Source organism: Chanodichthys erythropterus, chromosome 5, assembly GCF_024489055.1.
Source record: "Chanodichthys erythropterus isolate Z2021 chromosome 5, ASM2448905v1, whole genome shotgun sequence".
Classification (NCBI taxonomy): domain Eukaryota; kingdom Metazoa; phylum Chordata; class Actinopteri; order Cypriniformes; family Xenocyprididae; genus Chanodichthys; species Chanodichthys erythropterus.
The window spans coordinates 36,716,142-36,860,320 of NC_090225.1; the positions used below are offsets into that span (position 1 = coordinate 36,716,142).

Sequence of the window (144,179 nt, forward strand, 5' to 3'; positions counted from 1 at the left end):
GGACAAATTCTGAGTATAGGTTACCATACTTGGCCTTCACATGTCACTTTCACTTTTAAGAACGCTTAGATAGATAGATAGATAGATAGATAGATAGATAGATAGATAGATAGATAGATAGATAGATAGATAGATAGATAGATAGATAGATAGATAGATAGATAGATAGATAGATAGATAGATAGATAGATAGATAGATAGATAGATAAAATCATTCCAAGCTTTGACTGTAAATAACAGTAATGTTCTGTAAAGCACAGACAAGGAGGTAAATATTTAATCCAGATCATTAGTTCACAGGGAATTTGGCAGACGAAGCTGAAAGAGATGCAGTAAAGAAGATTGAGTTACTTGAGAAGATCTTCTGGTTCTCTGCAGGACAAGTGTACTTACATTCAGCCATCATCACCTCATGACCTCAGAGCAAAAGCTTCTCTGAGTTTTTTTGTTGAGGTGAGTGAATAGCATGTGAACCCAACTCACTTTCTTTTCTTCTTGAATAAATCCTTTTTCAAATGCAAAAAAAGAACAGGCAGATCCTGGCAGTCCGGGTCTGGTTGACTGTAGACTCCCTCAGGAACACTAAGTCACCCACCTTGGCAAAAATGATGTTCATACTTGCCATGTCTCTGACTCCAAGGCCTGACTGACTTTTATCCCGTCTGTCAGAGCTCTTCAGTCTGGTCTTGCAAAACCAATTCAATTATTCACGCTTGACAAACAAATAGACAGATTAAATGTTTGATTAAAAAAAAAGAATAACAATGTTTTGGGTTAGGAGTGGACCTTTATGCTTATTTTTCACTCACACAAAACAATGTTTTTGTTCAAATCAAATCATACAAATGTATACAAATTAATCACCAATACGTCAAAGCATAAAATACTTACGTTTTCTCGCTATGTTTTTCATGGTGTTTTGATATAAATTTGGCGTTCCAAAGGACAAAAACTGTCGTATTCGTATCAGTGGTGTGACTATTGTTGTAAAATATGCAATGCCAATATGGTTTACATCATACTCTGAAAATTAAAGGTGCCCTCGAATGAAAAATTGAATTTATCTTGGCATAGTTGAATAACAAGAGTTCAGTACATGGAAATGACATACAGTGAGTCTAAAACTGGTTTCCTCCTTCTTATATAAATATAATTTGTTTAAAAGACCTCCAAAGGACAGGCGAATCTCAACATAATACCGACTGTTACGTAACAGTCGGGGTGTACGCCCCCAATATTTGCATATGCCAGCCCATGTTCCCAACATTATGAAAGGCATTACACAAGGGCAGCCAGTATTAACGTCTGGATCTGCACAGGTGAATCAACAGACTAGGTAAGCAAGCAAGGACAACAGCGAAAAATGGCAGATGGAGCGATAATAACTGACATGATCCATGATAACATGATATTTTTAGTGATATTTGTAAATTGTCTTTCTAAATGTTTCATTAGCATGTTGCTAATGTACTGTTAAATGTGGTTAAAGTTACCATCGTTTATTACTGTATTCACAGAGACAAGAGCCGTCGCTATTTTCATTTTTAAACATTTGCAGTCTGTATAATTCATAAACACTACTTCAGTCTTTATAAATCTATCCAACAGTGTAGCATTAGCCGTTAGCCACCGAGCAACGGCCTCAAATCCATTCAAATGTAAACAATATAACAGTATACAATACTCACATAATCCGACGCATGCATGCCGCATGCATGACGAACACTTTGTAAAGATCCATTTCATGACTTCACAGACACATTCAGGGGACACCTTAGACTTATATTACATCTTTTTAAAAAAATTTCTAGGGCACCTTTAACAATTTTAAATAAACCTGCCCATTAATTGGCATGCTTCCTGTATAAATGGGCGGGACTTACTTAATCAGAATAAGCTGGACTATACTTTTATTTTAATAATCAAAAATTCTGGCTAAGGTGATAGCATAACATAACATGTTCAAAACATTGTTACATAAAGTAATCTAAATCTACATTTTTACATAGTAAAAGTAATCTAAATATGCTCCCAGAGCCCAAATCTTATTGAATATTTATTGTGTAAAAGAAACACTAATTTGCTTGTTTTTCTTTTGAGATCTTTTCCTCTTGCGTCTATTTCTTTTGTTTACTCTCCCCCTGGTGTTGAAAATTGTCAATTACAATTTTCATCTCAGAATTCCAAGTCATATTACTATTATCCAAAATTTCATGCACCACTATGTCTCAGATTTAGGAACATTTTTACTCACACATGCTTGTCATTATTATGTCGACAGCACTACATTAATTACAGTTTTATTTTAACATTCACACTGAGAGTACCATGTTACTGTGGGCTTCACCATCATGTGAGCGGCTAGTTGAGAGGTGTGACTGCTTTGTGATGTCACATTAGATTTCTGTGAAAAGCATAGTTTGGTTAGGACGGAGGTCAAACCTCAATCCTGCCTGCAACCCAGAGAGAGTTTGAAATGGACACAGACAAACCTCAGCAACAGTTCTCTGAAAATTACTCTGAGGTCACGGTTAGCTCAAGCGCAGGTAAGAATATTACATTTACTAGGCCTACAGAAATATTCTAGTGTTATACATGAGCATATTACAATTCGAGATATGAAAAATAATTACAATTTAGACATTTAGCAGACGCTTTTATCTAAAGCAACTTTCAAATAGGGAACTTCACAAGCAATTTATCATACTGCAATGGCAACTTTCAAGAGTAAACTATACAGAGCTAGAGCACATATAAAAGTGCAGAAAAGTCAAAGAGAAGCTAGAATAGCAAGGGTTCAAGAAGATTTTTTAAAATTTGATTGTGATTGTATAATATACAATATATAAAGAAAGGATATAAAAATTAAAATAATAACTTATGCCAATAATTATGCCAGCATTGCTGTATTGTGTTTTTATATTAGGTATTTTATTTTATTTTATTTTATTTTATTTTATTTTATTTTATTTTATTTTATTTTATTTTATTTTATTTTATTTTATTTTATTTTATTTTATTTTATTTTATTTATTTATCGCTCCCATGGTGGCTGTTTGTTTAATAAAACCTAACATGAACTTCTTAATCTATTTGTCATGTTGTCATAAAAGAAAAAGTGGAAATCATTTGAACAGTTGAAATTCATATGCATTTTTCAATAAAATAATAATGCTGAAAATATATTAAAAAAATATATATACAATTTTTTTTTAAATATTATAAAAAGAATTAAAAAAAAAAATAATAATAATATATTAAATTAGGAAAAGGCAAAATGTATTTTCATTTGTGTTTCAGTCACTTTTTTGGAGCTGTATTTTCATAATTCATTAGTTACAGTATGACAATCAAAAATTCTACCACTTCCTACCCTCCACACTAATTCTGTGAATAGCCCCTGGAAACTAAGAGTCCCACAATTTGACAAATTAGTCACTTTTTCGGCCATTGTTTGCTTAAGCTGAACGTAATCCTCAGGGTTCTGGCATGCCTCTCTCTCACGATATTGAGTTTAGGTTGCAAAGCCTGCTGTCTTTTGAGTTCCTGGACATTTGTTTGGACGCATTAAGACTCTTAAATCCTCTGTCTTCAGTGAACATCATTTGAGAGAAGTGTACCTGCAAATCCAGCATCTCAGAGATGTCAGTGGTTGATAAAACCCTCACTGTCAATAGGAAATTGCTTGTAACTAGAGAGAGACCCGAGTCAAGACACTTTCTGTTTGGACATCTTTAGGAGTAAAAAAGAAGTAATGAATTCACCTCTTTGATTTTAACCTTATTGGATGCAGATGTTCAAAATCACCCAAGAAAAGATTCTGGGACATCTGAGAGCACCAGGGGTGGCGGAGGTCGATCAAGACTGTACCCTTCACCATCCCGCAGGAGACACCGAACTACTTTCAGTAATGAGCAGCTGGAACAGTTGGAGATAGCTTTCAGACAGAACCACTATCCTGATATCTATTATAGAGAGGAGCTCGCGAGAGCCACCAAACTCAACGAGGCTCGCATACAGGTAACTGACCTGTTTGCTATGATAATTGAACTGATATGTAACTGAAATAAATGTTCCTAGTTTTATGTTACACTAACCAGGGTTGTTCGTAAATCACTTACGAAGAAAGTGTAATGCCTCTCACAGTTAAAAATGCTTACACTACATCCTACACCTTCTACGCGACATCAGTTACACTTTTTTTGGAAGTTGAATACAGATGGAGGTTCGGCAGAAGCTAGTTATTTTACTTTATAATGTTAAATATGGATACTTTTCTTACATAAATGCATCTCTTTGCTTCAGAAGGCCTTTATTAACCACCCTGGAGCCGTGTGGAGTACATTTTTGATGGATGAATGCACTTTTTTGAGCTTCAGGTGGTTTCTTTGCACTGCCATTATAAAGCTTGGGAGCATCAGGGTGATTATTAAAGTGTAAGTTCACCCAAAAATAAAAATTCTGTCATTTATTAATCACCCTCATGCCGTTCCACACCCATAAGACCTTTGTTTATCTTCTGAACACAAATTAAGATATTTTTGTTGCAAAAAAAAGGCCTGCATAGCCAGCAATAATGTTTCCTCTCTCAAGATCCATTAATGTACTAAAAACATATTTAAATCAGTTCATGTGAGTACAATGGTTCAATATTAATATTTGGCCATCACTATATAAGTCGTTATTTTGGGGGGTTTTTGGTATACAAAAAATATTCTTGTTGCTTAATAATATTAATATTGAACCACTGTACTCACATGAACTGATTTAAATATGTTTTTAGTATATTAATGGATCTTGAGAGAGGAAGTGTCATTGCTGGCTATGCAGGCCTCACGGAGCCATCGAATTTCAACAAAAATATCTTAATTTGTGTTCCAAAGATGAACGAAGGTCTTACAGGTGTGGAACGACATGAGGGTGAGTAATAAATGACATTATTTTCATTTTTGGGTGAATTAACCCTTTAATATAACTCTGAAAGAAGAAAGTCATATTCACCTTGGATGGCTTGAGGGTGAGTAAATCATGGGGTAATTTTAATTTTAAAGTGAACTAATCCATTAAGAATTCATAAGAATTGAATCGTAAGAAAGATCCAACTTTTTCCAAAGAAAAGTTCATAAGAAAGTTCCAACTCTTGACAATTCTTAAGAAGTTCGCAAAAATATTTTCTTAAGAACATCTTATTTCTTTTCTTAAGAAGAAAATGAATAATAATGGATCATTGCTTACATTATCAATTGTACAATTTAAACAACCCAAAAAATTAATTAAACTTGAGACAAGTTGGAGGTTTTCCAAACTTTAAGATGTTATTTACGATGATTTTGAAAGAACATTCTTTTCAGGAAGTCAAATTATTCTAAAGTTTTGTCTTTAGAACAATCTCAAAGGGTTAGTTCACTCAAAAATGAAAATTCTGTCATTAATTACTCACCCTCATGTCTTTCCAAACCCGTAAGACAATCGTTCATCTTTGGAACACAAATGAAGATCTTTTTTATGAAATCGGTATGAAATCAGCTCCATAGACAGCTAGGCAACTGACACTTTAATGCTTCAAAAAGTTCATAAAGAGATCGTAAAACTAATCCATATGAATTGAGTGGTTTAGCCCTAATATTTTAAAGAGACATGATCGCTTTATATGATGAACAGATTGAATTTAGGCTTTTATTTACATTTTATTCCTTGTTAATTGTGCCATGTTACACACACTTTAAGTGTGGGCAGACAAATCTCTTATCGCTGGAAACTTTTTGCATCACACCTGGTTAGGAAATATGTCTGTATTATTGTAGAACTGTATTGATGTATTTAGTTCTTGGCCACTGGTAAAACATCTATTATAATATAATCACGTGTTAGTGATTTAAATGTTGCTGGAAAGAAAATTACATTTTGAATGGCCACCAACATGGTGTAGTTACAGGATCTACAGCTAACTTTCCATGTTACCCAGCCAAACCTCGATTCTGATTACTCAAGCTGTCTCTGAGCTGAGCCTGCTTCTTTTCACTCCCTGCTACAGGTATGGTTCCAGAACCGCCGTGCCAAGCAGCGGAAGCAGGATCGTATCACCCAGAAAGTGCTGCCTGTGGGCAGAGTGCCAGGGCGAGGGCCTCTCTTTAGCAGTATGTGTGTGTCTTCCTCCGCCATGGGGCGGCAGTACCAGTGCCCTCATTCCCTGCCACACATCCCTCGATTCTCTTCAGTGCTGCCCCCTGGAGGCTTCCCATCCCATACGTCCTCCAGCAATCATTTCTCTTGCCCCTCTGGCCCTGCTCCATCACAAGCCACCAGACAGCCTGATGACTGGTACAATCAGCTGCGTACCATCGGATCATCCACTACTTCAGTGCTCTCACTGGCCTCTGTGTCGGCGCTGGAAACCACTAGTCACTGGAACTAGAGCAAGTGCTGATGGGTTATTGAGTAGCCGTAAACTATTTTATCTTCCCTTTTGTACAAGAACAAATAATAAAGTTTTTTTCAATGACAAAGCAAGATTGATGTTTTCTGTCTTTATTATATTTTCAGTCAGACAGAACATATTTTTCTCTCAATTATTGCTATATCTCCATAGACAAAAATAATTACATTTATATTGATTTCCTTTATCAATACTAAACTGTGACAATTAAACTGGATTCAGTTTACACTGAATACACTGCAGGCTTTAAATAAGGACCATTATGAACATGTTATTCTCATCTCAGATGAAATGTACAATAGACCATATGAGATTTTAAGTTACATTTCTACTCAAAGTCATCAATAACAATTTTCAGCTTTGGTAGCAATAAATTACACATGATTAAATCAAATGCTGTTCATTTTGCCATTTTATTTATGTAAAATAAACAGACATGGGTCAATGACAATCTTTGAAATATTTTGTTGAAAACAATACAAGCCAAGTTCTTAGAAATGTGCTTTTTGCTGGTTACATACAGTTTTGGAAAACTTTTATACCATTTACAAGAAAGGTTATTTTTTTCTGCATTTTGGTTGAACCAAACAAGTTTGATTTGGCAGAATAATGTTTTAATAAGCAGTTTTATTAGGGAATAACAATAAAAAAATTATCCCAAACTATTAAAGTTTTCTTCTTTATTTTTAATAATAAGGCTTTCTTCTTCATTATCATATTGGGTAGTTGCATCACCCAAACATTTTTTAATTTATCCTTCAAAGAAATATCAAAATGATTGTTCATCATGGAATAATTGTCACTATATTGATGAATTAACTTTATTTCTGAATAAATTAATAGATCCTAACAAAAACAGCACCTTGTCATTGACCCATATGACATTGTGTACATTCAGACTCTAATGGCAAGCTGAAAATCAGATCACCCTGATGTTTTAGAGGATACAGTTCCTATTCCTGTTTTAGAAATGGACAGCTTCATCAAATAGATGGTAGCTGTTAAATCCATCCAAAGTAGCATTAAGCCTACAGAGGGATTCATCAAGATTTACATGTCCGAATAGGCATTTTGGACATTTATATGTACATAATTAGATGTTGTGTGCTCACCAAGTTCTGCCCTTTCAGATCATTTTGAAAGGGTATTTCTTATAATGACAGTAACAGTGATAATCCTTTTAAGGCAGAAAAAGTGTGTGTTTGCCATCATTCATCAGCAGAGCAGCGATTATGTCCAACATTAGCTTCATTTAACCATCAGCTTTGCAATAGAGTGTCACTGCAAAGCATTTATTTAACAATAACAATTTATACTTGTTTACATTGGATAAATTTGGCAGTTTATACATCAAGGGTCCATTCTGACAAGAGATGCAGATGCGAGTGCAACAATGAATAGTTACACTGATGGCATAAATACAAAACATCTCATGCCCCTCACGATTTCACTGTATGACATTTTATACTGGTTATACTAAAGCATGAATATACTGCGCCTGTGAAATCGGACACACATGAAGGAATGTGCTAGAGATTTGTACATCAGAGGTAATCTGCATTCACAGTAAGGCCACGGCTGTTCCCGTCGTCTTTTACTCCAGAGACCTCGCAAACTCTGCATAGTCAATGTAGCCATCATTGTTTTTGTCATCGTCTCTGAGGACGTCATCAATGAGGTTGATGAGATCCTCTTCCTTCATTGGCTGGCTATCATCTCCTCTTTCCTGGAAACCAAAGACAGATGATAATACTTATTATAATTGAACGGAACAGGACACATGTGTGTTGGAACTAATGGAACACGACATGACAAAATGGAAGGAGGGGCTGAAACAACTGTACTGTACTTAAGGTACGATTATGAAATCCAATTAAAATTAAATCCCATCAAATATTATATTTGTCATTATAAATTAATAATATTAATAATACAGTAGTTCATTTAAAAAAAAAAAAAAAAAAAAAAAAAAAAAAGTGTAGGTTTAGAGCTGTACGATTCTGGATAAAGTGAGAATCACAATTTTTTTTGTGTTTCAAATAGAGATTTTTCCACGTTCCTAAACAGACAACTAAATAAAAATAACACAATTTACTGGATGTTCTGACAAAATAGTAATTGCTGCAGTCTATTTAAAAATGTTTTTAATTAATTAGAATGATTTTATAAAAAATTTGGTTTGAATGAATGATTAAATACTTCACTTGTTTCATTACTGGATGAATCAGTATGTTCAATTTATTTTGGAAAAATCTCTTGAATCAACGATTCAATGACAAATACATTTTTTAACAGTCACTTGTCACCACTCACTGGCGTAACCGATACAATCGTTATTTGATGTGCCAAGGTACTTTCAAAAGGGGATCTGCTCTATTTAGATTGCTCCAGTAGACATCAGTGTTTATATCTGAACTGTAAATTTTTATCCCAGTGCTTCTGTGATCATTTTGGATTATTTTAAGACAATATATCAAAACAAACTCTGTTATGGTTTGATTCATATTTTAAAATAAATCATGAACAAAGTGTTGTCAAAGTCAATCTCTCATAAGATTGAAACAAGAATCCCACAGAGAACCACCTTGGGTCCTATTCTTTTTAGTATTTATATTAATGTCCTTCCTGAAATATGTCTTGATGTGAGTCTTCAAATGATGACAGTTATTTTTGCATCTGGTAAAAATTGTGTGGAGGTTGAAAAAAAAAAAAAAAAAAAAAAACATAACAAGAAACCTAGAAAATGTGTAAGCTTGGCTTGATGCCATCATTGTCAGATCATAAATAAATATAGGATTTTAAGCTTTGCTCACTTTGTCTTTCTTCACTACGTAAAGTCTGTGTTTAAATGTTGAAATGGTCTTGCCCCTCAGCCCTTATGTAATTTCTCTGAGAGATTGCAAGGGGTGCAGCAGATCCACCAGAGCGGCTTCTAGTGGAAATTGTAAAATTGTATTCTGTAAAACATCTTTTGCTCTGACTGCCCTCTCAGTGAAATGTGTAAAATATTGGAATTCATTACCTGATTGTTTAAAATCTGCTGCAAGTTTTTTTTTTAAAAAGTTATTAAGTCTTTGTTAATTCAGCAACAAACTTGTACTCATGTTTAATTTTTTTCTCTTTTTATTATTATTATTATTTAAATTATTAGATTGTTATTGTTGCTGTAATTGCAATTTCTAAAAGCCCTTATAGAGAAAATTGCAAATTAGCTTTAGCTACAAGCACTAGCATTGGATGGCTGTTGTCCCAGTTTTATCTATGTTTATTTTATCTGTCCCTATACAAACAAAAAACATTAAATAAATAAATACATAAATAAGCTGTGAAGCCGTTTTATACAGTACCTTTACATGACAACTGCAGCGCCAACACAGATTTGAATGTTCTGGTATGATTTTGTCAAAGGTTTAATAGACAAAGACGAATCGTAGTTATTTAGGAATAAGATCGTGTGGGTGTTTGAATCGATTAATCGTGCAGCTCTAAGTAAGTCAAGCTTAAAATTAGAGCACACACCTCTCTATGCACATGAGTAATGGCAGTGGCAAGCTCAAGTCCATCCAGCAGATTGTTGCCATCATAGTCGTGCATCTTGAAATAGTGAAGCTGCAGCTCTTGAGGTGTCATGTCCGACTCTGGCTTTTCAATCACCCCTTCTAAATGCTCCATGATGTGGCTACAACAACAGAACAGAAGGTTAGATTACAGACTCATCATTTTAGACAGGAGTAGTAAGATGATAAGCATCAGTCGATAACGGTGACATATATACGCATAAAAAAAAAAAATCAGTATCTCAAATTATTAGAATATTTAATTTCAAGTTCTATTAAATTACCATTCTCATGGCATAAATACTGGGTTTAGGTCAGTAATCCCAACAGCAGTCATGGGGAAGTCTGCTGACAGTTGTCCAGAAGACGATCATCAAGACCCTCTACAATGAGGGTAAGCCACAGAGGGTCACTGCTGAAAGAGCTGGCTGTTCGCAGAGTGCTGTGCCAAAAGCATATTCATGGAAAGTTGACTGGAAGGAAAAAGTGTGGTAAGTAAAGGTGTACAAGTGAGCGGAATGACCGCAGGCTTGAGAAGATTGTCAGGCGAAGCCGATTTCCCAGAGTCTGGAGGAACAGTGGAGAGGCACAGAAACCGTGTTGCTTGAAGTCCAGTGTGAAGTTTCCACAGTCAGTGATGATTTGGGCTGCCATGTCATCTGCTGGTGTTGGTCCACTGTGTTTTCTGAAGTCAACAGTCAATGCAGCCATCTACCAGGAATTTGTAGAGCACTTCAGGCTTCCTTCTGCTGACAAGCTTTATGGAGAAGCTGATTTCATTTTCCAGCAGGATTTGGCACCTTCCCACACTGCCAAAAGCACCAAAAGCTGGTTCAATGACCATGGTGTTACTGTGCTTGATTGGCCAGCAAACTCGCCTGACCTGAACCCCATAGAGAATCTTTTGTGTATTATCAAGAGGAAGATGACAGACACAAGACCCAACAATGCAGATGATCTGAAGGCCTGAAAGCAACCTGGGCTTCCATTACACCTGAGCAGTGCAACAGGCTGATTGCTGCCTCGCCGGATTGGTGCAGTAATTCATGCAAAAGGAGGCCCAACCAAGTATTAAGTGCATAGAAATGAACATACTTTTCAGAAGCCTGGCATTTCTTATGAAGTATTCAAATTTTTTGAGATGGTGAATTGGTGGGTTGTTAAATCAAAATGAAAAGAACCAAAGACTTAAAGTACTTCAGTCTCTGTGCATTGAATTTATTTAATACACAAATTCCACAATTTGAGTTGAATTACTGAAATAAATTTGTGCTTTTCCTCGACATTCTAATTTATTGAGATGCACATATAAAATGCATACCAGTAGCTACCAAACATGCAACTAGGATTTACAAAACAATGTATTAGTTACTATTAAATCAGTAAAGAGAAACAATTTTAAAAGGAGTTCTGTTGATGGATTAAGTATGACCTTTGTTTTCCTGACATATTAGAGATCAGGACAGACTGCTCCAGTGCAGAGGTCGTTTGGCAGAGAGTGCATTTTTGAAAAGAATCCAATCAAAATCAACAAACGCTACAAAAATATATTTCATCAGTTTTACTGAATTTGAATACATGTATAGGCTCTAAAAGCAGTTTTAAAGTAAGGAAGGGGGACCTACTCACTCTTTATCCTGAACCATGTTCCTGTCCAGCCGTGTGATTGGAGGGGGCATTTGATTTGAAGCAGCTGGTTCTCCATGCTGTCCTCCATGGGCCCATATAGACAGCATACAGCTGGAGCAGAGCAAGAACCAGCTCCATAATCTGAGCTGCCCAGACCTTTCTTTCAATCTCATTACACTGAAATCACGAGGTAATAAGAGTTAATGCGAGAATAAGAATGAAAGCTCCATTTATTACTACAGCTGGAGCAGCCTACTGACCATTATTTGACCAATGAGAGCAACACACATTTTAAGAATCGTAATTATTAGATTACACAGACGATTTATAATGAAAAAAATCAGTATCTATAAATCTGAGAAATGGGCTCGTGTGGATGACATATGGATGAACTTGAAAAATTAGGAATCTAAACAAATGGTAGAGGAAAGTAATGACATATAATTACTAGCAGAAAACGGAATATAATCTATGCTGAGAGGTGGAAAATTAAAAAAAGACAGATTTGAATATTGAAACATTACAGGAAGAGCCGTCCAGACACACAAACAGCAGTTGTAGACGTTGCACAGTCATCTGAACGCTTTTCTGCCTCTCTCTTAATACACCTTACAGCAATACAACAACATACACATGCACATTTACTCACCTGCTATGAATCACAGTTGACGGGTAAATATTCGTCCTATTTATTCAGGCACAGTGGAGTAACTGAACTAACGTTACTGATGTTTACTCAGCACCGCTCTTTTTGACTACTTTTGTTTGCCGTAGTTGCCTTTCACCTCATGGACACGACAGCTAAACTCTGATTGGACACGATAGTTTTTAAAATGTATTATTATTTGTGGATAGGGTCAAAAATACAATACGTTATATAGTAGGATGGAATAAAAACGCAATGTATAAAAATATACTCCAAATTTTACATTAGTACTACAAACGTTAAAATGCGACGTGTTCTTATATTTATGTATAACATATTTAGCCAAAGCTAAATCAGATTAGTCATAAAAATCTTTTTTTAAACCTTTAAATCTTTTTTAATTTTTTTTTTTTACAACCTACAAAGCAGAATTTCAAAGATATATAAAGAAAAGATCACGCTGATTGAGAATTTTATTTAATTTTATAATTTGACAAGTCTTTATTACATAATATTTAACCCAATGATTGCATTCTCACATTTAAATATATATCAGGAATAATAAATTTGAAATTATGCAGAATTTTTTTTTTTCTTTTTACACAGGACACGACAGCTGCACGCTGATTGGATTTGAGTATAGCGTCACGCATTAAGGGCGCGTCTAGGGCACTGGACAGTAAATAATCCACACTGTCTGCAGCAAAGCTGAGGAATGAATGAGAGCACCTATACCTGTCAGTGATAATGATGATGATTTTGTGCCTAGTTAATCAACCACCACGGTCAACTGCATGGCAAACCTCTACAAAGAAAATGAGAGGGCCAAATCTATTTTCCGACAGCTGGAGGTTCGGTATATTGCATTCTTGGTGGCGTAGAATAGCCAGTAGTCATGCGTGATATTTCCTAGCAACCATAGTACTTTGAATGTTGTATGTTGATTTTGATGGATATATTATTGGCAGTCTATTAATAATTATTTTATTATTAGTTTTTATTGTTATTTTGATAGCTGTAAATTAGTCTATTTTATAAACTAACCTAGCCTACTTAAAATTGCTGACTTTAAATGTTTTTTTTTTTTTTTTAATACCACACATTAGTGGTATCTATACCACCCACAAGATACCACTTAATCAATTCACAATACATATCAAACATATCACAGCTGTTTCATCAGGCTCTATAAAAACAAAACAAACGAGAAAAAAGTCAAAGAGTAGGCTACTCTAAAAAATGCTGGGTTAAATATGGACAAACCCAGGGATTGGGTTGTTTTCACCCAGCCATTTTTTTGGATTTATTATTTTAGCCAGCAATATAGCAATATAGTAAAAGGCATGTTTTTGCTCACCCCCAAATAGGGGCAAATTTGTGGGGTATTTTAAATTGAAACTTGAACAGACCAGAGATTTATATTACATCTTGTGAAAGAGGGCATAATAGATGCCCTTTAACCCAACCTGCTGGGTTTGTCCATATTTAACCCAACTTGGGTTGTTTTTAACCCAGCATTTTTTAGCCATTCAGAAACGCTCTTCGTCTGTCAATCATTTTGCATGCTAGAATGTGCTGACGTCGGTCATTTCTGATATGTTTTCCCCAAAGATAAATTCTTTAAACTTAAAAGTTGTAGATATATCAGGCATATTTAACCTCCAAACTAGCATATTGTGGATGTACATGTATCGATCAATCATAGCTGTCAAGCAGTTTAAGTTGCCCGCTAGATGGCGCCACCATGTCTCGTAGGGTCAGGAGGACAGGTGTCTCATTTTATTGACATTTGCATTCTGTGGCAGGTGCTTTGCATCAAATTAGTGAGTATTTTCATCTAAACAGACACATGACTTGGGCTACATCCGAAATCGCATGCTTTCCTACTAGGCTATATAGTGGACGAAAAACAGTATATGACAAAATAAGTATGTCTGAATTCACTATAAAAGACCAGGCAAAAAGTACCTGGATGACCTACTATTTCCGGTGAGATTCTGAAGTGTGCATATGATGGACACTTTACTATCCTATGAGGCCATTGGAGAGGATTTGTCAATGGCAGTGAAGTGGTGCAACTGACACCGGGAGGTCACGTGATTATGACAGCATGGCAAATCTATTACGTCTGGATTACAGTCATACTACACACGCTCATACTATATTGAACATACTTTTTTAGTGGTCGTGAAGTAATTACATATTTGACATAAGTACCTACTCGAGCTTATATGTGTTTTCGTAAGCAGCCGTTGATTCATTCCAGACTATATGATGGAAGCAGCTTCCTCTCTTGATCTGATAGGCCTAATTCAATTACAACAAGCCCTGCAAATAGTTAACAAGATTTAATCGGTTAAATAGATTTAGTCATGTAGCAGTGAAGGGATTTCAGGGAAATGGGACATAGTTGTCAAGGACAAGGCTTTGCTTCAGAAAGAAGACCGGTTAAACTACATTTATGGTCTGAACAGAGTCTTAACACATTGGCCCACATGATGTTTCGGCCCAGTAAATGGTGCTTGCTGTCTTTATATGCACAAAGGCTATTATTACACTGTCAGAAAATGTTACTTTAATGTGTCTTCTTTCTTTTTAAGTCTGTATGACATTTTATCATCATAACTGTGATTTAGAATATTGTGGTACAAGATGGTTCTTATCATTTAATCAGCTGCCAGTTGGTCATACCAGCTTGAAGGGTTAGTTTACCCCAAAATGAAAATTCTTTCATCATACTTTTATCATCTCACCCTCATATTGTTGTTGTGACTGTAAGATATTTTAAGAATGTCTCAGTTATTTTTATTATTTATTTATTTTTGTTCATACAGTGGACCCTTTTCACCAACAGTGATAACACATTTCCATAGTTATCAACATTATCAACATAGATGCAAATCTAGTAAAGTTTTCATATTTTCATTAAAATATAATGGCCTATATATGTACAGTGCTATACTTTGTGTTATATTACCTTGATATTTAATTACAGAAAAAAATAGTTAACGCTGCTGCTTGATTGCAGGAGTGATGGCAAATTTTAAATCTGCTTTAATCAATCTCTTGATATTTTTGCCCTAGACTAGCCTAAAGCAGCTAAGACCAGTAAACAAGCGTAGGCTGGTTTAAGATGTTTTTAAAGGCATTGTATTTTCTTTGTAAGAGCTATGAGCTATCCATTGGCTTGCGGTCGCCATCCACATTTTGATTCAGCAAATCAGTTCGGGTGAATACAGACAATGATTAAAGGGATACTCCACCCAAAAAGTCCCTCATGCCGTCCCAAATGTAGGTCTATAGGCATAAAAGTTTAAAACATTAGTATTTCTCTCTCTCTCTCTCTCTCTCTCTCTCTCTCTCTCTCTCTCTCTCTCTCACACACACACACACAGGTTTGTATTGCTATCAAAGTAAGGACATCCCATAGGCGTCATGGTTTTTATACAAAATGTACATTCTATCCCCCTACACTATCCCTACCACCGACCTAAACCATCGCAGAAAACATTCTGCATTTTTACATTTTTAATAAAACACTGTTTAGTACGTTTTTGAAGCTATTTTAAGTATGAGGACTCATGAAATGTCCTCATATTTCACGTTTACGTCGTTATACCAGTGTAATATCCATGTCATTATACAAATTTGTGTCCTCATAAATCACAAAATCATGTGCACACACAACCTATCATTTCACTTTAGAAGACATTGATTCATGGGGTTGTGGATTAGGCCTACTATTGTGTTCGCTTTGTGTGGTTTGGATGTCCCGCACACTTGTCCAGTGGTTCTCAACTGGTTTAACCATAGGACCCACCTTTTCATTTCATGGAAATGTAATAAATGTAACCATGGTCATTACATTTTTAGGAACTGAAAACAAGCTTATTTATTTCTCAAATACACAAGTACCATCCTACTTTAATCGTAAGAATATCACTAATGAACCAGTTACATAATTTATTGGTAGTTTTTGGTAATTTCATGACTTACTAATTGGCAACATAACTATGACATGAAGAGTGTGCACTACGTGCACAAGGGGTTTTCCATAAACAAGGCGTTTTTCCATTCCACTTTGCTAATTTTCTATTCTTTTTTCCATGCGCTAGACGGCCGTGTTTGACCATTGCGCTCGCATTTTGCATCTTTTGCAGCGTCTCGTGCATGACAGGACGGGGGAGTTGTTTTTCTGAAGTGAGAGAGACTTTTAATTTCATAACAAGTTACGAAAATAATGTTAGAATAGCTTGCCAACATCTTATGGCCTGACAGCAGATACTGAATCAGGACAACACATTTTTCTCAGGCACTTTTTACTTCAACAGCATTCACGCGTCTTTCAAAATAAAAGTCTTGCATCAGAAAAAACATTTAGAATTAGTTTTTATTGTTGTTGTTTCTACACACTCCACAAATTACTCAAAACAGTCTTGCTACACACTTTTGCGTCGCGACCCACCAGGTGAGAAACACTGCATTATATGGACTCACAGAGAAGGGTTATTTTTCTAAAATTCTCTGTACTGTATACATTCATATGAAGAAAAAAAAATTCATACACATTTAAATTTTTGTGAGGAGTGTACCCAGTGGTGTAAAGTATTCGAGTAAATGTAGTTATTGTACTTAAGTAGTTTTTGGCTACTTTGCAGAGTATCAAATATATTAGCAACTTTTACTCTCTACTTGATTACTTACATTACATTGATTTTTGAACAAGTAAATGTACTTTTTACTCCAGTACATTTGTGATGAGTAATGCAATTACAAATTACATTTTACATGGTACCTAACTTTTTCTGCAGCAGTTTATTTCTGCTATAAAGAAGCGATATCACCATCTATCTACTATATCTTGTGTGTTTTGCCTTTACTTACCCAAACTTGTCAACGAGACTACTTAACGTGAATGCGAGTGCAGTAGCAGGTAGTTTCTGAATTGCAGATGTTTTTTTAAAAGTTAGTTCACCTAAAAACCCTTCGTTCATCTTCAGAACACAAATTTAGATATTTTTGATAAAATCCGATGGCTCAGTGAGGCCTGCATTGTCAGCAAGATCATTTCCTTTTTCAATGCCCAGAAAGCTACTAAAAACATATTTAAAACAGTTGTGCCTACAGTGGTTCAACCTTAATATTAAAAGAGCAACGAGAATACTTTTTGTATGCCAAAAAAACAAAATAGTGACTTTATTCAACAACATCTAGTGATGGGCGATTTCAAAACACTGCTTCATGAAGCTTCGTAGCTTTACAAATCTTTTGGTTCAAATCAGTGGTTCGGAGCGTGTATCAAACTGCCAAAGTCACGTGAACTATTGAATTTTCGAAATGCACATAACGAATCCTCGTTTACTGAAATAACTTGACTTCGCTGCTCCGAACCACTGATTTGAAACAAAAGATTCGTAAAGCTTCGAAGCTTCATGAAGCAATGTTTTAAAAATCGCCCATCACTAGGTATTGAGTTATTATTTTATTTTTTTGGCACACAAAAAGTGCTCTCGTCGCTTTGTAATATTAAGGTTGAACCACTGTAGTCACATGAACTGTTTCAAATATGTTTTTAGTACCTTTCTGGGCATTGAAAAAGGAAATGATCTTGCTGGCAACGCAGGCCTCACTGAGCCATTGCATTTTATCAAAATATATCTTAATTTGTGTTCTGAAGATGAACGAAGGTCTTAAGGGTGTGGAACGACATGAGGGTGAGTAATTAATGACTGAATTTTCATTTTTGGGTGAACTAACCCTTTAAGAATGTGTGCATGCTGTAAATTAATTGAATAAACTTAGTTACCTATATAGCTTTCTCGGTAGCCTTCATTTCTCGGTATCAATTCACTTGTCTAAGAAAACGATTCATAAAACATAAATAGGATATCACCTGTCTGACAGTTCTGAACGACCCCATGTTTACTGTTTTTTCACTGACACTGACGAAAATGAAAAGACTGTCGTCATTCAAAGCTAATATTTGAAATGGAAGAGATACAGGGCAAGATAAGCTGAGAGAAAGAGAGAAGGTGATGGAGATGAGAGTGGAAGAGCAGGTATTGCCCACTCTGGTCTGGGGTTAGCATCATTACAATGTGTTCTAAATTACCACAGTAGAAATTTAACAACGACACAAACATCTAGCTATCGCCATAGTGTTATTGTAAATATATTTGTACATAGCCTACAACAGTTTGAACAAGAGGCGTTCTGCTGATATTTCACCAGTATCAATAACAATAAACATAAAGCCTCCTCTCCTCTGTAGCCTATCTAATTTGCACTGTAGATCATGCAACATTTAACCTGATAATCAGGTTTAAGAATATTATCTGTTTGACAAACAATGTTCCTGTCCACTGACATGGTTTTAAAACTATTGTTATAACATTTTTATCCAATTAAAATGTACATTATGTAGATCAGGGAAATCAAAATTTTCAAAATGTTCCATGCATTTTAGCTCTGTCGTTACAATTCTATCATAAAATGCTTGAATGATGCCTGAATGATGTTACATATAACGACATCACGATGTTCTTAGATTTCTTTCAAATAGGCTACTGTCTAATGTAAAGAGAGGCTGGTGAGATTTTTTGTTTGTTTTTTTACAACGGTCGGTGCAAGTGCAACTTGGCAGGAAAACTCGAAAACATGCAACAATAAAGAGGAATAGTAATGTTTTAACTTTTATTGAATTATTAACGGGAATAATCAATATTCTTCAGTCACTGAAATGGGCAAAGCCTTCTAATGTTTGTTTGCACATGCTCAGTGAGTTTCTCGTTGACAGTCGGCAGTCACTCCTCTGGTGTCGGTGGAGCGCGGTCACAGAGACGCAGGCGGGATGTCATCGCGGCTCTCCTTCTCTCAGTACCGCTTAGAGGCGGAGGTCGAGCGCTGCCGTGCGGAGTGTCAGTGGGATAAAATACCGTCTTTAGTGGAGCAGCTCACTGCTGCGCGCCTGCATGACGATGGTAAGTGCGCGTGCCACAATAGAATAGAAGAGAGCCAACAGTGATGAGTGTGTGTCTTGTTCCGCATGAACTTTGCACCTTTCTGTTAAACTCTGCCCGTGTTTACTAGTGTGCTCTGATATCAGTCACAGAAACTCACATGCACTTTTTGAGACGTCTGTTTTAGGTTTAGATTTAATTTGTCAGTGCACTTTTTAATTTCAGAAAGCGAGAGAGAGAGAGAGAGAGAGAGAGAGAGAGAGTGTGTATAACGCCAGTTACTCATGTGAATCAGAGATGTAAATGCATGCGTTGCACACACCCTTTAGTTAATACAGGTAGAGGCTGCTTGACTTAAAGTGATAGTGTCATAAATTACTCACCATCATTCATCCAAACCTGTATTATTATTACTATATTATATTTGTATTATTATATTTTTATATTGTACATTTATTTGCAGTGATTGTTGGTCATTTCTGGTGACATAAATGACATAGGCTGTCAATGAAAGTTCAAATGGTGAAACTCACTTGATACAATTACTTAGGGTATGTACTGAATTTGATTTATTTTTCCACCATTATGTTGATGTGCTGTAGTTTGATATCAGGTAAAATGGGCCATTTAAGGTTTGGAGGTCCCAGCCGCTCTGGAATTTAGAGCCAATGACTGCAAAGGATTTCAAACTGTTGCCATAACTGTGCTTGACAAGTAACAGGTGATTTGATTGGTTTATGGTTGCTATGGTGGTCAGGGCAATAATTCAAATCAACCCTGTGTCTCAATCAGCTCCCTAGTTCAGTAGTCAGGGCACTGATCAGGGAATCAGCCACATTCACTTTCATGATATACCGATTCACAACCTAGGGAACTAGGGAGCTGATTGAGACGCAGGTCAAGACTGCACCACAAAGCTGCATGGTAAGTAGCCTGGCATACCAAATCTAACTAAACTATTATAAGGATGATAAATCTATAAAAAAACAAACATGCACATAAAAAAACTATGCATAATATCTGTCTTGATGGCATCCATCAGAAATAATGCTGTTAGTTTGGTATATGAACATATTTTTTGGAAAAGTGATGTTTTTCCTTGCGGCCCAATTTAGCTTAAAGGGATAGTTCACCCAAAAATGAAAATTTGATGTTTATCTGCTTACCCCCAGTGCATCCAAGATGTAGGTGACTTTTTTTCTTCAGTCGAACGCAAATTATGATTTTTAACTGCAACCGCTGCCCTCTGTCAGTCAAATAATAGCAGTGGATGGGAACTTCAACTATAACAGTACATAAAACTTGCTTAGACAAATCAAAATTAAAACCTGCGGCTCGTGACGACACATTAATGTCCTAAGAGACGAAACGATCGGTTTGTGCAAGAAACCAAACATTATTTATATATTTTTTACCTCTAATACACCACTATGTCCAACTTCGTTCAGCTTCCTGTTAGTGAGGTCAAAAAACGCGTTCTGTTGACGGAAGTGATGTCTCGCCCATATACTTCAATGAGCGCGAGACATCACTTCCGTTGTCTGAACGAAGTTGGACATAGTGGTGTATTAGAGGTAAAAAATTATATAAATACTGTTCGGTTTCTCGCACAAACCGATCGTTTCGTGTCTTAGGACATCAATGTGTCGTCACGAGCCGCAGGTTTTAATTTTGATTTGTCTATGGAAGTTTTTCCGACTCTTATTGTTCAAGTTCCCAATCACACACATGTGTGTGTGTGTGAGGTTGTGTCTGTGTGTGTTTACATACACACGCACACACACAAACACACACACACACACACACACACACACACACACACACGAGAATGGTATCTGTGATGACGATGGTTTCATTTGCAAAGACTGTGTTTGAAAAACGTTTTCAACACACACACGCACTAGTGATATCAGTTTTCAATTTTGAATGTGAATATCTGTTATCAATTTTGAATGTGAATTTTTGTATTTGCACACACACACCACTGACATCAGTTCACTGATCTATGCTGTTCCAAAATTGACTTTTTTAATTGCACATTTGAATATGTGGGTTTGCACCCAAAATGTGTTTTTTTTTATTTTTTATTTTGTTTATGACACATATGAATATGTTTGTTTAATGCAGTTTAAATGTTATGTGGCAGTGTAAGCAATTGTGTTTTAAAATTAAAGGTGCCCTAGAACGTCTTTTTAAAAATGTAATATAATATAAGTCTAAGGTTTCCCCTGAATGTGTCTGTGAAGTTTCAGCTCAAAATACCCCATAGATTTTTTTTAATTAATTTTTTTAACTGCCTATTTTGGGGCATCATTAACTATGCACCAATATATAGGTTGCGGCCCCTTTAATTCTCATGCTCTCGCACTTGCCTTAAACAGCATAAACACAGTTCACACAGCTAATATAACCCTCAAAATGGATCTTTACAAAGTGTTCGTCATGCAGCATGTCTAATCGCGCAAGTATTGTATTTATTTGGATGTTTACATTTGATTCTGAATTAGTTTGATTCATAATCAGTCATTATTAATCATAAAAACACATGGAAAAGGCATATATTTTATTGTATTATTGTCCCAAGCGATTTACCAAAAACTGGCCCAATTTAGCTGATATCATCCTAGTTGTATAGTAGCAGGCTATAAATACCTTCCCAGAGAAACTACTGTTGGCATTTTCCTTTGACACAGATGTTCTTTGACCTAAGATGTACTAACAACAACCTTGAAAATACATTCTAAAAAAAGCGTTACATAGCACTAAAAGTGGTTCTTGGCACATAGGGGATCCACTTTTGGTGCTATGTAGCACCATATCTTTGTCAAATGGTGCTATCTAGAACCCAAAAGAGGTGCCATATCACATTCACATATCAACACAAATGGTGCTAAACAGCACCAACAGTATTTCTTTGGCTTGTAAAGAACCTTTAAAGAGGCTTAACAGGTTCACCTTAACCACCCCAAAGAACCGCTGAAGAACCATACAGGGGCTTAACAGATTCTGTATACGGTAGTGGTGCCAAAGAACCAGTGAAGAACCGCTGAAGAACCACTGAAGCACCAAGATTTGGATCTATACAGCACTTAAAGTGGTTCCCCTCTGATTACGAGCCAAAGAACCACTTTTAGTACTATATAGCACCATTTTTTTAGAGTGATAATTCATTCTGGTGTTGTTAAAGGGATAGTTCAGCCAAAAATGAAAATTCTGTCATTTACTCACCCTCTAGTTGTTCAAAACCTATATGAATTTCTTTCTTCTGCTGAACACAAAAGACCATATTTTAAAGAATATGGGTCACCAAAGAGTCAGCGTTGAGGGGTCCAATAGTCAGTGTGGTTACCCATATTCTACAAAATAAACCTTATTTTGTGTGCAGCAGAAGAAAAAAATTCATACAGGTTTGGAAGTTGAGGATGAGTAAATGATGATTCATTTTCAATTCATTGGGTGAAATATCCCTTTAAACAAGTAGCCTACAATTTAATTATAAGTGCACCTGTACCACTTGCACTTGAAAATAACATGCCTGACTCACACTTCCTTGCTATTTATTGAATTTTGAAGATTATGGGATAGCAGAGTGTCCACCAGTTGCACGCTTCAAAAGCCCAGTTGATGCAGTTCATCATCAGGCTGTGTCATGATAAACTAATTAGACGCATGTCTTTTTTCATACTGTCAATATAAGATTTTTGTTTTTGAGAGGAATTAATACATTTATTCATCAAAGACACATTAAATTGATCAAAAGTGACAGACCTTTAAGATATTAATATGTTACAAAAGATTTCTTTTTGTAAAAAAATACTGTTCTTTTGAACTTTCTGAAAAAATGTATCCCAGTTTCCACAAAAACTGTTTTCAACATTGATAATAATATGAAATTTTTTTTTTTTTTTTTTTTAACAACCAAATCAGCATGTTAAAATGACTTCTGAAGGATCACGTGACACTGAACACTGGAGATTAGGCCATCACAAGAATAAATTACATTTTGAAACATATTTTAAATTAGAAACGGTTATTTTAAATTCTAATAATATTTCACAACATTACTATTACTAAATTTGTGTTTTGCAGAAGATAAATTTTAAATGCAAAGAATTTTTCTCTTTATGATTTTAGCTTTATGATCTCAGTCTCCATTTCACAAAGGATAGCATGATAAAAGGTAAACATGCTGCTTAAACTGCCATGTTCATTGTTAAATCAACAGCAGTAATCTTGAAGTTAACACATGACACTCCCAGGAGGTGTGTCCACCACTGTCCAAATCTGATCTCTGACCGAGCAAGTCTTGTTTCGCCACTGCAACACTCAGACACTAATTTCCCTGTGGGGGAACACACTCAGTCAGTAAAAGGTACCCACAGAACATAGTACTCTGTTCACTTTACAAAGTAATATACTGTAGTTACTTTATATTTTGTTGAGGAAAATGTCATACATAAACTTGACATATAACACAAGTGTGGATTCAGTGGGGAGTGACAGATTGAACCAAACAGGAAACACCTCATCCACAGTGTTTATACAAAATATGCATGAAGGCAAAGAGAATATTTTGGAAGCACCTTCTTGAAGGACTGTGTATTTCAGCTAAAACAAACATGCGTAACTCTCTAAACCTGATCAGAATGCAGCTGTAGATTACCAGCATGAAATCTAGACATGTTTATCAGCGAATGCCATTCTATTGCGATAAGGTCCAATGTTGAATGAAAAATGACATGAAGTAATTTCTCAACAAAACACTGTTCTAGACGTGATGCTGGTGAGGATTTTGCCCTTAAAAGAACTCAAAGAAGATACATTACCATAATCAGCCAACATCAAGAATGTTTTAGTAGGGTGTAATGATACACTTTGCTCCCGGGACGAGATGATAGACCATACTGGGTTCACGAGAATGAGACGAGACAATATTTTTAAGAAACACTATGTTTAAAGGAGACATAACACACATAGTTTCTGCCAATCCTTATGTTAATCTTGAGTACCTATAGAGTAGTATTGCATCCTTCATATCTCTGAAGAGACTTTACTTTTATCAGATTTATAAAAGATAGATACAGCTTTATTGATTCGTTCCGAAAACAGTCGAGCTCCTGGAGGCATGCCGTAGGCAGAGCTAAAGAGTCACAACACACACAATACATCATCATATTATCCCTGAATAACTTTTGATTCACTATATTGTGTTGTTTACATTATATGCACTTGCGTGCCGATTACCAACAAGATATTTGATGCAGTTTTACCTACCGCATGTAGTTCCGACTCATGACCGTGATCTTTTATCGCTGAGACCGCTCCATTTTTACGCTCCATTTGGCCTTATTTCTAAAACATTTGTCACTGAAATGCCTGAAACAAACAAAAACACTTGCACAACTCCATTGTTATCCTGGAAAAACAAACCACATCCACTATTCCCTTAAAGGTGCAGTGTGTAAATTTTAGCGGCATCTAGAGATGAGGTTGCAAACTGCAACCAATGGCAGCTCACCCCTCCCAGTCCGCGGTTTTTCGGCTACTTTTACACTGTTGCCGCGGGTTGTTTTTCATGTCCGCGGGTTAAAGCGACCCCAAATAACATGATATTTGACGTGATGACGTGATATTACCCCCAGAATGCAACCTTTACCTGGGGAGACCCGCCAAAAATGCGGGTTTTACCCCCCGGAACATGATTTTTACTGTGGGATCCCCCATGAAACGTGATTGGGCTAGTTTTAAGTAGCAATCGGGCGGGTTTTGTTGTGAAAACCTGGCAACCCTGACCCCTCCCTTTCGAAGCAAAAAAGAGAAGCTATGATGGCCGTCTGGCCCACACAAGTCAAAGATGTCATCGTATGAGACAGCAGAGAATATGTTAGTCAGTCAAGCAATGAGGTTTCTTCTTACTTCTAACAAAGAACGGTCTCTGTTTCTAATAAACCAGATGACTACTACTACTGCTTCTTATTCGTGCTTATTCAACATAGTGACGATGCAAGCTGCCTCTAAAAACACGAACGATTTAGAGGAGGAACAACATAGTGAGGAAACACGCTCTGTAGAGCAGTTTGTCCGTTTAGGGCTGCTGTAGAAACATGCTGGCGCATAATGACAACTTGACATGGAGGGGGAACCCACAGTGTATGTAGATATAAATGGCTCATTCTAAGGTAATAAAAATCTTTTAAAACGGTTAATTATTTAAGGTCTTTATACACCACTGAAAACATAGTTATGTATATTATATTGCATTTCTGTCAACAGAGCCTTCCAAATTTTACACATTGCACCTTTAACGCTGGGTTCTTTGGGAAGCTTATCTTGCCCTCACAACCAAAAACACTTTTTTAGTGATATTGCTGATGTTGAGGTGTAAAAACAAAATGACAAGCAAGTCCTGGACAGCGCTGCTGATGACCTTTGTAACCCAAACAAAGCACTTGATTTTGCTTTGGTTGATGTGCGTGGGCCCATATAGTGCCCATATACAGAATTCTGCCCTTTATGATGTCATACAGGGCCATACAAAAAAAAAAACAAAAAAAAAAAAAACGGAAACTTGAAAAACTTTCTGAACCCTGAAGGAGTGTATTTGGCACAGACATACTTTGTCATACATTCAACTCATCATACGTCCAACTAATAAACTATTAATTGGTTTACATAAAGTATCAAAAGCAAGTAATTTTATAGTTTTATTGAACAACACTGTTAAAAAACATTATGTAATATACATAATATTATAAGCAATCAACTTATGTACATTATGTATTATAACATATGGCTGAGGATGGCAATGGCCTGGTGATTGTTGTTGTTACACTTTACAGCAGATCGAATCCTTGTCTAATAATATTCCCCAAACAACACTTAATTTAAGTCCACTTAATCTTTAATATTTGGCCACTTGTTTATGATAGAAATGCTACAGCCTATGAACATGTGGACATCAAAACATACAAACTCAGAGTGAGGATTTAAACTTTTATTTTGAAATCTCAACAACAGTTTGCATATTTAGAAACATAACTGATGTATTCTCATGTGTTAGTGTAGGTTTATAAATGATAACACTATGCTATGCTATATTATGTTTTTAAATTGGTTTAATATATCGTGCAGCCTTAGAAAACGATCTAATAATACATTTCATGGATTCTCGTACATAGAGCGCACCACTTCCGGTATTTAATTTAATCTGAATTTAATCGAGGAATCCTGACAGCCCTTCACTAATCATCTTGTAATAAATGTAATTTCATTTCTAAAATATAAATTATTTCTTTCTTTCTAAATATAAATTATCATATGCAGTTAAAGACAGAACACTGTAAAAGTTTTTACACAAACTCAACTCCGTCATGCTGATATTGCAAGCTTTTCACTTTGATGAGAAATATTGTCGTTTTAATGCCGCAAGATCTCGTGGCACAAGATCTCTTCACACCCCTATGTTCTAGTCTTTCTTCTTCGACCTTTGCCCAGATTTTCTCTCTGTCTGTAGATGATTACAGGACACTGCTGCTGGCTGAAGCTCTGCTGGAAGAATGTCTGCTGGAGAACATGACCCTGCTGAAGAATTCTATGCCTCTGACTGAACAATCACTGCCAAAACTAGCCCGAGCCAAAGCTCACCTTGACGGCATCCTTTGCAGAGGACTCCTGGAGGTCTGGCACAGTCTCTGTTTCTCAAGTCTATCATCAGTTAAGCATCTCTATGCTTTGTGAACCACTAAAAGTACATCAGTTTTTAATTGAGTTCCATTTGATAACAAAATATCAAGCCGTTCTGCAAACAAGGCCACTACTATTTTGTTGTTAAAACTTAAATTTTCCTTTTTTCAATTATTATTATTATAAGCTGGTGTTTTGCTGATTTTGAGAGGATGTCAAGTCAAGTCTAGTAACCTTTAGTTATATACTGCCTTATACAGTACTGATTGTCTCAAAGCAGCTTCACAGTGATAAACAGGGAAATAACGATTAGTGATCCAAAATTCATCAAATATGAGATAAATTCAAATTCTGCTGCAAAGCAGCTCTACAGAAGACAATGGTGGCACTATTTAGTTCAAGTCAGTTCAGTTCAATAACTGTGTAAAGTTCATCAATTATATAGTGAGTTCAGTTCAGCTATAAGCAGCTCCACAGAAGACAATAGTGCCCTTATTCATCTCAATTCAGCTGATATTGATTAAGTTCAGTGCAATGTTGCAAAATTTGTCAATTATGAAACAAAGTTCAGTAAGCTATATAGCAGCTCTGTCATCATCGTTCATCAGTGTTGCCAAGTCTGTGGTTTTCCCACTTATTTGGGCTACTTTAACACTGTTGCTGTGGGTTGTTTTTCATGTCCGCAGGGTGAAGCAACCCCAAACAACATGATATTTAGCTCCTGGAATGCGAATTTTACAAGGAAAACCCCGGCAAAAACACAGATTTTACCCCCTGGGGAATCCCCAACCCCCCGCCCCTGAAACGTGATTGGTCTTGTTTTGCGTAACAATTGGGCGAGTTTTGTTGTGAAAACCAGGCAACGATCATCGATGTATGATGTCAGTTCTCAAGTTCACACAGGTGTCTTAGCAGAGTAATTAATGCTGCATCGTTTGACATTTTATCATGTAATGCGATGATATTCATAGTTTGGTGAGATTAAATTTCGTTTTTTTTGGGCTAGTTGTTAGAAGAAAATTCTGACAAAAACTGCTATACATTTATTCTCTGTTTAGATTGTCAGTAGGGCCTAAATTATGATATGGTTGAGTGCGTGTTACGGTTGCTGGTATACAACGCATACGAGGAGATAGAATGAATATAAGTCTTTACTTGAGGAGAAACAGGAATCCAATGGAACATACACCAACATAATACAAACGATACCGGACAACACAAGACTAGAAACACAGGGTATATATACACAAGGGACTAACAAAGGAACTAAACTAGGTGACAGGATAATAAACAAGGCACAGGTGAATCAAATGAACTAATTAACAGAACAGGGAAACTAGGTCACAAGGGCAGACAGAGACATGACATGTAACATTTCGCCCCCTCCCGGATAGGCGCGTCCTCGCGGCGTAAGAGTCCAGAGGAGGGAGGGAGGGGGTTCTGGAGGAGGCCGGAGAAAACACAAACAACCAAAAGAAAAGAGTCCATGAAAAACAGCAATGACAGTCCAAGGGGGAGTGGAGGGTGGGAGGAGCCAGGGGGAAGCCAGGAGCAGGAGGAGCCAGATGTTACCCCAGAAGCCAGCCAGGACGAGGCCCCAGGGTAGAGACGCAGGTGGGAGGAGCCATGGTGGAGTCGGCTTGGGGGCAGACGACACCCTGGGGACAACCAACGGAGATGCAGCTGGAGACCCAGGTGTAACTGAAGAGCCGACGAGCCCACGCGCAGCCGATGGTCCTGGAGACCGAGGAGGAGCCATGGCGACGAGCGTCCGAGGAGGAGGCGGACATCCAGAGGGCAGAGGCTGAGCCGGTGGGACCGAGGATGTAGGCGGAGCTGGAGGGAAGGAGGAGCCAGACGGAGCCGTAGGTGCAGGCAGGTGGACGACTGACCAAGGCGGAGCCGGAAAGACGAGGGAGCCCGGAGAAGCCGTATGGCCGATGGTGTCCGGTGGAGCCGAGGGAGGGAGGAGCCAGGGTGACGCCGAAGTGTCGACGGGCCGAGGTGGAGCAGGGGGCGTGGAGGCTGGAAGTGGAGGCAGGGGATCCTCTTGAGTGGATGTAGTGGAGGACCTGAAGATGCTCGACATCCCCACCTGGCATGTGGGAGATGTCGAGCAGCTGAAGGGCAGAGGTGATGGTGGGGCTGAGGAACTGGCTGTGAGACTGGGTGACGGAGGAGGCGGGAGAGGGAGGCTGGGTGGGCAGACAGGGAACTCAGGAGACGGAGATCTGGAGAACACTGGAGATTGGTCCTCTGGAGGCTCAGGAGAATCATTAAAAACAGGAGAATCAGGGGAATGGGAAGTCACCTCTCCGAAAAAATCAATTAAATCAACTGTAAAAATATCTTTCAGTTCCTCAGCATATTTGCCAGTGTCAGTCATAGTTTCCATTGTGGTGGTGTTGTGGGCGGAGCTTTCCTCCCAGCCCTCGAGCTCCACAAGCACTCCCACGACGTCAGATGATGTTACCGGCTCACGCACCTGGTCAGAACCTTGCTGTGAGGTTGGCTCCGGGGCGATGGTACGGTCCGATCCTTTCCTCGGTCCTGGCTCATCCATCGCGGTGGGCTGGCCTCCTCGGTCTGCGGTGGGCTCGTGAAACATCTCCGTTGTGACGTTCGTCGATGTTGACTGACTGGCTTCTGGCAGTGGAGTGGGGCTGGTGGCGAAGTCATCCTCCGCGGGGCAGATGGTAAACGGAGAGTTGTTGTTTACCAGCACCCACTCCACGAGTGCGGCGAAGTCCTTCTGAGGACCGCTCCCTGGGAGGCGTGCCCGGGACCGCTCACTAAGGCTGGAGATGTAGAACACGCAGAGCGAGCGGTCTGGATAGTGAGTGAGGCACGCCAACTCCAAAAAATCCAAGGTGTGGGATTCCAGGGAGCGGTCCCTCTGCTCCAGGCACAAAAGGGCAACAGCAGGGTCCATGGTGATGGGAAAAACAAGGGGAAAAAACAAACAAAAAGAAAATCGCCGCAAAAACTGTTTTGGTCCGGTATTCTGTTACGGTTGCTGGTATACAACGCATACAACGAGGAGATAGAATGAATATAAGTCTTTACTTGAGGAGAAACAGGAATCCAATGGAACATACACCAACATAATACAAACGATACCGGACAACACAAGACTAGAAACACAGGGTATATATACAAGGGACTAACAAAGGAACTAAACTAGGTGACAGGATAATAAACAAGGCACAGGTGAATCAAATGAACTAATTAACAGAACAGGGAAACTAGGTCACAAGGGCAGACAGAGACATGACATGTAACAGTGCGATTATCAAATCACAAAGGCTGCGATTTAATTAAACACATACACTGCGTGTTTCAGAGTGAAATGCGGCCCTCTGTTCATTTACACATTAGTAGCTCATGATGGTGTTTTCACCATCACAGAACGGTTTGGTTAACAGGAAATGCTGCGCCACATGAACACATCTCTGCATCTGCTCTGAATTTGGGTTGCTTCATCATGCATTTGGGAGTGCGCCAACTATCTTCACATGCTTGTAATGATGCACTTGTCAACAAAAAAGACTTTAAGGGCTCCCTGTGGTTTTCCATTGAAATAAAAGTTTGGTTTAATGTTTGAAATAAAGTAATAAAGACAGCCTTAAGTATTAGTATTGTAATTTTACAGTTATTTACAATTATTATTATTTTATTTTTAAAAAATATTTTACAATAAAATATTACAATAATATTTGTTATTTTGTTTTTATTTACAGTAGTAGTAGTAGTAGTACAATAATAATAATTATTATTATTTTGTAGCCATATTGATATATAATCACAATATTTTGGACAAATTGTGCAGCCATACAAACAAGCACCGCAAACCTGTATATATATTTTTTTAAAAATCAAATTTTAAATTGCAGTTATTGTTTTCCCCAAATCGTGCAGCCCTAATCGTAATTAATCATGTGATTTTTGGACTCTTCCCCTGTAGCCGCACTACCTGAATGAAGCTCTGCTACTGCTGGCTAAAGTGCACTATGTTCAGGGACGCTACAGGGACGCCCAGGGCATGTGTGCCAGAGCAGGTGTCGATGATTTCACCCGCCACGAGCATCCTGTCTACCAACTTCGCATGCTGGCAGAGGCCTTTGTCATTAAAGGTATGAGTAGTTGAGAAATCACTAATAACTCATTAAACCTTATTGTATAATTAAGTTTTGACAAGGCAATTAACATAGTCTAAATGTTCATATGTTATATGTAGCTTCCTGTAACACTGACACAACCTCTTTAAAAATTTTTTGCAATAACAATCTCGTGAAGCTCTCTGATGAGATTTCATGAGGTGTATTGGAACTTAATTGGGAGAAATAAATTACACTAAATTCATGAGTGACTTTCTGTCCAATATACACTAAATTTAAAAGCAGATGTTCCTTATATGGTCTTTTAACTGCTAGAGCAATTTAAATGCAAGATGTGTGTATTTATAGAGTTAGTAAGTAATTTCCATTGCTCCATTCCATTGAGTATTTGCCTCAGGCATGCTTTTATTGGATTCATACCCAAGCTAAAGTGAAAGAAAGGTCTACATTGCATTCACAGAGTGTTCAGTTTGTGTGTGGGCAGGCATGCATCTTTTCTTACAGTACATATCATATCCGTAGACAGAATGTAACCAAGGAGGGGGAAAAAAAACATAAGCAGTTTTCCATCATTGTCTACGGGGAAGCTTACATATTTATATTTAGTTATCATTTAAATAAGGGGTTTTCCAACGTGTCACTCACCCTGTGTTTGTGAAATGTCCATTATTTTCTCATTTTCCATGATTTTCTCATACAGTACATTTTCTCACACTAATTACAAATACCAATATATATATATATATACCCATATGTATATATAACACCTGACAACATCGGTACCATGGTACTGTCACAGTATGGAACACATATCAAGTTTTTACGAATGTTTTAGAACATATTAAGTATATTTGTCCAATGTCCATGTCATAAATGTGACATGATACAGTATTATTTAGTTTTAAAAAATCATCAAACAAACAGGTTTTTGCTTAACCTTGTTCAATGATGTAATAATTATGTATGTTGGTATTAAAGTTTACTAAATATTTGTTTAGGAGTTTTAAGTATAACAACCAGTTATTTCCAGTCTTTCTGTCTGCTTTTTATATGGTTCCTGGACACATATTTTCAGACAGTAGGCTGGGAAAGTGTAATATTAGCTTCTCTAGCATAGGAAGCAGAACCCACCCAGAATCGGTCCCTTGAGAGACTCACCAGGCAGAGCTTGTGACAGCCGTTCCGCTCTGACAGACCAGTCGTAAATATTGAGCCCAGATTACTTGGATTTACTGCTGTCGGTTTACTAATAGATTAACTACTGAAGGACATTCACCGCCATCTCCATAGACCTTTAACACTATCTATCTATCTATCTATCTATCTATCTATCTATCTATCTATCTATCTATCTATCTATCTATCTATCTATCTATCTATCTATCTATCTATCTATCTATCTATCTATCTATCTATCTATCTATCTATCTATCTATCTATCTATCTATCTATCTATCTATCTATCTATCTATCTATCTATCTATCTATCTATCTATCTATCTATCTATCTATCTATCTTTCTTGCACTTTCTTACCCAGTTTTGTTTTATCTACTTAGCCAGTTTCACTTGTACTAGGCTCTTTATGAGTCATAATTTAGTCCCTGTCTACAATTCTTCTCTTCAGATTTGTACAGATGGGGAACTGTTCTTAAAAGTAGCGGTGTGGTAAAGTTGTCCTAATTGCGTAGTTCCTCATTTTCAGTTCTCCTCTGTGTACTTCCTTATATATGGATGGAACTGGTGACTTCTGGAAAAATTCAGTGTAGGCAGAAGTCTCTTTAAGTCTGAGATGGCAAAGCATGTCCGCCATAGTCATTGGTTGTTTGCTATACTTAGAAAATGGTCTGTTTAATAGGACATCCTCCATGTTGTCAAGGAGTTTCATAGATTTGTTTGTTTATGACTATTTTCTGCATCTCGCCCTACCGAAGCACTGGATGAGACCAAGACTCTGTGTTCTAGACTGACTGAATAAATTATAAATGATAAAGTCCCACTAATGTAATTTAAAAAGTCCAGTTTGTTTGAAAAACAGTTTTTGCTCTTGTGGTTTTTCTCAATTATAAGGATTAACTGGCACTTACTGATTAAGAATTGACACTGTACCATACAGAGTTTCTTTCTTGTTCTGCATGTCTAATTAAGCCTAATTATCTGTATTGAAATTGAAGATGCAAAGCATTGCTGAATTTGTTTTGCATGTCTTGGCTCCTTGGTCAAACTATATTTCATTCTCTACAGTTATTGTCCATAATTACTATAAAGTGAATCTTAACCTAATTGTTCTCCATAAATGTCCAGGTTTGTCTTTGGACCATCAGTCTATGTCAGGTGCTTCCCGTGTTAGACTGTCTGAGAGAGAGGAAGAAAGCCTGACCTGTTACCTCATGGCCTGTGATGCTGGCCTTTTATATCTGCAAGAGCTTGACAAGGTTTGTGTGTGTGTTATCTTTCACACAGAATGCGTTTTTCTATATATACATGCTTCTAACAAGTGCTGACTTTTTATTTACTGCGATTTATATATATATATATATATATATATATATATATATATATATATATATATATATATATATATATATATATATATATAAGATATTCATATATAGAAATAACATTTTTGCATTTTGTGTCAATTTGTAAGCTCTTTCTGCCTAACATTACATCTCCCAATATATGTGTCCTCTTCACTAGACTGTTTGCACGCCAAGTTCCAAAACAGCTAAGAGCGGTCCATCAGTCCCTCATTTTGATTTGGACCCAGGCTTCTTCCTGCAGGCAGCTCTTCAGAGCGCATACCTGTCACTGCTGAGGAAAGGGTGAGCTTGCATGTTACTGATCTCAGACTCTTAACCCACAATTCCCTGCACTTTATATCAAGCACTTATGTTGCCATGTACACACAGTATTCACAGCACAGCTTTACTTACCATTTATGGACTCCACATGAATATATGACCGGGGCTGTGTAAACACACCGCTGGTATTCTTGTGTCAGCATGACCAGTGTGTGGTGTGGGTGTGCCAGTAATGTCCAGCAGGTGTCAGTGTTTTAACACAGGTGATTTTACATGAGATCTTACATGTTGTCAGTCACTCTGATATTGGTTTTGCTTGAAATGGCATACTAGATACTATAACTTAAAAATATTAGGGCTGTTGAATTAAATTAATAGATCATAAAACTAACGTAAAACATATGAAATGTCATTATTTTTTCAGTTCAGGAAAGAAAACAAAATAATAAGCTGTTTCAGTTTGTGTGTACGGTATGGAACGCATGCATATATAGCCTATAATAAATAATATTTGTGCAGTATAACCTATAAAGACAGTGGACAGAGGTAGATTTCTACATAGTGCTCTTTGCTCATCTCGCTTCTCTCTTCTTCACAACAGTTCTAACACAGAAATCAATGATTGTAAATGCAGTTATAAATACAGTATATATTTCTCAAACTGCATCAAAACACATGGGAAATGCAAATATGAAATATAATGTAAAAACATGACCCACATTGTTAAACTTAAGTCTTTTATGTAACTTGTTTTTGCAGTGAATCATTGTCATAATGACAATGTTAATACTATAAATAATGATGCTAAATAAAATGTATTATATTATGAATGTAATGGAACACATTTCAGTTTTGGTGCTGTTGCTTAAAGAGTTAGTTCACCCAAAAATTAAAATAATGTCATTTATTACTCACCCTCATGTCGTTTTACACCCGTAAGACCTTTGTTCATCTTCGGAACACAAATTAAGATATTGTTGATGAAATCCGATGGCTCAGTGTGGCCTCCATTGCCAGCAATATTACTGTACCTCTCAAGATCCATAAAGGTACTTAAAACATATTTAAAACAGTTCATGTGACTACAGTGGTTCTATCTTAATATTATAAAGTGATGAGAATACTTTTTTTGCACCAAAAAAACAAATAAATAATGACTTTTCAACCATATCTATATGGGCAGAGTTTAAAACACTGCTTCAGAGCTTTACGAATCGAATCAGTGGTTCGGAGCGCCAAAGTCACGTGATTTCAGCAGTTTAGCCTTTTGATAGGAGATCCGAATCACTAATTCGAAACAAAAGATTCATAAAGCTCAGAAGCTTCATGAAGCAGTGTTTTGAAATCAGCCCATATAGATATTGTTGTCGTTATTTATAAAACCACTAAACTCACATGAACTGTTTCAAATATGTTTTTAGTACCTTTATGGATCTTGGGAGGTGCAATAACATTGCTGGCAACGGAGGCCTCACTGAGCCATTGGGTTTCATCAACAATATCTTACTTTGTGTTCTGAACATTATTTTCATTTTTGGCTGAACTAACCCTTTAAGTACTTGAGCCTGTGGAGGTTGAGAAACACAGCTGTTTCCTTTAATGCAAAATGCATGAATTGATCAATCATTTATTAATCAACAAATGAACCTGTTGAAACATCACCTGCAAGTTTTAAAATCTCCTCCTCCTCCTTTTTTCCTGTGATGGAAAAGGTGAATTTTCAGCATCATTATTCCAGTCTGTAGTGTAACATGATCCTTCAGAAATCATTTTAATATGCTGATTTGCTGCTCAAATATATATATATATATATATATATATATATATATATATATATATATATATATATATATATATATATATATATATATATATATATATATATATTTGTCTCTCTAGTGTATAATTGAGACACAGTAACATGTAGTTGTGACATAATATCCATCAGTCATCAGTCTTATCCACTCCTTCTGTTAAACCTTTCATCATCTTATTTTTCAATCTTTTTCTCCTCCCACAATCACTTCTGCCCATGTGTGTTAGTCACTTGGCTCAGGGTACGCACCAGCTGCGGCGGGTCTTGAGGGCTGTGGAGAGTCGGGGGTCTCAGAGTTTTCGTAAGGTGAGATCTGGGTAAATTGCATTTTTGATGCTCACATACTCACGGCAGGTGTCAGTGGTTGTTTTCTTTTTTTGGTGTTGTATTGTTTAGACAGTAGCATGCAGGCTTGCAGAAGTGTTGCTGGGTTCAGTGTGTGAGGACGCGTACTGGGATCCACTGTCTCCTCCACCACCCGGCTGGCTGAAGAAAGAAGGAGTCACACACCCCAAAGATGCCATCTACCCCTCGTCCAAACCACCACAGCGCTACAACACTGAGGGGTCAGACTCTCTTTCCTTTCACATTCTCTGTATCGTTCTCTCTCTGATATTTACTCACTTTTTTATGTAAGAAACAATATTTAAATCATAATCAGAAAATAATACCAAGAACAAAATAATACTAGATGAGTAAAGTTTGATGACAAACTTTGATGTTGGCTTGACAAATTTTAAAAGCTTGACGTGTGAAGGTTTTATTGAGAGAAGTCGTAAACAGTCAGACCAATAAAAACTAATTTAGACCATATTACTTCAAAACCCATTAGATTGCTCAGAAACCACATGAAAACCATTCGAAAAATCACATACACGCTGTAAAGTTTCAGGAGTGACAATATGTTGAAGTGAATCCCCTAAATTTTCATTCCATGAATGTACGGAACACGACTCGCTCACGAAATTGCAATGATTGACATAGCAACATTCTGGCGTCTTACACACATTTGGTATCCGCTATTTTTAGCCAAAATAATATTACAGTGACCAAATAATCAATATGTTTAGCAATTTTAACTAAACCACAGTCAACAGAGGCGTTGTGTTTATGGTTGGAAGGCTGTTTTGTAGAGTGCTCTTGAAGCATTGCCATATACACCTATTATAAGCGTTTTTGGGCTTGCTGTTTGGGCTTGGCTCATAAAGCGATCATGTTTATGGCATTATTAAATTGGGCAGGTGTGGGTCGTGATATTTATTTCAACACAAAGCATTTGGATTTAACAGAACAGAAGAAATTTGTACTGAACAGAAGAAATTAACAGGGTAAGATTTCTACATCAAAGAAGGTGGAGCCACAGAACACACCTAACTATTATGTAACTGGCATGGACCAATGGTGGTTCGAAGGTTTTAACCAGACAGTAGTTACCACTTTTCCAAAAAGTTTGTATATTGTGGCCTTAAGTGTTCCCTGCTGGGTGTTTTAACATATTGTAAGCGTGTTTCTAGAATGTTAAAGCATGTTGCTAGCATGTTTTAGCATGGTTTAGAACATTTGCTAGCATTTAAACATGTTTATGTTGCTAAGATGTTTCTAGCATGTTTTATCACATTGCAAACAAGATTTAGGATTTGAGAACATGTTTCTAGCCTGTTTAACATATTGCCAGCATGATTCAGTATAATGCTAACATATTTCTAGCATGATTTACCATGTTGCTAACATGTTTTAGCGCACTGCTAGCATGTTTGTTGGCCTATGTGATGAACTTGGTGGATGTAGCTTAAAATACTCTAAAAGAGTTTTTGTATGAAATTGTGACCCCCTTAATGAAAGTCTATGGGATTGTTCGGTTTAGGAAAACAGTGAGTCACATCAGTTAGAAAAGATATAGCAGACAGAGTCACAACATATTGAATGGCTATGCCGAGTTTTTGCGTCATACTGTAGCCTTCACAAACCAGAACAGTAAGCGTTAATTTTTGGCATTTTATGTACAGTAAATCTCAATCTCAATGCTATCATTAAATTGTATTGTGTAAATCAGCCATTTGACAATATTGATCGATCACTAGAGTCAGAGAGTAATGTACAAGAGGATGAGCTGAGGACAGTGCTGGGGTTTGTTTGCCTGCTTTAATATTCAGGACACGGCGGAATGCTGTGTTGTGAATAAAACATACTGTAACTGTACCTGTGAGTCTGCAGGCGCCAAGCAGAGAAAGGAAAAATACAAGAGAGATGAAAAGAGATGGAGAGACTTTTGAGAATATGTCTGAACAATAGAAATTAGAACAGATAAATGGAATATTCCAGTTTAGGATTCCTTATACAGCTTATTAACATGCTATGATGATTCCAGATGATATGGAGGGACGTAGGATGAAGGGATGAGATGGGGAAAAAAAGGGATGAGAGAAAACCGACTAAAGAAAGAGGAAGTTGTTCAGAATACCAATAAAACATGTTAAAAAAAGGTACAGCTTTGAGGATGGCAGTAAGTCCAGAGAGCTCAGTTACAGACTGACCTATGTAACTAGAGACTGATACACACACACACACGTTTGTGACAGGTTTTTTCCTTTTCCCGTTGCCACCCTGTAGAGCTTTCTGTCCACAGGACGTGGTTGAAGAGGCGGTGCTGGTGCTCCTCATCACAGAATCAATGGTGAGACACTCTTTCTCACATTCATCCTTTCTTCCTTAAGATGCTGTGTTGTGATGTCTTTTCTCCTTAGCTGGATCTTATGAACTATTGCATGATTACTGTATATTATAAAGGAAAAGTTCACTGAAAAATCTTAATATATTAATAATATATTTTTAATGTTCCAAAACCATGTGCTGTTATCACAAAAGGAGGAATTTTCCATGCAAAGTTTAGAGTGACCCCTAAATTGTCCTCTCAAGGCAAATGAACTTGGATGCCCCTGAATATACTTCATTTGGAATGAAAACAGTTTGATTCAGTTCAATTTAAGTTAATTTGTATAGCACTTTTCACAATACTTATTGTTTCAAAATGCTTGGTTCAGTATTCTGTCAGAAATTAGTGTATCAAAGTAATGTCCATGTGGCAGTAATAAACAGCTATAATATAGTACATTATGTGGTTAGTTAGCTTCATGTTGTTACAACAGAGACACCGGAAGCAGAGATAAAAGCAGTTGGGTTGTTTATTGAGACAATCAGCAGAGCAAACAGGTAAGTGACTGGTGAATATGAAGGTCTTGGAGGTGAAAGAGAGGTAATACTGTCCTTATTCTTTGTATTGCAGGTGATGGTGGAAGGAGACGCTGGAGATGGGTGACTGGAACACTCACACACACAAGCAGGTAGGGACACGAGGAGTACTGGAGACAATGGAGACGAAGGAGATGATGTAGACAGGTAAGTATCGTTTTGAGAGTCCTTGAGGTAAGTGAACAACGGGGTGTATCACGAACGAGACCGGACAATGTGTGTGTGTGAGTGTGGGGTTCTTATAGTGAGGCTGATGACTGTGGTGATGAGCTGCAGGTGGCGGTGATTAGAATTCCGGTGATTGAGTGCGCGGGTAAGGGAGTGAGGTGGAACCTGACGTGTCTGTGACAGTACCCCCCCTCCCACGGCCCGCTCCTGAGGGCCGAGGACCCCGACGTCGTGGTGGTCGTCCTCGAGGTCGTGGGGCAGGTCTGTCCGGGTGGTTGGTGTGGAAAGTCTGTAACAGAGTAGGATCAAGGATATCATTCTTAGGGACCCATGAGCGTTCTTCGGGACCGTAGCCTTCCCAATCCACCAGATATTCTAACAGACCACCACGGCGCCGGGAGTCCAGGATCTCTCGAACCTCGTAGGCAGTTCCATCGTCCAGGATGAGTGGAAGGGGGGGCTCGACGGCTGCCACGTCAGGTTCTGTGGAAGGAAGAACAGAAGGGTGGTGAGGTTTTAGGAGTGACACATGGAAGGTTGGATGAATTCTTTTATATTGTGCAGGAAGTTGTAACCGGTAGGTGACGGGGTTGATCTGTCGGAGGATGGTGAATGGGCCAATGAAGCGGGGACTCAGCTTCTTGCAGGGCAGGCGCATCCTGATGTCTCTGGTGGACAGCCAGACCTTCTGCCCCGGTTGGTAGTTAGGAGCGTGGGAGCGCCGAAGGTTGGCTGTCATCCTGCGCCTGCGCAGGGCTCTCTGCAGCTGGTGATGAGCTGAGTCCCATACCCTCTCGCTCTCCCGGAACCAGTAGTCGACCGCTGGCACGTTGGAGGGTTCCCCGTCCCAGGGGAACAGTGGGGGCTGGAAGCCGAGCACGCATTGAAAAGGTGTTAATCCTGTTGTAGCTTGACGGAGGGAGTTCTGGGCGTACTCGGCCCAGCCCAGGTACTGGTTCCAGGAGTCCTGGTGGCCATGACAGAAGGTACGCAGGAAGCGCCCAATCTCCTGGATCTTCCGTTCCGTCTGCCCGTTCGACTGAGGATGGTATCCAGACGATAGGCTGACGGTCACACCCAGGAGGGAGAAGAACGCCTTCCAGACTCGAGAGATAAATTGGGGTCCTCTATCAGAGACTATGTCTTCGGGGATTCCATAATGACGGAAGACATGGTTGAACATTAATTCTGCTGTGGCCATGGCAGTGGGTAGACCTTCCAGGGGGATCAGACGGCAGGCTTTGGAGAAACGGTCTACGACTACTAGAATACAGGTGTGACCATCAGATTCTGGGAGGTCGGTAACGAAGTCCACTCCCAGGTGTGACCAGGGTCTCTCAGGAACGGGCAGAGGATAGAGCTTGCCGGTTGGAAGATGGCGTGGGCTCTTGGAGATGGCGCACTCCCTGCAGCCCTGCACGTACCTTCTGACGTCGCTGGCCATGTTTGGCCACCAGAAGCGCTGTTTGAGCAGCGAGAGGGTCTCATTGACCCCCGGGTGACCAGTGCCAAGTGATGAGTGTACGGAGTGCAGGAGTGGAGTGCGTCGTGTCCTGGTGATGTAACGCAAGCCTGGGGGACAACCCGGCGGAGTGTGTGAGGAGGCATTGGAGGAGGGTAAGGTCTCTTCCGACCATTCGATGGGGCTCATGAAGAGAGACTCGGGCAGGATAGTTTCAGGGTCATCATTCTTCTCCTCGGGAGCGTGGAGACGTGAGAGAGCATCGGCCTTGAGGTTCTTTGATCCAGGGCGGTATGAGATGGTGAAATTAAATCTTGAGAAGAACATTGCCCATCTGGCTTGACGTGGGTTGAGTCGTTTGGCAGCTTTCAGATACTCAAGGTTTTTATGGTCAGTAAGAACTTGGAAAGGGTGGTTAGCTCCCTCCAACCAATGCCTCCACTCCTCAAGGGCGAGCTTGACAGCCAGGAGTTCACGGTCCCCAATGTCGTAGTTTACCTCCGCCGGGTTGAGCTTGCGGGAGAAGAAGGCGCATGGATGGAGCCTACTTGGATTCCCCTGCTGCTGTGAGAGGACCGCTCCCACTCCGGTGGAGGCGTCCACCTCCACGACGAATGGTAATTCTGGATTGGGGTGGACGAGGAGGGGAGCGGTGGTGAAGGCTTTCTTGAGGGTCTCAAAAGCTTCTGTGGCAGGTTGGAACCAGGACAGAGACTTGGGCTGTTTACGGAGCAGGTTGGTGAGTGGGCTGACGATGGTGCTGTAGTTTTTGATGAAGCGACGGTAGAAATTGGAGAAGCCGAGGAAACGTTGGAGTTCTTTAATGGTAGTGGGAGTTGGCCAGTTCTGGATGGCGGAAACCTTCCCCTCGTCCATCCTGATGCCACTGTGGTCAATCACATATCCCAGGAAGTGGACAGAGGACTGATGGAAGGAACACTTCTCTGCTTTTAGAAAGAGTTGGAACTGCCGTAAGCGCTTGAGGACCTCCGCAACGTGGTGGCGATGTTCGGCCAAGCTCCGGGAGTAGATGAGGATGTCATCAATATACACCAGAACGAACTTGTGGAGGAACTCCCGGAGCACCTCATGGATGAAATCCTGGAATACGGAGGGCGTTGACCAGGCCATACGGCATCACAAGATATTCATAGTGGCCGGTGGGCGTGACGAAGGCGGTCTTCCACTCGTCCCCCTCGCGTATCCGGATGAGGTTATACGCGCTGCGGAGGTCCAGCTTGGTGAACACAGTGGCACCGCGGAGATGTTCCAGGGCCGCTGGGACGAGGGGAAGTGGATACCTGAACTTCACGGTAATCTTGTTCAGTGAGCGATAATCGATACAGGGCCGCAAGCCTCCGTCCTTCTTGGCCACGAAGAAGAAGCTTGAAGCAGCAGGGGAAGTAGACGGGCGGATGTATCCTTGGTTAAGGGCCTCTTTAATATATTCCTCCATGGCCTTCTCCTCCGGTACTGATAGGGGGTAAATGCGTCCCCTAGGCACTGGCTCACCCGGTAACAGATCGATGGCGCAGTCCCATGGCCGGTGTGGAGGAAGCTTGGAGGCGCGTTGCGGGCAGAAGACGTCACTGAAGGGGGCGTAGTCGGGTGGAACATCGACGGAGCGTTTTTCCACAGGACTTTCGATGGAGGTAGCGTTCACGGAGATATTCTTGGAGAGAGGAGATCTTGGAACAGGAAGTTCTGGGAAACAGCTGGAGAAGCAGTGGTCGCCCCACTTCAGGACTTCGCCCGTGCGCCAGGAGATGGTGGGATTGTGGAGTTCCAACCACGGGCGCCCTAGAACCACGTCAGCGGTGGATTCCTCCAGAACCAGCAGATGGATGGTCTCAGAGTGGAAGATACCCACTTGCAGTAGAAGAGGACCAGTGACGCGACGAACCATCTTTCGGCTTAGGGGTTTGCCCGTGATGGAGTGGACCTGGTAGTTAACCGGAGAAGGCGAGGTCTTGAGCCCGAGGTGTCGACAGAGGGCGCCGGAGATGAAGTTTCCTGCTGACCCTGAATCGAGGAGCGCCACCACTGGAACGGAAGCATTAGCAGCAGTAAGGTTTACGATAGTAGTGAGTGGTTTCATCTTTTGGATTGAAGGAATGATAGCACTCACCACAGGTCGAGGAGGACGGGTTGGGCATGTGGAGATGACATGCCCAGGGGATCCACAGTACAAGCAAAGATTCAGGGTCAGCCTTCTCCGCCTTTCTGCTGGAGACAAACGTGAGTTATCCACTTGCATGGGTTCGGTGGCTGGTTCTGGAGAGCTGACGGGTTCGGACCGACGGAGGAGGGTGGTGGTCAGTGGTTGGCCCTGGTGCTCAAGGAGACACGACTGCATACGAGAACCCACACGGATGGCGAGTTGGATGAATTGTTCGAGTCCCATGGAGTCCTCGTATGCAGCGAGATGCAACCGCACATTAGGCTCCAAACCTTGTCGAAAGGTGGTGATGAGGGCTTGTTCATTCCAGCCGCTGGTTGCGGCGAGCGTTCTGAACTGCAAGGCATAATCGTTAACAGTCTGGTTTCCTTGTTTTAAATTGTACAGTTTCTCACCAGTAGAAGAGTCAGCCAAAGGTCTTCCGAAGACTTCTCTGAAGTGGGAGACGAAAGCTGGATAGGATTTAACGACTGAGCCTTTTTGAGTCCAGAGGGAATCCGCCCATTGAAGGGCCTTACCTTGCAGTTGGGAGATTATGAACGCTATCTTCGCCGTTTCGGTGGGATAGAGGTGCGGCTGCATCTCCAGGACCAACTCGCACTGAAGAAGGAATCCGCTGCAATCCTCCGCCGATCCTGAGTAGGGCGCTGGTTTGGCCATGGGACTGGCGGTGTAAACAGGTGAAGCAGCGGTGACAGTGGATGCGGAAGTGGCAGCGGTGAGGGGTCCTGGCGACGGTGACTGTGGTTGAGGGGTGAGTGCTCGTCGCAAAGCGTCCACGAGCTCTTGAAATGGGTCATGGTAGCTCATGCTGATGTATGGCTGTTAAGGTCCGGTCTTCTGTTACAACAGAGACACCGGAAGCAGAGATAAAAGCAGTTGGGTTGTTTATTGAGACAATCAGCAGAGCAAACAGGTAAGTGACTGGTGAATATGAAGGTCTTGGAGGTGAAAGAGAGGTAATACTGTCCTTATTCTTTGTATTGCAGGTGATGGTGGAAGGAGACGCTGGAGATGGGTGACTGGAACACTCACACACACAAGCAGGTAGGGACACGAGGAGTACTGGAGACAATGGAGACGAAGGAGATGATGTAGACAGGTAAGTATCGTTTTGAGAGTCCTTGAGGTAAGTGAACAACGGGGTGTATCACGAACGAGACCGGACAATGTGTGTGTGTGAGTGTGGGGTTCTTATAGTGAGGCTGATGACTGTGGTGATGAGCTGCAGGTGGCGGTGATTAGAATTCCGGTGATTGAGTGCGCGGGTAAGGGAGTGAGGTGGAACCTGACGTGTCTGTGACACATGTATTCAGTTAAGCTAACACAACAAACGTGTTAGGCAGCAATTACAACTTGTGCTTGTATAATTACAATTATTTCAATATAAGAATAATATTATAATATTTGGAACAGGATAATATCTAAAAGTTTTGCACGTTGATACAAAGTTGCAGTCATCTAAAATCTTCACAATTGTTGATGTCGCCTAAAAACACTGCAATGGCAATGTGGCACAATCTGTAGTTACTCGTAGAAACAGGAATTAGCGTATTTGATGTTCATAGCATTCTAGGCAAAGGTTGATCATGTGTATTTGGTACTATTTTATCAGATATAATTCTAGTACAAGTTTATGAAAAGCATTATGTGAATGCTTGGCTAAAGAGATGCATCTTTAATCTTACTTGAACAGAGAGAGTGTGTCTGAGCCGCAAACATTAACAGAAAAGAAGGCTATTCCAGAGTTTAGGAGCCATTTATAGACATTTATAATTTTACTTAATATTTCTAATATTTCTAGAAAATTACTCAAAAAATAGGAAGCAGATCAACTGTTTTCATCATTAATAGTAATAATAAGTATTTATTCAGCATTAAATCAGCATTCTAGAAGGATTTCTGAAGGATCATGTGACACTGAAGACTGAGTAATGACTACTGAAAATGTAGCTTTGCATCACATTAATAAATTACCTTTTTAAATATTAAAATAGAAATTTGTTAATTTAAATTGTAATAATAATTCACAATTTTAGAGTTTTTACTGGATTTTTGATCAAATAAATGCAACCTTGGTAAGCATTAGAGACTCCTTTCTAAAGTCGTTCCCTCTATTTACTAAATCGTGCGCACACTTTACTAAGTAGCTTCCTCGATTTCCATGATTTACTTATTTCGAATGAGTAAATTGTGCGCACAATTTTTAAATCGAGGGAATGGCTTAGTAAAGCGTGCACACGATTTAGTAAATTGAGGGAACGAATAAGTAAATTGTGCGCATGATTTAGTAAATTGAGGGAACAACTTAGTAAAGTGTGCACGATTTATAAATGGAGGGAACTACTTAGTAAAGCATGCACATGATTTAGTAAATCGAGGGAACGACTTAGTAAAGCATGCGCATGATTTAGTAAATCGAGGGAACGACTTAGTAAGGCGTGCGCACAATTTATAAATCGAGGGAACGACATAGTAAATTCATATGGTTCAGGTTATTAGGTTAGGTTAGGTTAGGTTAGGTTATGGGTAGGTTATTTGGTGTTCAGGTTAGTAAAATAAGTTGACATGTAGTTCCAAAGATACTTACAGTCAGTAGAATGTCTGTTGGGGACCATGAAAATAAAGAGTTAGCTTTATTAAATATTAGATGTTAAACAGACAGTCTACTAATACTCTAAAGAGAGTTAGTAGAAAGTTTTTTATTTGTTTGTCAGATATGTTTATCTAAAGCAGTTAAATGAACGGGACAATAAAATAATCTTCTTTTATATTCCACTAGCAAAATATTACTTTTATAACATATTTAACATAGCTTCTTAACCCTGAAGGCATTTTGTGTTTATCCATATTTGACACCCAATTCAGTTCTTGAACACTTTACCAATGAGGTTCTCCTGGACCAGGATCAAGAGACACAGCTATAACGAAGCTTGTGACCCTCTCTCTGTTGTCCCCTATAGGCCAGCGGCGAGGCAGTGATCAGCCGCACCCCGGAGCACCGGGAGGCGAGGGAGAGCAGCATGCAGGATGCCTCCTCTGTTTATGACCTGCTGACCATCGGTATGGCCAGGAGGGGGCAGTACTCCATGCTGTCAGAGGTAAGATGTGTCAGCACAGATCGGTATCGACCCAGCGCTTTGCAAACACTAGCAAGGAAGTGACCTGTATTTTATGTAGTAGCTTTCACCTTCTTTGTCGCAAGTCGCCTCTTTCAATCTCTCTCTCAATCTCTCCTAGCTGTATGGGTGATTTTTTTCCCCTTCTTCCTCCATCCTGTCCTTCAGGTTGTTTCAGTAGTTGAGCCATTGCGTGATGGTGAGAATTTACTCAGATACTTTCTCAGGTGAATCTAAATCTAAGCTCAGTGTTTTCAGTAGGTTAATTTCAACTGAATCCATGTCATTTCACTGATAACCCACATTACACTGCCATTACTCTTTATTATCAACACATGCCTGCGTATATTTCAAAATCCCTTTCTCATCAATTTCATGCCCACTTTCTCATGCATGTGCCATGATGTGATGTGTACAGGATACACACAATCCCCTATCAGTGGTGGAAACAACAAGATCCTTACTAGAAATACTGAGTTATGCTGAGCAATGTCAACAGTATTATCATTTAGCTTTCTTCTCTAGTGTTTCTTGGAAGGCTGATTGAAAGTTTCTTTCTGACTGTGATGTGGTGTGTGATTGTTTGCCATCAGTGTTTGGAGCGGGCCATGAAGTTCTCCTATAATGAGTTTCATCTTTGGTACCAGCTAGGCTTGTCTTTGATGGCAAGTGGGAAGGTAAGATTCATGTCCTGTTGTCATCATCAATGTTCTATTCATTTATTAGTCATTTGTTACAATAATTGTCCATATTTAAGATTCAACTAAATAAAGTTCTAGTAACTGAAAGAAACAAAACACAGAAGGTTTTATCCAAATTAAATATGTTTGAAGTTGAAAAGTCCATCGAGTGGAAAAGGTATCTCATCGAGTGGTTGGGATCAGATTACAGACGATTTTCACACCACGCTTAACCCTTGGTTAAAGGGTTAGTTCACCCAAAAATAAGACCTTCATTCATCTTCCGAACACAAATTTAGATATAGTTGATGAAATCCGATGGCTTAGTGAGGCCTCCATTGAGAGCAAAGCCATTCAAACTCTCAAGATCCATATACTAAAAACATATTTGGACCAGTTCATGTGAGTTCAGTGGTTCTATGTGGTTCTGAGTTCTCAATGGAGGCCTCACTGAGCCATTGGATTTCATCAACTATATCTTAATTTGTGTTCTCATGCCATTTTCTCATCATTTTTTCATACCTTCATGCCATCCCAGATCTATATGATGATCTAATGCAAGTGAATAGATTCCCAAATGCCCCACATACAGCCATTATTATGGCAATCCATCTATACAACCAGTGAATGAATAAACGTCTTCTTAAGTAAAACGATAGGTGTGTGTAAGGAATAAAGTAATGTTTTAACTCTTTTAACTATAATCTAAAAAATGCACCGAAAATGTTTTAGCTGAAAAACAAAATCAGAAATAATTGTGATATTTAAATTTGGTTAACTTTTTGAAAAAAGTTGACAGGCAGCACAAGTTTTTTTTAAGAATTTTCACAAAAGTTGCATGGCCCCCAGATTATTTTGTTCTATGAATATCTGAAAATGCAAAATATCAAAAGAAAGAACAAGACCCTCTGCTTTAAAAAGCAACATTTTGAGCAAAAAGCGGAGAAAATTGTGTTTTTGTCAAAGACTACATCTGAATCAGATTCACATTGATGATCAAAACATAGATGGAATAGATTGAGTCCATCAACACCCTCAAAGCTTGCACAGTCCTATAGCTCATTCAGTAATGTTAGGCAATTTTGATTTATTTGCTGTTTAATGTTGATGATCACGTTGTTTTACATATGCATATGATTACATATTCTAATGCTTGTTCCTGCTTCTTTGCATGTGTTTTGATCAAGAGATTCTGTACTCTTTCCGAAGATGTGTAATAGCACCCCCTACTGTATAACAGTGAAAACACGGAAAGCCAGAAAATTCTGTCAATTGTCTCATAAATTACGGAAATTTCCTTTAATTGTGTGGAAAGAGTTAATTGCCTCTTGATTCAGGGTGTTGTTCTCAGGTGATAAATTACAACAGTCGTAGTAAAGTTCTTCGACAATGAACCCGCTTCTTAATATTTCAGCTGAACAAATTTTATATATTGCTACTCTAGCATCATTGTTGGTCACAATGAAGTTTACCTGTTGTAGTTTATCCACATTCACTTATCCACATACAGTCGCTTCTGGCCAACTGTCATATGCACGTTGCAGAGAGGGTCGAGATTACACTTGACATAAATATAAGCATGTTTTGAAGCACAATGTAAGTGCTCTGTGAATTTTGCTCGAGAAGTGACACATAACCACAGAGGACATCACTTCTCATGCAAGCTTCACAATACGATTAAGCTGAGCATCGTGACATGCTTATGTTTACGTTAAGTGTGAACTTAACCTTCTAATGAATATGTATTCAACAGTTGGCCAGAAGCAATGGTTTGTATTAAAAAAATATTAGAAAGTTTCTTACATCTACCTATCGTTTTGCTTCAGAAGACATTGATTAATTTTTCTAGAAATCTTTGTGTTCATCTGAAGAAAAAAAAAGAGTCATATACTGTGCATCTGGGTTGGAATGAGGGTGAGTAAATGATGAGAGAATTTTCATTTTTGGGTGAACTGTCCCTTTAACTATCCTTATAACCCTTTTAACCCTTGCTCTCTGAGTACGAATTGCCGTAAGTGTACAATGTAAATCAAAGCAATGCTAGAAAGTTGACAAGTAACTGACTGCCAATCATAAACTGCCTCAGTTTCTGCTTCATTGAATATTCATGAGCTTTGTAGAGTTGCATGAGCTTTCACATGCAGTGTTTAGTTTTTGCATCTGATGGAAAAGTTAAAAATGTCAAACAGTGATGGTAATTGCCACTCTACATTTTCCTTCTAGTGTTTTGTCGTAGATTTGTATTATGTTTCAAAAGTCTCACATGCATAACCATTGTGAACTCCACTTGTCCAGTTAATGGTATTACCCTCATGAATATGCAAATAAGAATGTTAATCCAGGGTTTTCAGATGCACAGTGCAATAAAATAAAATGACCATGGGTTAACGATTTTTGCGAGTGAAAGCCCTCATGATGTATCGGAAGTTTCGCACTTCTTCCATTGTGTGTACATGAATACAGAATGCTTATATTACCATATAAGGAAATGTCAAAATATTGCCATCACTATCCAGGGTGGGTTTGTGTTACTTTATCTTACATGTCTGCATATTAATGAAACCTATATTATTAATGATATTGTATAGAATGAGGGTGCAGTGTCAGTCCTCAAAGAGTGTGTCACAATGAGACCACAGGACCCAATCCCACCTCTTCTTGCAGCAAAAGTGTGCATCAACCAGCTGCACTGGGTGAGAAAAACACACCAAGCACATGTGAACATCATTTCTCTTTTATACAAAAATATCACAGTTTTATAGAGCAATTAAATTCAGTTACAGTTTCAAGAGTTTCAGTCTCTAAATACAGTATACACTACCAGTATTTCTTTTTAAAAATGAATACTTTTATTCAGCAAGGACACTTTAAATTAAAAAAAGTGATTAAATACGGCACTTTTCTAATGTTACAAATTACTGAAATTAAATAAATGCTGTTCTTTTGAATTTTCTATTCAAAGAATCCTGAAAAAAATTATCACGGTTTACAAAAAAATATTAAGCAGCACAACAATGTTAGAATTAATGATTTCTGAAGGATCATGTGACACTGAAGACTGGAGTAATGATGCTGAAAATTCAGCTTTGATCACAGGAATAAATTACATTATAAAGCATATACAAATACAAATCAAATCAGAAATTTTAAATTGAAATAATATTTCACAATATTACTGTTTTTTTGTTTGTTTGGTTTTTTTTTTGTATTTTGATCAAATAAATGCATCCTGAGTGAGAATAATAAACTTCTTTCAAGAACATAAAAAGTATTACTGACCCCAAACTTTTGAACTTCCCAGGAAAAGGAATATTATTATATTAGTATAATATAATATTAGTATTTCAGGAAAATTCATTGAAAATATTCATTTTGGCATCTCTGAATCCTTATATCCATAAATCCTAATGCAATAAATCCTATATAACCTAATATATTTATATTAATACTAGCTATTCTCATAACTTTGTTAATTTATTAGAAATTATTCATGGTCCACATGAACAAAGAACTGTACGAGAAACATTACATCTGTCTTTTTCATTTTTTTTATTTTATTTTTTTTATAATATTCAGTGTACAGTATCGCTTCAGTCCTAGATAGGGTCCAGATTCAATCACTAATAGGTGACCTCTGTGTTACAAAATTAGTAACATTGCAATACTAGATATACTAATAAGACACAATGCATATATTCACAACACTATCAATCAAATACACACTGTAGCCTGGTTGAGATTAGGGCACATCTGTTGGAAGCATAGTGCAGAATACAGACCTCACTTTATAAGAGGCTTATAGCACAATAAGGCCGTATAGCCACAGAAACTTAATGCACAGGCTTTAATGCCAGATAGCACGCCATCCCACAGTCACACTTCAGAGCAGCCCTTTATCATCCCCGCATCAAAACAGGCCATGTGAGGACTTGTCCTCAGGCAGTTTTCCTTGATGTTGATTCATGTCAGCATGTCTAGCATTTAAATAAATGAATATCATACATCATTATGCTCATATGACTGATATGTCATGTGAATGCATGATTTAGGGATTTGTCACAATTTGGCATTAAATGCTTGGGCAGTTGACATGACCTAAACAGTTTTGTTCTATTTTGTTTAACACTACACTACAGGTCAAAAGATTTTTTAAATGCTTTTGACAGATGTTTCTTTTGCTCACCAAGGCATTTATTTGATCAGTAAATTACATTAATATTGTGAAATATTATTACAATTTAAAATAACTGTTTAACATCTTATTATATTTTAATATGTAATTTATTCCTGTGATGACAAAGCTGAATGTTCTGAATTGTCACATGATCCTTCAGAAATCATTCTAATATGTTGATTTAGTGCTCAGTTATTATTGGTACTCAATTATTAATAATGGTTCTTATTATTATTATTATTATTTTATTTATTTTTTTTTTATCTGTGATACATTTTTTTCAGGATTCTTTGATAGAAAGTTCAATGAACAGCATTTGTTTGAAATATAAATCTTTTGTAACATTATAAATGTCTTTAATGTCACGTTTGATCAATTTAATGTGTCAGTAGCATGTCATGGTTTCCACAAAAAAAAAAATATTAAGCAGCATGTTTTCAACATTCAACATAATAATGATAAATGTTTCTTGAGCAGCAAATCAGCATATTAGAATGATTTCTGAAGGATCATGTGACACTAAAGACTGGAGTAATGATGCTGAAATGTCAGTTTTTATGACCTTATATTAGTTACACTTTTTTTTTTTTTTTGCTTATGCTTTTGTCCAATGTGACTGTATAGTTTATGTTCCTAGTTTGGTTCAAACTCATAACCTTTCATTTTCCTGCTTATGTCTTTAACCACTACGCTACAGCTATAAATTATATCACATCATCACAAGTTGGGAACCACTGATATAAATCATCCAAATATCTAATGCATGTTTAAACGTATGTGTGTGTGTGTGTGTGCGTGTGTGTCAGCTGGAGGATGCAGTGTCCCTCTCAGCAGGTGTGGTTGCTTTAGGAGAGTGTGCTGGGGAGTCTCTTCCTCAAGCTCATCTGGCCATAGGACTGTGCCGTAGTATGCAGGCAACTGATGGTAAGCCCGATTATCCTTCTCTGAACCTACAAAATTAGCCAGGCCCCCAGCTGTCCTCAGCTGCTCTCTGCTCCCTCTCTTATGTCTGTGGTGACTCACTGTTTAACTGTGTGTTTGCAGCCACGCTGAAAACCGATCGCGATGAGTTCAACAGAAGAGCGCTGCAGTCACTGCGCAAGTACGCTTGATGTTTACCTCTTCCAGTTCAGATTGTGTTAAGGAGGCTTCAGCCACCCACTTTGTTTGGGAATTGTTTGGACTCTTAGACCCTAAACCTCATCTAAGTTGATAGCAGAACTTTTTTTAATATTAAAACATACTGATAATATACTGATAACATTTTTTCCTCAAAACTACACCACTGTTTAAACTAAGTTTGGGGTCCGTAAGATTTTTTTGTGTTTTTGAAAGAAGTCTCTTAAAGGGTTAGTTCACACAAAAATGGAAATTCTGTCATTAATTTCTCGCCCTCATGTCGTTCCACAACCACAAGACCTTCGTTTATCTTTGGAACACAAATTGAGATATTTTTGATAAAATCCGATGGCTCAGTGAGGCCTCCATTGCCAGCAAGACAATTAACACTTTCAAAGCCCAGAAACAGTTCATGTGACTACAGTGGTTCAACCTTAATGTTATGAAGCGACAAGAATACTTTTTGTGCACCAAAAAAACAAACAAAATAATGACTTTATTCAACAATATCTAGTGATGGGCGATTTTAATACACTGCTTCATGAAGCTTCAAAGCTTTACTGATCTTTTGTTTTGAATCAGTGTTTCGGAGCATGTATCAAACTGCCAAAGTCACTCCCCCAGTGGTAAACCATTGAAATTTCGAAACACTTATGACATAACGAAGCCTCGGTTACTGAAATAATGTGACTTTCATGCTCTGAACCACTGATTCGAAACAAAAGATTAGTTTTTGTAGCTTCAAATTTTCATTTTTGGTTGAACTAACCCTTTAAGCTCATCAAGGCTGCATTTCAATCACATTTCAATCACTGATCAATAATCAGATAAAAACAATAAAATATTGTAAAATATTATCACGATTTAAAAATACCAGTTTTCTATTTTAATGTATTTTCTAAAATGTCATTTATTCCCGAATTTTCAGCATCATTACTCCAGTCTTCAGTGTCACATGATCCTTCAGAAATCATTCTGATATGCTGATTTGCTGCTCAAGAAACATTTCTTATTATTATTATCAATGTTGAAAACGGTTGTGTTGCTTAATATTTTTGTGGAAACCGTGATAAATTTTCAGGATTCTTTGATGAATAGAAAGTTCAAACGACAACAGCTGTTCAACAGCATATATTTTAAATAGAATTCTGTAACAAATGTAAAAGTTTTTACTGTAATTTTTGTCATTGCTAAATAAAATTAATTATTTAAAAAAATCTTACTGACCCTAACCTTTTGAACAGTTGAACAGTAGTTCAATTATATATATATATATATATATATATATATATATATATATATATATATATATATATATATATATATATATATATATATATATATATATATATATATGCTGTTTTTTTTCTTTCTAATAAAAACTAGTGCTGTCAATAGAAGAAAATAATCATAAATAATGTCATTGATCTGTCTATATAAAAAAGACTGAAATTGTTGACAAATTTGGTGAATATAAACACAAAAAAAAAGAAAACTATTTACAATAAGCATTTTTTATATTAAAATCTTGAAATCTTTTAAACACTTGCCCAATGTTAACACGTCATAGAAACTTCATCGGTTCAGAAATTGTTTCTGTTTATTTACACTGATGTTATCTGTGTTTTTTAATCCCATTACTATGTAATTTAACATCACGGTTAATTCCATCATATAAGCTTAGCTGGTAGACTTCAGACTGGTAGTAAGGTGATGAAAACTTTACATAGACTTGTTTTCTTTTGTGACTGCAGAGCACATGCACTGGATCCTCAGGACCCTCAGATCTCCTTCTTCCTCTCTCTGCAGCTCGCTTTGGTTCGACAGGTTAGCATGTTAACACATCAATTTTGCTGACTAGATACAGGATCGCATAAGGATATCAGATTTCTGTTCTTCACATCTTCCAAGAAAATAAATTTACATGAATCTCTCTCCTTATTTTGCATTACTGTGCATTTTTGTAGCTTTTGTTGACACATTATGAATGTCAAGGTCATATGATTGTGTGAACAGCTCTTTAGCTTATATTTTTTATCATGTAACTTTGAGTATGTGTAATATTTCACCTGTTATTTCAGTCAGTGCTGGTCCTTAATGTGAACTGTTGTGTTTGTGGTAGGTGTCAGAAGCGATGAAACCGTTGGAGTTGGCTCTAAATGTTCGTGGGGATGATCTGCACTCTCTACACCTGCTGGCTCTATTATTCAGTGCCCAGAAACACTACCAACACGCCCTTGATACGCTCAAACTCGCCCTTAACCAGCACCCGGACAACTTTAAGTATGTGTTTATATATGTGTGTTCTACTTTAAAGGGGATTAGTTCACCCAAAAATGAAAATACTGTTATCATTTAATCACCCTCTTGTCATTTCAAACTTGTATGACATTCTTCTGTGGAACACAAAAAAAAATGTTTTGAAGAATGTTGGAAACCAAACAGTTTTGCTTACCATTGACTTCTATTGTATGGACAAAAAACACTTCTTTTAACATTTCTTATAATATCTTCTTTTATGTTCTTTTGGGTGAACCATCCCTTTAGGTTAATTTTTATGAATGTCATTGTCTGAATGTCAAGTAGAGGTGGGAATTTTTAGTCACGTCATGATCCAATCTGATTCCGATTCTGGGAGTATCCGATTCCAAAACGATTCTTGATCTACTTTTTGTTTCTTATTAATTAAGTAGTTCACTGACTTAACCTAAAAATACATATCCTTGATTCCTTACTTAAGTAATTATAAGTAGACCTACTTTTTAAAATAATTACAAACTGACAAAAAAAATCATTAAAACAATTAAGAATTTTAAACTAACTTCAAAACATACAAGCAAGTAGCATTACAAGCAATAAACAAAGAGTGCTTTCAGTATTTAAGATTATCTGAACGTTTTCTTTCTCGTGTTTTCTGTCATTTGATTGTTACATCATAGACAGTGGGAGATCTCTTTTGAAAAATAATAAGTAATGCGGTTTGTCCTGTCTCTTTAATCCTTTAAGAAAAAACTGGCTGTGTTTAGGCTAACGTTAATTTTGTGTCATAAAAACACTTTGAGACTCAAGTACATTAAACCACTTACACAGAGTCACGCACAGCCGCGTGCGCGAGCACTCTTCACAAACAAAGCTTCAGCATTTGAAATTGAAAGCAGCCTTCTGTAAGTGAGTTTCATATTTTAAATATATAAGTCCACTGCATTCCAAATGACATGCCTTCGTAGAGCATTTGTAAGGAAAATACCGACGGGCGAGACCGCGCACAGCAACATCAAACAAAGCGCGCGTCTCTCGCAGCTCATCCTGTGCAGTGAAGCCCATGAATGTCGTTGTAATTTCCTTCAACCTTTCCGAACTTAATGAAAGATTATTTTACGGAAGGTTCGAGTGGTGTATGTGTGTGAGGAATTGGAAGCAAGCAGAATCTGGGTGTTTCTAAAGCACACTGCATCTGAAATTCTCAGAATCGATCCAGAATCGTTGGAGAGACAATCACGATGCATCGATGGATCTTTTTTTTTCTTCCACCCCTAATGTTAAGTCACTTTTATTAAACAGTGCTTTTCACAGTGTTTCATAGCAGCCTTACCGAGAAACTTAGAAAAAAAAGGGGGCCAGATTTACTGATGAAGTGCAAATTAAAGAACACAGATGCAGCCGGATCATTTCCATAATGACCAACGCTATCTACCAAGAGCAGCGCAAATAAGTGCCTGGTTTAAGACATGCTTCTTGGTAGATGGTGGTTAATAATGGCGCAAATACCAGCAAATTGACTAGCGCAAACCTTAGTAAATCACCTTGCATGATTTATGTAAATATTCTCCTCCCATAAATTTTGCGTCTGAAAGGGAAAAACCCTGATATAGGGTCAGCTGCAATAATAACTGTCCACCCCTTTTAACGCTAATACTTCACTGCATGTCTTTAATAAATCCTGACAGTAGTTTTTTAATGCCAAAAGAGGATATGTGCTGGTGCAAGCGGTCAGTAAATCTGGCCCTTATTTTCTTAAATTCCATACGGACTTTATTTAGCAGTTCAATAAAAAATGTGCCTTACTTTATTTGAATGTGACCCCAATAAATATCAATAAACAAAAAGGCCATATCATACACCTGGTGCAATGCAACGCCAGGCACGACACAAGTGTTTTTTGCTAGTTTTAGCCTGACGCAGTTATCATTTTCACATCCTGTGCCACATTGTTTAAATAGCAAATGCTCTCGTGCCCATCTGTTCGCCCATGGGTGTGCTGGTCTGAAAACGAGGTGTGTTCAGGTGCACTATTGGCATGTTGCTATTTTAAAGGTGTCCTAGATTCAAAAATTGAATTTATCTCGGCATAGTTAAATAACAAGAGTTCAGTACATGGAAAAGACATACAGTGAGTCTCAAACCCCATTGTTTCCTCCTTCTTATATAAATCTAATTTGTTTAAACGACTTCCGAAGAACAGGCGAATCTCAACATAACACCGACTGTTACGTAACAGTCGGGGTGTACGCCCCAATATTTGCATAATGCCAGCCCATGTTCCCAACATTATAAAAGGCATCATTACTGAAGTCTTCAGTGTCACATGATCCTTCAGAAATCATTCTGATATGCTGATTTGCTGCTCAAGAAACATTTAACGTTAACGTTAAAGCCAGTTAACGTCTGGAGCTGCACACAGCCGAATCATCAGACTAGGTAAGCAAGAACAACAGCGAAAAATGGCAGATGGAGCAATAGTAACTGACATGATCCATTATAGCATAATATTTTTACTGATATTTGTAAATTGTCTTTCTAAAAGTTTCGTTAGCATGTTGCTAATGTACTGTTAAATGAGGTTAAAGTTACCATCGTTTCTTACTGTATTCACGGAGACAAGAGTCGTCGCTACTTTCATTTTTTAAACTCTCTGTATAATGCATAAACACAACTTCATTCTTTATAAATCTCTCCAACAGTGTAGCAATAGCCGATAGCCACGGAGGACAGCCTCAAATTCACTCAGAATAAAACTTTAACATCCAAATAAATACTTTACTCACATAATTCAAAGCATGCATGATGAACATCTTGTAAAGATCCATTTGAGGGTTATATTAGTTGTGTGAACTTTGTAAATGCGCTATAATATAGTTGACAGCTCATGTGGCAGGGAGCACGTGATTTAAGGGGGCGGTGCCGAGTGTAAATCAGTGCATTGTTAATGATGCTCCAAAATGGGCAGTTAAAAAAATTTATTTAAAAAAAATCTATGGGGTATTTTGAACTGAAACTTCATAGACACATTCAGGAGACACCTTAGACTTATATTACATCTTGTGAAAGAACGTTCTTGGGCACCTTTAAAGCAAATGAAGACGACTGCGCCATTAACCAACAAAAGTATGTTTTGTTGTTGTTGTTGTTGTTATTTAAAGGCAGCGTTAGTAATGTGTGCCTATAGGTGGGTGCACAACATGCGTACACTCTGCTTGTTACACACACAGGGATGCGCAGCAGCACACAAACATGCCAAATATTAAAAATAAAAGGATTACAATTCAAAAGATTATTGTGTACATAAAGATAAAAATGCCTACATTTCATAATGGATAGTCATTGCATGTATCAGAATTACCTATTTGCAGTAATGACGAATGAAATTGGCTAATTGTTTAACCAATCACGGCAATACACACATGTATTTAAACTGACTTATCAGGTTGAGGGTGTCTATATTCCACCATGTAAATAGCGAATCCACCATGGTGCAAGCACACCTGGCTTTTAAAGGGAATGGGAGATGACACTCTAATTGGTTTATTGCATGTTACGCCGAAAACACACCCATGACTCATTAAGAGACTAGGTACAACCCTTTTGGACCATGCGCCTGGCGTGCCAACAGTTTTTTCCGTTGTTAAACTAGTAAAAGTGGATTCAGACACGCCTTAAGTGCACCTGCATGTGCTTCGGACCATGCGCTTAGATCGTTAAAATATCAGACCTAGTGGCATCTGAAAACAACTGCTGGATCTTAGCTCAGAAGTGTATTCACTTTTCTGAATCATTTTTGTATTTTTAGTTTTTAATCAGCTGATTTTGCAGTGATTTTTACTGGATATATGAATTAAGAAGTTAGTAGCTATATGTATAGTTCATCACATGATACACTAATGCTTGACAATACTTAATGATAATTTTCAACTGTTTTGGACTGTTATAGTTTTAAACCTAAAATACTTTTTTTGTGAAATGTTTTACTTGAAAAGTGTGCTTGTGCACATTTTCATCACCATGTGGTGTCAGTATTGCTCTCAGTGACAGGCAGAGACAAAAATGGAGAGAAAATAATTAGGATCAAGCGCATGTGTGAGAGTGTGTAAAGACCCCAGCATTTCTCACACAAACAGCACACACAGAATATATTGTGTGTGACTGAATACAATGGTTAAATTGTCACATATCTCATTCCAAGAACCTCTACTTCTGGAGAAAACAAATCATCACTTTATAACTGGAAAAAGTTAACTCAGCTTTCTAAAAAACTCTGTTAGCATACGGGAGAAGGAAGAGATGAACCAGGGTGCATGCAAATTAAAATCACTTGTAATCACCTATTTTAACATCCGTAATCCGACAATTTTTTTTTACTGAGTCAAACAAGATGTCCATCAAAAGTATTATATCATGAACAGGGAACATTACATCCCATAATGGAACCAGAGGGGAGCTAAAAACCAAGGGGGATTTGTGACATGGAAATTTGTTTAAGAGTTGGAGCATGTTATTTCTTTTTTTGAAGATTATGAAGACAATTTGAAATAACATGCAATGCTTGTTCACAATAATGCAATGAGAATCATCAATTTTAATTTCATGTTGACTAGAACTGGTAGAGTTCTAATGCAATATAGTACTCTTTTTAGTCATCTTTTTCCAAATGAGGAAATGTTCCCTTGTCTTCACCTGCACCTGACCTCCAGTCCAGTTCTCCTGGCCAAGTGTTTTTATTGTTAACTAAGTCACCATCTTTGATATTACTTTGGTCCCTGTCGCTATGGTAAGAAAACACAGGCTTGACTCCCGTTGCACATTTATACAGAAGCTACTGCAAGTTGCTGTATGAACGGGACATTTTGAGACTCACACCTGTAAGTAAATGCGGTTGTCAATCCCAAAAACTGACAGTGTGAACGTAACCTATGTGCTTCTCATCCCCACACTACTGCTGCTCCAGCGCACCATAGAATGAGCGTCAACGCTGGTATGAATGCTCTGCTGCCCCTATTTACACACACATTCTTAATAGCACACACCCACACACACCTTCACATTCATCTCGCTTCACCCCTCCACCCTCCAGCTCACACAGACGTCCACCCACTCGAGAGACAGTTCAGGGGAAGAACGTCCCCAGACAGCTGCAGAATTGCTAGTTTCTGAAGCAACTGAAGCATTGGCCACTGATGGAGAACTAGGGTTGATTCTAGTGGTTCTAGAGAACTAGTGGTTGACCCAAGGAGGTCTGTAATACCCGGTGAAAATCACACATCTCATTGACAGTTGCTCTTCTGTGCTTCTGATGAAAGATCTTCTGATACCGCTATCTTTGCTTAATGGACACTCAGTACGTGCTTTAGAAACACTCGTACTCTGCTTGCTTCCAGTTCCTTTACACACACCACCTAAACCTCTAATAATCATTCATAAAGTTTGTAAAGATTGAAGGGAATTACAACGGTATTTGCAGTGGGCTGTGTTTACTGAGCCTAGGTACAAGTATATTTAACCACTTATATGACTCAGCCGAATGCACGATCGCTGTCCAGCATTCTTTGTGAGCATTTGAGTGTACGGTTAAAAACTAGCCTAGAGCGCAGAGAAATTATCAGAAATCGATCCAGATTCATTGTATCACGATTTGAGGATCAATGTATTGTCCCAGCCCTAATATTTACTTGTTTCAGACTGATGTCAAAGGCAGTTGACTAAAGACATAAAGACAGCCACATACCCAATTATAAAAGTGTTTGCACACTTATGCAGTTAGTTATTCTGAATGTTTTTTTGTTTTGTTTTTCTCTGAAATGTGACACTTTGGTTTCAGTAGCATTGCATAGGTTGTCTTTTTTACTTTAAACATGCAAAAGTTCTGATGATTTATCTTTCTTTTTCATCTTTCATTTTCACAAAAACAGCTGTTTTAACGGTGTGTAGACTTTCTATATCCACTATATACTATGTAACTATATCTGTAATAAAATCAATAACTCATTCCACCTCTAAAACTCTAAATCTCTTTCTCCATTCTAGCCCACTTTTCATGAACCAGTCAATTCCTAGATTATAGTGATTATATTTTTTAGATCTAGAGTATATATTTATTTTGTCTCCAGCAAAATCTTGTGAATATTTGATATATGGCCCGGTCCTATGTTTAATCTATTTACGTTATACACAGTATTGTTCATAAGATTGGGGTTTGTAAGATTTTTTGATGTTTTTGAAAGAAGCCTTTTATGCTCATCAAGGCTGTATTTATGTGGTCAAAAATCCAGCAAAAACATTGTGAAATATAACGTAAAATAACTGTTTTCTATTTTAATTCATTTATGATGTATGTAACTTATTCCTGTGATGCAAAATGAATTTTCAGCATCATTACTCCAGTTTTCAGTGTCACATGATCCTTCAGAAACCATTCTAATATTATATATATCATTCAAATCATGCTGATTTGCTGCTCAAGAATCAATTCTTGTTATTACCAATGTTGAATACACTTGTGCTGCTTAATATTTTTGTGTAAACTATGATACTTTTTTTTAGGATTCTTTGATGAATAGAAAGTTTTAAAGAACATCTCTTTTCAAAGGAAACATCTTTTGTAACATTATAAATATCTCTACTGTCACTTTTGATCTATTTAATCCATCCTTGCTGAATAGAAGTATTAATTTCTTTAAAAAAAACTTAAACCAATCTTTTGAAGTGTACATTTTTATAACATTTTGACAATTTTATAGCACAAGTACTAAGCAGAAGCACTTCCTTCTTTCGTAAGAGCCAGTACGTTCTGATTCTGTCTCTTTTTTGGTGTGTTGCACTGTAGTTTATTTATTGTTCTTATCTTTGTGTGTTTTAGTCTTCTCTTTACCAAAGTGAAGCTGGAGGAGGTTTTGTTCGGACCTGCTGCAGCTTTACAGACCTGTGCAGAAATGCTGCAGTTGTGGCAAAGTCGTTATGATTATACCCGACTCAGGTAATGTGCTGCGTATGTGTCATGTCTCTGTTCCAAAAAAACTCTGATTCATTTTGTTCCATTGTTCCTCCGTTCTTGTTGATTGTGCTTATTCCTGTCTCCTTGGTTTCTCTATGGGTGCTTCTCAAACGGAAGGCTGTGTCCTAGTAAGGCTGCATATCTCAGCTGCCATATCACCAAGCTCTGCCGAAGGCCATCACAGTTTGAAGGATCCTTTGAAGGCAGCCTTCATTTCACATCCTACATTCAGCTAATTTTGAAGGATGCATCAAGTGTATCCTTCGCATCCTTCAATGACCCACAATCCATTGCACACATTCCAATTCACAAAAAGAACTGACAGAAAATGAGTCAGCATTGAGCTTGCCTGAGTCTATTATGAAACGTAAGACAAAAAAATTGTGTTTTCGGAGATGAAGGCATACATGTTATCTTTTGCTGTAAATTAATCACTTTACACTAAACTGCCAATAATGTAAGCCACTGGGAGACTACAGATGGTTGTCATTCACTGTATTACATTAATAGAAAGCCAGTTAATATAAAGATTTTTAATACAATGTATTTTTCCAAAATTAAGTTTTAATAGTATTTTCGTGCTGTGACTTTGGGGGCGGGAACACGTGTGTTCTAGCCTTTAACGCTAATGAGGACTTAAGCCTACAAGCCTCCGAAGGACTAGACTAAGAAGGACACTGCCTCACTAGGATGCAGCCTTCTGTTTGACAAGCACCCTATGGCCATGTGTCTACCAAAGTGTTTTTAGCCAGCTGAAAATGCCAGCACTCTTCTGAAAACGCCTTGCTGTGGGTGCTTGAGAGTGCTTCGCAATATCTGCTATATGTGATACAGAATATCCGCAGAATTTTTTCTAATATCTGATTTCCCAGACAGTTTGTTTCTGAATGTAAAATATTGATACAATGTAAACTATTTGCTCTGGCTCTTGTTTTCAATGATTTTGTTCCGTTGTTGTGCTTGTTGTTGTCATCTTTTGCTGGTGTCCCAGCAGGATGTGGCGGTTGGTCACTGTGGTAATTGTCCCGCCCCTTCTCTACTGTGATTGGACAGCTGGGTAAAAAGTGACAGCGATGAGCCCTGCTTTTTACCAAAAGTTGAACATTCTTCAACACAAAAAAACGGCAAGTGTTCAGCGTGAAATAGATGCTCAGAGCCTCGTCACAAAAAAACACGGCACTCTCATTGAAAACAATTGGAAAAATATGCTAGCCTCTGGAAGAAAATGCTTTTGTAGACACACAGCCTATATGTCCTGTAGCTACTGATTGAGTTCACCTGTGTCTTGTTGAGTTTTAGTTTAGTCATTTAGTTTGTGTATTTATAGCCCAGTATTTCTATGTGACAGAGATGTTGTGATTCGTGTGTTCTGCTGTCTGTTCCAGTGAGGAGGATGACACTAGTAGCATACCCCCTGATCCAGGCCCACTGAGCAGGAAAGCCAGCGGCCTCCATCTTACCCTCCCAGACTTCCAGGAGACAGAGACCGGTGTGTATCATGAGCGTTTGTGATTGCATGTGTGTTTATGTAACTGAGATGTGTGTCATGTTGTGTCAGGGTCTCAGAGCGCTCCATCTCTAGCTGTGTCCCGTCTGGAACAGGCCATGTCGGAGGTGTCTGCCCTCAGCTCCACCCACAGGCATGGCCCTGCCTACATTTGGACCACCCTGGAACGCATCTGGCTGCAAGCAGGTATGTTGTAAGTGTAGAAATTACACTTCTTTGTTGAATATATCATTATTTCTTATATCTGTATGTTTTATTAGATTAACGTTAACCAGAATTAAAGGGATAGTTCACCCAAAAATGTAAATTCTGTCATTTTTCACCCTCACGTTGTTCCAAACTTGTATGGATTTCTATCTTCTGCTGAACACAAAAGAAGATATACTGCAGAATATGGTTAACCTATGGCAAGCCGTTTTGACTTTTATTCACATCTCAGGATATGAATTCTTGATATCAACAGTTCAGTTCTTGATATCAGGAATTACATTTCCACTAGTAACAATGTTAATTCTTGATATGAACATTTGAATTTCCACTAGTAAAAAACTAGAATTCTTGATATCTGTAGTTGTATTTTCACTAGTGAAATGTCACCATAGTCTGCCATTCAAATTCAATTGTTGATATCGAGAACTGATTTCTTACTAGTTGAAATTCCAATTTCACATATCAGAAATACAATTCTTACTAGTAAAAATCGTAATTTTTGATATCAATAATTACATTGCTACTAGGAAAAATGTTCATTTTTGATATGTGAAAATGTATTTCTGATATCAATACTGATACAATTTCAGATATCTAAAATGGCTTTCTTACTAGTAACAATCACATTCATGATATCAGAAACTAACATTGTCACTAGTGAAAATCAAATTAGTGAAGTTCCTGAACGTAATTTAGGGAGGAGCGATTCCATCTAATCTTCCAATCAACAGCCAGAGTATATAAGCAGCTGCTTACCTCTCTTCAGTCTCAGCTGTTTCAGCATCCCTCCACCCCCCAAACTCCACCTTCATTTCAGGTACCTTGCCCTATGTAATCACATCCTATTTATTCACTGGGGGGTGTATCAGAGCTCGAGTTGAAGATGCTTCATCGAGCCCCTCCTCAGTGGACAGCAAGCCAAATTAGCTAACCTAATACCCTAAACTTTATATGGGCAAACGAACTCGTTAATTGATATCAAAAATTAACATTTTTACTAGTACCAATTAAATTTTTGATATCAAGAACGTCTCGGGTTACGGGTGTAACCCCTGTTCCCTGAGTAAGGGAACGAGATGCTACGTCCAATGACGTGATGGGAACCCTCTGCATTTTGTGTTCGTGAAGCACCTCTGTATCCAACCAATGAGGAAACGTGACGTCAGAGGCGGGTGACGTCACGGACCAGGAAACTATAAAGCATACCCAGAACAAAGAACGCTAGCTTCTGGACAGGGTTCGCTCCAGGTATGTTGGAGGTATGCGGGTATGCGACGTAGCGTCTCGTTCCCTTACTCAGGGAACAGGGGTTACACCTGTAACCCGAGATGTTCCCTTTCGTGGGAACATCGATGCTACGTCCAATGACGTGATGGGAACGCTGTCCCAACTACGCCGTATCTTCAAGTACCTGGCTGCTATCTTGTAATACCAGAGAACCTCGGGTAGAGTTTACATCGAGATTGTAAAATATAATGAAAGTGTGCTGGGATGACCATCCAGCCGCACCACATATATCATCTAATGACACTCCTGACATTAGAGCTTTCGAAGCGGCCATACCTCTCGTGGAATGAGCACGAATAGCTAAGGGACATGGTTGTCCCACTGCTTTGTAAGCGAGTGAGATTTATAAATGGAGGTGGGCAGAAAGCCTCCAGTGTAATGGGACCCGGGACCCTGTTGAGGACCTTTGGCACATAGCCCGGTCTAGTATGTAGAAAAGCCTTAATCATAACAGGCGCAAATTCTAAACATGACGGAGCGACTGACAGCGCTTGTAAATCACCAATCCTTTTTAAGGATGAAATCGCTAACAGAAATACTGTTTTTAGTGTCAGAAATTTATCTGACACTTCCTCTATTGGCTCAAAGGGAGCCTCAGCTAACCTTTGCAGCACAATAGCTAGGTCCCAGGTCGGAGTTTTTGTGCGCACTGCAGGTCTCAACCTCAGTGCTCCACGGAGGAAGCGTATAACCAGGGGGTCTCGACCCACTGAGGAACCCCCTACAGGATTCTAATAAGCCGAAGTGGCTGCAATGTATACCTTCAATGTTGAAGGGGTTAAACCTTCTGAAAACCTTTCCTGAAGGAATTGTAGCACGAAGCTAATAGGAGACTGGACAGGGTTCATATTACGTTGGCCACACCATGTAGCGAACAGTTTCCACTTATACATATACAGCTTCCTCGTGGAGGGAGCTCTGGATTAAAGGATGGTCTCCACAACCTTGGTTGGGAGACCGGATTCTATGAGCCTTGCCCCCTCAGAGGCCAGGCCCACAGTTTCCACATTTCTGGGCGGGGATGGAGAATCATCCCGCCTGCTTGTGACAGGAGATCCTGCCTGAGAGGAAGCTCCATAGGAGAACCCTGAAGAAGTAATATCAGGTCCCCAAACCATATTCTGGTCGGCCAGTAAGGGGCCACCAATATTAGGTCGACCCTCTCCTGGCGATCCTTCTCCAGAACTCCCGGGAGCAATGAAACTGGGGGAAATGCATACAGACGCAGCCTCGGCCATGTCTGTAGCATAGCATCCAGCCCTAGAGGTGCTGGGTGCTCCAGAGAGTACCACAGAGGGCACTGAGTTGACTCCTCTGGGGTAAATAAGTTGACTTGAGCTCAACCGTAAGTTTTCCACCGTAAGTTTTGCCACCTCGGTGTGGAGTTTCCATTTACCCGGTCTCGCGCTCTGCCTCGACAGAGTGTCCGCTCCCACATTTAGACGCCCTGGAATGTACGCTGCTTTTACAGAAAGGAGCTCTCCCTGGGCCCACAGGAGGATGAGACTGGCCAGATTGCACAGTAGGCAAGACCGCAGACCCCCCTGGTGGTTTATATAGGAGACTACCGTAGTGTTGTCTGTACGGACCAACACACTCAGGTCTGGGAGGAAGTGCTTCAATGCAATAAACGTCCTCCCATAGACCCTGAGCCGAGCGACCACTCATGATCGCACCCCAGCCCGTGAGGGAAGCATCTGTCGTAAGCATTACGCGACGACGAGAAGTCCCCAGCACGGGTCCCTGGGACAGGAACCAAGGCTTTTTCCACATGACCAGAGCACGAAGGCATCGCCGCATGACTTTGATCATGCGAAAAGGATTTCCCCTCAGAGAAAACCCCTTGGTCCTGAGCCACCACTGTAAGGGTCTCATGTGCAGGAGGCCAAAAGTAATAACATTGGACGCAGCTGCCATCAGACCCAAAGACTCTGAAGCTGTTTTACAGTGAGTGACTGGCCTAACTTCACCCCATTCACGGCCCCGAGAATGGAATTCACACGAGCAGGAGACAACCGCGCCTGCATCGTGGTGGAATCCCAGATTACTTCTAGATAGTTTGCAATCTGATTCGGGACCAGCACACTCTTTTTGGCATTGAGCCTCAGCCCAAACTTTTTCATGTGCGACAGAACAACATCTCAATGTTGAACTGCCAATTGCTCTGTCTGAGCTAATATCAACCAATCGTTGATATAGTTCAGCACGCGGATGCCCTGGAGTCTCAGTGGAGCCAGCGCTGCATCCACGCACTTCGTGAACGTGCGGGGTGAGAGGGATAGGCCAAAAGGAAGAACCCTGTATTGGTAAGCTTCGCCCCCGAAAGCAAACCTGAGGAACTTCCTGTGAGAAGGATGGATGGATACATGGAAATATGCGTCTTTCAGATCTATTGCCACAAACCAGTCCTCGGACCGGATCTGTGGAATAATCTGTTTGAGTGTAAGCATTTTGAACTTCAACTTCTTTACAGATCGATTTAACACACGTAAATCTATGATCGGACGCAATCCTCCATCCTTCTTTGGAACAATGAAGTAACGGCTGTAAAAGCCCAACATTTTGCTGGGAGGAGGAACCCTTTCTATAGCTCCTTTTTGCAAAAGCGTCATAACTTCTTGTTCCATCACCAGAGGCTGCTCTGGGGCTACCACTGTGGGAAGAACCCCTTTGAACTTGGGCGGTCGAGAACCGAACTGAATTCTGTAACCCTGTTCTACCATGAGCAGCACCCATTTCTAAATGTTCAGGAGACATTTCCATTCTTCCACATATTTTACTAAGGGAACCAGTCTCTCAAGACTGGTCTCTGGTAGTGTTGTCACGATACTAGAATTTCTAACTTCGATACGATACCTTGAAAAATATCGATATTCGATACCATTTTCGATACCACGGAGAAAAAAACTTGCCACAATATTAAGGGGTTATTTTTTTATTTAAAGCTAAATATAACAAGTCTAGAACATATATTTTACATTAACAAAACTGTCCTGAGGTAGTGCACTTGTTTTAAAGCCTCTCAGATTGCATTACATTCAAAAACCAATAAAGTGCGAGTAAAAAAGAAAGTGCAATCTTTTGTATTTCCAAGTAAAATCAAATCACAATGTCAACAAAAGATACTTAAACTTCAAGCAAAAACAAAATCAGTGCAATCTTATGCATCAATTATCAAATTAGTAAACAAAATAATTAAATGGAATCTGTTGCTGCAGTTTTATGCAGATTTTCTCTACAGAGGTGAGTGAGATTGACACCCATTACTGTAGTTGTTTTCCAACTTTCAGATTTTGAGCTAGGAACACTTGAAGCAGAGATACACAGATACTTCTTAGCAAACTGCACTCCTGCTGTGTTCCTTATCAACCAAAGCCGGTCGCGCGGGCGTTGCACTCGCCATCTTTCCATTCACTTCACTTTTGCTAACCAGAGCGAATGAGACGAGTGCGAGTATTGGTACCGTTCAGATATTTCAGTATCGATATTTATCGAAATATCGATATTTTTGACAACACTAGTCTCTGGTGTTTTTTGAGCACTTGGCTCGACGTAGCACTCCTCGGAGGATCGGTGGAAACCGCTGCGCCCTGACGCACACTGGGTGGCAGGGTTGGCAGAACGGCCCCCTGAGGGCACCGGAGAGGAACGGGTATCTGATATTTTAATAACCTAACCTCTCCAGAGGGGGCTTCCCTCAAAAGCCCCGGACGACTGGCGTCAGGACTTTTTCTTTGAAGCCTGTGCCGCTCGCCCCGGTCCCCAAGCTTTCTGCGGGGGAGCACGAGTGGCGACACAGGCCTTCTGTTTCGCTCTATGCACGGAGGAGATTGCTGTCGGCCGAGGCTGCTCCGCCCAGCAGCCTCAGGGGGATGAGAGCGACGGGGGAGAAGCGTCTATGAGCACATTCTTATCCTTTTCTTTAATGTTGGATAAATTAAGCGATAGATGCCTCTCCGTGGCCACCAAGGCTGCCATAGAGCGGCCAATTGACTTGGCCATCTCCTTGGTGGCCCGGAGAGCTAGATCTGTTGCTTTTCTCAGCTCATGGATAGCTTTGAATGATGCTTCCCCGCTCTCATCTATTTCCCCCAGCAGGTCGGCTTGATATGCCTGCAAGATAGACATTGTATGCAGGCATGCTGCCGTCTGACCTGCCGCCGAATAAGCCTTGCCCACCAAGCTAGATGTAGTTTTTAATGGCTTAGTGGGCAATGTCGGTGTCTTGAGGGATGATGCAGACTCGGGCGAGAGATAGCTCGCAAGCGTCTCTTCTACCCGAGGCATCGCCCCATAGCCGTGGTGTTTCAGCCCCCTGATGTTACTGTACAATGACGTTTGGGGACTGAAAACACGATATTGAACTGGTCTCTTTAGGTTTATTTTCACTTTTCTCCGCGGGCCAGTCTATATTTAGCTTTTCGACTGCCCTGGTCACTACCTCCAGCAGCTCCTCATATGCTGGAGATGAGGATGGTGGTTCCTCATCTCCCTCATCGACACCCTCCACATCAACCTCCTCGGAGGAAGATATGTTGAGTGCCGGTGTCTCCCTCCGGGGGGAAGAAACCGCAGCGTGTGCTTCCACCACCAAAGGAGAGACACTGGTTCTAGCAGGTAAGGAGAGCGATAAGGCAGAGCTCGTCTCTCCCCCCTCTGCTAGATCTATTTGTGAGCCACACGAGTGCAGCCTTCACTGTGCCTCAGCAGCAGAGGGACCAGACCAGCAGGGAACACTCGCCTCGGCGCCCTCCTCGAAGAGCGCCCGGCATGATCGCAGCACTCTGAGAGTGAGCTGTTCACAGTGTACACAGACAGCTCCCTCGAAAGCTGCCTATGCATGTTTAACTCCCAGTCATCTCACACACATCTCGTGTGTGTCCCCAGTCGCAATGAAACGTGGGCAGGGAGACACACACTTTTTTTTCCGCCATTTTATATATATGTGTGTCTTATCTTGCTTTTGAAACTGTTGTCTTCAGATGAAGAGATCACTGTGTGCAATGCAGGGACAAACAACAATAAATAAGACAGACAAGATACAGATAGCACTTGCTGAAGACAACAGAAGCTAGCGTTCTTTGTTCTGGGTATGCTTTATAGTTTCCTGGTCCGTGACGTCACCCGCCTCTGACGTCACGTTTCCTCATTGGTTGGATACAGAGGTGCTTCACGAACCCAAAATGCAGAGGGTTCCCATCACGTCATTGGACGTAGCGTCGATGTTCCCACGAAAGGGAACTGACATTTCCACTAGTAACAACTGAATTATTGATATCAAAAATTATTAGTTTTACTAGTAAGAATTGTATTTCTGATATGTGAAATTGGAATTTCAACTAGTAAGAAATCAGTTCTTGATATCAACAATTAAATTTGAATGGCAGCCTATGGTGACATTTCACTAGTGAAAATACAATTACAGATATCAAGAATTCTAGTTTTTACTAGTGGAAATATAATTCTTGATATCAAAAATTAGCATTTTAACTAGTGAAAATTGAATTGTTGATATCAAGAATTCATATCCTGAGAATGAATAAAAGTCAAAACGGCTTGCCATATTAACCAAACTATTGATGTGTTGACTTCCATAGTATGGAAAAAGTCAATGGGGTCAAAATTAGTGAACTATCCCTTTAAATTACCACTTTCACGTTTGTAGTATATTAGGACATAAATAGCTGTTTGGCTATTAGCTAATGTTATTTTCCTAGATGACGTCAGCTGAAAAGTAAAGGTCTTTCATGTGCAAAACTTTTTATTAAATTTTAATTAAATATTAACTTTGTAATTGTTTTTTGGGGATTTTTTTTTGTACTCATGTTGACTTTAATACAGTTGGGAAGTTCTTGACGTATTATGACATAATTTGGATGTTATTTTTGCGTTATTTATATGCTGCTCTGCATGAAATGCGTTTCCCAGGGATCTTATACTGGGTGTTTGTGCCCTCTTGTTCCCATTCCCAGCATTCCTCTGGCATGGGTTCATTTCCTGTCTAAAATGGGACATATCCTGGTTCTGTACAAATCAGTGAATATGAGAGCACAAGAGCAGCCCATTGACTTAAATAATGGGCATGATGTCATACTGATAGTTCAAAATAGTACTGTACGCAGTCCTCCAAGTAGCAAATATGCTGTCCTTTGTAATTTTTCAGTGTTGTTATGTGCTCTGTATCAGAATAACATATTATAATAAATATTTCAAATGAATGTATTTATAACATTTAATTTTTTTTATTTTTAATTGTTGTTATGACACTCAGCATGTTTTGTCTGTGAAGAATCAACACAGCACAAAACTGTGTTTGCAGTGCAAAGGCAGCTATTGATGGCTATAGATGCGAGAAAGGCCTATCACTCACTATGCAAATAATTACCAGAAAGAATACCAGTAACAGTTCACTATGCAAATATTACAATAACGCCATCTCTGTTACATTTTGAAAGTTGAACATTTCAACTAAATCAGTGGGAGATTTGTAAACCTTCATATTAAATTTCAAAACCAAAATCAAAACAACTAAAGGTGCAGTCACTTTCGTGGAAAAAGGACCATTGTCTATTATCAATAGTGTAGCAATGTATGAAACACAGCTCACGCAAAAGTCACTTTCAAACCAGTGTTATTTTCGTATTAAAGTATTTAATAATATTTTGAATTAGCTTTTGTTTTTAAATTTTCAGTTTTTATTTTAAGTTTTAGTAATGTTGTTGTGTTTTTTGTATTTCTGTTTTTTTTAAATATTTCTATTTAGCTTTAATTTATTAGTCTTAGCCATTTTAGTACTTCAAATTAAACTGAAATATTTTATTTCAGTTTAGTTGTCAAGGCAAGTTTTTTTAAGTTTAGGTTTTTCTTATAACATTTATATTTTATTTTATTTTAGCATTATTTCAATTAAAAAAACTTGCTTGAATCCACATAGCGAAATCTTTTGCCATCACTCAGACTTCCCAATCATGTGAATTCCTATTGAAATGACTGTGACTGCCTTTGATTTTTTTCCACGGCTAGCATATTTTTCCAGTTGTTTTCAATGGGAGCACCGTGTTTTTAAAACACCAGGTTAGGGTTGAGGCGTCTACTTCACACTGAAGCTCTGAGCCCTCAGCCTTTTTTACTGATTGCAGAGATCTGAACAATGTTCAACTTTGGGTAAAACGCAGTGCTCATCATTGTCACTTTTTACCTAGCCATCCAATCACAGTGGAGGGGCGGGACAAATACAATGCAGACCAACCGCCATATTCTGCTTGTCCAACAGATGACAACAAGCATAATAATGGAACAGTACCGAAACAAACTATCTGTGAAATTAGATACTAGTAACCCTTCTGCGGATACTCCATATCATTGCAAACAAAGTGTCTCAACTGAAAAAGAAAAAGAAAAAAATGCTGTGCTGCCAAAGCATTCTCAAGCACTCACAGCTAGCACATTTTCAGCAGAACGCCTAGCGTTTTCAGCTGGCTAAAAATGATTTGGTGGACACACGGCCTAAGGCTGTAATTATCTACAAAACATAAATGAATAAGTCTGTTTGTTAAGCAGTTCAGTGTAAATTAATTAAAAATAGTTGTGTAAAAAAAAAAATTTAAATAATACACTGCTGTCTTGGAAGCACTATAATGAATGTACGCAATTTTCAAAACTACCCTCTTTCTTTGTGTAATAGCTGCAAAATTCTCCTACCAGTGATTCTGTGTAAACAAACACAAATACACAACAGGCGGCAGTTGATATGAACAGTTTATTTGCTGTGGTCCTAAATACCAGAGTAGAGCTGCAGATGCTTATACAGCGCTCTGCACATGGCCTTATTTAGACATAAGCATGAATATCACTCTATGAGCATGAGTGTAAGATTTTGGGTAGAGGGGGGAAAGTCAGCGTGCATTTGCGATTGCAAATATGTTGCCAAAGCTGCATTTTAAATCATCTGGACAGAACAAAATGCTACATTTGTGCGATTCTCCTGGTTGAACACAACTTGTGTGAAATGATGAACCATGTTAGTATTCACTCCTTTACTCTGAAAGAGTTGTAATGCCGTGGCAGCAGATACGTCTTTGAGGATGTTGATGTTCCAGATGGCTGTGTCACGGACGTGAAGTCAGAGACATTTCATAAAGATGAATCATCATGTGCTTGATGAGAGATAATCTCACAATAAGAGAATCTCATAATATGACAAAGCAGTGACTGAAAAAAAAGAGATGTAATTGTAATTTTTAGTGGAACGTCACAAAAACAATTATGCTATCAGAATGGTTTATTATTGTTCTCATTGATCTTTTGTATGTCTTGTGATGCCGTGCCGACCAGGGGAGTTGTTCATCGCTGACAGGCGGATGAAGGAAGCTCAGTTCTGTGTTCAGGAGGCAGGAACTCTCTTCCCCACCTCACACTCAGTGCTTCTGCTCAAGGGCCGTGTGGCTGAGCTTAGGGGCAACGACACGGAGGCCAAGAGCCTGTATGATGAAGCTCTCGCCATCAACCCCAGAGGACACCACATACTGCTGCACCTGGTAAGTGATACACGCACTTTAACATCTTGAACCCTAAAACTAAAAGATATCCCTTTCTCCAGTTGATTAATCAAAGTATATTAAGATAATTGTTTCCTGAAATGTTTAAATATACTAATGAGGCATTATCCAATTAAAGGTGCTAAAGAGGATGTTTTGTTTTATACATTTTTGCAATATTACTTGAAACTGTCTTAACTAACTAATAAAAAGACTATTTATTAGGTGCACTGAAAAGAATAATATTAATATACATCATCTGTGCACGAGGTAGGGCCTTAAAAACATCAGCCAATCGTTTACGCGATCATTGCGTAAACGATTGGCCCTCTGGCTTGTCAATCACGGCCATGACGTTCCTTCTGAGAAACGTGCGCGGCTGCGCGCTCCAGTAACGTTCCACACTCCACAGGCGTCGCATGCAATGTTTTTGTCAGGAGACAGCAATAACAACTGCAGATTATAAGTTACCTGCGGTGAGTCCGACATAATCCACTAACACGACACAGTGAGCGAATGCCGGTGGTAAACACTCGTGTTCCAATACTCATGCACGAGTTTAGGGAGGCGTTCCCTTCAAATGAGCTGTGAAGGAGGGGGGTTGTTCTTACGCATGTGCTCATTTCAAAAACTCAGTAACAGTCTTTGGTTTCTCAGTCGACGAAATGATCCTCTTTAGCACCTTTAAATATGCACTATTTTGCATACATTTCCAGAACAGAACAGAAATCTGGATATTTGTTAGAATCTGAATTTTTCTTTTTTAATACATATTCAAGGTTTTACAGACAGTTTATCACTCAGAAAATACTGTCAACAGCAATTTATAATTGAAGTACTAAATACTAAAACTGAAGTAAAAATAAACAAAAACATACAAATATAGAACAAAAGCACATAACAAAATTACTAAAACTTCAACTAAAATTAAAATGAACACAGAAAATATAAATTATTATATAATTGTATATAAATAAACACTAAAAGTCTGAGACCACATTGGACATCTGCCGTTTTAATAATTTAATAATGATCATGTGACTCTTTGTACAGATGGTCAGATGTTCTTGCTTCCAATAATGCTCTTCTGATCATGGTCAAATCATGTTAGAGAATCTATGTTAGATCATCAGGTTTAACCCTCTGGGGTCTGAGGGGGCTTTGGGGCTCTGGAGAAGTTGACATGCCCTGACATTTGTCCTTTTTTCAGTTGCTTATAAACATATTAACACAAACTTGTGGAGTTCATGCAGCTTCAGTGCTGCTGTTATTAAAGCAAAAGAGAAAAACAAAATATTAAGATATTATAAATTCATATTAATGCATTTTTCATGACTTAAAAAGCTTTGAAGGTGACATGGGTGACCTGGGATATGATGATTGAGTCATTGCATATGCAACTTACTGTACATACAGTACAGTACGTACATCTTTACAACCCACAGTGATGTGTGCTAACATTAGCTCTGCCTCCACTCTCTGCTCTCATTGTGACTGCATAATGTCAGGCCCTTCATTACTCATCTTCACTGGAGTAACCAGAGTGAAGCTAGGCCATTTTCTCGCTATATCTGGCCAATCAGAGCACTCGTCCCCGCTATTTTTGGACAAAAGACGTACAATATGAATTCCCTGAGCTGATGAGAACTAATTCTGTGCTTGCTGGTGATGCCCTGCATAGTTCACACACACACAGCCTGTTTTTATCAGAACGTCACACCACTGATTTCTATGACATGTGCTGCTACGATTGAACTGAGGTGGAGTTTTGAGGGAATTCTCCAACTGGATTCAATGGGGAGAGGTTAAACATTTCTGTTCATTATGACACCTGTGATTAGAGAGACCAGTGCTCTTGTTACGCCTGTCCATCCTCTGAGAGACAATGTATTTCAGAGCCTCTAGGTTCACCCAAAAATAGAAAATTATGACACAATTTACTCACATGTTGTTCCAAAACCAGGAAAATCTCATGGAAAAGTCACACAAGTAAAGTTTAAGTCAATGTAACGGAAGTAGCAACAGATTTTGTCTTCTGTGTTGTGATGTATATTTGAGTGAAAAAGATTTTCGAAGAAGATACAGTTGTTGGACAGGACTTAGCTATCCATTGGTTGTTGAGTGGATGGAGGTAGATCTGAATGTTGTCAGAGTTATGTTTAGTTTCATTGGCCCTCATTTACGAAACTAACATACAACAGGAAATTGGGTTATGGACGTAAGTGGTAATTACGATCAAATCTCACGTCAGGTCTCAGCTCGTGTACGCAAGTTTTTGAGTTAGTGTGAACTTGCGTGCAGCATAGTAAATCTGGTGGAGAATTATTATGAGAGCATTTTGTTCATTTACAATAATTTTCTGACCGACAACCGAAGCTCATTAACCGTTAAAAGACAAGATTAAAATGTCAAATTAAAATTAAATTAGAATAGATGGGTGTCTGTCAATTAAAAATACAACAAATGTTTAGCTTTATATGCGCAAATAGCAGCATAAACAACAGAACATGTGGATTTACATATCGTCACATCACCAGTGCTTGTGTGAACGGAGAAAAACAGAATAAAATTAAGGATATAAAAGGAATAAAACAAATAGACCTATGAAATAACTTAACTTAAAGCTGCAGTCCGCAATTTTTGGCCCTCTAGCGGTTAATAAACAGAACTGCACATGTCTTGCGGGAGAACATTGTAGCCAGAGCTACTTTTCTCCATGTATGTCTATGGCGAGTCATGCAGTTACTGTGATACTCTGTGACGGGTCCTACCAGTCCGGTCTGAAATAGTCTGAATTAGCCTGGGTGCCAGCCCGAACCCCGCCCACAACATTTTTTGGACGGGAAGTTCGGTCTGGACTCGATCCATTGTGGAGTAATTATGCTCGGCTCCCAGAAGGCCGAGCCAATCAAATTGCCAGGGCGGGCTTTAATCGATGATGGACAGGCTATCTGCGGTTACGTAACCACCCACATCATCAAAGAGCGCTTGGGGAGTTTGATTGACAAGCGATCTAACCAATCAGAACGCCGCATCCGCCATTTTGTCCAACAAAGCAGTCAGGAGTTAGAAGATTAACATCGGTGCAGTTAAACTTGAAAAATTGTGCATATTGACGTCTTTCCGCGTTTGAAACAACATTCATTCTCATGTTCATTCATGTTTATTTGATGCTATAAATGGACTCGTAGGAAGAGATGATCGGTTCACGAGCCTCTTGAGCTGAGACGCTACAGCAATCTGTCACGATCATGGTCACAACACATTAAAGAGCCACAAAACGGTTTTTATTGTTTGAATCTTTTTAATAACTACACAGTTTGAAAGCTGGGACTTTGTTTAATATCATAAGTAACCTGCTCTGTCTCGTCTGTCGATGTGTTGTCAGTTTCCTCTTTGCTCCGCAATGTATTTGCAACTCTGTGTGGCGTGACAGCGCCACGGCTTGTCGGACAAAGGGGGACGAGTCTTTGCAAAAGGTCAATTAGTTTACAACAATGATGGCTGTTGAAGAACTGAGATGTGTATATTCCGCCATCGCGTCCGTTATAGAAGATATCGACAGCGCATTAATTTTAAAAGAGGAACAGAGGACCGCGATCAAGGCATTTGTCGATGGGAAAGATGTCTTTGCCGTCCTTCCTACGGGATTCGGCAAAAGTTTGGCCCCGATGGTCGCTAAGAAGAGTTCTGTTGACAACTATGCGTCGCTCAACATACGTCACTTACTCGGTAGCTCTGATTGGTTGTAGGTCTATCCAATTGATGTCTTTCCTGGATCGGTTGAAATACGCCCCCATAATCAAAGCCCAATGGAGCAGTATCAGACTCATATTCTGACTAGAATTGAGTATGACCACGTCAGGCTAAGTCTGAATATAAACACTTATTATAAGTGTACCATAATGATTCAGGGTAACACAAAAACACGGTTTGGAAAATGGATTCATTTTGTACATTCTCATTATATAACTTTTGTAAATTTTGAGCACAAAAAAAGTTACGGACAGCAGCTGTAAATAATTAACAAAACAAAAGAAAACTGCAACAAGTATGGGCTACGCTAATTTTTGTGGCACTCAAAAGCATTGTATTGCACAACATATCAGTTCTTGCGTTGCTAACTTGACATTTCAGCCATTCATCATCAAACTAAAATGCAGTCAACCAAACATACAAGTTACAATGCCCAAATTTAAAAGATCCACTTACAATCTGCATGCCCAGCGCATTTTTCCACATATGAAGATGCTGTTTTACATGAATATTGGAACACTAGTGAAATATAAAGCCTTGTTTACATAATGAACAATATTAACAACCAAATGTTGTGTCACGAATATGGAAACATTTGGATTCTGAATACCATTAAATTTAAAGGATTTTTTTGTGGAGTGAGGGGAAATAAAATAGTTTGTAGTGTTTATAATGTTTGTAAATGTTTTGTTTTACTTACCAGTATATTTAATATTAATATACATTAATGTAATTGTTTGCAATTACAAGGTTAATGGGTGTTTTTGGAGTAAGATCCATTTCTCTTTCATGAGATTACTTCCTCTTCTTGGCAGGTTACATTTCTCCATGTTGTAAGCTTCTAAGCTTCTAAAATGTGGGGTATGATATTTAAATGATGATTGTTTCCACATTTATCACTGTACAATCATTCGTACGAAGGGATTGGTGTCATACGAATGTTTCATGAATCACATGTGAACACTGTCGTAACATGTTACGTAACAGTCGGGATCATTAATATGTACACCCCCAATATTTGCATATACCAGCTCATGTTCAAGGCATTACACAAGGGCAGCCAGTATTAACGTCTGGATCTGTGCACAGCTGAATCATTAGACTAGGTAAGCAAGCAAAGACACTAGCGAAAAATGGCAGATGGAGCAATAATAACTGACATGATCCATGATAACATGATATTTCTAGTGATATTTGTAAATTGTCTTTCTAAATGTTTCGTTAGCATGTTGCTAATGTACTGTTAAATGTGGTTAAAGTTACCATCGTTTATTACTGTATTCACGGAGACAAGAGCCGTCGTTATTTTCATCATTAAACACTTGCAGTCTGTATAATGCATAAACACAACTTCATTCTTTATAAATCTCTTCAACAGTGTGTAATGTTAGCTTTAGCCACGGAGCATAGCCTCAAACTCGTTCAGAATCAGAATGTAAACATCCAAATAAATACTATACTCACATGATCTGATCCATGCATGCAGCATGCATGACGAACACTTTGTAAAGATCCATTTTGAGGGGGTAAATTAGCTGTGTGAACTTTGTTTATGCAATGTATATAGAGTCGAAAGCTCAGGGGTAGGGAGCGTGAGCAATTAAAGGGGCAACAGCCTGAATCGGCGCATTTCTAATGATGCCCTAAAATAGGCAGTTAAAAAAAATGAATTAAAAAAAAAATCTATGGGGTATTTTTAGCTGAAACTTCACAGACACATTCAAAGAACACCTTAGACTTATATTACATCTTGTAAAAAAGGGCACCTTTAAAGTACTTTTGTTTGTGAATTCCACGTCATGCATCTCCTTGAGACCATGATATATGTGACAGAAGAACTGACCCAAAAAGAAATGGAAAAGGACTGTTACCACTAGAATGGCCAGCGCTGGAGGAATATGTGGAGAGCTGTCTACAGATTTACAAGGCACACTAGGTTGATTCTGAAATAGCTCTTCTGGAGCAGGATGAACGATATCCTCATCAGATGCTTGTGGATTACACCTTGTGGGTATGTGTATTCTCTCTAACTATGGGAGAGAATGTCGCCATTATCAACTCACACTCCCTGGCACACACAGCAGTCATCTCTCTGCCTGCACATCCATCCTGGAGTTAGAGTCAGATGCCACTTCCGTCTCAAGGCTGGAGCCCATCACCAGGTCCAATTTGGAGTCTATGCCATGGGGGCAATCCTCTCTAGAGCCAGCTGAGGAGCACTGGCTCATCTGCTTCTCGGCGGAGCCAGCTCCTACCCTTGTTCCTGCCCGTAAAAGCACTTCAAGTAACCTGCTAGGCAATCCTGTCCCTCCCAGTCATCTGCCCACCCTAATGTCTCTGCCCTTGCTGCTGACTCCTACCTCAGATCACTTTACCACCAGCTCGCCTCTGTGTGGCGGATCTCCTGGCTGCACCTCGGGCCTCCAGGCCCATGACTTCACCTTGACCTGTCAGTTCTTCAGCTCCACCTTGGTTCTGCTTTCCCTCAGCTCCGCTGTCATCTGCCATTACTAAGGCTCCCCCGGCTCCCTCGTCCCTTCGATTCCATCTTGGTCTCTCGTCACCCTGGACTCTTGGGCCTCCAGCTGCACCTCAGCCCTCCACCCCTTCGGCTGCACCAGGCTCCTTTTTTCCCTCCGGCTCTGCCTTGTCATCACTCCCTCAGTGTCACCCTGATCTGCCAGGCCCCCGTCTTCACCTCGGTCTCTCGAGCCAGCGGCACCACCTTGGACTTCAGAGACTGTAATGTCACCCTCGGCTGTTGTCCATGTGGCTTCGCTGCAATCTCCACCTCACCCAGCTTCGCCTCCATCGATCAGCCCCAAGGCTTCATCCAGGAGAGCCATCAGGACTCGCTCCATGATCTCTGTCATGGTGTTGCCCTCAGCCAGCTCCTCCTGTTCCTGTCCTTCGCCTGCTCCATGTTTTCTTCCTCCAAAGGCCCCTCCCTCCACCATTGTCATTTACGGTGTGAGGACGCTCCTTGCAGGAGAGTGTAATGCCAGAGTTATGTTTAGTTTCATTCTTTTTGTTCATGCCTTTAGGGTTCTGGTATATCCTTTCAGTGTAGCATTCTCCTTACCTATGTTAATTTCTTTGGTTAGTCATTAGTTAACTCCCTCGGGTCGGCGGTCACGCTGGCGTGATCACCGCGTTTTTTTTTCTAACCAGTGTGAAAGAGACACAAAATACTCTGTCAATTTTGCACATACAATTAAGAGCTATACACAATTTTAATCTGTGGAATATCCTCTTTTATTTGTGTACACTCAGAGTAACAGCAAAATGTTGTGCTTTTTGTAAAATAAAGAAAGCTAACATGATGCGTGATCTCTCGTCTCCTCTGAACGAACTCCAATCTGATAGTTCTCAGAAAATTAACTGTAACTTAGTTAATACTAATCACAAAAAAATTAGACTTGTGTCTAAAAAAACGTTGAAATGTTTTAAATCGTGTAAGTCAAATTGAAAACAAATATTCTGTATTCATGTAATCGGTTTGAAAAGAGAGCCATGTCAGAAATCCGTGATTCAGCTCATTATCCGCTAATGCGCCCACATAGTCAGTGATATTCAGATCCAAATTCAGTCAATACATGGATACATCGTATGTATGTATTTATTGTCTTGAAAAGTGTTTTGAATATCCATAGTTAGCGATCTCTGTCCTCTGTTAGTTCGGTTAGTTCCTGGATTGCCTAATGCCTATTCTTCTTTAGTGCTCAGGCATTTGTGGACTAAAGGGTTACAGAGCGCCCTCCGGCTGCAAGTATGAATTGAAAAACACAGTATCCAGCACTCACAGTAATGACAATAAATCCTGAATAAATATTACTCTTCATATGAGAATCCATCAATATTTCTCCAAATGTGCATGCTTTTAAGCTAAAAGCCTATATGAAATTCCATAGAAGTAACATAATTGTTCAGACACTTTGCATCACAGAAATATATTATATTTTAAATAATATAATATAATACCATTATTTTAAATTGTAATAATATTTCACAGTAATGCTGTTTTTTCTGTATGTTTGATTTACACCATGATGAGATTTGAATCATGATCACAGAGGGTTTTTTTACAGCCTACCTGACTGAAAGGCCTCATTAATATGCAAGTCATTTCAGGTCATTATTATGTGATTCTTTTGTATTCTCAGGTGAGCATCACCCATTATATATGAGGATTCACGCCTCCACGCATACTGTGTTTCTTGACCAAAGATGTTTTAGAAAATTTTAATCTCTCTATTGTTTTATATGAACAAGCAGGCAGCATAATTTTTAACTCATTTTGAAGCAAAAACCTCCAATACCCAGAAGTCTTGTGAACAAAGATTTAATATATATATATTTTGGCTTTATTTCAGTGACTTATTTTTTTTGTTTTTTTTTCAATAACCACAAATAAACGTTATTCCTTCAAAAACACAAACATGTACATACAGGTTCCTCACATATTATTGTAACCTAGTTTGTGCTGAATACAGTGTAATGAGACTTTTTCCATTAATATGTTTATGAACAACTGAAAAAAGCACTAATGTCAGGGCATGTCAAAACTTCTCCAGGGTCCCAAAAATCCTCAGACCCCTGAGGGTTAATAATTATGTTAGTTCCCTGGTTAACTATGTATAATCCTACCTGTTCTGTTCAGTCGCTTGTCAGTTCTCATCCTTGCATTGTGTGGTTATAATATTCAGTGTATTCTCCAAGTGTTTATTGAAGTGCTTTGGTTTGTTAGTTCAGCATCATGCATTTCGAGACCACGATATATGCGACAAATGTGAGCTTTCAATCGATGTAAAAAAGGAGCGAGGTTTAAGTCCAAATTTTCATTGCTGTAATGTTTTACTTTTTTTGTAATTTCCTTTTATTGTAAAGAATTTCATTATTGTAATACAGTATTTTTCTATAATTCCTGAAAAAAGTTATTCATTAGCATTCGTTTAGGTCATGCTAACAAATCAAACCTTGACCTTTTGAGTAAAACCAATACTGCCATGATGTAAAAATGCTTTACACTTTAAATATTTTTTATTTAAAGCTGCAGTCCGTGATTTTTCCTCTTTGTCGCCATCTCTTGTTTGAAACCTGCAATTGCAGTCATATGCGGAACTGTTATCTGTACGTGCGTTGTGCAACGGCACAGCTCGTCAGCACGGATGAATCTAATGCTTGCTGTCAGTCACCGCACCGGTTTGGATATTGTACTTCAGAATCAAAGATTCTACATCTTGAAAGTATGACCAATATAAGAATTTTCCCTGGAAAATATCATCTGAACAAGTAAGTAACATGTCTGCCACTTTTGTTTTGACCAACTGAGGAAAGAAGTATTAGGCCTACAATAAATTGCGCTGCCAATGATGATTAAATCTAATGATCGCTTAGCTTGGATCATGCCAAACTGTGCAAATTATTATTACTGTTATACTTTTCTCTCAAATTGTTAATGTTAACAACATCAGCATTGCATGGCTATGTGTATTTAGTGTATATTAGCGTTACCTGTAGATTTCAATTTCTGTAGCCACTCCACAGTCGAAAGTCTTGCTTTTGACGAAGAGTGAATCTCCAGTTGTCACTGATGATTGTCATTTAGACCTTTCTGGATTACAATCCGCCATCAAAATGATAAGTTTAATTATTTCAGCTGCTGTGAGAAAAGGCTATAAATGATCCGCTACCAGCAGAGTCCTCATGTGATAAAACTGACGGGACTCCTTCCTTTCTGTTTACAGATGTGACATAATGATGCACAGAGGAACTGCTGCATGTTCAAATTTCACGCGGAAATCTACCATGTCGCTCTTATTATAAAACATTATTACAAGCTTACCGTTGTGAATCGAGCAAAGATAATGAGATCGTTTTGAACACTGGCTGGTTATGTACTTGCTCAAAAATTGATTTTGGATAATTTTGAACCAAAATAAGTTGCGGACTGCAGCTTTAAATTAACGTACCCTTTAAAAGTTTAGGGTCACTAAGATTTTGTATTTATTTATTTATTTTTAAATAAATTTATACTTTTATTCAAGACATTAAATTGGTTAAATGTGACAGTAAAGACATTTCTAATTTTACAAAATACTTGTTTCAAATAAATGCTGTTTAACTTTCAATTCATCAAAGAATCTTGAAAAATATATATCACTTTTTCCACAAAAATATGAAGCAGCACAACAGTTTTCAACATTAATAATAATAATAATAATAATAATAATAATAACATTTGAGCACCAAATCAGCATATTAAAATGTTGGTGCTCAAAATTTCTGAATGATCATGTGATGCTGATGACTGGAAAAATTCAGCTGCTCAAAATTCAGCTTTACCATCATGAAAGCTCACACTTACAGCATATATGAATCTGTTTCTGTGGGATACACATGAATGTGTGTATGAGTTATTACTCAGGGCATCTGAATGGGTATTTTTCATTTAGAGATGTCAGCTGAGGTGAGTCGAACACAGTGTCTCTGAAGTCTCTGATCTTTTGTCATATGAGTTTAAGCACACTGAGCTCTGTGACTCAGCACCTCATCATTTTCTCTTTCTGCGTATACATCTGCCTTCTTCATATCTCTGGGTCCTTTCTCTGTGTTTCTATGGCTTTCTCCCTCCCTCTTTCTCTTTCTGTCTTTCTGGCTCTCTTCCATTGGCCTGTCAGTTGATTAGATAATGCAAATACATTATTTATAACACTTCACTCCTTCTCAGGCCTTGATGGGATGCCTAGCAACCAGGCAATTGTATCATACGGTGCAAGAGAGCTGATAATGAGACATAGAACCAGTGTTAAGGCCGTTTCACATGAGATGCGGCATGTGTAAAAATTAATCGAGGCAGAATACGCTTTATGGTTTCACAAACTGATGTTGCTTTGCTCATTAAGTTCATTCAAGTCACCAATGTAATGTGTTGAATTCAGCCTGCCAGGATGCGTTTTATTGTACTTTGGGAACAAAAAAATTCCAATTCCAGCATTAGATATACCATAGAACACAGTGAAGACAGTCATTAACAACTGGAGAACGCATGGCACATCTGTAACATTATGAAGAACAGGGCTTCCCATCCAAAGAACAATATCCAAGCCTGGCTAAACTTTGCAAAAAGCTATATCTATATATTTGGTTTTAACTGGCATTGCATAAATTGTATTTTTTTTTATATGAAACATGCAAATGTTCTGATATGATTTATCTTTGTTTCAATTTTTACATAAAAACTCATTTTTTTTAGCATTTATGTTTTGATAATTATGATAAGCTATATCACAATTTTAGTTTTATTTTGATTAATTGATCAGCTTTACAACAGCAAGAATATGAGTCTCTGTATATGCAAATGATCTGTTTTTCAGTAAATCTAGTTGTGTTTGTACATGAATCAGTGGTTTGTCTATGTTAGGGTTGTCTGTTTGCAAACACATGCATTGTTTGTATACTGTGTGTGTGTATTGTCTGCTTAATAGCTGACACTTGTAATCGTAGCTGGTCCCAGCTGGATTGGATCAGCATCCCGTTGGATTAGCAGAGTTCAGACCTTACAGCAATTCTTCAAGTGCCACCTCTGCTACATCCGTGTATAAAAATGAGCCAATTTATGCCCAAATGTGCTAGCCTCAAAACTGTTTTACATTGTAAACCCCCCTTCTTGTGCTGTTCAGTCCTCCAGCTAAAAGACTCATAAACACCAGAATAACCAGAACAGCCTCTTTCTGAGCTATGATTGGTCCACGGGCTTGTCAGTCTGTGTACTTCTGCAGCTGTGTTATGATCACTCTTTTCAAAACATGCCCTGCCTGTGGCTGCTTCTTTCACTCGTGTCTATGAGATCCTCATTTCCTGCCTCGCTTTTCTCTCTCCCCAGTGGAGTCATTCTCTCTGATGTGCTTTTGAAGTGCCTGCATAATCAGCAGTCATGTGTCTTCACCCAGAAATACAACTCTGCATTGGTGTGTTTGTGTGTGTGTGCTGAAAGAGGGGACTATGAAATGTAATTGCAATGAGTAAATCATGCTGTTGTTGGCAGGATTAGGGAAAGTAACACAATTTAACTCTAGGCATACACACCAACTCACTGTACACATATGATGTTGTTCTAAACACACTTTTAATGTCATACCATTAATTTACAATATAAATTACATTGAGATTTCAATTAAATTCAATTCACATTTATTTGTATAGTGCTTTTCACGATACATATTGTTTCAAAGCAGCTTTACAGAGAATGCATGTCAACATTACAATTTAAAGAATGCAGTAATGCAGCAAATAATGTAATAATTTAGGCAATTTAATTTAAAATCACTGTTAGAAGTTTAATTGAAGGTAGAAGCAATGAGCTCCTGGAAAAATGAATTACATATTAACAATAATTAGGATATATAGATATTTGGGAATGTGCATGTTGATCCAGATGATTACGTCTTCTGAGGTCCTCGCAGGAGTTGACTCAGTCTCTTCATAGGTGTTGGTCATCTGAGGTCTTCTTAAGAGGCTGGATCCAAACTGAAGCTGATGTCCTCTCTAGTCACCTCGGGACGGGTGTCCTGAGGTAAAACAGAAAAGATTTCAGATTCAAGAAGTTTTATTGCCATGGAAAAATAGCTTCAACTTACGAAAGCATAGTAAATATACATACGACCAAATTACAAAACAAGTCTTTGGTCCATTATTTATCATCAATATTTCTGGTTCATTTTCCAGGAAATGAAGATTGTACATTTTAAATGTGTAATATTATGCTGCAAATAAGGTTGTTGTGTGTGGGACTGGGCAGCATTTTACATTAAAGAGTTAGTTCACCCAAAAAAATTCTGTCATTAAGTACTCACCCTCATGTCGTTCCACACCCATAAGACCTTTGTTCATCTTTGGAACACAAATTAAGATATTTTTTATGAAATCCGAGGGTATCTGATCTACACATAGGCAGCAATGTCATTGCACCTTTTGAAGTCCAGAAAGGTAGTTAAAAACATGGTTAAAATAGTCAACGTGACTACAGTGGTTCAACCTTAATGTTATGAAGTGATGAGAATACTTTTTGTGCACAAAAACAAAACAAAATAATGACTTTATTTATAAAGTCGTTATTTTTGTTTTGTTTTTGCGCAGTTCAATTTTTGGGTGAACTAACCAATTAACATTTATGCATCTGGCAGATGCGTTTAACCAAAAACATGCATTCTCTGGGAATAGGACCCATTATCTTGACTTGCTAGTGCCATGCTTTACTGTTTGAACTATAGGAATGTGCTGGAAAATCTGACAAATATATTTTAACCTTTGACCATATTTTGATATATTTATGTATTTGCCCTCCAAATTGCTTTGAATTAGAGGAATCATAAAATGTCAATTGTTGCAAAATTTTAGTTGAATTTATATTTGTTTAAAAATAATCATAAATAAGCATTTTTAGACTGTATTTCACTAAACAATGCAATCAAAATTGTTCATAATTTTTATGCATTAAAATGATACATGGTGTTAAACAACAATGTTTTCCTATATATACTTAATTTTTTATCTAATATTATTTACTTAAAAGATTAGTCCACTTTCAAATAAAATTTTCCTGATAATTTACTCACCCTTATGTCATCCAAGATGTTCATGTCCTTTCTTCGGTCGAAAAGAAATTAAGGTTTTTGATGAAAACATTCCAGGATTATTCTCCTTATAGTGGACTTCAAAGGAGATCAACGGGTTGAAGGTCCAAATTGCAGTTTCAGTGCAGCTTCAAAGGGCTTTAAACGATACCAGACGAGGAATAAGGGTCTTATCTAGCGAAATGATCGGTCATTTTTTAAAAAAATACAACTATATATGCTTTATAAACACAAATGATCGCCTTGCAAGTGGTTCTGCCATTCCGCCTTCAGTATACTTAAAAAAGCTTATGCTGATATTATACAGTACGTGTGTACATTTGAAAGAGAGAGAGCACAAGAGAGTATGCACTTTCAGAACACAATAAAACATATTTTGTGGCAAAAACCATGACAATAAATTGTCATTTTCATCTTGTTGTTTACTATGCTTAGTCGGTGTCATTGTGGGTTTTTGTTCTTTTGCGGTTATAGTCTGTAGGACCTATTGAAACAACTGAAATCATTTGGTGAAGTGATATGGAACTGCAATGCGGTCAAGACCTGCTAAGAACTACTTGAGCCGTGCGTTTCCCTGAAAATAATTGCACGCCTTAGAACGTTGGTCAACCAATCAGATTCGAGCATTCAACAGCCCCGTAGTATAAAACATTTTAATACATGGCATGGGAAATCCATTTTTCAGTGATAACACAAATATCATTCATAGATAGTGATGTATTTTTTTTTAATTATTCAGTATTTATATGTCTTGATATTGAGTATTTAGTAGTGTAGAGTACAAATGATTGTTATAATGAGAGTTTAATGAGAATCACCATTGAAGATAGTGGTAGTAGCAAAATGAAATATTGGGAATTACACAAAATTATAAAATTAAAATGCCTGTACATATTACAACATCTCCCTAATTGTCAGAAAGATATTCAGAGATTCACTCAAATAATAGTAGTATTGCTAATTAGTCAATGACTTTGAGATATATTGCCCAGCCCTAAGTTTCATGTGTGTACTGTGTATATATGAATATTGAATCAGTGTAGTATGAAATTATTTTGTTCCAATTCCAAGTTGACCCCTTTCTACTTTACCCATTCCCTTTTTTAAATAAACACTTTTATTTATAAAGCAATGTGTAACATCAGCACACCATCACAAACTCCCCCACTCATGTTTTTCTTGTCCACAAACGCTTGAATTTTTAACCTAGAATATATATAACAGTTCTGCAAAAATGCCACACATCAGAAAAAAAAAAACTCTTTCACTTCCTGTCCACAGGGAAAGTTGTTGGTGCGCACAGGCCGTGTGGGTCTTGGGGAGAAGATGCTGAGGGACGCGATACAAGTCCAGAACACAGCACATGAGGCCTGGAGCGCCCTAGGGGAGGCGCTGCAGAGCAGAGGCTGCACACAGGCTCCGGACTGCTTCCTCACCGCACTGGAGCTGGAGTCCAGCTGCCCTATCCGGCCCTTCACCATTATCCCACGAGAACTCTGACACATCTATGACACAAATATGTGTGGAGGGAATGCTGGCTTTCCAATCACTTTAAATGACACATACTGTATAACAAAAATATTGCACTTTTTGCTCTTGATTGAAAGGGAGCGTAATCACATTAGTGAAATTTCACAAGCAAACAAGGTCCATTGTGAATGGAGAAGCGATGCAGGAAGCACCGCTCATCCAGCTTTCCGTTGCTCAATGTGGAAAATGAAAATTGACAAATTGCCCTCACATAAAGTTCCAGATTGTGTGAATTCCCATTGAAACATCTGCAATATTTCAAAATGTGACCTTAAAGGCCTGTTCACACTAAGAACGATAACTATAAAGATAACTAAAACTATAATATTAGCGTTCACACCAATGGATGATTATTTATTACACCGCCCGGCCAAAAAAAAAGTTGCTGTTTGGATTTTAATAGGCAGATACTTTCACCCAAAAATGAAAATAATGTGATTTATTACTCACCCTCATGCCGTTCCACACCCGTAAGAGCTTTGTTAATCTTCGGAATGCAAATTAAGATATTTTTGATTAAATTCAATGGCTCAGTGAGGTATGCATAGTCAGCAATGACGTTTCCTCTCTCAAGATCCATAAAGTAAAAACATATTTAAATCAGTTCATGTGAGTACAGTGGTTTAATATTAATATTATAAAGCGATGAGCGCCAAAAAAACAAAATAACGACTTATATAGTGATGGCCGATTTCAAAACACTGCTTCAGGAAACTTTGGAGGATTATGAATCTTTTGTGTCGAATCAACGGTTCGGAGCGCCAAAGTCACGGGATTTCAGCAGTTTGGCGGTTTGACACATGATCCGAATCATGATTCGACACAAAAGATTCATAACGTCCGAAGCTTCATGAAGCAGTGTTTTGAAATCGGCCATCCCTATATAAAGTCGTTATTTTGTTTTTTTGGCGCACAAAAAATATTCTTGTCTCTTTATAATATTAATATTGAACCACTGTACTCACACTGATTTTAATATGTTTTTAGTACATTAATAGATGCAGGCCTCACTGAGCCGTGGATTTCAACAAAAATATCTTAATTTGTGTTCCAAAGATGAACGAAGATCTTACGGGTGTGGAACAGCATGAGGGTGAGTAATAAATGACATTATTTTCATTTTTGGGTGAACTAACCCTTTAAGAGTCTATGATTGAATCACTTTGGCACTGATTATTATGTTTCTATCATGTCATATGTTTGGCAACAGTTCTACTAACCCTGTATGATGGAGTGTGTAGCTTTTCATTTCTTAAACAACCATGTAGGAAGACACATCATGGCCATATTCCAGGATGACAAAGCTAAGATTCATCAGGCTCAAATTGTGAAAGATTTGAGGAGGGAGGTTGTGGTTGGGAGGGAGCATGAAGAATCATTTTTAAGATTACAGAAGTTTTACAACAAAAGAAACATTTCAGCAAGACAATTACATTCAGAACAAAGTTTGACCCAGTAAGTGCCAGTAAGAAAAGAAAAAACCAGATCAATTCTCAAGTTCATTTAATTATTACAACAACAAAAAAAGATTTTAAAAAAAATTCCCCAAAAACAGAATAACAGGTTTGTATAGAGTAGAGCAACAATGATCATATGAGTCCAAAAGAGGAAAACAGCTTTGAATGCAAAGACAACTCAGTTTTGAGTAATTGGTGACTGTCCTACTAAGTGGTTCAAGCCGGTAGTGTTTTTTTTTTTTTTGTTTTTTTTTTTTTTTTTTTTTTTTTTAGTCACTCACAGTTTATGCAACAATGTGGCAGTTCAATAGAAGTTCCAAAATTTGTCACAGGAAAACAGTGGGGGGTTTTTTTTCCACATCAGCAGATTCAAAATTGCAGATTTGAGCAGATTTAATCAACGTGAATCCATCGGATATCTCCGTATCAGATGTGCCAACACGCATAGGCTGGAATAGGCTAGCATAAAACTTGTACGTGCAAGTACAAAAAAAATCATTTCTCCTTTCCCAAACTCACTGGAGTGCGTCCAAAAGTAACAAGCCAGAGCCATACGTCACTCGTCATCTCACACATCATCACATTCACCTTTCCTGCAGGAGATCTGCCTCAGGAACAAGGCCTCCTAGGTGCGCTATTTCCCCCCTTTTTTATATGCTGCTCTCATTATTAACATACCTCCTTTATGACGTTCGTTAAAATGAAAGTAAACGGGTTACAACATGCTACAACATGAATTGACACCTCTGAGTCCAGACCTAAATTCATTTAATTCAATCAATTCATTCTTAAATTCATTGAAAGTCTTTGGGATGTGCTGGAGTAGACTTGACTCTTGCATTGTCTTGATCATCAATACATTTCCTTCCATCAAGAGGTGCATCAATTTTTGGTCAAGATCTTGTATTGACACTACAAGAGTCGAGCACTCTGTAAAGTCTTCTCCAGCACATGCCAAAGACTTTCAATTCTGAAATATGGCCATGATGTGTCTTTCTACATGGTTGTTTAAGAAATTAAAAACTACACACTCCGTCGGTTAGGGTTAGAGGAACTGTTGGCAAATATATGACATGATAGAAACATAATAATCACTGCAATAATGATCCAGTCATAGACTCTTAAGCATCTGCCTATTTAAATCCAAACAGCGACTTTTTTGGGGTGGACAGTGTATAAACGTGCGCTACAGTTTTTGTCGACTTTAAATGCTTGCACTAGTCAAGTGGATTCTGACTGCGTCAGTGATTCCAACAGTGTTGTTCTTATTTATCGTGGTGTGGACTTCCCTATTCCAAAAGTACTAGAATGATTATTAAAACTTTATAGTTATTGTCCTTAGTTTGAACGGGCATTAAGTCTGTCAAACGTTACCAGCTAACAGCACCTCTAGCAGGACGTTAGCCCAGGCTTAAGTGTAGTGTGAAAAGCCCTACACTGTAGTTACCTTTATTATTATTATATTATTATCTAAAATATCACACCGCACTTTTGACAAAAACACCAACATAAACATATACAACAGAATGACTGAACACAAAACATTTTCTTTCCAACTGCAGTATTTTTTGCAAATATACTACAACATGTTCAGATAATGAGTCTTGTTTTTCAGGGACAAAATTGTTGAATTCTATATTCTTTAGCTCACTTTAAATACTTTTAGTATTTATATACCCAGTAATCACCAGTACTGTATGTTGGTTGATGATTGTTCTTCTTATAAAGAGTGATTTTGCAATCCCAGTGTCATTGTTTTCTGTTGTTTTCATTCCTTATCAGTTTCGGTCCTGTAGCTACACAGCACTTAAAGATCTTATGTAATGTTTCCAGTGCTGTTGGTGAAACCCTTGGTCTTCTTTCTCTGGGGCGGCTGTGGTTGCCTAGCAGCGGGGCCTTGTTTGAGTTTCTGGGGAGGCTGTTGGATCTTCAGCACGTGGGTCTAAAGCCTCATGGAAAACAGCACTGTGCTATTTTTGCTGGTTCTGTTTGATGACGGGATCAAGATGTTAATTAGGGAAAGCATTGTACAAACGCATAGACCATTGAGTTAGGTTATGTAAGTGTTATAAGTGGGATTCTTGTTTACTTGCACACATCTACAGTATACATGCCCACTGTTTCTCCTGGCACAGTTTAACAAGTGCTCTTGAAATGGTATCTCTATTATCCTCCCATTTCTATTGTTTGAAACAGGTCTTTCTGGCCTCTCTGCGTGTTTTGGCGTAGTATTGTTTTGAATCACTTCCACATAATATTTTATAGAGCTTTATTTGTTTCACTATTGCTGCTGCATAATAATTCATATCCCTAACTACAGGAATAAGAAGGTCTTATTAAATGGGGAAATGACATGATACTTTTTCTGTTCTAAAATACATTAATATGCAATTTAAACAGATAAATACACATTCATTTTTAATCTGTTTGCAGTTGTTTGCAGGTTGTCATAAAGACCTGCATTGACAGCAAGTTACAAGTTTAGTACTTTTCTGGGTGTTTGAAAGTGTAAAGTTATATTTAAAACAGTTCATGTGACTACAGTGGTGCAACCTTAATGTTGTGAAGCGATGAGAACACTTTTTGTGCGTCAAAAAAACAAACAAAATAACGACTTTATTCAACAAAAGCAAAAGCTGAAGCTACGAAGCTTTACGAGTCTTTTGTTTTGAATGAGTGGTTTGGATCGCGTATCACACTGCCAAAGTCACATGAACCATTGAAGCAGTGTTTTGAAATCAGCCATCACTATTTTGTTGATATAAAGTCGTTATTTTGTTTTTTTGCCGCACAAAAAGTATTCTCGTCACTTCATAACATAAAGGTTGAACCACTGTAGTCACATGAACTGTTTTAAATATAACTTTAGTACCTTTCTGGGCATTTAAAAGTGTTAATGAACTCACTGAGCCATCAGATTTTATAGAAAATATCTTAATTTGTGTTCCGAAGATGAATGAAGGTCTTACGGGTGTGGAACGACATGAGGGTGAGTAATAAATGACAGGATTTTCATTTTTGGATGAATTAAGCCTTTAATCTTATTGATTTAAAAATATTAAATAAAATGTTACCATGGTAATATTTAATTTAATATTTGAGAGTTATAGTTACCTGTTTTTTGCAAAAAGGGTTATATAAATAAATTAAGCATTTTCAAATGCATCTAGATAGGCAGCTCACAAGATTATATGAATCATATGGACACATTTCACCCATAATGCAAAAGAATAATGCAAATATACAAATACATAATGATGATAATGCAATATTTATATATCTTGATATAAAGTATTTAGTAGTGTAGACTACAAATTATTATTACAGTAATGAGAGTTTAATGGGAATAACACAATGTGTTACAAAATTACATCCAAAAAATGTCTATGACACATATGGATCCAATGAAATTTCTTTTAATATGTGCCTAATTACATGTGATTCAATAACATATTTGCTAGTCTACCTGTTAATTTTAAAGGTGCCCTAGAATTAAAAAATTGAATTTATATTGGCATAGTTAAATAACAAGCATTCAGTACATGGAAATGACATACAGTGAGTCTCAAACACCGTTGTTTCCTCCTTCTTATATAAATCTGATTTGTTTAAAAGACCTCTGAATAACAGACGAATCTCAACATAACAAAGACTGCTGCGTAACAGTCGGGGTGTACACCCTCAATATTTGCATATGCCAGCTCATGTTCAAAGCATTAGACAAGTGCAGGAGGTCTGGATGTGCACAGCTGAATCATCAGACTAGGTAAGCAAGCAAGAACAATAGTGAAAAATGGCAGATTGAGCAATAATAACTGACATGATCCATGATTACATGATTTTTTTGTGATATTTGTAAACTGTCTTTCTAAATGTTTCGTTAGCATGTTGCTAATGTACTGTTAAATGTGGTTAAAGTTACTATTGTTTCTTATACTTCTTTATAAATCTCTCTAACAGTGTAGCATTAGCCGTTAGCCACGGAGCACTATCAAACTCATTCAGAATCAAATGTAAACATCCAAATAAATACAATACTCGCATAATCCGACGAATGAATGTATGTGTTATAAACACTTTGTAAATATCCATTTTGAGGGTTATATTAGCAGTGTAAACTTTGTTTATGCTGTTAAAGGCAAGCGCGAGCTCCGTGGGCGGGGAGCGTGAGCATTTAAAGGGGCCGCAACATGAATCTGCACATTTCTAATTATGCCCCAAAATAGGCAGTTAAAAAAATGAATTTTAAAAAATCTATGGGGTATTTTGAGCTGAAACTTCACAGACACATTCAGGGGACACCTTAGACTTACATCTTACATTACATCTTGTTAGCGGTTGTCACTAGAAGTGGTGATGTATGGGATTATTTGAAGAGGTTGTGTGACTGATAAAGTCATGATATTCTTTGTCTAGCATCAGCCTAAATAATTATCCTGACCAGGGATGCATTTCCCAAAAGCATTGTTAGTTATGGTTGCAAGTTCCGTTCAACTCTATTGGTAATGAAGGAACTTGCAACCACAGCTGCTTTTGGGAAACACACCCCAGGCCAGCTGAGCCCAGTGTCCCGACATAACAGAGTTCCCGTATGGCACACACAGGAGAGCTGCGCTCATTATGTTTCACAAATTTTGAAATAAAAGGGAATGATTAGATGGAGGCCTTTGAAGTGGAAGCTTGTCCTTTGGGATTTCTTTTAGTTAATCGCTTAATGAAGCACAACAACAGGGTTCTGGAAGTAAAACTCTGCATAAAGTAATATATTTATTATGTACAAACCTTTCAAGACAGAAGTACCATGAGCTTTGATATTGTTAGAGCAATAGTTCTGTCATTACAGGGCTTGCGATGGTAGAGTCAATGAACAATGAACAGGTACGTTTATTTATAGAAGCAGCAAAAACACAATCCAATGCAAGTAAGTAATGTTGAGCAGGAATGGAAACAGCAATAGAGTCTATGAATGGTGATAACCTCTTACAGGTTTCCAGACATACACACACACACACCAGACTAGACGAGGAGATGGATGACTGGGTTTCGACTTGGATGACTTGGAACAGGAAAATCCCAGGTAAGTTTGCAGGTAAGTGAGTCTGTGTTCTTCAGACCAGGCCAGACAAGTACTGATAGTGTATGTGTGTGTGCTTTATAGTGCATGTAATGAGGGCTGATGAGTGACAGGTGTGCATGATCAGTACTCCGGTGACTGTGAAGGCTGAGGGGCCGATTACACAACACCATTTTCAACTACAGAAAACTTTTTATGCATTTTGGCCGTTCATTAACACAACAATGGTGTTTTAGAGGCCTGAAAATAGGTTTTAAAGCGCACGTTTTTAAAAACGATACTGTTATTGTCTGCATGTAAACTACAAAAATGTGAAATTGTGAAAATGGTGACATCACATGCATGTGTATTTGATGCTCATTTTAGGTGCCTAGTTTTACTTTACAAAGTGACATCGACAACTACTGGCCTGGCAGCATAATACAGCGATTTTAATCAGCAGATCCGTGTGAACAGGGATCATTTTGACAATGTTGTCGTCTGTATGTGAAAAAGGAAAAACTTTTCTGTTTTTAGTATACTGTTGTTGTGTAAACGTACCCTGAATGAGTGAAGGAGAGCCTTGTGTGATTGTGACAAGTTCACCCAAAATAAAAAATTCTGTCATCATTTACTCAGCCTCATGTCATTCCAAACCTGTGACTTCCTTCCATCTGTGGAACCTAAAGATATTTTGAAGAATATAACCAGTTTTGGTTACTATTGACTTCTGTAAGACTGATGCCAGACTATTGGGACCAAGAGAGGGCTACTCTTTGAGAAAACAAAGTAACATTTGAACTCTCTCTTGCAAAATTAGCATCCCAATCCAAGACGCAATCACACGATCACACCTCAGCATTGCCTTTATCTACACTCTCTTTTCTTCACCCCATCTTCCCCCATCTCTTCTCTCTACATGCGGAGATGACCTGAAATTCACCCAAAAATCTATATGGTTTAATGTGAACAATTACCACACAATGTTATACATGTGTTTATCATTTGAAATGTCTCAGTGCGACTGGTACAAAATTCGCATTCTCTCAAAAATAAACCAGAAAGTAATAAAGGTTTTAAGAGTTTAGAGATATGTTGCATTCTGTGGTGAGCGGGCATGCCCCCTTTCACAGGGTCTTTTTCATGCAAATGTCTTTCTGTCCCCAAAAAAGTGTAAACTACCCAGTCTGGGACCCTAATTAATGCAAATTCCCATTGTGAACTCATGTTTCCATTTGAAAGAAGTTTCTGTCTTGGTCTGTGTATTTAAAGAGATGTTGCAAGAGACTCAAGGCGTGATTCTGTAGCCAGGTTGGCCTGTAATACTTTGTGTCCTTCAGACACTCAGCATATCTTTCTGATGTCAGGTATTCATCTTTTACTCTTTTGTATTGATCATCTTTGAATTATATAATTGGCATGATACATTTACCTGACTAATAAATTGTTACATTTAATTTTATTCTGACTTACTCTGAAATTATTGACTCTAGTAGATTACGTTAAGTCCATAACCCACAAATCTACGCTTAGGTTTATAACGGACTCAAGTCAAGCTTAGGTGGAGCAGTGGGTCACACCAACTGATATTTTAGAGTTCCGACTAACACATTGGCATTCGTTATGTATATTTAGACTGTGTAGGCTAATAATGGGTTTTCCGTTCAGAACAACAAAGTGTTGTTAGATAAATCTGAATAGGGTGAGCCTCAACCTCTGATTATTGTAATGTTATTCTAACTATGTGTACGGGGGAACCACGGCATGATTATATAAAGTTACCATTAGAGGAAGTTAAATTAGTCAGCTTGGTTCTATGGTAATGTCATGACCTCTGGTTAGATATAGTCTTACTTTAATTCATTGTGTTCAGATCTATGGGACTAAATAATGTATTCTAGAATGAGCAAAGTGGGTACAGTCTCTAGAACTGTCACAATCACAGTCAGTTCCTGTCACTTCCTGGACTACATTCCCCATAATCCTCTCTGCCAATCACCTGCACTCACACCACCAATCACTACACTAATCACCACATCCAGCTGCCATGCATTACTTGGACTATAAAAGACTCACACACTCATCACCTGATCGCGAAGTCTTGTTTTCACTCGTGTTACATTTCTGAGCATTACCTTGTATCCTGTTTGTCTGTCTGTGATTGATCTTGCCTGATTCCTGTTTTACGACCCATTGCTGCCTGCCTCGATCCTTGCCTGTACCCTGACTACGACTCTGCCTGTTCCTTATTGCTCCTGTTTGTTCCTGTTTGACCCTGCCTGTACGACCACGCTCACTTCTAATAAAACGCTGCATTTGGATCCCTACCTGAGTCCCGCCTTCGTTACAGAAGACTTCGCCATCTACGATCCAGCAGCTTCCACAAGCGTTTCCAGCCTCAACATGGACCCAGCTATACGTCTCATCCGCCTTCGTCAAGGTAATAGTACCCTGGAGGACCACATTCAGAAGTTTCTGGATATTGCCTATTATGCAGACTGGCCTGACTGTGCACTTATAGACTTTTTCTGCGATGGCATTAATCAACCCCTCCAGGATAAACTTAGACAAGAGGGACCGCGTTCATCACTTACTTGCTTTCTGGATTATGCATTATTGACTGTTGGTTCTCTGTTTACTGTGGGGGTCGCGGAGGAATGCGACACCATGGTAGATCATGTAATGGCCGCCTCGCCAGATGACACTCACAAAATGGCGGTCACCACAATAACAACACCAAGTCAAGTCAGCACTGATCGCCCAGAGCAACGTCACGCCTTCGCTGATCGCCCAGAGAAACGTCACGCCTTCGCTGATCGCCCAGAGAAACGTCACGCCTTCGCTGATCGGCCAGAGAAACGTCACGCCTTCGCTGATCGCCCAGAGCAACGTCACGCCTTCGCTGCTCACCCAGAGCAACGTCACGTTTCCGCTGATCGCCCAGAGCAACGTCACGCCTTCGCTGATCGCCCAGAGCAACGTCACGCCTTCGCTGATCGCCCAGAGCAACGTCACGCCTTCGCTGATCGCCCAGAGCACCGTCACGGCGCCGCTGATCGCCCAGAGCAACGTTACGCCTTCGTTGATCGCCCAGAGCAATGTCACGTCGCCGCTGATCGCCCAGAGCCACGTCACGTCTGTAGATCAGTCCGGGAGCGGAGAGGGTTGCGTTCCAGTGTGGCTGATCCTCCACTGACTACGGTCCGAGCAGCTGGCATCCCCAAGTCCTCGCTGGCCGCTTCGCTCTCAAGCCAGCCGGACGCTTCGCTCTCAAGCCAGCCGGACGCTTCGCTCTCAAGCCAGCCGGACGCTTCGCTCTCAAGCCAGCCGGACGCTTCGCTCTCAAGCCAGCCGGACGCTTCGCTCTCAAGCCAGCCGGTTGCAACGCTCTCAAGTTCGCCGGTTGCAACGCTCTCAAGTTCGCCGGTTGCAACGCTCTCAAGTTCGCCGGTTGCAACGCTCTCAAGCGCCCTGGACGCAATGGACAAAGTGGCTGCCTTGCCAGTGCCCTCGGGCAAGATGGCCGCCCCTGCAATGAGTAAGGATGTAGGGGGCGGGGCGTTCCAGCCAGTGAGTCCATTCCAGAGGCCGCTCCAGCCAGTGAGTCCACTCCAGAGCAGCCTGCTCTCCTGGTCAGTCCTGTCTTGGCCCAGAGGGCTGTGCTCACTTTTTATGTTTTGGCTGTCCTGCGTGCGTTGAGGATAAACTCGAGCTCTATGGACTTTGGAGCAGTCTGCCAGCCCGACCAGCCCGCTGTCGTCCCAGAGCAGCCCGCTGTCGTCCCAGAGCAGCCCGAGCCTGCTGCCGTCACAGAGCGGCTCGCTGCCGTTCTAGAACAGCCTGTGGCCATCCCAGAGCTGCTAGCTCTCCCTGACACGGCCACGGAGGCCGTCACCGAGCTGCCCGCTTTCACTGACACGGCCACGGAGGCCGTCACCGAGCTGCCCGCTCTCACTGACACGGCCACGGAGCACCCTTGGTCGGCCCTGTCACCATCGCTCAGGCCATCTATCCTGCAGGCGCCACCCGAGCTCCTTGCCCATGAACCCGACAATGCCTCCGTTGATTTCCCCAAGAACTTTTTGGGGGGGGGCAGTATACCTAGGGGTGGGGAGCTTGTGGGAGGGGACCCTGCTCGGCCACTGCCGTCATCGGCCTTTGAACTATTCTGGCCATTTATGGACCCTGACCCGCCGTGGTCACCCAAGCCGCCTGACCTGCCGTGGTCACCCAAGCCGCCTGACCTGCCGTGGTCACCCAAGCCGCCTGATCTGCCGTGGTCACCCAAGCCGCCTGACCTGCCATGGCTACCCAGGCCACCTTACCTGCCGTGGCCGCCCGAGCCACCTGACCCGCCGTGGCTTTCCGACACTCCGGACTCGCCATGGTTGCCCGAGTTCCTGGACCTGCATTGGGGACCCCGTTCCTGTCTGCATGCAGGTCTCCAATGCACCCACCCTCCCTCCCTAGCTGTTCCTTTTACGCCGTGAGGACGCGCCTTCCGGGAGGGGGGCGTTATGTCACAATCACAGTCAGTTCCTGTCACTTCCTGGACTACATTCCCCATAATCCTCTCTGCCAATCACCTGCACTCACTCCACCAATCACTACACTAATCACCACATCCAGCTGCCATGCATTACCTGGACTATAAAAGACTCACACACTCATCACCTGATCACGAAGTCTTGTTTTCACTCGTGTTACATTTCTGAGCATTACCTTGTATCCTGTTTGTCTGTCTGTGATTGATCTTGCCTGATTCCTGTTTTACGACCCATTGCTGCCTGCCTCGATCCTTGCCTGTACCCTGACTACGACTCTGCCTGTTCCTTATTGCTCCTGTTTGTTCCTGTTTGACCCTGCCTGTACGACCACGCTCACTTCTAATAAAACGCTGCATTTGGATCCCTACCTGAGTCCCGCCTTCGTTACAAGAACATTAGTCATCGCCTCTGTCTAATGACCAAGACTGACGAGTTTATGAGATCGTATACCTGGTCGGTGCGAGACTCAAAGCATTACAAGAATACACGAGTACAATAAGAGTAAAGAGTTAAATAGAATAATCAAATATGTAGCTAAACTATTATACAAATAATCAATAATAAATTGGCATTTTAACCTAAATTCAAGGTCATAATAAAATGGAGTCAGATAACAGTTTAATTGGAATTATGTGTTTTATTCGCGATAAAATATTGCCATGTCTGCTTCACCCAACGGTTCTGTGTATCACTACACAACACCTTTAGCAACCACCCTTAGCAACATAAACTGTTTGTTCTCAATTTATATTGTTTGTTAAACCTTACTGTATTATGTAGAAGAGTATGTGAGAAAGAGATCTATTGAATGAGTTTATTACCTGTATTCAGATTTAGCATTTCCATGTCTTTTTGATGTAAAAGTCTTCACTACAGACTGACACACTCATAAAGACAGTCTTTGCCACCATCTAATGGCATAATAATGTAACTTCTGTTGCAGGGACTGTTCAGGGACTATTTTTTTCCGGCGGAAGGAAGGCTTTTAGTCAAAGTTTACTTCATGAAAGTTGCATTGATACATATTTTTGGCTTTAATATTTGCATTGCAGAAGGCAGGGGTCGTTCCTAACAACACCCTTCAGCCGTGACTTATTGATGATACAGCACAGCCTCTTGTAACTTATTGCTTACTTAAACTACTTTGCCAAGCTGAAAAGTCAGAACATGCATGAATCCTTTCCTGCCCTATGGGAAACTGTCCTTGGGCCAATTGGGTGGGCCTTACACTTCCAATATATGGACAAAAAATGAGAACCAAAACTGTTTGGTTGCCAAACAGTTTTTAAAACATCTTCTTTTGTGTTCCACTGAAAAAAGAAAGTCAGACCGGTTCGGAACAACATGAGGGTGATTAAATCATGACAGAATTGTCATTTTTTGGGTAAATTAAATAACAAAAATAGATATCAAATAAAAAAGATATCAGTTTAATAGTACAATCTACAGTTATAAACTAAACTACCCATAATCCTGAATAGAGATCCACCAATAAAATAAAATGTTATCAAAGAAACCTCCCTACGGTCTTACACCTTGTGATGTTGGCACCCCATAAAACAAATGAATCCCCAAAACTATGTCATTCGTTTGTGCTACATTTGTGCTGATTTGTGCCGCAAAAACTAACGTTTGTGCTGGTTTGGTGTTTGAGATATTGAACATTATTTTTTTGGTCGTGTGACATCATTGTCCACCACATGTCGTTCAAATCGCTTCAAACCAGTGCCATTCATTTGTGCTTGATTTGTGCTGGTTTGTGTCATTAAAACAAACACTGTAACTGTTTTCCTTCCACATATATAACAAACATAATTCGGGAGCTGTGACGTCACTCTCCACCCAACTTTGTCTAAATCACACGAAACCGGAGTTGTTCATTTGTGCTCGATTTGTGCCGGTTTGTGCCGTTAAAACAAACATTGTAACTAAGACCTCTTCTTAAATATACCAAAAAAATGTTGTATGAACAGTTGTAACTCTCCACCCCATGCAATCCAAATTGCTCCAAACCGGTATTGTTCGTTTGTGCTCGATTTGAGCCGTTAAAAGAATCCCTGTTATTGATTAACTTTTTTTTTTTTTTTAATTATGAAAAAACCCATCAATTCGCCCAAAATAGTCTCATTTGTTTGTGCTTTGTTTGTGCTGGTGCCAAAAATTTCGTTTGGCACCAAGTTTTAAAATATTTATATTTAAATACTTTTTCTTGTTGTTTTTTTGTGTGTTTGTTTGTTTGTTTGTTTGTTTGTTTTTTTTAATTTCTAAAAAACCAAAGCAGCACAAACGAAAATTTTTACGGCACAAACGATTGAGACTATTTTGCCGACATTTTGCGTTTGGTGGGGGGCCAGCTTCACGCCTATCTAAAAGTCATCTTTTAGAGATTCTTTTAACGCCACAAACCGGCACAAATCGAGCACAAACGAACAATACTAGTTTGGAGCAATTTGGATGGGATGAGGTGGAGAGTTACATAACTGTTCATAAAACACTTTTTCATTATATTTAAGAAGAGGTCTTAGTTACAATGTTTGTTTTAACGGCACAAACCGGCACAAATCGAGCATAAACGAACAACGGCGGTATCGTGTGATATAGACACAGTGGGGTGGAGACTGAGAGTGATGTCACAGCTTCCGAATTATATTTGTTATTACTAAAGAGGGGAAATGGGTACAGTGTTCATTTTAACGGCACAATCTGGCACAAATCGAACACAAACGAACAACGCCGGTTTCGTGCTATTTAGACGAAGTGGGGTGGAGAATGACGTCACAGCTCTCAAATTATATTTGTTATATCTGTCCAAGGAAAACAGTTACAGTGTTTGTTTTAATGGCACAAACCAGCACAAATCAAGCACAAACGAATTGCACCGGTTTGAAGCGATTTGAACGACATGGGATGGAGAATGACGTCACACGACCAAAAAAATAATGTTCAATATCTCAAACACCAAACCAGCACAAACGTTCGTTTTTGCGGCACAAATCAGCACAAACGAATGACATAGTTTTGGGGATTATTTCGTTTTATGAGGTGCCAACTTCACGGAGGTCACTCTTATGTATACAGAGCAGTTTTTTTTTTTTTTTTTTTATTGAATAATTTCTTAAATTATTTCTACTTTTTATGCTAGATCTATTTTTTTTTCTGTTTATGGTAGTTGAGGCAGAATTATGACTGACAAAATTGTTCAGATCAAAGTCAAACTCGAAATGATTAACCAAAATTGTGCCGCTCAGCATATCTTCCAGAAAGTTATGTTTAGCAATGCCCAAAACCATTTCAGTCTGACTCTGATCCATTGTGTAAAATTATTGGGTAATGTGAATTCAGTACATGCAGGTCATCACTAATGAGAGTGTTTGTAATGTTCCTGCTCATTTGTTTATTCACCTGGATTGATTATGTGCTAATGAAAGAGGTGATCACCGTCCTGAGAAAACCTTCTCTCTCAGGTTTCACTCTTGTGTGTGTGTGTGTGTGTGTGTGTGTGTGTGCGTGTGCGTGTGTCTGTGTGTGTGTGTGTGTGTGTGTGTGTGTGTGTGTGTGTGTGTGTGTGTGTGTGTGTGTGTGTGTGTGTGTGTGTGTGTGTCTGTGTGTGTCACTGTCCCTGACTCTCTGGTTACTCACAGGTGGCAGGCCCTGCCCTGCTGCTCCTGCTCAGACTGGGGCAGGACTCTGGAGTCGTCGAAGGTCAGGTGTCCAGACTGAGTTACAGTCCTGACAGTTGGTTGCCCACAGATTGATGGGTTTCTTTTTTGATGAAGAATGAATGAAGGTATGATGATGGAAAATGACACAAAATTTTAGCTAAAATTAAAATAGAAATTAGAATAGAGAAACTAATTCAAATTATGAATAAAAACAATATCTAACTCAATTACTAAAATAACACAATCCGACTAACCAATTATGCAGCACATTTCAGCAAGAATTGTTTTATTAATCTGTCATAATGTGATACAGTTATAGAAGGAATGGGGCAAACTATTTTAATCCCAACAACATAGCCACAGATCATACTATAGCAGAGAAAATTGAGATGAAAAATGGCCATTAAAAACAATAGTTTTGGGAACTAACTTTCAACAAATTATGATATGACCACTTTAAATGTATTATTTGCCACTGAATTAGCTTCAGTAACCATAACATGAGTTTTCAAGGTCGCCTTGCATTCACCCTCACATTAGTTATGCTCAATCAGTTGATGTTCTAAGGATGGACAAGTTTATTGCACTGTTCATATTTCACAAACAATAGTAGCCTACATCTCCCACTGTCCTGATCCCAGACCATCCTCTTTAAAGTATTATGAGTCATATAATAGACCTGTTTTGTAGTACCAGCACCTGTCCATTGCAATGTAAAATGATACGAGGCCTCCAGCCACTTTTGTCTTGCGTGATATTGACTCTGAACATGACCCTGTTAGAAAAGACTTGATTGCATGAAGCCCTACAGCGTCACCTGACTGCACACTATAGTCTCACTCGTTCACATTCTATTTTGGGAAGAATGGAAATGGTCACTATTTTAGCTGCACAATAACACACTTGGGTAGTGTATACCAAATCCAATAGTGTGACGCAGAATGAAAGAGGAACCAGCGTGATGAGTCCAATATTCAACCAGATGGAACTGGATTAAATCATTTGAATGTTCTGATCCAATCTGACTTCTGACCTGTAATGCTGCCTGTGTCTGAACCATAATCATACTGTGTTCGTTTGTTGGCCAGAGGAGAACTGGCCCCCTGACTGAGCTTGATTTCTCCCAAGGTTTTTTTTTTTCTCCATTTTGTCACCTGTTGGATTTTGTGTTCCTTGCCGCTGTCGCCTCTTACTTACTTAGTTGGGGACACTTAATATTCAACAATATTACTGATCTGCCTGCAATGTGTGTGAACTGAACTGAACTGGACAATGACACTATTTTCTTCTAGAGTTGCTGTACAGCCAAAATTATGTTTCCTGCTATCACTGTAATGCTGCTTTGAAAAACACTCTACATAAATAAAGGTGACTTGAGGAAAACAGAAATAAATGAACACAGAGAGTAACTATTCACCATTAACAACATCAAACAGAGAACTGAGGCCATGTCCACACTAATACGTTTTCGTTTGAAAACGTATATTTTTCTCTCCATTTTGGCCTTCCGTCCACACTGAGACAGCGTTTTAAGTCAATGAAAACATAGCTTTTGGAAAACGCTCTCCAAAGCGGATAAATTTGAAAACGCCGGGTTCATGTCGTAGTGTGGACTGTGAAAACGGAGGCTTTTGAATACGATGACGCATTTTTAGTCATGTGATGCAGTCATATGACCAATTCAGCCAAGACACGTCTCCCAGTCTACATTCTCGCTTGCTTTGGCCACTTTATACTCCTTTGTTACTCGCAGCAACAACTCCACCACACTGTCGGTCCATTTAAAAAACTCAGTGCCTTTCCTCAACATTGCCGGAAAGTAAATAAACGCCTAGCGGGAATGACGCAGGTCGAAGCTTTACTCATGCGTAGTAGGGGGATGTAAGCGTTTTCATACGTTTCAGTGTGGATGAGCAACTTTTGGAAAACGTTTGAAAATGATAGTGTGGATGCGGAGCGTTTTTAGACGAAAACTCAGTTTTCAAATATATCCGGTTTAGTGTAGACATAGCCTGAGAAAACTGAGGGTTTATATACACAGAGATGACAATCAACAGAACAAGAAACAGGTGTGTAACTAATCAGAAACCATAGCAACGAACAATGAAACAATGAAATGACAACTCAAGCAAAATGAAACTAAACACGATTGTTACAATTACATACAGTAATGTTCATTTTTTTTTTTTTTTTCAAATTGCACTACCAATAGTTTTAGTAATTAAATGTAAATCCAGTAGTTCTTTAGCTAGTGTTATCATCGCCATTCTTCATGTATTTCACTGTCACCATGAAATCAAAATTGACATTCTTATTTTTTATAAAATTTTGCAGTATTTATTAAAATGATTTATCCTTGCATTTCATTATTTTCTTTCTTTTTTTAATTCATGTGCTCTTGTAATCTTTAATTAAAATGACTTCGCTCTTGCAATGACGTGTTGTTTTTTTTGTTGTTTTTTTTGTAATACTATTTTTATTGCTTTTTCTTGAACACTTACACAACAATGTACATCACATATCTGTAACAACACAATGTACAGAAACAAAAGCAAAACAAACAAACAAACAAACATCGGGGCTCATTTTACATAAAAAGTGGGTAATACAATGTATACTTTGGTCAGAATTAACAATATTGCATATTATAACCAAAAATAAAAGCAATAAAATAGGGTTAGTATCATCCATTAAAGTATATTTTCATATGAATATAATACCTTGCAATGACGTGTTTACTGGCGTGAGGGGGGACAACCTGTCACTCGCATGAGATCGACCAATAGCAAACAACGATCAAACAATCCAATAAATTTCTGATGGACAAAATCAAGTCCCGCCCCACATTTTTTTCTTGTTCAAGAAGCCGTTTCACTCATATATACGACACAATAAGGAAGAAAGGACTATTGCAACTTCTGTTTCTTTAAGTACCAGTACCACAATGTGTGCTGCCATCTTTCGCAATGATGAGTTTTATGCACTAGCAAGTTATAATTCCCTTACATGTCCAGCAGTTTGGAATACTCAGGATTTTCTTTCTTCAAATCTTTCCACCATGTTTATGTCGCACTGATGTTCACATTCTCTTTTCTTTTTTCGCCTTTGACGGTTATTCTATCTTCTTGTTTCAGAACTTGTCTGCTTCTCTGGCCTCACAGGTACTGATTCTCCCATTGTCTCTGCTCGTAAAGCACAATAATGTGTTCCGTTGCCTGATTTTCACTTTTTGTATCAGTAAACAACACTACTACCATATGGCGACAGCCAAAGAATGTGAGGATACTATCTGATGTTTAGTAAAACAGTGCAGGTCATTTATAATTAAAATACTTATAGAATACTATTATGAGTACAGTCTTCATCTCATGTGAGTGTACAACATCTTTTTAAATTAGCACCAAACAACTGAACAAACTTTTAAGCATTTTGTATGAAATAAGAAAAATGGGAAATTTATGCATTTTTTTACTCATGACCTTAGACTTTTGGACCATACAGTAACTATATACAGTTGTCAACATTTGAAGTGGATCAAAACCTTTCATCAAAGTTGACCTAAAACCTTCTTCTTAGGACAGCTTTGTTCTTAGGAGAACTTTGATTAACTTTTTTGATCCACTTCAGATGTTGACTACTATAGATTACATTTATTCCTTAGATATATAAATATAGGCCTATACAACCCACATATGCATTATAATTAATGTCAGCAGAATTATTCAGGACCTTGACAATAGGGTTAATCTAGCTATTGTGCGAGAGTGTTGTAAACAGCAGTTTTATTGTGTGACAATGATCTCTTTGTTCAGGCTGAATGAGTTATGTGAGTGTGAGAATCATCACAAAGCTTTGTGCATTATATGGGCTGCCACACAGTCAGCTCATGACATAACAGAGATAGCATTTAGAGATAGCAGAGATAGATTTTTTTTAAACCAACTCACTGTTAATATCACAATGTTGTTTCAATGTCATTTCATACAGATCTTGATAAAATGTATACATATTTTGTTAACTATTTATAACAATTTAGGATTAAACATTAACATATTTTACATTATTTCAACCATATTTTAACAAGGTCAGTCACATACCAGCTAGCAACACCCTACTTTCAAAAGAATGGGAAATATTACTAGAAGGAATACATATGGGAAGGTCAAAGACAAACAGGAGGGCAAAGTTCATGGTGTGTTCCGAAAAAGGAGGTCATAGGCCCAGTCCACTTTGACCTTGGTGCTGAGCCGTTGGCCTTTGTGCCACATGGGCTCATACACACCTGGGCCGGGAGTTCCCTGCCAAAAAAGTCAAAATAGCAAAGGTGAGACTTTTAGCCCCATTTCATTTAATAACATGCACATTCATTCCATTTATGATGATAAATATACTGAATTCGGTGTTGTAAATTGAAAACCCAAGACTAGTTTTGCTGTTGTAAGACTTAATCTATGGTTGTAGAGCTTGTTATCAAACAGGCATAGAAATGGAGCTCACCAAGTGGACACTGTACAGCCGTGGTACTGTAGACCTAAAGCAGGAAGTGACTGCAATGCCTGTGCTTGGCCTTGGGTTGTAATGTCCAGGCGCTGGTCCTTCCTTCTGAATCCATTAATGGAAGTCAAGTCAACAAAAGAAACATTGTAATTTAATTTAATTAACCAAGTGATGAAATAGTTCACCCAAAAAATGTCATTTTATGGACCTTTTATGGACCTTATTAATTTAAATAGCCACCCACTTTCATGATATGCAAAAAAAAAAAAAAGCAGCTTGGACATTCTGATAAACATCCCCTTTTGTGTTTCACAGGCTGAAATATTCCTTTAGATTGGAAGATCAAATTATTGTGCTTCAAAAAAAGCAATATGTCAACCTGAGCTTAACTGTATAATCACAGACATAGGCCTATTTATGTGCTTTCAAAGGCGTAGTTGAGAAGAAGCGCTTCCACTGCTCAACGCCTGTGCCACAGAAGCTGTCTGCTATCATTACATGCCATTTGATTCCACCGGCGGCCTCACTTGATCCAGCTGGCCTGTGCAGTGGTGTGTGTGGCAGGTTGAGCAGTGCCGGAGGTGTTAATGCTGGCCGCATGGGAACTTGCTTCCCTCTGCCTGCTTGTTCATGAGGTCAACTTCCGATGGTTTTAAAGGCATCAGGCCGTTGGGCCCTTCTTCTATGGGACGGCCAGCCAGCTCGACATTCCCATGGATAAGAGTGGATAGCTGTGTGCCATACTGCACATGTCTGAAAAGGCACTGAGCTATTATTTCATTAAGGGTATGACTCCTGTCCAGAAAAGCCAGATTCAACACCCTCCAACACAAGCTACTCACAACTCAACAAAGAAAAATAGGATATTAATATGTATATAAAAAGCTTTCTCTGTATTTTCAAATACCTTAAGGGTTAGTTCACCAAAAAATGACATTTCTTACATTAATTACTTCACCCTCATGTCCTTCCACACCCGTAAGACCTTTGCTCATCTTCGGAACACAAATTAAGATATTTTTGATGAAATCTGAGAGGTATTTGACTCGTCCATAGACAGCAATATAATCACCACTTTCAAGGTCCAGAAAGGTACTAAAGACATTGTTAAAACCGTCAACATGAGTACAGCGGTTCAACCTTAATTTTATGAAGAGATGAGAATACTTTTTGTGCGCAAAAACAAAACAAAAATATTGACTTTATTCAACAATCTCTTCTCCTCCCGAGTCATATACCTCTTGGATTTCATCAAAAATATCTTAATTTGTGTTCCAAAGATGAACGAAGATCTTACAGGTTTGGAACGACATGAGGGTAAGTATTTTAAGCATTTTTGGGTCAACTAACCCTTTAAGGTGAACCTGTGAAAACTACTCAGGATTGAAAAATCGCATTTAAGGTCTCTGTAGTACCTTCTAGACATCAATGAGTTTGAATGGAAAACAAAGAGAGAAAAATAGCTTACACTTTTTTCCTGATCAAAAAATACCACAGTAATCTCAAATGTCTCTTCTTGAGTTTCAGAGAAAATATATCAAACTGTGCTCACTGCTCAAATTTGCCAGGATAGCAGAGATTTCAATATGATCTCTGTCATTTCTCATCAAATTATCTGAACTATGCAATCCACATTCATTTGTATAGCTTGATATGCTTACTTTACGCAAAACAAGTGAGTATATTTATGAGTGAGTCATTGAATCATTCAATCAACTGATTGAAAAGAAGCCAGTCTGCAGGCTGTCGCAGCTGACAAATTTCAAAATTGTGTGGTGTACGATAAGCACAGACTCCAGTTTTTAGCTTCAGATGATTTCATCCAGTCAGAGGATATCAAACGTTTTTGATATTTTGAGCTGATTTTGGAACATATATTGTTTTCATTTTTCTTGGGTAAAAAGTCATGCTTCTGTACGAATTTATCCAATCATGCTGAGAATTCCAGGCCGAGAACGGTTTGGATTCGTGCTATACCAGGTTCAAGTAGAAATTTGAGCCTCATCGTTCTTAGAATTGTTCGGCCCGAACATCTTTTGTTGTGTTCTGAACAACTTTGAAGTCTGGTAGTGTGTGATCCTCAATCATTTAGCATATGATGCCCAGTCTTTCTCTATAACCATTTAAGTTGGCAAGTGTATGATGCCTAGTGTTTTAAAATCTGTTCAGATTTTAAAAGTCTTGTATGTATTCCAGCCTTAAGCTATGGAAGATCAGCCTCTGAGTAATACAATTTGCCTGTTTGCTCTTGATCTGTCATCTTAAGAATAAGCTTGAGGTTTCTTTGCTACTTAACCTTTGACAAAACACTTGTCTTACATGAAACGACACACTTCTACAACCACACAAAGCCCTAATGTTCACCCTAATGAGACCCAGAGGATGATTTAGCATCCTCACTTTTCCGTCAACACCAGACAGCTGCCAGAACAGCTCGAATAACCAGCCAACACTGCCACTGAAGCCACGGTTCATGAGGTCCAACACTGATGCGCAGCAGTGAAACTAACTCACTGGAATGTACGTGCTTTACAAAACATTCTGGGGTAAAACAGGCAAAGCATTTAATATACGCATAATAGGTTACACTATATTACTCACAGTGAAACTGGACACTTACCGGGAGAAAGCTGACCCTCTGTACAGCTGATCGGAACATCACGTGTCTGCAATAAGAGACGAGTGTCATAAGAGAAGACAATAAAATAGTGCAGACAGGGTGGAGGAAATTAAAGAGTCGACAAACACATGTGAAACACTTAAGGCCACAACAATAAGGATTCTTCTATTTGTTTAATCAGGCTGGTGCTTCAGATTTGTGCTCTACTCATACTTTCATTGGTCCCACCACAAAAATAATACTTTTTGTTTTTCACTTGTGTTAGAAAGAAATGGCTAGTTGCCATGTGAACTTCTCTAAGTCACAGTGGTGTGAAATACTGTATTTCACACTTTTGTGTAACTAGTGTACTATTGAAACTAAATACTTCTACTTTTACTCATACATTCAATTTCAGTTTTGATGTAAAACATTTCACTGGTCATTATGATATAAATCTCCCCCGTTTTTTGATTTCATCAGTACATTTCCAAAGCTAAGAAAATTACTTTTTACTTTAAACACTTACGCACAATTAAATTGTGCAAACATATTTACTTTCTATGTATGTTGAAATGATTAATTTTACACAACAATTGAAATAATTACTGAACTAACTAAAATGATTGTAAGGTAAAATAATTATAATTAAAATAATTAAATGGGTCATGACATCGATTTATTTTGATATTTATTGATTTTAAAATGTTCCTTGACATGTTAATAAAGTTTTTTGCACAAAAAAAACCTATATATGCATGCAAAAAAATATTATTTTCAACCTTCATTCTGACACTAAAATTATCCATTTTTAAGGGGTGACTCCTTTAAAACTTGTCAGTAAACTGCCACTGTTATGATTGGCTAATGTCATTGCATAGGAAATCAACAGGTGTTGTATTTTGAAAACATTATTCATATAAAACCATAATTTACAGACTAAGCACTATGAAATCATTTACTTACGGTTTGTGATGCAGCTGCATTCAGATTCAATACAGTTGGCTGCTTCATTTTGCAAAACAAAATGCTCCGAACAAACATATAATCCTCCGACCAAACCTTAACCCTATCCTTAAAACAATGCAAATATAGCGTTGGTAGCGCAATCTGACAGGGAGCATTTTTTTGTCAAGACACCTGTTCTCCATTAAAATAAACCATCTACTTGTTTCCTGTCACAAGATGAAGAAGATGAAGATGAAGGTACACAGGATCCAATACGATACGATACAATACAATACAATACAATAAACACAGGACCATACAGAAGGTTTAACAGTGTGCATGTGTGTAACAGGGGTAACACAACACGCAAACATCGACCGACATTGAAGGGTGAAACAGAGCAACTTAAATACACAGTGATAATGAGATGATAATGAACAGGTGTAATGATTTGATGAGTGTCCATAACAACTGAAGACTTTGCGGGAAAAATAAGACAAAAAAAATCTTGAAGTTGAATACATGTTATATGTCAATTAAATGTTTTTGTTTTGTTTTTTCTCCATAAAAGTAGTAGCAAATAATTTTCTATAATAGCTGGAAATAATGCAGCTGTAAAGTAATGATTTTAAAAACTTTTACTGGAAGACAATGAAATACTCTGATTATAATTTTGAACCCCTTTTAATTGATGCTTCCATCACTAGTTTCATTCTCACAAATTCAACAAAACCTCATAATTAAAGGTCAACCAACCTGATAAATTCACATTGCTTATTTAAATCAGCAGAATTTTCAAGAACACTGTTCAGTTTAGTACATCAAAGAAAGCCAAATGTTAAAGGGACAGTTCAACCAAAAATAAAAATTCTGCCATCAATTACTCACCTTCATGTCATTCAAAACCCATAAGACTTTTGTTCATCTTCGGAACACAAATGAAGATCTTTTTGATTAAATCTGAGAGCTTTCTGTTCCTCCATTGACAGTTATGCAACTACTACTTTGGCGCTTCAAAAAGTTCATAAAGAGATCGTAAAACATAAACATTCATAAACTCGCACATCAGTTGTGGTAAACGGAAGCTCAAGCATGTTCACTTGATGTGCAAGAATCAATGAGATTCGTTCTCGTGTGTTACACAGCACGTTTGAGCTTTTGTCCGCAAGAGGTTTGTTCTCGTGCCTCAAGCAGGTTTGTTTGAGCTTCTGTTTATGTTCACTGATCAATGTTCATATGTGAATAAAAGCCTAAATTAAATCTGTTCATCACATAAAGTGATGAGTCTCTTTACAAAATTTGGACTAAACCACTCAATTCATATGGATTAGTTTTACAATCTCTATATGAACTTTTTGAAGCGTCAATTGGTAGTTGCATAGCTGTCAATGGAGGGACAGAAAGCTCTCAGATTTTATTAAAAAGATCTTCATTTGTGTTTTGAAGATGAACGAAAGTCTTATGGGTTTGGAATGACATGAGGGTGAGTAATTAATGACAGAATTTCCATTTTTGGGTAATCTATCTCTTTAAGACACATGTATTTGAGCAACACGTACAAAGGCAAGGGAAAGTCACAACTCTCTGACACTGGCCCCTGGTCATTGGACCATCCTTATTGTTGAGTCTTGCATTAAAGCATCTGAGGGCTGTTTTCTGAACTGCCTAAGGTTAAGGAAGAAGCTGAGAATGAGATGGAAAAACATCGCCGAGCTGCAGTGTGTGATGTTCTCTGACTAGCCTTGTGTGAAAGCGTGCTGAGCGTGAGGGCTATTCACTTGCAGGGTGATTTGGGGACAGGCTTCTCCGTAACATCATACTGACCAGGTGACAGGTTAATATCCTGTGTTAAACACACACAAACACTGACATATCAACCAATTGTTTTGACATAATCGAAGGTGAGAGCTTTACTCCAGCCACTGATATCAGATAAATATTTTTCTTTTGTTTTTAGTATCAGTCACCAAAAAAATAATCGAATGGCGTGTTACACTAAACTGATATGTACACCAAATGGAATTTTAAGACAGTATTTTAAACTGATTTCAAGGCTGTAACCACCTTTTGAATGCTTTTAGATTATTGGTGTGATGTCCCGTTCATTGTGACTGACTAACCTTATCTCTGAGGCCTAAAGTGTGGTTGTCAGGTCTGGGGCAGTTTTTGAAAGAGTAAGTTGCCTGGCGCCGCAGAGCCTCATTGGTTGAGTCAGTAATGTTATATGCTCCGGGCAACAGCAGATCTCCTCGACGCACAGTCGACATGAGTGTGTTTCGCCCGGGGCCCTTGAAGCTGTATGTCTTAGGCACCGGGTTCAGTCCTGTCTCCTCTATGAAGTCTCGGATGTGGTAACTGCCAGGAATGGGATAATTCTGGTGGTAGAAAAAGGAGACCTCTTTTACGCCGGTTTCACATTTACATAATTTCTGGCTTACTACACTGAGTATGACCTTTAGTAACAGTTTATTACAACAAACATAAACATTGTGAAATCATCCAAATGGCTAATAATCCATATAGAGCCCAAACACTGTTTAAATAATCTGGAGTAAAAGCATAATTGTATTGATTAATAGGTTTAGGTGCATTTTCATATTTTTTTATTACAAAAATAGGTTGTTCTTGCAGCTGTTTACACAGTGCTGCTTACGAAGGCAGTGTGAAAGCTGTAACCTGTTAATATGAGCATCAAAATAAATACAAGCTACTTTCATGAGCGATGTATATCAGGCCTTATTTTTTAAGACAGAGGCCATTTGTACACCAAAAGTACACTTCATCATATTGTGTTTGTCATTAAATAAATTTGTTTCAGAACAAGTAATTTTACATCCATGGCTGGATCTTTCATAAAACATCACCTACCTTAATAGTGTTTCTCCACCAACCACTTCTGTCAGTGTACGTTTCTTCTTTATGTTTCTGAAAAAGAAAAATCACTGATCACTAAAAGGATACAGTATATGCACTACTGTTTGGGGTTGGTAAGATTCTGTTATGTTCACCAAGGCTGGGTTTATTTTATCGAGAATAAAGTAAAAACAGCAATATTGTAAAATATTATTACAATTTTCTGTATTTTTAAAATGTAATTTATTCCTGTGAGGGCAAGGCTGAATTCTCAGCAGTCATTTCAGCATCATTACTCCAGTCTTCAGTGTTCACATGATCCTTCAGAAATCATTCTAATATTATGATTTGGTGTCTTAAGAAACATTTCTTATTATTATGAATATTGAAAACAGTTGTACTGCATAAACTGTGATACATATTGTATCATACATATTATGTCATTAATTATTATACAAAAAAAAAACAAAAAAAAAAAACATCAAATCACTGACCCCAAACCTTTGAATAGTTGTGTTAATGCTGATCTAACCCTAATCAAACACACCCGAGCAAGTTAACGGAGGTCTTCAGGATTACTAGAATACTGGACGGTGTGTTTGATAAGGGTTGGAACTAAACCCCTCAAACTCTGTGGGCCTGAAGATCCCTGCTCTATAAAGAAATAGTTCTTGTGTAATTCTGATGCACCCAAACTTACCCCATCTATACATTTTCCTTTGGGTAATGTTTGCGCTCTTCCTGTGGCCATAGTTCTGTCGATCGTGATTGTCTTCTGAAACAGACACCTCAACAACAAGCGTTGCTTAGATACTATTACTATTAACTATTAATCGAGAGTACTGGATACACAAGTTTCTGCTATTTGTTTGCTCTCTGATTCATTATTTACATTTACTGAATTTGTTTCATATTGAAGAAAAATGCTCAACGAGTTGGTTCATCAAATTCTCTGATCAAAAATCTAAAATTTCATACATATTTTTAAAGGCCAAGTTATTCTGAGCTGCTATCCACAATTATTGTACTCTGTACTTTTGTACTGTATGTATGCATACGTATGTCTGTTTTAATTTCTCCTAAGGTATTAAATTAAATGAGATAAATTAATCTGAGTTCCACAATAAATTTCCCAAGCTTTGAAAGGGATCTATCTAGGTTGCCGATGATGAGTTTTATTATTTCTATCATGTAAGAGGCATATGACACATCCATGTGTAAGGGTTTGTCACACATGAATAACATAGCAGAAGCTGTGAAGCAGGGAAGGCAGCTCTCTCTGGGAGTTTAGGGCAGAATGTTCTGCTCTGTTGCTAGGCGACCAGGAACACATGCTTCTAACAAGCATTTGAAGGGCCCAGTGTTTACGGTTTGTCAGATTGGTCTCCTGTACCAGTGCACTTCAACGCTGACATACCATGAATAACAGCCACGCTTCAGTTTACTGTTGTCATTGTAATAAGCTCTTGAACAACAACAACAAAAAAAATAAAATAAAAACAATCATCTCATACTTTTGTTCTGGACTGCCCAAAAAGCTCCTCCATTCTATTTCATTTGGAGAAATGCATGAATGACACTTTATAGCTGTGTAATAACTATATTATAACTAATACAAACTATATTATAACTCTTTTTACAGCATAAATACTCCAAACATGCATAAAAACCAACTACTGTAGCCTCTGATAAACATAGCCCAACTTCTGAACAGAACAGACATATTCTCATGAGGAAAAGGATGACTTTTACAACAATTGTCATTCAAGATTACTTTAATGAGCTTTTTGTTTTTTGACATCGAGGCCACGCCCCAATCCTATCCTGTCAATACACACAGTACTTTGTCCAGCTGAGTCAGAGACGCATTGTATAATGATTTACAAATGAATAATAATCTTAACTATTACAATAAATATAGTAAACAACTTAATTAACGAAAATAGCATTTTCAAACTTCTAAAATCAGCTCTGGGATGCATAATGATTAACAGAAGAGCTTTTAATGAGAGGGTTAAATGATGCTTCGCAAACAAAGAAACTTTTCAATATGGGTAGTCAATTTTATTGGAAAACAAATATACAACTTGGAATGGACTATCTGAGGCATGACAATGCCATTAAGCGGCTTTAAAAAACGAAAGAAAGAAAAAAGTAAAGAAAGAAAAAAAAAACTAATGTGAATAAGTGATTAAAACATTAAAAAGCACTGTAAGAATCAAAACAAGTTCTTAGTATAGAACAGCAGATACAAAAAGAGTTTATGTACGAGTATCTTGTAGATACACCCGTGTCTTTTTCTTTTTTTTTTGCAGTAGTGCAATGTTGAGAAATTTCATATATATATATTTATATATATATATATTTATATATATATATATAATATACTTTGTCCATAGTCCATGCAGAGTTACTCCTCTACATTGTTGCCATGCCAACGTCGCTGCCAGAAGACAACCAGCTGGCAGGTCTCCACTCTTGCTACGCACGAGGGGGGCAGACAGACATGACGTGTACGTTTTTGCACGTCACAACCCCCTCTTCGCGGCAACAAGCACCTGATCGTGTAACTGCACCGCCACTCCAAAAAACACGATGACAGCAAAAGAAAGGGACATGAGGACTGAAGATCCTATGCAGTTTACATGCAGTTCCTTTGGACAGCCGGGAGGAGGAAGGGGGGGGGGGGGGGGACTTAACATTTTACAGATAAATTAAACAGAAAAAAGGCAAATTATTTATAGAAGAGAGAGGATCTGTACAAGGCCTTCATTTCGCCGTCATCATCTGTACAAATTCTGTGGAAACAGAGAAGGGGTTAGTCCGTTTCTGAACGATGACAAGACTTCTTACATGACCTAAAGATGCAGCCACGACTGCGTGATGTGCTGCAATCTTATTGATCCAAAAAATCCCACTCCACATAACAGTATATTAAACAAACCATGTCCTGATTGAAAATGCACAATCACAGTCTATCAGCTCACCTTCGTAGTTAACCTGTCCGTCTCCGTCAATGTCTGCTTCTCGGATCATCTCATCAACCTCTTCGTCGGTCAACTTCTCTCCAAGGTTTGTCATGACGTGACGCAATTCAGCTGCGCTGATGTAACCATTCCCATCCTAAAGCACAGGATATGTAGGTCAGTGACTGCACATGACTTTGTGAGCAACTAGTGTCTTATTCTGGAACTGGACAAGCTTTACCTTATCAAAGACACGGAATGCTTCTCTGATCTCCTCCTCGCTGTCTGTGTCCTTCATCTTCCTCGCCATCATGGTCAGGAACTCTGGGAAGTCTATCGTCCCATTTCCTAAGCAGAAAGCAAAAGAATTCAGATAAACCCCCATCTTTTACCATTCACTTGGATTGAGGATGCATGTGATCGTCCTTACCATCAGCATCCACTTCATTGATCATGTCTTGCAGCTCAGCCTCTGTTGGGTTCTGTCCGAGCGAGCGCATGACAGTGCCCAGCTCTTTGGTTGTGATGGTGCCGTCACCATCCTTGTCAAAGAGTGAGAAAGCCTCTTTGAATTCTGTGAAGAGTGACAGATAAATGGAATAGGATATTGTATTAACAGAGTTTCCCAAAGATAAACAAACACCAAACACAAAAGACACACAGAGGAACCAGTGGGGCCAGTTCCAAAGAAGGGATGCCCAAATATACTTTACACACTCGCTTTCAAAACAAGCTCTCAGATATTAATGCAAAAGAAGCTTGAGCTCAACCATAGTGCATTTAAAGAAACGTAAGATTGATCCAATTTACTTTAACATGCGTTTCCTGGTCTTATTGAATGATTCATCAGTTATTCAAAGAACAAAAATCCCTTTATAATAGGGATGCATGATATATCGGCCACCATATCAGTAATGGCCGATATATATTCATTTTTAATATTATCGTTATTGGCCCAATAAGAAAAGTGCAACATGTATATATAAATATATTGGTCAATATATTGGTTATCAGCTTTCAAATATAAAGAATTATTGGTTATCGGCCAAAATTCATATATCGGTGCATCCCTACTTTATAACCTTTTATTAAAATGTAATAGCTATGAAGCAACTCTGCTTTTTGGCTGCTGTTATAAATCCTTTCATTTTCAACCACCAAGCTTTATTCTGAAAAGTAACTACTACATTTACAATCCAACCAATTACTAATGGAAAGCAACATGTCCTGGCGTATATTCCCTCTCGCTCTGTCAAATGTCTGATTATGGGGGGGGGGGACTTTGCAAATTAAGTTTCATGTTGACTGTAAAACTCAGGATCTGAGACTACTAGGCACAATAGTACAGATAGGCAGTCCTTAAAAAAAGTAGTTTGTCCATACTCATAATGAACACTGCATAGGGGAGGAAAAAAAATCTGCATTGCTACAGCAGTCTGTAATTACCAGCTTATTACACAAAGGCACACACAGGAAGAAGATGTGTGACACCCAAACTAGAACAGGCTTGAACAACCACAAAAGAAAAAGTCCTAGATATCAATCCCTCTAAAGAGAAATGTGACATCTGTTTATGTAAAAACGCCACTGGCAGAAAAAACTGCCTGTTCTCGCATAAATGAAACCTTACCCTGCTTCTATGCAAACTATCAACTCTGAGGCACCGTTTCTATGGAGATCCAGCACTGTGACCTAACTCTGTTCCTATGGAGACCCACTGAACCATATGGAGATCCAATGCTGTGACCCATTTGAGCGGATATAGGATCTAGACTTCAGAGCATTATGGAAACACTGCTGTGACCTCACACGATCTCCAGGGAAACACACTTTGGAGACTATGTCTCGATGGACAAACCACCATGACCTCACTGTCACTATGGAGACAGACCACAATGACCTAAATGGTTTCAGAGCATTTCTGTTTGCGGTTCTCTACTGTAATAACACAACCATGATCAGAATCATTAGTCAAAGCAAAGTTAGTCGTGTAAGAGTGAGGTTTTCACATTCCTTCTCTTTCAAAGTATGTAGAATAACACTAAACTTGCAGGGTGGTCTTTGCCCGCGATGCCAGAAGTATGAATTTCAGATCACCTAAAAATTAAATAAAAATTGTTCTGTTGTCATAAAACAAGCACAATTCTCGCACATATATGCTATTACATTAGAGACAAAGATGCTCCCCCCCCTCCCAAAAAAAATAAATTAAAATAAATAAACCATAAAAATTACCCTAAAATCCAAAACACCTTGGAAACGTATAATAACATCAAGAACACCACCAAAGTAACCCGTACAAGTCCATCATGATACTAGAATCTGCAGTATTAAGTCAGAAAAGACTCAAAGCAAACCAGCAGTCAGTGAAACTGTAACTTCACGTCAAAGCCATTGAGATGTTGAGTCCAGCAGGGGACACACCCTTGTTCCTCAGTGCCTGCAGTTACTAACTCTCTCCAATAGAGAAGGGCGTGATCATCGAAAACTACAACTAGCCACAGGAAATTACTCAATCACTTAGATTTTAAGCCTTGTGTTACACGCTTCCCACCACAACAACCTGCCCATTAATTTGGGGAATGTGTCCTGACCAAGTCTCAGGACTCGCCATAAAAGGAAATAATATAAATCCACAGAGAGAGGTGGGGGGTGGGGTGAAGAGGGGAAACCACGGGAATCCACACCACTGACCATGTGCCAATGGACGGGAGGGGGGGGGGGGGGGATGTCTTACCGGCAATCTGTTCTTCTGTCAACTGGTCAGCCTGCAAAGGAGAAAAAGAGAAGACGTTCAATTGAAACCAATGATGACACCACGTATTAAGCATTAAGCATACTAATCTAATCATTTAGGAACAAACCATTACAAAAAAAACTATATTGGTCAACCATTAATTTTAATATTGGTGGTGACATGTCTGGGGGAACCATAAAGGATCTGATTCACTTCTATTAAAAGGAACGATTCACCCCAAAATTTGATGTTGGACAGAATGACAGCCTCAGTCTCCATTCACTTTCATTATGGGGGGAAAAAAAGATGGAATGAAAGTACGCGTCAGCACTTAACATATCCTTTTGTGTTCCAAAAGAGAAAGTCAACCAGTTTTATGGGTTTATAACCACATGAGAGTGAATAAATGACTATTTTAATTTTGGGGAGAACTTTATCTTTAACGCTAACTGCAGAAGGTGGCGCAGTCTCTCTCCACCGCTCATAAAAGCCTTTTACTGCTTTATTCATGAAGAGAACATTGAATTAAAGGACCACAGGAGTCCAATGCTTTCCATATGCGTGTTTGATAATGAGCACATATTCAAACATAAGCTTGTGCAAGAGAAATGCGCCATATTCGCAGCTGACGTGCCCCTTAAACTGTATTCGCTATCAACGAAGCTTTTTCAAGCTGTTGCTTTAAATTATTTCATGTTACAGCAAGAATAGAATATTTAACTGATATTCCCCTATGAAACTAAATGGATACGCATATATAAAACACAAGCAGTCATTAAACCATATCACTACCATACATTCAATGAATATATATATATAACTATTCAATAACAACGAACTGTATGCTGACTGTAACACACATTATTTTATAAATGCTTTCTATAATAATGACATTTTGCACCAAATAAACAGTAACATTAAGACATAACAGTTTTTACTCACCATCGCGTTCTTTTAACAGATGTATCTCCACACAGAACAACAGTCCGCAGCTGGCAAACAAACAGGATGCAATCATACAGGGCTTGTCGCGCCTTTAATGGTCGCTTATAAACCCCTCCCCCTGCTTTTTCTCCATCCGCCAACACACTTCCTTCCCTAACAGAAACGATCATCAAAAATGTCACAATTGTGATGCATGAGCGTGCAGTACAGAGTACCGAAGATTTATACGATAGCGACGTCTTAAAATCCTGAAAATGTATGCTATGCAGCGAGGGGGGCTTGTTTTGAGTGGAACTAGCTAACCGGCGGAGTCATACATTCTGCTAAAGTGTGATGCGTCAATCGCAGTACTGTACGTTATGGCCAGGAGAGGCGGCTTCTGATTGGTCAATTTGTACCCGCAATGCGTCACTCGCTAAGATCCGAGTAGAGCTGCATTCCCGACTAGACTCACTCACTACACATCAGGGTCAGATATTAACCAGTGCTCATGGCAGGAATGCCATGGAAAGTGACAAATGTGTGCAACTATTTAAAATATTTGGGCATAAAATGTCCCTGAAGTACATTCTTCATTTTGTTTTATCTGTTATGTAGCATTTTATATATTGTTTTCTAGGCCTGTGAATATAGTTTTAAATGTTGAAGTACTGGAACAAAAATGACAGGATGCTATGAAAACTTGAAAATCAATGCCCAAATAGGCTACTGCCCGTTAATAAATAATAAATTAAATCACAATGAAATTATTAATTAAAAAAAAATAATAATAATTTCTGACACGGCAACATTTGATGCACCCTAAGCAAGTGGAATTAATGTAGAGATAGTGTAGCATTTAAACATCAAGACAAATTTGGAGGTTTTTCATTTTTATTTTGATGATGCCAACAAAGCAATTAATAAAAAAAAAAAAAAAAAAAAAAAAAAATCAAATTTGAACAAATTATTCATTACAATCATTATGCAGCATATATTCAGGGTTGAGTGGACAAAATATAATAAAATATTGATAATTAAACCATCAAAAATAATATAGCTCAACCACTAATATGAATATTGTGGGGGACATGTCACTCTCAGTGAGTAGCCTATAGCACCATGCAGAAAAATTAACTAAATGGCCAGGCTGGGCATATGTTTAGACTGAGCATTTTATGTAATATTATTCCTTCAATGTAATCAATGAAATAAAACAAATGGTCGACCCGATCCCGCTCCGTTAAAAGGATTCGAACATTAGTTATGGAGTGCAATCCACTTAATTTCCTTATCAGATTGATTTGGCAAGGCTGGCCTGCTGCAAGCTTTACAGAATGTCTGCCTACAATGTTTTACATACGGCAAGAAGAATAAAGCATTTAGAAGCCCCCGTGATGATTCAGATCCCATTAATTCTATATATGAATCACCTGAAGTAGAATGCAATTTGGCTTGATTGCAATTAAACTGAACGATTATGGATATATGAAACATTTTATACATTAGATCCATATAGTTCCTCGTAACAGGTTATGCACATGTTACTGATGGTGACTTATGTGTGTATGCTTTTGGCGTATTGTGTGCATGCAATCAAGTGTAACATCAGCTGAGAGAGGCTCATTGATATGTCAGATGTGGCATAAGGAGCAGCAGGCTTGTGGGCACACGTGCAGTAGATGCTAGGCCTGCTTGTACTCACTGAATGAGTATCTGATGGCCTGCTTCTCTATGCTTGGCTACCTGGCTCTCTCTCTCCCACTGGCCACCTGTCTCTGGACCAAACCCAGTGAAGTTGCAGGTGGGAGAGAGTGGAAATTCTGGGGTCAGTTTAAGATAAAAACACAACAGGCTCCAGTCCTCAAATAAGGTGGGTCCATAGATTTTTGGCTCGTAAAATGAAAATCAATGGAATCCAGTGTTGTTTTGGACACCACTGACTTTCACTAACACAGGCAAAAATAGTTATTCAAAATATTTGTGTTCTGCAGAAGAAAGAAAGTCAGGTTTGGAACAACATGAGAGTGATTAAATCATTAAAATTTTTAGTTTGGGGTGAACTATCCCTCCGCAGTGTGTTCCCAGATTGCACAATTAACGTGAAATCGTTGATTTGTAGATGGATGCAAACATTCACGCACAAACAGGAAGCTTATCATCCGCACCCAGCCATATGCACAAACACACACACAAGCAAACCATTTAGAGATCCTTATAAGTAACTGCTTCAGTGTCCACTTGGCACTTGTCACCGTCTCTGCTGCCTAATCCCCAACACAGTGGCGTCTATTCATTCAAATCTGCTTTTCTTCACTGGGATTGCAACTCATAGAGAAGATTAAGCAACAAAGGAGAAACATCATAAAGGGCCTTGCTATTAATCACAAGGGGGAGATAAGCTGGATTCAGACTGAGCATGAACGCATGGTCTTTAAGAAGAAGAAACAAATATGTTTGTGACAATGGCTGCATGTTTGTGTGTTCTACAAAGGCTTTCTGTGTAAATAGCTTTGAATTTTCTCTTGTTACATATAAGAATGTAATCATCTTTTCCACTGGCAGATCTTCTAAAAGATAGCAGCTGCCTCCTTAGGTCTCTCAGCAACACCACAGGAACTTGTTAGGTCAGATAATTGCTCCTTGAAATCTGCATCGTTTATTATTATAAGGACTAGATATTCCAGAATAGCGTTATTAAACCGATGCTGCCTTAAGAATAATCAATACAGCATTTCAACATTGTTGAAAATCCGTGATAAGACTTTATATTACCAAGACGGATCCCTCATATGACTATGAATGGGAGAAACTGCAACATGCAATAAGATGGCTCTATGTGCCAATTGGTAAAATTCCCTCGCTGCACCATCTGTCAGAAATAAGGTTTTTAACTCTATTTGTTCATAAAAGAAATTTCATGACACAGTTCATATCAAACATTTTTATATGTTGTTGTACAGAGCCCTGCACTTGACATTTGAATTATTAATAATACCTGAAAAATTGTGAATAAACTGTGGCCTCTATTAAAACAATTGAATGAATTAGCTCAATGTGGCCATGATTTAACTAAAACGAGGGAACAAATAATGTGCGGGGCTTCATATATTATCAAATAATATGTCTTTAATAATTTATTATGTAGTAATAATTTTATAAAAGCTATGAGGCACTCAAGGTTGTGATGTATTGTGAATATAGTCAATTGCTGCACTTTGTTCCTAGCAACTCTTTTTAATGAGACTTTTCTTATTCATAAATTTGAATGTTCCATTTCTGGATGATGATTGGTTGATGCAGCATTCCATTCCATCATTCTCCACAGAGACCAATTATTGACCTTATTACATTAGGGATTAAATCTTCTAATGGATTTACAAAGATTTTTAAGGGAAAATTCCCTTAAAGTTGCCATGAAACAGAAAAAACAAATTTTCTTTCATATTGTGATGTACATCCAAGTCAATCAGGTGATCAAAAAAGAAGAAAATGTAGGAAGGGACTTGGTTCTATCAGTCAGTTTTTGATTTAATAGATGCTGAATGCGAGCTTGCAGTTGGTTTAAGAAAGGGGCAGGATTAAAAGGATAGTTCAGCCAAAAATGAAAATTCTGTCATTAAGTACTCACCCTCATGTCGTTCCAAACCCATAAGACTTTTGTTCTTTTGTTCTCTGGAACACAAATGAAGATCTTTTTAATGAAATCTGAGAGCTTAATGATTAATTTCCAATGCACGTTCACACAACGTCTGCTCTCACATCAACACTCATGTGTTGTGGAGCTCTCGTGAACATGCACGTTGGAGATTAATATTTTGTAAATAAAGTGGTAAATTATGTTTTTTGAGTAAACAAAGCACTCGCGTCGCTTCATAAAATTAAGGAAAAACCACTGGAGTCACATGGATGCCTTCAAAGTGTCAGTTGCATAAGCTTTTATTCACATATAAACATTGATGAGTGAACATAAAAGGAAGCTCAACCGAACCTGCTCGATGTGCGAGAACAAACCTCTCACAGAAGTTCAAACTTGCTGCGTAACACATGAGAATGAGCCTCAATGGTTCTCGCACGCTAAGCGTTCAAGTCTCTTCAGAAAATTTGTACTAAACCACACAATTCATATGGATTAGTTTTACAATCTTTTTTTTTTTTTTTTTTTTTTTACTCTTTTTGAAATGTCAAAGTGTTAGTTGTTGCATAGCTTTCTATGGAGGGACAGAAAGCTCTCAAATTTTATTAAAAAGATCTTTGTTTGTGTTCCAAAGATGAACGAAGGTCTTACGGGCTTGGGTGAATTAACCCTTTAAACAAAAAGATAAGGAATGTGCATGAAGATTAAGTTAAGACCTTTTGATTAAAAATTACAAGGTCAAACAAAGGTCATACTAAATGTTTGAAATAATGAAACGTGCATGAATTATTGTTTACTAAAGATTAATAACATGCATTTAGAAAATAGGTTGAATTTTAATTTCATGCCGACTTCAATATGTAATATATAATTATAGTCATGACTGAAAGGGCTGCAGGCACTGTCACTGTGCAACATCTTTTACATGACTGTATTCATTACTGTCTAAAGAAAAAATAATAATAAATGAAAATCTATTAATATCTGTCAAAGTTATATGCTTCTGAGAGCAATATTGTCATGAAGGAGCCAATTGTAGGTTTTAAGAATTCCAATCTCGTGCTATTTTGAGAAAATGTAGCAGTATGCAGTGAGCAAGTTTAAACGTAAACCTACATGACGTGTTTGCCCTACAATCGTTTTGGGTATGCATGAGCGATGGTACCATACGTGGGTTGGAGTGTGAAGGCAAGGCGTTTATGTACTGTATATACTTCTCTAAATGTGTCGCTCCCCTGAAATGAGTCACTCTTCCCTGTTTTTCAAGCATATTTATTAACTCAGCGCTCAAATCTTCTCTTGTAAAGCATATAGAACTGTGGTACTTTAATGAAAGGAGGCCTTATCTGCCATAGAACATTCCAGATCTTAGAGCTCACAACAAAAGACAACTCTCATACCTTGATCGTTAATAGGCAAGTCAAGGCAAGTCTACACAGGGAAAGGCACTCAAAAGACATTGCAGAACACCTCTTAACAGGTAATATGCAGCGTATTTTTCCTCTTAAGGGCAAATGTTGAGAACCGCATGGAACACTCAGTTCTGTTCACTGCAGGAGTTTTCAACAAAGGGCTGTGGGTGTGGATACTGAGGCCAGAGCAGGTGTCTGGGTGTAGATATCCGCCTGTGTAACTAGAGGTTGTGTCGTCTTTAATTTATGAAGCCTGCTAATGCTGGAGGGGATAGAGTTGGTTTTCAGGGGCGTATGAGGATGTTTAACTCTTAAAAGAACGTACAGTGTTCTGATGGTAATAGAATGGCATTTTTGTACCTGTTTGTACCATTTTAAATTATCTAGATATTTATGTAGCATGGTATTTACATATCACTCCTGTCATTTTTTAATCCAAAGATAAAGGTAGACAAAGGGGTTCAAAATAGAAGTGTAGTTTATTAAACAATCCAATCCAAGTAAACTCAATGAAGCAGTATGCATAGCACTAATGCAAACAATACAGACAACGAACAGAAGGAAATGAGAACGTTAAATACACAATAATAATGACCTGAAGGACCAACAGGTGAGATCATAAAATGAACATACATGGCAACTAATGACTGGCGGGAACACAGAAAACAGGTAACTAACGCCGCTTTTCCACCGAATTAGCCTGGAACAATTTGTCCCAGGAACTTTTTTCCCCAAGACCTGTTGCTGTCTGCATTTTCATCACGAAAAAGTATTGAGAAGATTAAGTCCGGTGACATAGGACTGTGGACTTTCCAGTTCCAGCTTGATTTCATCCTCCGCATATAAGCATAATAAAGCCTGTACCTTGCTGTTGGTCCATTAGTCTTATTTTTCTAAACTCCATTGTTGAATCAAATAGAAAAAAACTCTTACTGCACGCACCGCAACAGACTTGTGGTTGAAATAAAATGCAGCATGGAGTCAACCAATCAAAATGCTGCGTGAACTCAACCAATCGGCATGTTCAGCGCCCAAGTCCCACCCCGAAAGTTCCTGAATTTTGAAAAAGTACTACCTTGCGAGCAGGGACTTTCTGAGGGTGAAATTTTTACTTCATTTATTGCATGACAAATAAAGTTATTATTGCAAAAAGAAAGAGTCGTCAGTAATTCCAGTCTCACTTCCTGTTAGGTGCCAACGTGACAATGTAACAAATTTGCATAATACCAGCATATGATCTTCATTGGCTGTCTGCGAACAACATCTACTTTGACCCCACCCTCAAACACTGTAGTTGTACCTGAGGCCTGGAAGAGTTCAGTTCGTGTTGTTTATGACAAGAAGAGTCTGTTTTCAGTGCAGCAAATCCACTTCAAAAAGATGAGGACTCGCACTGGAATACAGAAAAAAACGTTACTGTTCATATCAGGCACTGAGGAAGAGCTGAAATTCAGATAATGTAATAGGCATTTTGTTTCCAAGACACGCTATAAGCGGTCGATGATCAATTACAACAGACTAGGTCATCTGACCAATCAGAGCAGAGTAGGCTCATGGAAAGGCGGGGTTTAGAGAGACCGAATCTTCAAACAAATCGTTTTCAGATTCTTTGAGAAATTAGTTGATGTGCGATTACAAGAAAATTAAAATGTTTTTTGACCATGGATGCAAGTAAACCTATTGTAGGAGATCTCCAAAACATAATTAGGAACCTTTAAAACACTTTAAAAATCATGGCTTCGACCTTCAGTGACTAAATTAAAATAAGTAGCTACAATTTAACTAAAACAAATGAACGAAATGCTACAATGTGGTCACGTAATTAAACTTGGGAATTACTACAAAAAGGCCACAATGTGCCTAAAATTAGGAACAAATTACTACAAAACAAGTTGAATTAATTCTTAATTTGTGGCCATGATATCTATTTACTTTCATGCATGTCATGTGGGGTCCTCTTTACAAAAACACATACTTTTTGTATTGAATGCCTGCTCAAAATTTGAGAGTTGTGAGAGTCTATCAATGCGATTAAACTCTAGTGCGTCAATGTGGGTCGTTTAAAAAAGCACAAGTACTTTCACCCTCAGTGAAGATTTACAGCCAGATGTTGTTGGATTCATGCAGTTTCTTAACTGCACTGTTACACTTGAAAAACTATACTCAGCATTACTTGGAGCCCAACTCTGGATTAAATTGTTGGCAAATAGCAAGTCGAGGGCTTGCAGAAATTACGTAAAGGGGAGATAAGGCCGGAGCGTGAAAGAGTTTAGTTTACATCCTAAACTTTATAGTTTTATGACTGGGAGATAAATGGTTGCAAAGTGCAGAGTCCAATAGCAGGACCTTAAAGGCAGCTGATAGCTTTTCTTTAAGCGTTTACTGCTTCTGTGTGGCAAATGCTCCAGGTTCAACTAGGCTTAACTTTTGATGATATAACTTTATGGCATTAACAATGTCACTACAAACAGGAAGAGAGAATGGGTGTCAACAAGACACAAAATATTGAGTCTTACTGAATGGAAAAGGGGGCTGTGTATAGAAGCCCATTGTTTCCATGTAACCTGAAAAGCTGGAACATACCTGAGTGACCATCCTCCACCCAGGTTACACCTCTTGTGTTATGCAATACAATGACAGATTTGCATGTAAAAGGCCATCTCTCCTCTCATGAAAGTTAGAAGCTCATGCTCTGTTTGGGGTCGGAGACACCCCAAAGCTGTTTTTTTGATGGCTTAAATGTCATACTTTACATTGAAGTATGAGGTTAATGCGTCATGACTTTTCCTAATTTTGAAAACACACTTCAAACAACCTCCATGAAAACATTATATTACTCTTGCTTGGCATCTTAAAGGAGTTCACCCAAAAATGAAAACTCAGCCCCAGATCAAGGTTAGTTTCTTCTGTTGAACCCTATAGAAGATAATATTTTAAAGAATGTTGGTAATCAGACAGTTGATGCTAGCCATCGACTTCAATAGTAGAAAGAAAAATACTATGGAAGTCAATGGCTATTGTCAACTGTTTGATTACCAACATTCTTTAAAATATCTTTTATAGTGTTCAACAGAAGAAAAAAACGCATACAAGTTTGGAACAACATGAGGGTAAGTAAATGGAGTAAATGATCACAACATTTTTGGGTGAACTATCCCTTTAAAGTCTAAATATAAAAGATGAATAAATGCAAAGATCTGAATTTGAATTAACTGACCTCAAACAGAAACAGAGTTTCTATATTGAAAACAATTCTGAAAAGCGTGTCTGCTTTGTGCTACAGCTGATGGGTTAAATTGTCAATAATGTCTGACTACTGTATTCAGAAGACTGTATTAAAAGAATCAGGAGGTAAAATAAAATTAATCTCAAAATGATTATTTTTTACAAGCCACTAATGTATATTGTATTTATAAAGTCAGTCCCAACAGTATTAAAGCCATAGAGGCTACAGCAAAACATGAGGGTTACATATTTAAAAGGGACCTAGGCCCCTTTCACAAGATGTAATATTAGTCTCTGGTGCCAAAATGATTGTTGTCAGTAAGTGTTCAGCCTTACATTGTTCAAACCGGAGATGGAAGAAGTTACAACTTTTAGAATGCAACTGGACGTTTATGAATGGTTAGTGGATAAATTTATGTAGTTGCTGTGGAGTTGTCATCTTAATCTTTTGTGCAAAACCGTATGGACGCCCACTAAACATAGCTTACCTGTTTGCCAAACAGAGCCATACACACCAGGCTAACGTTTATGATTGCTATCAAATGCTGTGAAGAGTCCACTATTTTTTTCCAAAATATCACTTGGACAGAAATGCTCCTTTTTTAGCAATCGAGCATGCCAGGGTCAACTTGCAAGCTATCCAAGATAACGAAACTCAAAATAGTGTTTGCTTGCATGCTTTGCTCAAACTTTTGCCATAGCGTTAGAACTGACTGTTGTCGCTTGTGAAAACAAAATTACGGCGTCGTGGGTGGAAACGAGCAGATTAAGAGGTGGTAATATTATAATAAGATCCTCTTCCTATGTCATTAGGGGAGCGGCATCTGAGCGGCTCGTTTTTTCACATGCTTGCCAAAACAAAGTTACTGGGTTGTCCTTTTTCATGTTTTCTGGGTTGGTAGATGCACGGGGAACAGCACTTAAACACAGAAAAAGCATGATTTTCATGAAATATCCCCTTGAAGTTTAATTTGCAAATGCTATACATTAACATCCAGAATTCATTCCTAAAAACAGAATGAGGGTGTTACCTAAAGAAATAGGCTGAGTTTTTAAACAAAGAAACAAACAAGATTTGCAAGGATAATAGAGAAAATTGAAAGCCAAGAGGAGGTAGAAGATGAGGGCTGGGGGGAAAAAACTATTTAAAGGTTTATGACAACAATTAGTTTAGGAGAGTATGGGAAGGGCGAGCAATAAGGATGGTTGAGAGAGGAGGTGAGGTATAAAGGGAGGGAGAAAGGAAAGTGTACATGCGGCTGCTGACCTGCTCTTGACCCCCTCTCCCTGTGTGGGCCTTCCTCTGCAGTGCAGGGCTGCAAACAACTTTGATGATCTCATCTTGCAGGGGCCACCACACACACACACACACACACACACACTGCATAGGGAGAAGTGCAGGTGTCTGCCCGGTGCCTCTTGTGATTGACTGTCTGCCCTCAACGTCACAGTAACACATTGCTGCCACCCAGGGGTGAAATGTACATACTACACTTTATTACAACACTAATGCGTAATCACTTATTCTGTAGAACATGCAACAATTTAGAGTGGGGACAAAAATTGGCATACACAAATATTTAATAATTTGTCATACTAGTAATATAATTAATAATAATAAAAAAAACTAGTAATATAATTAGTATTGAATTAGAAAAGAATACAAAAATATAAGTATAATCACTTGTGGTCTCAGACTTTTTGGAATCCATCGTATGTTGTAAAAATCATGTTCCCTCAAACAAGCTTGGAATCAGTTTTACATCCAGTACTCTGTTAAAATGTTATTTTTTATTTTATTTAAGGAAAAGCTAGTGGACATACAAATATAACCAATACAAAGTACTTTACAATATTTGAGTGGGTTTCATGATGCCATATGTTTGCTTATACATGACATGCATACATTAAGTTGCTTCCCTTCAACAAGCAAATTTTGACCAGAAATACATATAAGATCTTTCACTTATGTGCAAGATATTACTGAACATTATTTCACATTCTGTAAAAGAGTCACATAAAAATGTCATATTTAATCCCCAAAATAAAGAGAAAAAAATATTAGCCATTTGACATTTGACATTAGAACACATTTTACCACAATTATTTCCAGCAATACCTGCCACTGGTGTTCAGATGTTTATCCTCTTATTTGAATGTCTTTAAACCATAGCTTCTACATAAGTGCAACTAATGTGTGTCAGTTGATAATTTTGGTAAGAACTTTGGATATATAATTTTTTTGAATTAGTATCTTCAGCTGAGGTAATAATTCAGCAGAGCTTGTTGCTCACGGATCACTCCAAGTTTCTTCTGCATGTGTTTGGCACTCTTTCACTCTCACACAGGACTTTAAAAGTCAGCAGTCTCTTTTTTCAATATAAATAATATAATTTCCTTTAAATACAAATGTACTGCATCTGCACTGATGCCGGATGAACCAGACAATACAAGAGTGCTGGGCCCGTGTTATCGATACCGGCGCTTCTGATGGGGTGTGAGGTTGTCAAGGATACGTGGGCTGCAATGGGTGATATATTGCAGGGAGGGGTCTTCAAAGTTGAACGGTGGGTTGAACTGCTCCTGAATGTACTCGGGCAGCAGGTGAGGAATACTTGATGGAAAGAGAGAGAGGGAGAAAGAGTTCAGATCTAGAATCCACAGTGAATGCACCAGGACAAGGACAGAGACTGTTTGGTTTATATGCTTAATCATATTACCAAGATTACTTTAAAAAATCCTACACAATGTCATTGAATGTGTGATTAGGACACTCACTCCCCAGTCATGGTTTTCTTTCGTGAGCAGCAGCAGAAGCAGGCAAGAGCCGCCAACAACAGCAGCAGCAGGAGGGGGATACCGATGCCCAGGACCAGCCCCAAAATTAATGACTTCTTATCCTCCATAGTCTTAGCGCCGGACTGCTCTGTGCGGTTAACATTGTTCCAGTCTGAGATGGAGAAGGGAAAACACTAATTTTTATGAAAATCTAATGACACAGGCCTGAACACTGTTTCTCTGGTGATGCACTTACCTAAAATGCATGACTGTGATTCCTTCTTTAGATCAGTACCATTGCACACACACCTGTAGCCACCGTAGGTGTTTACACACTGGGCTGTTTTTGAACATAGAGCCTCATTTGTCTTGCATTCATCAAGGTCTAGAAAAAAACAAGAAATACAAAGTCTAAAAGTGTGCTGGTGTGGTGGGCGTTCTGGCGCAATATGTCTGCCGTCGCATCATCCAGGTGGATGCTACACATTGGTGGTGGTTGAAGAGATTGCCCCTTCCATATGTAAAATACTTTGAGTATCCAGAAAAGCACTATATAAATGTAACAAATTATTATTATTGTTATAAAGACAAGGAGTAGAACTTAAGCACTCATAAGCACAGTGGACAGGATTGCTAGGTTTTCACAACAAAACCGCAGACTTGGCAACACTGACAGTGGAATTAGAGGGTTATTTCTTATACATAATACAGTACAACAGTTAATTGCTTCCCCAAATATGATAAACAATGTTTCAAGAGAATTAAATTCAACAGCACTGCAGCCTGATTGTAATGTTTGTTGTCTGAGACTATTAGTCTATGTTAGTGGTGGGGATTTTTCAGTGACTTTACAGGTTATATTTTCAGATTCTCACCAGAAGTAGTATCTAATCCGGGTACTTTTTGCCTACTCTTTTCTGAGTACTGTGAATTCAGACATACTATTTTTACATACTGTTTTTTGCCTACTATACTGTTTTTACATACTGTTTTTCACCTACTATACAGTAGATGCAGTAGATGTCACTGACTTACTCACTCAAGGATTTGTTCAAAAACATGATTTATTCAGGAACAAAATAAGTGCTTTTCTTTATGATGTGAATTATTGAAACATTAGCTCAACCGATTTTTTTTCTCAAAAAACACTGATTCGTCCAGGAACAAAACAAGTTACTTTCTTTATGAGTGAGTCATTGAATCTTTCACTCAACTGATTCATTCAAAAAACACTGATTCATTCAGAAATGAAACAAGTTACTGTCTATATGAGCGAGTAATTAAATCATTCACTATGTGATTTATACAAAAACACTGATTCACTAAGGAACAAAATAAGTGATTTTTTTTAAGAGTGAGTAATTTAATCATTTACTCAATGATTTGTTAAAAAAAATTATTCATTCAGGAACAGAACTAAAGATTTTCTTTTTGAGTGAGTCGTTGAATCATTTACTCAACCGATTTGTTCAAAAACTGATTTATTCAGGAATAAAAGTTATTTTCTTTATGACAGAGACAAATCATTCAACTATACTGATTCATTCAGAAACAGCATTACTCTCAGTTGCTTTGAGGTGCGCAGCAGTTGATCCTGCTTTGGCTTTGTTTTCATTGGCAAAGCAAAAATTGAAGTACATGGCAATATTGTGTCTAAAATATAAGCTATTCAGTGTTAACTAATATTTACAACAATATAACCTTGTTTATTGAATTCATGTATAAAAGCAATATCACACTCAGAATAAGGCTGTTGGTCTAATGTCAGGTCTGATCACACAAGCATGTGTGATTAAATATATAATATTGTGATTGACCAATCAAGAGCAGAGCTATGTAATAAGTGAAAATAACATATTTTAGTACATTTTCTTACCCTCCACATAGGCTGAACGGATGCCGTAGTACTGACTGACTCTGGTAAGGTAGTCCATGACATACCAATGCGGTGTGTCACTGGACACATTTATCCTGTACTCATTCATCCCGTCTGCTGATGCTGAATCAGGAGCTATAGCACTGGCATTGTAGAACTTGTTCTGGAAACCCAGTGACAGGATCTTCTCCAGCTGCAGAGAATGCAGAAATGTTAACATAAAAACAGCTAGTGTTAATGACAATGCCATTACTTCAAATTTATCTAATATGTATCTGCTTTTTCAAATCCATGCACTGACCTGACTCAGTCCCTGTCCAGACTCCTGATTTCCCCAGCCCATGGACACATTAAAAACATTCCACCCTAGAGAAAAAAAAAGACATTGATGTTGGTCTCTCCTAAAATATGAAACCCAGGTTGCAGTTTGCCAGTGTGGAGCATTTCCCTGCCACTGCTTTTGATAATGTATCCCTTCTGGTCATCCATTTTTATACATTCATTGATCTCCACCTTTGGTCATGAATGGCAATGGAAGTTTTCCTACCAGCATATTAAAACAAGCACTATCCACCTTTTTCCTATGCCCTATGACGCTTTGTGTGAATTATGAGATTCCGTTAAACTGTAAACAATCAGTGAAAGGTTCACTCTATGAACACAATAATAAGCATTTTCAAAAACTGGGTACAATGAGATGACATTATTCTACTCACCCTTCAACCAACGAACATCAAAAGCATTATTACTACAAAATTACTACAACAGACAATAAATAAACCCAAAAGATTCTTTCCGCAACAATATATGTTTGTATTATGTAACAAACAGTATATTGCTTTAATCAAAAATGTTCATTACCTGGAACACTGAGTGATAATATTTCAAAATGATCTCCGTCATTTTGACAAACGAACAAAAAAAAAAAAATTAAAAAAAAAAAAAAAAACACTGCTGTAAGTATTAGAAGTAAAAAGGGGAGACAATTACATTTTAAAGCATCTGTGTTGACAAACAAACCTAGAAAGAGACGTGAGGATTTAGGGAGAAAAACTTGAGATTCTTAGTGCATTCCAGTGAATTATTCGTGGGATATATTGTAAATTAAATTAGGAGCACATATGTGCAATATTTGTTGACTTCTTTCATAGTAATATATATATATATATATATATATATATATATACATACAGTGGGTACGGAAAGTATTCGGACCCCCTTAAATTTTTCACTCTTTGTTATACTGCAGCCATTTGCTAAAATCATTTAAGTTCATTTTTTTTTTCCTCATTAATGTACACACAGCACCCCATATTGACAGAAAAACACAGAATTGTTGACATTTTTGCAGATTTATTAAAAAAGAAAAACTGAAATATCACATGGTCCTAAGTATTCAGACCCTTTGCTCAGTATTTAGTAGAAGCACCCTTTTGATCTAATACAGCCATGAGTCTTTTTGGGAAAGATGCAACAAGTTTTTCACACCTGGATTTGGGGATGCTCTGCCATTCCTCCTTGCAGACCCTCTCCAGTTCTGTCAGGTTGGATGGTAAACGTTGGTGGACAGCCATTTTTAGGTCTCTGTAGAGATGCTCAATTGGGTTTAAGTCAGGGCTCTGGCTGGGCCATTCAAGAACAGTCACGGAGTTGTTGTGAAGCCACTCCTTTGTTATTTTAGCTGTGTGCTTAGGGTCATTGTCTTGTTGGAAGGTAAACCTTCAGCACAGTCTGAGGTCCTGAGCACTCTGGAGAAGTTTTTCAGCCAGGATACGATGTACTTGGCCGCATTCATCTTTCTCTCGATTGCAACCAGTCGTCCTGTCCCTGCAGCTGAAAAACACCCCCACAGCATGATGCTGCCACCAACATGCTTCACTGTTGGGACTGTATTGGACAGGTGATGAGCAGTGCCTGGTTTTCTCCACACATACCGCTTAGAATTAAGGCCAAAAAGTTCTATCTTGGTCTCATCAGACCAGAGAATCTTATTTCTCACCATCTTGGAGTCCTTCAGGTGTTTTTTAGCAAACGAGAGGCTTCCGTTGGGCCACTCTGCCATAAAGCCCAGACTGGTGGAGGGCTGCAGTGATGGTTGACTTTCTACAACTTTCTCCCATCTCCAGACTGCATCTCTGGAGCTCAGCCTCAGTGATCTTTGGGTTCTTCTTTACCTCTATCACCAAGGCTCTTCTCCCCCGATAGCTCAGTTTAGCCAGACAGCCAGCTCTAGGAAAGGGTTCTGGTCTTCCCAAATGTCTTCCATTTAAGGATTATGGAGGCCACTGTGCTCTTAGGTACCTTAAGTGCAGCAGATTTTTTTTGTAACCTTGGCCAGATCTATGCCTTGCCACAATTCTGTCTCTGAGCTCTTCAGGCAGTTCCTTTGACCTCATGATTCTCATTTGCTCTGACATACACTGTGAGCTGTAAGGTCTTATATAGACAGGTGTGCGGCTTTCCTAATCAACTCCAATCAGTATAATCAAACACAGCTGGACTCAAATGAAGGTGTAGAACCATCTCAAGGATGATCAGAAAAAATGGACAGCACCTGAGTTAAATATATGAGTGTCACAGCAAAGGGTCTGAATACTTAGGACCATGTGATATTTCTGTTTTTCTTTTTTAATAAATCTGCAAAAATGTCAACAATTCTGTGTTTTTCTGTCAATATGGGGTGCTGTGTGTACATTAATGAGGAAAAAAATTAACTTAAATGATTTTAGCAAATGGCTGCAATATAACAAGAGTGAAAAATTTAAGGGGGTCTGTATACACACACACACACACACACACACACACACACACACGTTGCCTTTTTTCATTACAGTGGAATACAAAGGGAAAAAAAGAAAATAATTTGGAGAAAAAGAATGAAGCAACATTAAAATTACATTACATTCACATTAAAATACCAAGTGCTATATTATTCTCCTGACATCTGAAAATATAACATGAAGGAAATTTTAGCTCATTCAGTGAAACTAACAGATAAGGATTATTTGTGGCAACCTTATGATTTGAAATGATTTGTTTCAGGCTTTTTGAGTGGAACTTCCACAAACAGAAAGTGCCTCCCATACTCAAAAATGCAGTAGATTAGGAAAAAGGTGGAATCAATCCTGCTCCTGGAGGGCCACTTTCCTGCAGAGTTTGGCTCCAAACACACCTGAAACAGCTCTTCAGGACCTCTACTAAATCTTTTGGGCAGGTGTGTTGGAGCAGGTTGCAGCTAAACTCTGCAGGATGTCAGCCCTGCTGGAGCAGGATTGGAAACCCTACACTACAGACTCTTCCAAGTGGAATGGAAAATAATTGGATTAATATTATGTTATAATTTTAGGTTTAATGTAGGCAGGTCAACAGTTTTACTAGCCACTGCCGTCCTAAACATGAGACAAGATTATCTATCTATTATCACAACATGTCACTGCCTCTTTCAGCTCTTTCAACATCCCAAAACTGAATTTCAGTTTATCTTGTGTTAGAGATTTATTTTTTAGCTTTGCAAGCAGCCGAGTAAAATGTGTGCGATACTACAATTTATCCTACAATAAGACAGAATGAAGATAATACAAATTTGATGGGACATATTGCTGAAATATGTTCAAATGTTTGACAGCATTAATACCTTTTAATATCTCTTGGGGCCTGCAAATTTTATAAATACATTTATAGTTAATTTAATTGTTAAAATAAACAATAAAATATTTAACTCAGTTGATTAAATAACAGATATAGAAACCACTAAATTACACTTTATTTCTACACTGTCTAAATTCCTACATTACAATTTCAATTATGGCATTCTTGTTCAAATATCCCCCCTGTTTTTTTTTTTTTTTTATAAATCTCAACTTGATGAAACCTATAATATTAATATATAATATAATATAATATAATAATATAATATAATATTAAAAGTAAATCAATATACACAGTCTTACCTGTAGGATTAGCAGATTCACCTAAAAAAGAAAAGAAAAGTAAAACAAAAGTGATTCATTTTTTACATAGATGCTATAAAATATAAATAGAACTTATATATATAATTTAAGTACTCAAATAAAATACAAAATTATGTATGAATATTTGAAAAAATATATATATATACTAATATATTAGTATATTATATATACTATATAATATATATAGTATATATATTAAAATTTACATTGTAATAACCTCCAAATAACCACTAAAGCTTTACACATGTTAACCAGCAGATGTCCTCAAGGTGTGGTGTTTTGTCCATTTTGTCTATCATGTTACAAATCATTTGTTTACACTGATTCGAAGATTCAAAATGTTTGTGTTTTCAATCATTTACCTGGGTATGGTAAATTTAAAGTTCGAGTTGTGTTGATGAGTCAAGAAATTATGATTATTGAGCTATTTTTTATTCCTTTTAAAACAACTTACCACAGCCATCAGTATCTCTGGTCTTCTGATAACGGCATGAGCACCGCACTGTTCCTGGCAAGTTCATACATTCAAACTTAGCATTGGGACAGGCCGAGGGGTCCAAACACTCATTAATATCTGTGGGTAAAATAAAACATACTTGAGTGCAAGTGTGTCTCAGATAATGCCTGTGATCCTGTGCATTCATGTTGCATACCTGTGCACTCTTTTCCATTGCCAGCGTAGCCACGCTTACATTTACAGGTGTAGTTGTAGCCAGTGCTAGTGCAGTCTGCCATCTCATGGCAGGGGAAGGGGTACGGAGGAAGGCAGAAGTCTGTGGGACAGGGTTAGATGAACTTTGTTTGAAATAATGTTTCTAAAATCTCATGGGATGAGCTGCATTTGAAGCTGCTGCAATAGTGAAATAAAAATACCAGTGTGCCTTTTAAGTAACTACTGACCATTTTCAAAGCACTTGTATCCTTGTTTGTCCTTGTATACCGTCGGAGCAGGGCACTGTCCACATGTGAAGAGGTCTGCTTCTTTTTGTCTGATGCATTCCACATCAGGAAAACAGGGTTTGCCTTTACACACATCTGTTCTGTTATCACAGTACTTGCCACTGAAACCCGGTGGACAAAGACATCCAACAACCTAGATGTATACAAAAAAAACATGTTTGTCTATGGAAGCATTACATGCCTGTGCCAACATGACTGTACACAACTGAATAACATACAATTCACTTGGTGACTTGTACATTCTACATGAAGCTAACTTACTTTAGGCAAACTAAAATCAATTGTAAAATATTTTCTTTTTGCAAATATTTTGCAACTAATCAGGTTTATATACATATATTATATTATATATATATATATATATATATTCATAATTTACACACTGATCAGGCATAACATTATGACCACCTTCCTAATATTGTGTTGGCCCCACTTTTGCTGCCAAAAACCTCACCCATTGAGGCATGGACTCCACTAGACCCCTGTGTGCTGTGGTATCTGGCACTGTAAGTTGCGAGGTAGGGCCTCCATAGAACGGACTTGTTTGTTCAGCACATCCTACAGATGCTTGACTGGATTGAGATCTGGGGAATCCAACACCCATCAACAGCTCAAACTCGTTGCTGTGCTCCTCAAACCATTCCTGAACCATTTTTGCTCTCTGGCAGGGCGCATTATCTTGCTGAAAGAGGCCATGGCCCCCAGGGAATACTGTTTCCATGAAAGGGTGTACATGGTCTACAACAATGCTTAGGTAGGTGGTACGTGTCAAAGTAGCATCCACATGGATGACAGGACCCAAGGTTTCCCAGCAGAACATTGCCCAAAGCATCACACTGCCTCCGCCGTTTGCCTTCTTCCCATAGTGCATCCTGGTGCCATGTGTTCCCCAGGTGAGCGATGCACACACACCAGGCCAACCACGTGATGTAAAAGAAAATGTGATTTATTAGACCAGGTCACCATTGCTACGTGGTCCAGTTCTGATGCTCACGTGCCCACTGTTGGCGCTTGCGGTGGTGGACAGGGGTCAGCATGGGCACCCTGACTGGTCTGCAGATATGCAGCCCCATACGCATAAAACTGTGATGCACTGTGTATTCTGACACCTTTCTATCAGAACCAGCATTAACTTCTTGAGCAATTTGAACTACAGTAGCTCGTCTGTTGGATCAGACCACACGGGCCAGCCTTCACTCCCCATGTGCATCAATGAGCCTTGGCCGCCCATGACCCTGTCGCTGGTTCACCAGTGTTCCTTCCTTGGACCACTTTTGATAGATACTGACCACTGCAGACCGGGAACACCCCACAAGAGCTGCAGTTTTGGAGATGCTACTTTAAGAGATGTTGTCTAGCCAGCCATCACAATTTGGCCCTTGTCAAACTCACTCAAATCCTTAGGCTTGCCCATTTTTCCTGCTTCAACTTTGAGGACAAAATGTTCACTTGCTGCTTAATATATCCCACCCACTAACAGGTGCCGTGATGAAGAGATAATCAGTGTTATTCACTTTACCTGTCAGTGGTCATAATGTTATGCCTGATCGCTGTGTATGAAATATAGATTTCCACAAAAAAAAATTATATATATATATATATATTTTTTTTTTTTTTTTTTTTTTTTTTTTTTTTTTTTTTGTGGAGTTTCTTGAGCAGCAAATCAGCATAGTAGAATGATTTCTGAAGCATCATGTGACATTGAAGACTGGAGTAATAATGCTGAAAATTCTGCTTTGTCATCATATGAATAAATTACATTTTAAAATATATTCAAATAGTAAACAGTTATTTTCAAATGACTGTATTTCTATTTTTTATTTTTACCATACTCCCAACTGGTGGTATCATCACACAAAGCTAAAATGTCTCTGCAAAAAAAGAATGTATCTGTGCACAGGGTTAAAGGTAAATGCTGTGTACCTGAAACTTTCCTAGCAGAAGGTTCTCAGCCACGCTGTTGTATTGGCAACTTCCTCCATTCATACAGTTACAGAGCTGCAGAACAGGGGTGATCAAGGAGCTGGATGTTTGATCACTCACTTGAATGGTCAGATTCACTGGCTGAATACTGGAAGGAGACCACACGAGGATACCATCACCTTCAGGACACACAAAAAAAATTTTAATATATCAATGCGCTAAAATGTAGTGCACAATTTTTTTAGAGTTAACAGAGGATGAAGCTCTAGAAACAGATCTAACAGGAGATCTCACAGATAAGTGCATATTACATTGTTAGCAGGCTAAGTTTATAAATACAGTGCATTGCAGTAAATCTTACTGCTGCCGATGGTGACCCGTGGGGAGCGTGCAAAGGCCAGGGAGAAGGTGATTTGGTCTTTGTTTGGATCCTGGGCTTTGAACTGAACTCTAACTGTACTATTGACCTTACACATGATAACAGTCGGCTCTGTCACAATGGGTGGCAAGTTACCTGTTGAAAACAAGCACAGGGAGGGAGCTGTTAAAATGTCCTATAGAGACAATGAATGAATGAATGAATGAATGAATGAATGAATGAATGAATGAATGAACGAACAAATGAACGAATGAACGAACGAACGAACATTTATTCTGTGAATACCATGAGGAAAATGTTATTGCTCACAATTATTATACACAAATGAGAAGAATTTTATATTGAGATCACTTTGTATTCTTGGCAAATCTGAGCACAGTTCGTAACTTTGTGAAAGTGACTTAAGCAAAGTCTCAATTTGCTCTCCATTTAATCTTATTAAAAAATACTTAAAGCCAACAATGAAGCTTTTATAGAGATTAGTAACTATTGTTACTCACAATATTTTAAGTATTTATAAGAACACAACACGGCTATATTGATAACAATATATTCACTAATTTGACAAATAAATCTATATGTTTAACTATAATATAACATTATAGCAATGCAAGCTGCATCTTTATAAATACATTCATGGAACCATACGACGGGCTAATTAATACTTATAAATCAGTGTATAAAGAATTATGAACATGCATTGAAAAAGAAAATGCATGACTTATAAGTAATTACAAAAATAATATAAAATGTAACTACAACTGTTTTTATAATGTGGTATAGGTCTCAATAAGTCTTTATAAATATGTTTATAAAATAGTAATACTTGCTTATAAATAAGTATAAATGGAGCTATTATTTATTATAAGCATGGTCTCATAGAAAGTGTTATCGATTTTTTAAAATTTTTTTATTGAGGATGCATTAAATTTATCAATAATGACAGTAAAGGCATTTATAACTTTACAAAAAAAATGCTGTTCTTTTGAGCAATCTATTCATCAAAGAATCCTGAAAAAAATGCATCACGGTTTCTACAAAAATATTAAGCAGAACAACTGTTTTCAACATTGATAGTGATAAGAAATGTTTCTTGAGCAGCAAATCTGCATATTAGAATGATTTCTGAAGGATCATGTGACACTGAAAACTGGAGTAACGATGCTGAAAATTCAGCTTTGCAATCACAGAAATAAATTACACTATATCCAAATAGAAAACAGTTATCTTAAATAGTAATAATAGGCTATTTCACAATATTACTGTATTTTTGATCAAATAAATGCAGCCTTGATGAGCAGCAGAGACTACATACAAAAACATTAAAAAAGCTTTCCAACTTTTGAATGGGAGTTTATATTTTTACTTTAGGTACGTTTTTAGTTAGGTTAAGATATTATTGCGTGTTAGATGAAGGTCAGTTAATGTGGATGACCATCTAACCGTAAATTTGCATTCGGTTCTGAAGTTGCTGCTGGTCTTTCAGAACATCCTGGCCGAGGTTTGGGTTTCCTGTGGCTAGCATGTCATGTACACACTGCATGCTGTTCTGGCAGGTCTGAATGTGTTTGGCCAGCACATCTGGGCTCACTGAGGACATCAGTTGCTCTGTCGTGACAGGACTGAATGGAGCACTAGGAGGCTCTGAGAACAGAAGACTTTCTGGAGCAGGAACAGCCCCTGTGGAAAAAAAGACAAGAAACCTTAAATGAATACAGTATTCCTATTCAAATTTTTTTCTCTATAATTCAGAGGCTAATCTAAAGAGAATCCTATCGTGAAGCAAAAATTATACTGAATAGTACACGCACATGACTGTCCAAAGGGAAGCAGACTCTGTTCAGAGGGGATGTTGTTATTTAGAAAAGGCACCAGACGGCCGTTGGAAAGCAGGAAGTCATCTGTCCTGTTGGAATTCCAGTGGCCTAGCAAACCCAGTGTACGGTTGTAGAACCTCTGAGGAACCTCCACCAGAGCGGTCAGCCTTCCTGCATCGCCTCTCCACACGACCACGTACAGGCCCTCGGCATACACCACTGCACAGCGACTCATAGAGGTACAACGCACTGCAAAGCCTTTCTCATCTACATGTACCACTCCTATCAGAACAGCAGAGGGTGCTAGGTTAAAACTAAAACAAGGGCTGCATCTGAAATCACATATACCTTACTATGTAGTTAAAAACATTATGTGAAAGGGAAAATCAAAATTCGTTCTTACCAACAGACACAGGAATGACCACATCATTAACCAAGACCTTAAGACCATCTCCAGATTCAGCACATCGCCACTCCACCTTTCAAGAAATCATTTTACAGTCTCTAAATTGTGGCACATTCATTTATGCACGTACTGTACATCTACATTTGATGTGTTTCAAATGTCAGATTTACCTTTCCAGCACCCTGATAGAAGGCAGCTAATCGTACCAGAGCAGGCACAAGTTTGGGCTGCCCGTTGACCACTAGAGCAGCTGTTTGTCCCTGCAGGGTGAAAATGTTTGATCCCGTGCTGGTGGAAAGACGAACTATAACGTACTCCCCCAAGGCTTTGAAGGTATACTCACTTCCGTCAAAGGTGATAAAGTGAAGACTACCGTATACCATGCCTGAATGAAAGTAGAACAGAGACTTTTTAAAGCTACTTCCTTGTCAACACCAGCTTCAAATTATATATTTTTTTATTAAATCAATCAGTAGTCAATCAATTATTCAATCAATCAATTAATTAATAAAGGGTTAGTTCACCCTCATGTCGTTCCAAACCCGTAAGACCTTGGTTCATCTTCCGAACACAAATTAAGATACTTTTGATGAAATCCAAGAGGTTTTTTATCTCCCATAGAAAGCAACGAAAATTACCACATTCAAATTTCCAGAGAAGTAGTAAAGACATGGTTAAAATAGTCAACGTGACTACAGTGGTTCAACCTTAATGTAACAAAATGACATGAATACTTTTTGTGCGCAAAACAAAATAAAACAAAAATAATGACTTTATTCAACAAATTTTCCTCTTCTCTGTCAGTCTGTTATGCAGTTGGCGCAGTGAACGCATTGCAGAGCTTCCATGTTTACGTCCGAATGCCGGCTCTGCATTGGCTGGCTCCTACATCAGCATCACACGCTTCCTTCATGGTGCTCACGTGAACACAGCCTCAGCCAATACTGAGCCAGCGTTCATTGAGGTTGAACCACTATAGTCACGTTGACTATTTTAACCATGTCTTTACTACTTGTGGACCTGTGGTAATTTGGTTGCTTTCTATGGGAGATAAAAACCTCTTGGATTTCATCAAATATATCTTAACTTGTGTTCCGAAGATAAATGATGGTCCTGCGGGTTTGGAACGACATGAGGGTGAGTAATTAATGACAGAAATTTCATTTTTGGCTTATAGGTTCCGGTCAAAATGTAATATTTGTATATTATTTATTATTATATAATATCCCAAATAATGATACATCACACTCAATGTATTGCATGTTAATTTCTGTTCCAGAGTACATTTCCTAAACTACTTTCAGTTGTTTAAGCCTATCAAACTCAGATCCCCAATCTAGTTTCAGCGGTGTCCTCTACAGTTTGAAAATAATTGTAAATTGCCTCATACTTATTTAAACTGATTTCACCAAATTGTTATTACCTTTCAGATTTCTTGATGCTTTACATAATTTCATAAGGATCCCTAATAAAATCAAATAGTAGTCATGCATAAGGGAGCTAGTGAGTCCTCGAGCCATTACCAATGCCTGGCGCTCCCCTGTTCCCAGGTATACTGCTATCAGAGCTGTCCCAGCTATACCCTTGACACCGATCTAGTGGTCTCTTTGCCAAATAGACATTACACAGAGGGGATTGAACACAGCACCACTGGAAGGGTAATAAATCCTTGTCTACAAACAAAGACAGCATGAAAAAAAATCAAATCAATAAAAATAATTTAGGAAAGACTGGATTACATGTTCAACTTACAATGCCTTTCAAAACGTCATAAAAGAAAAATATATCTGGAATGGTGTTACCTATGTGTTGTTGTGTCTTGTCCTCAGTAAAGAACCGTTCGCTGTATCCAGCCAGCAGGGGGCCCTCTGGATCATACACACATCTCTTTCCTGCCTTTTGTTTGTTAAAGAGGATGGACTGAAAGACACGGCCCCTGCTGCCACCCCATCTAAGAGCTCTCAGATCCCTCACATGTGCCATCTGTTCTGATGGTAGAGTCTCAGGGCCAAAGGCCAAGTCCTCCTG

The 144,179-nt window shown here is 38.5% G+C and overlaps 5 protein-coding genes across 10 annotated transcripts; 2 read left to right on the top strand and 3 right to left on the bottom strand.

Moving 5' to 3' along the window:
• Positions 1-2,476: 2,476 nt before the first annotated feature.
• Positions 2,477-6,415, top strand: prop1 (PROP paired-like homeobox 1). The gene is made up of 4 exons (XM_067385546.1): positions 2,477-2,546; positions 3,643-3,648; positions 3,794-4,020; positions 6,035-6,415. Exons 1-4 carry the CDS (start codon positions 2,477-2,479, stop codon positions 6,413-6,415), a joined length of 684 nt encoding a protein of 227 aa, XP_067241647.1.
• Positions 6,416-6,566: 151 nt separating this feature from the next.
• Positions 6,567-12,393, bottom strand: mcfd2 (multiple coagulation factor deficiency 2, ER cargo receptor complex subunit). Its single transcript, XM_067387002.1, has 4 exons — positions 12,272-12,393; positions 11,623-11,799; positions 9,956-10,115; positions 6,567-8,162 (listed from the first exon to the last, which is right to left on the bottom strand). The coding sequence occupies exons 2-4, from the start codon at positions 11,793-11,795 to the stop codon at positions 8,031-8,033; spliced, it is 465 nt and encodes a 154-aa protein (XP_067243103.1). The 5' UTR covers positions 11,796-11,799; positions 12,272-12,393; the 3' UTR covers positions 6,567-8,030.
• A 6,666-nt stretch (positions 12,394-19,059) lies between these two features.
• On the top strand, positions 19,060-88,204 carry ttc7a (tetratricopeptide repeat domain 7A). Of its 6 annotated transcripts, none has more exons than XM_067386997.1 (20): positions 19,060-19,248; positions 26,741-26,904; positions 30,875-31,043; positions 33,332-33,462; positions 33,728-33,852; positions 35,875-35,953; positions 36,044-36,213; positions 38,258-38,321; positions 45,669-45,806; positions 46,418-46,501; positions 49,093-49,197; positions 51,485-51,602; positions 51,723-51,780; positions 53,552-53,624; positions 53,920-54,080; positions 60,928-61,044; positions 62,448-62,551; positions 62,621-62,755; positions 72,401-72,603; positions 87,276-88,204. In XM_067386997.1, exons 1-20 carry the CDS (start codon positions 19,119-19,121, stop codon positions 87,492-87,494), a joined length of 2,547 nt encoding a protein of 848 aa, XP_067243098.1. In that variant the 5' UTR covers positions 19,060-19,118; the 3' UTR covers positions 87,495-88,204. The 6 variants fall into 6 exon arrangements, 5 of the variants coding, with proteins under 5 accessions (XP_067243098.1, XP_067243102.1, XP_067243101.1 ...); XM_067386998.1 differs by having other exon boundaries at positions 19,151-19,248; positions 26,722-26,904; XR_010895255.1 differs by lacking the exons at positions 72,401-72,603; positions 87,276-88,204 and having other exon boundaries at positions 61,180-62,551; positions 62,621-62,659.
• Positions 88,205-104,824: 16,620 nt separating this feature from the next.
• Positions 104,825-113,891, bottom strand: stpg4 (sperm-tail PG-rich repeat containing 4). Its single transcript, XM_067385039.1, has 7 exons — positions 113,841-113,891; positions 113,156-113,212; positions 112,408-112,662; positions 112,066-112,130; positions 109,361-109,406; positions 106,741-106,845; positions 104,825-106,541 (listed from the first exon to the last, which is right to left on the bottom strand). Exons 1-7 carry the CDS (start codon positions 113,889-113,891, stop codon positions 106,431-106,433), a joined length of 690 nt encoding a protein of 229 aa, XP_067241140.1. The 3' UTR covers positions 104,825-106,430.
• A 1,024-nt stretch (positions 113,892-114,915) lies between these two features.
• Positions 114,916-119,912, bottom strand: calm2a (calmodulin 2a (phosphorylase kinase, delta)). The gene is made up of 6 exons (XM_067387004.1): positions 119,786-119,912; positions 118,844-118,874; positions 116,537-116,680; positions 116,348-116,454; positions 116,128-116,263; positions 114,916-115,938 (listed from the first exon to the last, which is right to left on the bottom strand). The coding sequence occupies exons 1-6, from the start codon at positions 119,786-119,788 to the stop codon at positions 115,910-115,912; spliced, it is 450 nt and encodes a 149-aa protein (XP_067243105.1). The 5' UTR covers positions 119,789-119,912; the 3' UTR covers positions 114,916-115,909.
• Between the last annotated feature and the right edge of the window lie 24,267 nt (positions 119,913-144,179).

Bases quoted from the DNA above. Each gene is read 5' to 3' on its own strand.
- prop1 (XM_067385546.1), top strand. From the start codon at position 2,477: ATGGACACAGACAAACCTCAGCAACAGTTCTCTGAAAATTACTCTGAG. The intron at 4,021-6,034 runs GTAACTGACCTG...TCCCTGCTACAG, and splicing joins TCAACGAGGCTCGCATACAG to GTATGGTTCCAGAACCGCCG.
- stpg4 (XM_067385039.1), bottom strand. From the start codon at position 113,891: ATGGCCACAGGAAGAGCGCAAACATTACCCAAAGGAAAATGTATAGAT. The intron at 112,131-112,407 runs GTTAGTCAGTCA...TGTTTAACACAG, and splicing joins CTTTAGGCCTCAGAGATAAG to GATATTAACCTGTCACCTGG. The intron at 109,407-112,065 runs GTGAATAGCCCT...CTCTTATTGCAG, and splicing joins GTCCCCAAATCACCCTGCAA to ACACGTGATGTTCCGATCAG.
- mcfd2 (XM_067387002.1), bottom strand. From the start codon at position 11,795: ATGAGATTGAAAGAAAGGTCTGGGCAGCTCAGATTATGGAGCTGGTTC. The intron at 10,116-11,622 runs GTGAGTAGGTCC...CTGTTGTTGTAG, and splicing joins AACATGGTTCAGGATAAAGA to CCACATCATGGAGCATTTAG. The intron at 8,163-9,955 runs GTGTGTGCTCTA...TTTGGTTTCCAG, and splicing joins TTACTCATGTGCATAGAGAG to GAAAGAGGAGATGATAGCCA.
- ttc7a (XM_067386997.1), top strand. From the start codon at position 19,119: ATGTCATCGCGGCTCTCCTTCTCTCAGTACCGCTTAGAGGCGGAGGTC. The intron at 45,807-46,417 runs GTAAGATGTGTC...GTTTGCCATCAG, and splicing joins AGTACTCCATGCTGTCAGAG to TGTTTGGAGCGGGCCATGAA. The intron at 51,781-53,551 runs GTACGCTTGATG...TTGTGACTGCAG, and splicing joins GCGCTGCAGTCACTGCGCAA to AGCACATGCACTGGATCCTC.
- calm2a (XM_067387004.1), bottom strand. The intron at 116,264-116,347 runs GTAAAGCTTGTC...CCTGTGCTTTAG, and splicing joins CATTCCGTGTCTTTGATAAG to GATGGGAATGGTTACATCAG. The intron at 115,939-116,127 runs GTGAGCTGATAG...CTGTTTCCACAG, and splicing joins CGGACAGGTTAACTACGAAG to AATTTGTACAGATGATGACG.